Genomic DNA, 144,179 nt, shown 5'->3' with positions numbered 1-144,179 from the left:
CCCCAAAATCTAGGGTTGGTGGTGTGACCATTAATAACCCAGTCTCCTGAAACTCTTGAATTCACTTTTTTTCATGGGGGTACAAAAGACCCCAAGCCCTGGTTAAGCCAAGGGGAGAGGAATCCCCGTTAGCTTTGCTGCAACGAGGGATCTGAAGACCCTTTCCCCCTAAGGGACGCTATAGTTCCATGAAAAGAGGGCCTTCTCCTTTTTTGTGGTGGGCCTGATATTTTACACCCCATTTCAGCACTTCTTACAAGTTTTTCATTTTATTGAGTGTATGTTTGGGTTTCAAGAGCACTGTCCTGGGGCTTCAAAAATAAATAATAATGATAATAATGATGATGATAATAATAATAATAATAATAATAATAATAATAAACAATGCTAGTAGGCTTTAGGATCAGTATAATATAGTGGTAGGATCAGGGATATTTAGAAATACAGAGGATGAAAATGAGACGGCTCTTAAATGTAGAGGAGACCAATGATCAGCAACTAAAGGTGATAATTACAAGTAACTAAAGTTGGATCTAACCCCTCTCTGTTACACTGGAGGAGGAAGAGGGTGAGGCAAGACATAAATATCTAGGAATTTTTTTTAAACAAAAGTAGAAAAAAAAATATATATAAAAAAATCCAACCCACCAAAAAAACAGTTTGTTTTACCCACTTTGGGATAACCCATCTATTTATTTATTTACCACCACACCCGTATAGCGATTCAGTACATATCCTTCCCCTTTGAGCCTTGCCCATCTGTAAACTGAGAAAAACCTTGACATTGTAAAATTATACAGACCTGTGGCAATTGTCATGTAACCCTTAGCAACCAAAGACATTTTACCACTTGTAATGCCCACATTCCAGTGGCCAATTATACTAAGCCACTTGATTTTATTTACTGCACAAATATGAAATCAGTATAAAAGTTATTACTTTGAGACATCATACTGTAAGTTTAAACCAATTTTTAAATGAATTTCAACTGAAATAACTTTAAAAGCTGAACTTGTAATTATAAAGAAACCAATTAATACATATTGGGGGTAATTCCAAGTTGATCGCAGCAGGAAATTTTTTAGCAGTTGGGCAAAGCCATGTGCACTGCGGGGGTGGGCAGATATAACATTTGCAGAGAGAGTTAGATTTGGGTGGGTTATTTTGTTTCTGTGCAGGGTAAATACTGGCTGCTTTATTTTTACACTGCAATTCAGATTGCAGATTGAACTCACCACACCCAAATCTCTCTCTCTCTGCAAATGTTATATCTGCTTCCCCTGCAGTGCACATGGTTTTGCCCAACTGCTAAAAAATTTCCTGCTGCGATCAACTTGGAATTACCCCCATTATGAGTACAAGGGCATGTTCAAAGAGCATAAGAACCAAAGTGATGTATATAAAAATCTTATATGGATATCACATAAGTAACAGCAACATAACATTAATAATGTTAACAGTATGTATGCCCTATTTATATACCACTGTCTACAGTGTTCTGTTTGTAAAGACTGTGCAGGGACATAACAGCATGGGTTGTGAATATGCCCATATCATTAGGAAATAGGAAGTGATGATTCTAATCTTAATTCTAATTCTAATCTTAAATATACATCAAAGGTTTCTTTTTAGTTCAAACATATATTTAAAAGTAACTTTCAAGGTTGTTGATCTAGAAATTTAGCATGTGTTTTTAAAGCCTTAAAACAAAGACCCAATCTTAGCCTAGGATGATACATTTCTGTTGGTTTTGCTGATACACTATATTCCACGGTTTCTTAAAACACAACTTTAAATTTTTTAAATAAATATATAAATGACAGCTGGGTATCAGCCAATCAGAAACCAATCCTACTGCTTATGATTGGTGGCGTGACTATTGACCTTCCCAGTCAATTTAGGTTACCCATACAGCGTTGAGGGTTCCAAGCAAGCAGTTATCATTGCATATTTCATGTATTCCTCCAGGGTTACCAAGAGTGTATATTACTATTGTACTACATTGTAGCAGAAGATTATTTTAATAGTCATGAAAGAGAGGTTTTGGAAGAACTGTATGTCATTTTAGTTAATAATGGTCGAGAAGTCTTAGAGACCCAACTTCATCAAAAATGGATTGAGTACCGAGTGCCTAGGGGTCTTGAAAAAGTCTATGGGAGAGGAAATATAATTTTCCCTTTCCACACATCAAGGTAAGGTGTGGGATTATCTTCCAAGAATGAAGAGTAGGGTGCACCTTGATGTACACTTAATAGACGCTCAAATGTGAAACATAATGTGTGCAAGGTTTTCTACTGTTTACTCATCCAGGCAGAGGAATATTTGGGGGTGGTAATGGGGAGCAGAGTTAGTGTGTCTCTCATTCTACTCATTACTGCTGCTACTCATCATAGGCTCAGGAGGAGAGCATGATGGTAGCCATAGATATGGATTACAGTGTAAGGCTCCAGGTTGAATGTTACATTCTCCTTGTATTTTCCCCTGTACTTGCAGAGTCATTAACCAATTGTTTTAACCCCTTACTGCTGACAGGTATAATTTCAGGTGATTGGGGAAATTGACAAGAAAAGCAATAGGGAAGAATATGATAAGAGACCACCGAGGGCTCTTTTTATAAATGAGCCATAACTCCCCTCTCTCTCTCTCTCTCTCTCTCTCTCTCTCTCTCTCTATATATATATATATATATATATAGATAGATAGATAGATAGATAGATAGATAGATAGATATTCCAATACTCCGAAACTCAGAATGTCCGTGAACAGGACCATCCCACTCCGGTGCCTTCCCCAGGGGAATCAACCCTTGATGATACACAGCAAGAAAGATGAGGCGGCACTCAGAGACTTCCAATCAAAAAGTACGTGTATTTGTGCAAATCAACGTTCCGGGGTCTCCCCCTTCATCCTGATGAAGAAGGAGACCCCGAAACGTTGATTTGGACGAATACTCGTCCAAATCACGTGGAGGTGAACGCCCGTGGACCTCATCTGACAAGAGAGTCATGTTAAATACCAGCGGGATAGTCATTACTATCTCTGTGATACTATATGAAATATGCTGCCATAAATAAGTAATGTTGTTAAATGAAGCATTTTGTCTCCCACCAATTGAATGGAAATTATTTGAATCACTATAGTTGTTAACTATTTACAGTCCATTTATGGGATCCAGGACAGCTGGGAGATCACATCAAACATAACTACTTGATTATTATTATTATTATTATTATTATTATTATTATTATTATTTTTAACTTGGTAACTAAAGTGATGAATGATGGATTAGTTGGTATAGATCATTTAGATATTAGCAAGGTATCGATCAATAAATTAATTCTGAAGGGGAAAATAACTTTATTCATCTTACAGATAGTGGAATTGATAAAGGTTTAGCTTGAAGGCAGGCCTTTATAGTAAATTGTCCAAACTGAAATAAAGGACTGATAGAGTAGAGTACCCAGATTCATCCTGAGGCCTGTTTTACTTAACGCATGCGTTAGTGATATTATATGTACACTACAAAGCAAAGTATGCCTTTTTGCAGATGATAGAAATATTTGATAATTAGATGCTTTGGCAGATTTTACCTATGGTAGGGATGACCATCGATGATCACCATCAATGGTGGTTAACCTTCATGGTATAACACCGTTAATAGGGGAGTCACAGATGGTTTCACCCACCTATGGTCAGCCCTGCTTTATTACTTCCCAGGCTGTGGGCCAACAAGTTGTGGGGTCAGAGCTTTATGAGTCACATGGGAGCGGAGTTAAGCTCTATTTCCCAGCACCAAGTAGAAAGAAAAAAACCCATTGGGGTCTATGAACCATTGATGAGGGAGAAATTTTGGATCTGTGTCATCCAATGGCAGAACAATTTATCATCGGTGGTTAACCATTGATGGATTGTAACTAGAGATGTGAGGCTGGCACTTTTCGTGTTTTGTGTTTTGGTTTTGGTTCTAATTCCACTTTCGTGTTTTAATTTTGGATCTGGATGATTTTTGAAAAAACAGAAAAACAGCAAAAATCACAGACTTTGGGGGTAATTTTACTCCTACGTTATTATTAACCTCAATAACAATAATTTCCACTCATTTCCAGTCTATTCTGTTTTTAGGACAAAAGGTTGCACCGAGGTAGCTGGATGGCTAAGCTAAGCGACACAAGTGGACAACACAAACACCTGGCCCATCTAGGAGTGGCACTGCAGTGTCAGACAGGAGGGCAGATATAAAAAAAGGCCTCAAACAGCACATCATGCAAAAAAAAAGAATTGCAATGAGGTAGTTGTATGACTAAGCCAAGCGACACAAACAATTGGCCCATCTAGGCGTGGCACTGCAGTGGCAGACAGGAGGGCAGATATAAAAAAAGGGCCCAAACAGCACATCCATACCCCCCAACATGACCCGCCCCACTAGGTACAAAATGCTCTGTTTCTGGACTTCCCTCTTAGTTTATTATTGCCATCACCTGTGAAGAAACAGCTTTCTTATCATTTAACTAGTTCAACACAGGTGAGGGAAATCATAAATTAAGAGGGAAGTCCAGAAACAGAGCATTTTGTACCTAGTGGGGCGGGTCATGTTGGAAGGTCTGCACATCATGCAAAGAAGAAAAAGAATTGCAATGAGGTAGTTGTATGACTAAGCCAAGCGACACAAACTATTGGCCCATCTAGGCGTGGCACTGCAGTGGCAGATAGGAGGGCAGATATAAAAAAAAGGCCCCAAACAGCACATCATGCAAAGAAGAAAAAGAATTGCAATGAGGTAGTTGTATGACTAAGCCAAGCGACACAAACAATTGGCCCATCGAGGCGTGGCACTGCAGTGGCACACAGGAGGGCAGATTTAAAAAAAAAAGGCCCCTAACAGCACATGATGCAAAGAAGAAAAAGAATTGTAATGAGGTAGTTGTATGACTAATCCAAGCGACATGAACAATTGGCCCATCTAGGCGTGGCACTGCAGTGGCAGACAGGAGGGCAGATAAAAAAAGGCCCCTAACAGCACATGATGCAAAGAAGAAAAAAAGGTGCACCGAGGTTGCTGTATGACTAAGCTAAGCGACACAACCACCTGGCCCATCTAATAGTGTCACGCAGTGTCTGAATGTCGAGAGTGGGCTGCAATTGTTCGGTCCACTGACAGCATCTCCAACATGCTCCAGTAACTTTTAAAAAATTCTGCAATTGGTGGACTTATATGATAGTACCCCAGGACTAATACTACAGTACCCCTGGACTCATACGGCAGTGTCAGACAGGATGGCACTTTTCAAAAACTAGGGCCCAAACAGCACCTCATGCAAAGATGTCGAAGTGGTGCAATGAGGTAGCTGTATGACTAAGCCAAGTGACACAAACAATTCCAACTGGAATTACACGTCCAAATCACTGGAATTATACATCCAAATCACTGGAATTAATTGGCAAGATCACTGTAATTAATCACTATAAATCACTGGAATTAATTGGCAAAATCACTGTAATTATACATCCAAATCACTGGAATTAATTGGCAAGATCACTGTAATTAATAATTATACGTCCAAATCACTGGAATTATTTGGCAAAATCACTGTACTTATACGTCCAAATCACTGGAATTAAATGGCAAAATATCGCTATTGCCTGCCTAGTGAAGTGGAATCTAGATGGGATTTGGTAACGGGGACACAATACCTCCATCAATTGTCTAAATCCCAATGCACTAATGGCGGATACCGGGCGCACGTCTAACACCAACATAAGTGTCAAGGCCTCAGTTATGAGGGCTTCCATCGTCATGTGAAGCTGAACCACTAGTCATGAACATAGGCCAGGGCCTCAACTGTTCCTTGCCACTCCGTGTCGTAAATGGCATATTGGCAAGTTTACGTTTCTCCTCATACCATTTCAATTTCTTTTTTTGGGTCTTTTCTCTGAACTTTGGCTTTTTGGATTTTACATGACCTCTACTATCACATTGGGCATCGGCCTTGACAGACAACGTTGATGGCATTTCCTCATCTATGTCATGGCTAGTGGCAGCAGCTTCAGCACTAGGAGGAAGTGGTTCTTGATCTTTCCCTATTTTATCCTCCAAATTTTTGTTCTCCATTATTTTTTTGGAGTTATATAACACAATATGCGGCACAGGAATGACTGATGGCTGATGGCCAAGACACTACCACTGGTCTGATGCAGCACAACACAACAACTCTGTAAGGGACTTGTGGTTGTTGTTATTATTATTATTATTATTATTATTATTATTATAATACTGTAGCAGTGGACATATAGCAGCAGTGTATACCACTGTGACTGCCTCGTCACTGGAATGACTGATGGACAGGACACTACCACTGGTCTAATGCAGCACAACACAACAACACTGTAAGAGACTTGTGGTTGTTTTTATTATTATTATAATACTGTAGCAGTGGACATATAGCAGCAGTGTATACCACTGTGACTGCCTCGTTACTGGAATGACTGATGGACAGGACACTACCACTGGTCTGATGCAGCCCAACACAACAACACTGTAAGGGACTGGTGGTTGTTGTTATTATTATACGGCAGCAGTGGACATATAGCAGCAGCATATACCACTGTGACTGCCTCGTTACTGGAATGACTGATGGACAGGACACTACCACTGGTCTGATGCAGGACAACACAGCACCACTGAAAGGGACTTATATAGCTACACTGGATATATGGCAGCAGAGAACACCACCACTGTGACTGGTCGCTGGACTGATCCACAAGAGACATAGGTCTAATACAGGACAACACAGCAAAAATGCAAGCCAGCAGCACTGGGGACATATAGCAGCAGAGGACACCAACACTGTGACTGGCTGGACTGATGCAGCACAATACACTGACTACACTGGACTGGACTGAGCAGCACAACACAGCACAAGACTCACCACCCCACTTTCCAGCCTCCACACAGACACTGAACACTGATTACACGTCCTCTCACTACACTCTCCAAGACTGGAGTGAAAATGGGCGCGACGTGCGGCTCCTTATATGGAATCCAAATCCCGCGAGAATCCGACAGCGGGATGAAGACGTTTTGCCTCATTCGGGTTTCCGAGTCAGGCAGGAAAACCCGAGCCGGGCTCGGAACCGGGCTCAGAGTGTGAGGTTCGGTATGGTTCGGTACTCTGAAAACCGAACACGCTCATCTCTATTTGTAACCATTAATGGTCAACCCTACCCTAGGGGCTGCAACCTCTCATTAGGAATCTGCCACCACCAGTAGATACAGGGGCTTGCCATTGGAAGTGCTATTTGCTAATGTCGTCTCCACCTGGGACTGCTAGACCAGATTGGGTTCAGCAGAAAGTTCTACAAATGGGAAACCAATCCCTTAACTTTTTGGCAGTCATAATGTGCTTCTAAGGGCTGCATCCGATGCAGTCCCTAGAAGTCGTGGGGGCGGGGGATTGTGCACATTAGCAATATTTTTGTGCATGCATAACCTTCATTTTGGTTTTTCCTCTGCAGTGTTGTAGTCGAAAAGTATGGGAGGCCCCCTCAAGTTTAGTGGTAGGAGCCACCACTGATTAGATGAATCAATAAATCAAATGTATGAAATACGTTGCTTACATGCAAAACACAGATGTGAGTACTGAATGAACTTGTGCACAAATTTCCAGAACATATGGTACATATAAGCTGCAATCTATTATTCATTATTCACTCACTGATTATTTCCAGACTGGACTACTGTAATCTCCTCCTAACTGGCCTCCCTGACAATTACTTCTCTCCACTCCAATCTATCCTCAATGCTGCAGCCCGGCTCATCTTCCTCACCAAACGCACTACGTCTACCTCCCCTCTCCTACAGGCCCTTCACTGGCTTCCCTTCCCTTTCAGAATCCAATTCAAACTTCTCACACTCACTTACAAAGCACTCACCCACTCCTCTCCCATCTACATCTCTGACCTTATCTCCCTTTACTCTCCCACCCGTCCTCTTCGCTCTGCTAATGCACGCCAACTCTCCTGTCTTCTGATTACTTCCTCCCACTCCTATCTCCAAGATTTTTCACGTGCTGCTCCCTTTCTCTGGAATTCTTTACCTCTCCCCCTCAGACTCTCCACCTCTCTACAAAACTTCAAACGGGCTCTTAAGACCCATTTCTTTACCAAACCCAGCCAAATCTCATCCTAACCCTCTGTTCCACGCTCTCTATGTACCCCATCTGTGTCACCCCTGTCTGTCTACCCCTCCCCTTAGAATGTAAGCTCTCACGAGTAGGGCCCTCTTCCCTCATGTGCTTATACTTTTCTTACTTTAATAATCCTCAACTGCCCAGATCCTGCAGTTTTTTTGCCCACCTTGAACTTATCTCTATGTTGTTTACTGGTGTAGTTATGCTCAGTTACCCTGTACTTGTCCTATATTGTCTTCAACTGTAAGTCTCTGTTTTCCTGTTTTGACTATGTGCATATGTACTCTGTAATTGGGTGCTGCGGAACCCTTGTGCCGCCATATAAATAAAGGATAATAATAATAATACTCTAAAATGAGCAGTATTTATTGTCATGGAGGTGGCTACAACAGGTCTTTGCACTTAAACATAAATAAATAAATAAATAAATAAATAAATAAATAGAAAAATAGAAAAAACTCATAGAGGAGTGCACTAAGCTTTACAACAAAGCTTTTCAGAAAAGGCTTCAAGAGCTGAACAAGTACATTATTGAAGTGATATGATAATAATTTCAGATGTTTTAAAGTGTAATAGTGTTAAAAAATGAAAGTTTTTCAAGGTTTTCCACTCTGAATGGGGTGTGGGGGGTGGAACAAAACTGCAAGGTTACATAAGGAAAAACATTTCCACAGACAGAGTGATCGTTCCATAGTATAGTCTACCAGCTGTTGCGATTGGAAACTGATACAGTACATGAGACAAACATATTGCTATTGTTAAGATTCAGAGAATATCAAATAAAAAATAAAAAAGGCAAAATAACACCAAAACTTAAAAAAAAAGAAAAAACACAACGTCAGTCTAGCTGAACCTGTAGGGCAGTTTTTGACATCTAATTCTATGTTTCTATATTTAAGAGGTGCAGATGGGCCATGCAAGCAGGTGTTCCCTGTTAAGTATGGAATTATTTCTCCCTGCAAAAGTACTTACATTTTCCACATCCAGGATATAGTGGAAACCAGACCAACCTTAGGCTTCAACAGGACACATTCTGCACCTTCAGAAGCACTTTATACTGACCTCAAATTGTATTTCATGTATTATTAGTAATATGATAAAACATTAAAACACATATATTAGACAAATGTAACGTAGAAAGTCCCATTGTTTCATGTAATTCTCATTATTAATGTAACATGTTAATAAAGCTAAGAAGTAAGTTGTATTAAAGTGGTAGTAGGCAGGGCCGCTGAGACGTAAGACAGGTCCTGGAGCAGGGGGGCATGGCCCCTGAAGGGGGCACATCTGTGACTCTTTATCATGTAGGAATCTATGGGAGAGTGTTTAAGGCAGAGGTTCTCAAACTCGGTCCTCGGGGGCACACACAGTGCATGTTTTGCAGGTAAGCCAGCAGGTGCACAGGTGTATTAATTACTCACTGACACATTTTAAAAGGTCCACAGGTGGAGCTAATTATTTCACTTGCGATTCTGTGAGGAGACCTGCAAAACATGCACTGTGTGTGCCCCCGAGGACCGAGTTTGAGAACCTCTGGTTTAAGGCATTGAGGTTAAGTTTCTCCTGCACTCGAAGGACACTAACGATGCCCAGGTAATCCGTACCTGCCTCTCCCCTCAGCATCTCTGATAGCAGGGCAGACATAAAGTGACAATTTAACGCTTTCACTATGCTCATATTCAGTCTCCTACACAATCTTGTATATTAAGCAACTCTGATGTCATGCATGCATGATTATCAAAATGTGTTTGACATTAATTGATTTGGATAAAAAGAGAGCAAACGCCCATTATTAATAATAATAATAATAGTTGGATTTAGTTCAATTTTGATAAAATGATATTTGATAGCTACAAATATATTAATTCATAATCAACATTTATTAACGTAAGATAATTTGATATCATAAATTTCATGACATCTGCAGGATAAGTAGTTTAAAGTGCATCTCAGCATTCTCACATGGGCAAAGAAGAAGTTCATATGTAATTCCACTCAGCATGTGATGGTCTGTCTGGCTCTCTGAATCCCCACACCAAGTAGATTTGCATGATTTTATTTTTCCTTGCAATATTCTAATCTGGTACCACAGACATCTAGGACACAGGAAGTGAGGAAGAAGACAGCTGCAATGAGCCTCAATGGACAAAACATTTTTCTTTTCTTTTTTCTAACGTTCTCCAGATGCTCCCACATAATGTTTGCATCTGAAGTGAACAGCAGAATAATGAGATTTGAGTTGTTTCAGGAGAGGCTTTTTTAATTTTCTTTTTAAAGGAGGAAAACCCAATACTTGAGCCTCCTGGAAGACAAAGAGAAGGGAGGGGGGTGTAAGGGTGTAATCTAAAACTCTGCGGTGGGAGAGCTGCTTCCGCCAAAATAACCTGAAGGAAGAACAGGCCGGAGTACAGACAAATTCTAAGGGGCACAAGTCTCTTTAAACCACAGAGTGTTTTAGCAGAGCTTCTCCTAGGTCTATGCAGACCCAAATTTGCTTTGAATTGAGACAACAGGAAGCTCTTATTTATGATCTGGGGCTGATGGATTTTTACTTTTGGGTCTTTGTACTGTACATGTATGATTTTGCTTATAGGGAAGGGATTGAATGTTTCTTGTTCCTGGAACTTGAGCTATTGACAAGTAAGTCGCTTGGAAAGAAAATGATACAGAATTACTGATTATTCCATATCCAGTTACAATGTTTATTTTTATTGTTTTTAACCATCCCAAATTAATAAGGTGTATCGCCACATTCTGAGGAGGTATCATAGGTAAAAAAAATAATTATATATATTGTTTGAGACATGCAATAAATCATTAGCAAACATTTTTTTTCCTTTCTGCTTTCTATTTTTACATTGTGTCAGTGTTCTCAATTATAGTTCATTCCCATTTACTGCTACTTGTATATAGGACCACAAATGTTGAACGTTAAAAAATGCATGCACTGTGAAAAATACAACCTTATCATTATTACATCTATATATAAATGCGAAAGCCCTCACTCACTCACTCACTCACTCACTCACTGACTTATCACTAATACCGCTTTTACACTAATATCGTGGGTCGCAGCCGGGAGCCTGACATGGGTGCTACACGGCTACGACCCACGTCAGCCCATTTCCCACTGAAGTATCCAACCCGGCATATTGCCGGGTTGGTGAGGTCAGTGATGATGCGGCGGTGGCAGTGCTTGGAGATCACATGATCTCCATGTGCTGCCTGTACATCACTGTGAACGGGAAGCCGGGTCGAACTCGTGTTCAACCCTGCAAACTACCCGAGTTGGAATACTGGGTCACTCAACCCAGATTATTTCAACTTGACCCTTTTACACCAACCAGCAACACGTGTTATGCACGTTCATGTGCAATAACCCGTGTTATATGCTGGCGATGTAAAACGGGTATAATTCTCCTACTTCCCTATATGTTAGGAAGATGAAATTTAACATAGGTATTCCATTTAGTACATCCCGCCCTATTTGTTAAATGCTTTACCTGGCAACCTATTAAAATGCAAGTTCTCATTGGATTTTACATTGCACTTATCAGGGATAATTAATCATATGATGGTGACGAGTGTTATCAGCAAAGATTATTCAATTGCTGACAATAAATGAAACACAGTATAAAATGTAAATTTAGGCCTCATACACGTAGGCATTTTCAGAGGTTTAAACCCATTGTCAAATTAGTTTAGGTGAACTATGATATTAAGGGTGGTATTTAAATGATTTATCACGCAAAATCTCCTTTCTAAAGTGATCCCCATTAAAGCACATATTACACCCATACCAATCAGGTTTTGCTGCGTAACGGGTTTGGTGCCCTTGCGAGCTGAAATTATTATACCACGCCTATCAGCAGAAACAGAATGGGTGTGTAAGGGGGTGAAAAGAATTGAATACCACCCTAAAAGTCCAAACAATAATGAAAGTTGAATGGATTAGACCCACATGTTCTGTAGTACACAACAGCATAATAAAAAATACAGTGTTTAGTAATATGAGCGCTAATGTGTATGCAGTGTGGAAAAATAAAGAAACAATAACAACAACAAAAAGAAACGATAAACTAAAAAGAAACAATGAAAAAAATTTGGAGAAACTACTTAGCCGGCGCTTTATATAATTTCCTTGGTCAAAGATGTTCCATGTATGTTCACCAATTACAGGTTTAGTGCCATGTAAAACAATCAATGAAAGCTATATATATAGTGAAATACCATTTTAATACATAAATAGATACACAAAACATTAAAACAGGATCAAATTTGACAAAATCCTATAGCAGCATGCACAGCAGGTAATTACCAGATAAATAGGAACTGTGGCAAAACAGTTCCTATAAGCGTTTAAGTCCAATATGGGAGATCTGGATAACCCCATACAGGCTTAATTCGAATTTGCTAGTTACCGGTCCAACACTCCGCTCGTTAACGCTGCCACAGGGATACCAACGTGTTTCTACCCGGTGCTGGGGTCTTTTTCAAGGTCCAAGTCAGAATACTGATCCCTTCCTCGAATTCGAGCTAAGCCTGTGTGGGGTTATCCAGATCTCCCATATTGGACTTAAACGCTTATAGGAACTGTTTGGCCACAGTTCCTATTTATCTGGTAACTACCCGCTTTGCATGTTGCTATAGGATTTTGTCAAATCTGATCCTGTTTAAATGTTGTGTGTATTCATTTATGTATTAAAACTGTATTTTACTATTTATACCTTTCATTGATTGTTTTACATGGCACTATACCTGTAATTGGTGAACATCCATGGAACATCTTTGACCAAGAAAATAATATAAAGTGCCAGCTAATTAGTTTCTCCAAATTTTTTTCATTGTGCACTTGTGGTGAGGGTGAAGGAGACCTCAAAGGAGATTCATAATTTATTGGCAGCTTATATTGCGCACTGTCTCTAAAAAAATTTATTTACTAAAAAGAAACAATAACAAGTTAAAATATAGCAGATACTAATGTTTTCAGCTCTTTTTTTAATTGTTTTGGGGAACAGGAGACCTCTGTTAACTATCACAGCTTCAGGCTACAAGTTTTTATCGATATTTGCCTCTCTGAAGAAACCTTATTATTTATTTATTTATTACCAGTCATTTATATAGTGCACACATATTCTGCAGCGCTTTACAGAGAATATTTGGCCAATCACATCAGTCCCTGCCCCAGTGGAGTTTACAATCTATATTCCCTAGCACATTTATATGCACACACAGTCATACTAGGGTTAATTTTGTCAGAAGCCAAATCAACCTACTAGTGTATTTTTGGATTGTGGGAGGAAACCGGAGTACCCGGAGGAAACCCACGCAAGTACGTGGAGAATATACAAACTCCACACAGTTAGGGCCATGGTGGGAATTGAACCCATGACCTTAGTGCTGTGAGGCAGTAATGCTAACCATTACACCATCCGTACTGCCCTACCTTACACTATATTGTCGGCTTCCGTGCTGCTGCTTGCTGGGGTTTGGGATGGGAGGCAGCGATGACAGTTCCTAGTCCCAGCGGCAGCTGCTTATGAAAACGCTTTTCATTTTTACTGTTATTTTTATCTTTACTTTTATTTTATTTTATTATTTTTTTATTCTTATTTAATTTTATTTTTATTAAATGTTTTATATTTTTTATATTTATCTTTTATTTATTTTTCCTCTTTATCCAATTTTTTTACATTTGGATCTTATATTTTTATTTATTAATAGATGTATAATGGAAATAAGTTCGATTTTGATATCAACCATATAAGAAAGAATAACCGGAAAACATGGTTACCCACAAATCAAAGATAAACTTCCGCTTTTTAACAGTTTTTATTAAAGTTTTTTTGCTATAAAAAGAGCACCCTGAGAGTGGGACATTACTCCTTGAGAAAGAATCTTGCATGATTCGAAACGCGTTGGATCGCTTAAGGGAACCCGGGACATCACAGCATTACACCATGAGCTTGAAACAACAGGTGTCTAACGTCATAAGCAGCCGCCGCCGGGACTAGGAACCATTCCTGCTGCCTCCCATCCCAAATCCCAGCAAGCAGCAGCTCAAAAGCCGCCAACATAGGATAAGGTAGGGAAAGGTTTCTTCAGAGTGCAGAGAGGCAAATATGGATAAAAACTTGTAGCCTGAAGCCTTGATATTTATAGAAGGTCTCCCGTTCCCCAAACCAGTTCAAAAAAGAGCTTAAAACATTATAATCTGCTATATTTGAACTTGTTACTGTTTCTTTTTAGTTTGTTATCGTTTCTTTTTTTGTTAGTGTTTCTTTATTTTGCCACACTGCATATACATTAGCGCTCACATTCCCAAACACTATCAACATAAAAAACCTATATTGAGCTGCTAATACCACATACACTAATGCAGCATACTGCTTATTTCTAATAATTAAAATACAATTGTAAATACTTGACATTATACCAGTGTTTCTTAACAGGTGGCACCACTACATACATCAGAAACACACACATCATCAACTTCTGGCATACTGGAAAGATGCAACACGTTGTAAAGCATTTTTTGGCTGATATAGCAATCAAAGAGGAAGACTGGCTACAGAGGTCATCTCAGCAATTATTATAGGCAACACTGCAACAGCATTCAGAGCTAATGCGCAACACATGAATGTAGCCAGTGGCGGCTGCAGAGGTGCTGCTGCAGCGCAATCCAAATATCAAATAGGGGAGCCACAACTACTGCCAGTGAGTCAGTTTGGGGATGACAGTTGGTGGCAGTTGGTGTGGCTGCCCTAACTTGAAATTTGGACTGCGCTGCAGCCCCACCTCTGAAGCCACCACTGCTTGTAGCACATATATATCCTTGGCTTTCAGCTTAGCTTTGTAGGTGCTATGTTTGTATTACAGTCTTACTATCTTTAGGAATTTGCTTTGTATTAACTGGTTTTTGACTTCTGCTTTTCTCACAATTCTCCAGTCATATACTGTAATCATGGCTTAGGTTCCCCACTATATTATTACCTCCTCATCTATCACCAGTGGCAGCTGCTGCTCACAGTACATTGTGCAGGGGGTAGCAGGTTAGCACATATGAACATACATGCAGGGATGTATGTAACATGTGCTGGCTGCAGGTCCCCGGGGATCGGCAGGGCTGCATCTCTAACATCCGCCGCTGAACCCGGGATGCTGCATTTGGTTCCACTCTCCTTCAAAGCCCGCCCCCAGTCTCTTGTGAAAACTAGCCAATGGGAACCTGAGGATAGGCTAAGCAGGCTTAGCAGGAGATTGGAGGTGTTATGCTGAATGCTGAGTCCCGGGTGCAGCGGCGGCTGTAAGATGACCTGCAGACAGCACATATGTTACATACATCCTTTTATGTATGTTCATATTGTCACGGCTGAGGTTGTTTGTGAAACCGGACTAGTACTGGTCACTGGGTTTGGTCTTGAGCGTGGAGGACGTGGAGAAGAAACTGAGGGCATCAGCAAAGCAGGTAGTTCACTGAAGACTGGGTAGAGCCTGTACAATAATTGAAGAAGAAGCTGGGGGCATCAGCAATACAGGTAGTTCACTGAAGACTGGGTAGAACCAGTACAATAATTGAAGAAGAAGCTGAGGGCATCAGCAATGCAGGTATCCAGATGCTGGGCAAACTGTGGCAGCACGGTGAGATCCTAAACACTATGGAGTGTAGTGTCAGCACCACTGGTTCCCCAGGTGCTGGGATGTAACGATTCTACACAGTGTTCTGGTTAATGCTGCAAGATGGTAAGAGAGCAGTGGCAGTTTTTCTGGACATTGAAGTGCGCTATCTTGCGCAGTAGTTTTCTGGGAACTTGTAGGAGCCAGCCGGTTCTATAATGCTGCTAAGAGATTTAGGAGAGTCCCTCTGGATCACTGGAGGACTTCCAGTGAATCTGGAGATGCCGAGATGTGGAGACAGTGATGGTCCTTTAAATCATCCAAGGAATCAGGGAGTACATGAGATGACAACTGCACTGAGTCTATTACCAGCAGGAGATTCTGGAGCTCACTCCAGGCTGAGAGACACCAAAGCACTGACAACTTGCTAGTGCTGAAACCTGGAACTTATACCTAGTGCTTACAGCTGAGTGGATAAACTGTTCACATGATGCGAAAGTGAATCCAGATTGGCACCAGGAATGTCAGCTGACTGAAGATTGTCATGGCTCTATCCATGGAGGTAAGCGGCGGGAACCTTGGCGTGCTATGGCCGGTAACGTCCGCCACAGCCGCGGGACAGAGGGATACAGGCACAGCGTCACAGACACTGCAGTGAGACACATCAGTAGAGCGTCCGGATGACTGATCGCGCCCAGGCTTGCGGCGGAAGTAAGATAAGGTGCGACTGGCGAGCACAGACAACCTCCATTTTGTGGCACATATGTGCTAACCCGCGCTCCCCTGTCTATCACTATTCATTCTCCCCAGGATGTGTGTTTCTGCCTTCTACTCCGCCAAGGACTTCCACCTAGGACCAGCATATCTGCATTCCAGGACTTTCCAGTTGTGCCTACAGGGAGACAGATTTAAGGAAACAAATGTTCTATGGAAGAGGTTATTTAGCCCATACCAGTGCATTTAGCAACCACTGTATTAAATACTGATGGTACGTGTTTGCGTTTTTTACTGTAACTGTGCCTCAAATGCCATGTGAACATGGAGACAAATTTAAAGATTCTGCCTACTGTATTTTGTCAAATATTTTTTTCTAGGAGGTAGGGCAGCCTGCAATACATGGAACAGGTAAATACCACATTATGTAATTGGTCACTAACTGCTGTTTGTTCAGTTACTGCCAGGGCCAACAACAGAAATCTTGGGGCCCGGTACAGTGATATCTCTGGGGGCCCTCAGATTTAAAAATTAAAAATAAATATATATAACTATATATATAACTATATATATATATATATATATATATATATATATATACACTGCTCAAAAAAATAAAGGGAACACTAAAATAACACATCCTAGATCTGAATTAATGATATATTCTTATTAAATGCTTTGTTCTTTACATAGTTGAATGTGCTGACAACAAAATCACACAAAAATTATCAATGGAAATCAAATTTATTAACCCATGGAGTCTGATTTGGAGTCACACTCAAAATTATAGCGGAAAAACACACTACAGGCTGATCCAACTTTGATGTAATGTCCTTAAAACAAGTCAAAATGAGGCTCAGTAGTGTGTGTGGCCTCCACGTGCCTGTATGACCTCCCTACAACGCCTGGGCATGCTCCTGATGAGGTGGCGGATGGTCTCCTGAGGGATCTCCCCCCGAACCTGGACTAAAGCATCCGCCAACTCCTGGACAGTCTGTGGATGGAGCGAGACATGATGTCCCAGATGTGCTCAATTGGATTCAGGTCTGGGGAACGGGCGGGCCAGTCCATAGCATCAATGCCTTCGTCTTGCAGGAACTGCTGATACACTCCAGCCACATGAGGTCTAGCATTGTCTTGCATTAGGAGGAACCCAGGGACAACCGCACCAGCATATGGTCTCACAAGGGGTCTGAGGATCTCATCTCGGTACCTAATGGCAGTCAGGCTACCTCTGGCGAGCACATGGAGGGCTGTGCGGCCCCCCAAAGAAATGCCACCCCACACCATTACTGACCCACTGCCAAACCGGTTATGCTGGAGGATGTTGCAGGCAGCAGAATGTTCTCCTTGGCGTCTCCAGACTCTGTCACGTCTGTCACATGTGTTCAGTGAGAACCTGCTTTCATCTGTGAAGAGCACAGGGTGCCAGTGGCGAATTTGCCAATCCTGGTGTTCTCTGGCAAATGCCAAATGTCCTGCACGGTGTTGGGCTGTAAGCACAACCCCCACCTGTGGACGTCGGGCCCTCATACCACCCTCATGGAGTCTGTTTCTGATCGTTTGAGTAGACACATGCACATTTGTGGCTTGCTGGAGGTCATTTTGCAGGGCTCTGGCAGTGCTCCTCCTGTTCCTCCTTGCACAAAGGCGGAGGTAGCGGTCCTGCTGCTGGGTTGTTGCCCTCCTACGGCCTCCTCCACGTCTCCTGATGTACTGGCTTGTCTCCTGGTAGCGCCTCCATGCTCTGGACATTACGCTGACAGACACAGCAAACCTTCTTGCCACAGCTCGCACTGCCTGAGCCACTTGTGTGGGTTGTAGACTCTGTCTCATGCTACCACTAGAGTGAAAGCACCGCCAGCTTTCAAAAGTGACCAAAACATCAGCCAAAAAGCATAGGAGCTGAGAAGTGGTCTGCGGTCACCACCTGCAGAACAACTACTTTATTGGGGGTTTCTTGCTAATTGCCTATAATTCCCACCTGTTGTCTATTCCATTTGCACAACAGCATGTGAAATTGATTGTCAATCAGTGTTGCTTCCTAAGTGGACAGTTTGATTTCACAGAAGTGTGATTGACTTGGAGTTACATTGTGTTGTTTAAGTGTTCCCTTTATTTTTTTGAGCAGAGTATATATATATATATATATATATATATATACATATATATATATATATATATATATATATACCATACTTGTTCTATTGCGCCCGGTGCCTGTCCTTAACCACCTATACATACACGTCCCAGTCGGCGACACTCAAGGGCTTAATGATCACGTCACATGCAGCAACTTATGCCAATGTTTCAAGTCGTTTACTTTTTGTCAGGGATAATACAAACATTACATAACTCACCTTAAATACAGGTGCACCCAGTGAACCACTCCTACCGGTCTTAGGGACTGCCCGCCCCTCCGGTTACCTTCCATCAGTAATGTCATTCATTCAGGTGTAACCAGACTTCCGGACACCTTCACATGATGCTTAAGTGAACCAACCCTAATTATTAATAACAAAATATAAAATAACACATTGTATCCAAAAAAGAGTAATCACATAGACTTATTGTAACATATACAGCTTATACCGCTTTACGTGCTACCCGGCTGTGACCCGCTTCAGGCCCCTTTTACTCTGCCGTCTCCAACCTGGCATATTGCCGGGTTGGTGGCATTGCCGATGACGCAGCAGGGGCAGCGCTTGTAGATCATATGATCTCCAAGCGCCACCTGTCCATTCACTGAGAATGGGAAGCCGGATCCGCTACCGTTTACACTGCACAGTTTGCCAGGTTGAACCCCCGTTCAACCCTGCAAACTAACCCAGTTGGAATACCGGGTCACTTAACCCGGATTATTCCAACTCTACCCTTTTACACGAACCACGTTCATGTGCAATAACCTGTGTTATTATATGCTGGAGGTGTAAAAGGGGTATTACTTATGCTACAGCAAATTCCATTCAATTGAAACAGTTGAAGCTCAACTTATCATTTAACCCTTTGGGTGTTAAAGTGTCCAATCGCATGATCCATCTATTTTCATATTGTAATAAGTTAGACCCTCTATCACCCCTATCTATTTATGGAATATGGTCTATAATACAATATCTTAATGTAACTAAACTGCGAGATGCCTCCAAAAAATGACGGGCCACTGGTTGATCACTACAGCCTGTGTTAAGTGCTTATCTTATGGCCGAGCCATGAGCTGTCATTCGCTCTTTAAAGGTACATTCCATTTTCCCTATGCAAGAGAGACCACACAGACATAACATCTCATACACAATGTAAAACCTACATGTTATATATATATATATATATATATACATACACACAGTATATATATATATATATATAATATATAACACAATTAACACAATGGAATTTGCTGCACTATATAAGAAACTGTTAGTGAATATATATATATATATATTTTTTTTTTTATTATTTATCTATACACATATACCAATATGTATATCGCTCCTTCCTCCCCCACACCACAACTTGTCTCTCCCCAATGACTCTATGCTACATTCCCAGCTCCCCCACCCCATACCAAAGCTTTGTATCCTCTCACCAATCCACTCTTACCGAGACTCACCGGCGCTGCACTCCCCAGTATCCAGACCTGGACACTGCACAGCAGGAACGTGCGGTGAGCTAAATGGCTCAGGAGGCACTGGCTAGCACCAGAGCCAGATTTACATGCAATATATGAGCCAAAGGGTACACTGGGCATTATACACAGATGCAGCAGTATAAACTCCTGGAAATCTGGTGAGTTTTGATCAGAAATGTGCAGAAAAGATAGGCGCCATAGACTTTTTACTCCAGAGTTTTGGCTATAAAAATGATTAAAATAATGCAAATACATATTCTTTGTATTTTTCATATACTTTATACAGTCAAACCTCTGGCACAAATGTTAGTGTGACAGGAAAGGCTCTGCCTCACCTGCCTCACCCCACCGCACGTCACTGCCACACAACAGGTACCATGTGGCCCTCGCAGCCCACCAGAAGAGGTCGGCGCAGGGCACAGGAATCCTGTTGCCATGTCCTGTAACTGCCGGCAACAGAGCTGGACCCGGTGTTATATATGGAATTGTGGGGCATTGGGAGTTGTGCTCTAAGCTGAGGTACGCAAGCTCTACTGGATACTGACTGTATAATGGGGTAAAGATGTCATATTAAATATTTAACAGTGTATTATATATTATACTGGAATATATAACTTGTTGCACATGGGGCACAGTATACATGGCATTTGGGATAATATACTGTAATATAACATAAGCGCATAGCACTGCTAGGGTTGGCTGGGAAGTACAGTAGGGGAGGCCACCCTGAACATTGAAGAAGCTGCACATATTAAAGGACATTTAGGGGCATATTCATAACTCTCTGCATTTTAGATGCGTAAGTGATGTGATAAATTCACCACAATTCAATGAGGTATTTGAATACATTGCATGAATGTATGAAATCTCACATGCAGGGACAGAACTTGTGAGAACGTTCTGTCCCTACAAATGCCCTTCAAGCACTTTTCAGGGTATAATAGAGTGTACTTGTGCATGCGTCGCCAACTGACACTTACCTATGATCGGTGTGCCAGCGAGCGCCTCTGTGACCTGGCCATCTGATCGCAGTGCTCCCTCTCTTACCCCTTTTACATCTCCAATGCCGGATCCCACCCGGGAATTGGAAACGGGTCATTCCCGAGTGGGATCTGGCATTGGAGAGTCTCCAATCTCTTTGTGATGGCTTCCAGACGGGTCGGTTGCCATAGCGGCGGGGGGCGGAGTCGGCAGTGGGGGCGGAGGTGGAGGCGGCGCTGAGAGATGAGCTCATCTCAGCGCCGCCTCTCTCTTGTAAATGGGTCCCGGATCGGCTGGACCCGGGAATCCATTTACAGAGCCACTGACCCGATATTCAACCCGGGAATAACACTGCTTATAACCCGGCAATATGCCGGGTCGATACCGGGTTATTTGTGCAGTGTGAAAGGGGTATCTGTGACCCCAGTCTGTGCTGTAAACTAAGATGCTGGCTGGGAGTTTCACTGCATCTCAGCTGACAGCACAGGATCAGATGACTGGAGTCACAGAAGGAGTACCGAGATCAGCTGACTGGGCCACAGAGGAGCTCACCAGATCACCTAGCCTTGAATGGAGGTACTATTTTTTTCCCCTTACACTGTGATCAGTGTGATCTTTTAGTACATCTGAAACAGATTGCAGTTCCATTACTAGTATGAACAATGCAATCTGCTCACTAAAAGATGGCAAATTTAAAGGTTTGGAGATTATTATTTTTTTTACAAAAACTCCTCCAAAAGCCCTTTGATGCATGTAACGGATACTAAAATAATGAGAAAATGGTGTGAAAACACCTGTTTTCACATTATTTTAGTAAAACACAAGAGTGATAAATATGCCCATTAAAAACAGCAACAAGAAAAAGTAGCATTCTGCACCTGCAAGGCAATCCCTATCACTAACGTCACACACAGACGAGCGGACTCCAAGACAACACACAAACCTGCCGCACACTACTTACATCTTGCATCATCACTGCACCCGCTGTCAGAGCCTTGAGGTTTCCATGCCAGGGCCAGTCATGTATTTTTGTTCATTTCCTGACACTCAGCATTGCAGTGCTCATTAACTGGATCCAATAGTTGCTGTAATATTAGATCCCATAATTAGATCCCATAATGGGACTTTGTGCTGAAAACAAGAGAGATCTACTGAATGTCTTGAGACTCTTAACCCTCCGCTTGCAAGAAATGAATTACTATTCATTTGTGAAAAAGGAAGTGGGACATTCTGTGTGCCTTTCTCCTAAATAAAAACAATTTTTGTACCACCTTCTGATTCTGTGGCCCTACCATAATGTTTTTGACCTTTTGCAGTTATGATTATTGTGCTCCTGCAGTTGTATCTTACATTTTTTATTTGCATTGGATACTTGTTGTCATGGTATGTTTTCATTTTATTTATCTGTGAACTTTTGAAAACCAATAAAAAGCAAAAATTATTTTTGATAACCAGTTAAACGTATTTAAAGGGCTCAGAATAGATACTGCCACATTATACCTATTTCCTATAATAATAAACTTTAGTCTAACAAGCAGACTACAAAGGGCAGACCCCCAGTTAGTCGCAGCTTAGGTTTTTTTATCCTTAGAGTAGGATTTCTCCTCAATGATGTAATACAGCTTGCCAGACTTGGAACCATATATTTCAAAGGCTGCACCTGTAACTCTTATTGTATTTCGGTCTTCTCTGCAATGTAACATTCCTCTTTTGTCCAACTCATCACCACACGTAACAGGATTCAGCTGCCCTCACTATGGAAGTATGACATCAGAGGCTAAAAATCTACTTTGCTCCCATCATAATTATGTTGTTCTACAGCAGGAAACATGGAAGGAAGAGAGCAGACAAACGGATGTGAGTGATGGAGGATTCATATCCTGGAGGTGGGAGGTGGAAGAGTGAGCCACATGGGTTGATAGCTATATTTGTACACTCAGCTTGAATAATATGTCTATTATGGGATTTCTCTAACGTCCTAGTGGATGCTGGGAACTCCGTAAGGACCATGGGGAATAGCGGGCTCCGAAGGAGGCTGGGCACTCTAGAAAGATCTTAGACTACCTGGTGTGCACTGGCTCCTCCCACTATGACCCTCCTCCAAGCCTCAGTTAGATTTCGTGCCCGGCCGAGGTTGGATGCACACTAGGGGCTCTCCTGAGCTCTTAGAAAGTTATAGTCTTAGAATTTGTTATTTTCAGTGAGACCTGCTGGCAACAGGCTCACTGCAGCGAGGGACTAAGGGGAGAAGAAGCGAACTCGCCTGCTTGCAGCCGGATTGGGCTTCTTAGGCTACTGGACACCATTAGCTCCAGAGGGATCGACCGCAGGCCCAGCCTTGATGTTCGGTCCCGGAGCCGCGCCGCCGTCCCCCTTACAGAGCCAGAAGCAAGAAGATGGTCCGGAAAATCGGCGGCATGAAGACTCTGTCTTCACCAAGGTAGCGCACAGCACTGCAGCTGTGCGCCATTGCTCCTCTCACACACTTCACACTCCGGTCACTGAGGGTGCAGGGCGCTGGGGGGGGCGCCCTGAGGCAGCAATAAAAACACCTTGGCTGGCTAAAATACCTCAATATATGGCCCCAGGGGCTATATATGAGGTAAATACCCCTGCCAGAATTCCATAAAAAACGGGAGAATAGGCCGCGAAAAAGGGGCGGAGCCTATCTCCTCAGCACACTGGCGCCATTTTTCCCTCACAGCTCGGCTGGAGGGAAGCTCCCTGGCTCTTCCCTGCAATTCTACAGTACAGTAAGAGGGAAAAGAGAGGGGGGGCATTAAAATTGGCACTGTATACAGTAAAAAGCTATTAGGGACATAACTCAGTTAGTCCCTGTATATATATAGCGCTCTGGTGTGTGCTGGCATACTCTTACTCTGTCCCCCCAAAGGGCTTTTGTGGGTCCTGTCCTCGTTTAGAGCATTCCCTGTGTGTCTGCGGTGTGTCGGTACGGCTGTGTCGACATGTTGAATGAGGAGGCTTATATGGTGACAGAACAGAGGCCGGTATATGTGATGTCGCCCCCGGTGGGGCCGACACCAGAGTGGATGGATAGGTGAAAGGTATTAACCGACAGTGTCAACTCCTTACATAAAAGGGTGGATGACGTAACAGCTGTGGGACAGCCAGCTTCGCAGCCCGCGCCTGCCCAGGCGTCTCAAAGGCCATCAGGGGCTCAAAAACGCCCGCTCTCTCAGATGGCAGACACAGATGTCGACACGGAGTCTGACTCCAGTGTCGACAAGGTGGAGACACATACAACCTCGTATCCACAGCAACTGCTGGGAAGAAATAATTTTACCTCAGGTTTCCTCACAGACAAAGGTACAGTCCTTTCGGCTTCAGAAAAGCAAGCGGGTCAAATGGCGCTTCCTTTCTGTACAGAGACAAGGGTAGAGGGAAAAAAGCTGCACCAGTCAGCCTGTTCCCAGAATCAAGATTCTTCCCCCGCCTCCTGTGAGGCCACACCATGACGCGGGTGCTCCACAGGTGTAGCCAGGTACGGTGGGGGGCCGTCTCAAAAATTTCAGCAATTAGTGGGCTCGCTCACAGGTGGATCCCTGTTTCTTTCAAGTAGTATTTCAGGGGTACAAGCTGGAATTCGAGATGTCTCCCCCCAGCCGTTTCCTAAAATATGCCTTGCTGACAACTCCCTCAGGCAGGGAGGCTGTGCTAGAGGCAATTAATAAGCGGTATTCCCAGCAGGTAATACTCAAGGTGCCCCTACTTCAACAAGGACGGGGTTACTATTCCACACGGGTTGGGGTACCGAAACCGCATGGTTCGGTGTGACCCATTTTATATTTAAAATCCTTGAACACAAAAATTCAAGTTCAAGATGGAATCGCTCAGGGCGGTTATTCCAAGCCTGGACGAGGGGGATTACATGGTATCCTGGGACATCAAGGATGCTTACCTGCATGTCCCCATTTACCATCCTCGCCAGGAGTACCTCAGATTTGTGGTACAGGATTACCATTACCAAGTCCAGACACTGCCGTTTGGACTGTACATGGCACCGAGGGTGTTTTATCAAGGTAATGGCCGAAATGTTGATACTCCTTAAAAAAAAAAAAAAAAAAAAAAAAAAGGGAGTTGTAATTATCCCGTACTTGGACAATCTCGTTATAAGGGCGAGGTCCAAGGAGCAGTTGGTAGTCGGGGTAGCACTATTTTGGAAAGTGCTACAACAGCATGGTTGGATTCTAAACAGTCCAAAGTCACAGCTGGTTCCTATGACACGTCTACTGTTCCTGGGGATGGTTCTGGACATAAACCAGAAATAGTGTTTCTCCCGGAGGAGAAAGCCAAGGAGTTGTCATCTCTAGTCAGAGACCTCCTGAAGCCAAAATAGGTAGCGGTGCATCATTGCACGCGAGTCCTGGGAAAAATGGTAGCTTCCTACGAAGCAATCCCATTAGGCAGGTTCCATACAAGAACTTTTCAGAGGGACCTGTTGGACAAGTGGTCCGGATCGCATCTTCCGATGCATAGGCTGATAACCCTGTCTCCAAGGACCAGGGTATCTCTACTGTGGTGGCTGCAGAGTGCCCATCTTCAAGAGGGCCGCAGGTTCGGCATACAGGACTAGGTCCTAGTGACCATGGATTCCAGCCTTTGAGGCTGGGAGGCAGTCACACAGGGAAGAAATTTCCAGGGACTTTGGTCAAGTCAGGTTATTTCCCTACACATAAATATTCTGGACCTGAGGGCCATTTACAATGCCCTGAGGCCGGCAAGGCCTCTGCTTCAAAACCAGCCGGTACTGATCCAATCAGACAACATCACGGCAGTCGCCCATGTAAACCAACAGGGCGGCACAAGAAGCAGGATGGCGATGGCAGAAGCCACAAGGATTCTCCGATAGGCGGAAAATCATGTGTTAGCACTGTCAGCAGTGTTCATTCCCGGAGTGGACAACTGAGAAGCAGATCTTCTCAACAGACACGACCTCCACCCGGGAGAATGGGGACTTCCTCCAGAAGTCTTCCAATAGGATTGTACACCATTGGGAAAGGCCACAGGTGGACATGATGGCGTCCCGCCTCAACAAAAAGCTATAAAAGATATTGCACCGGGTCAAGGGACCCTCAGGCGATAGCTATGGACGCTCTGGTAACACCGTGGGTGTACCAGTCGGTTTATGTGTTCTCCCCTCTGCCTCTCGTACCAAAGGTACTGAGAATAATAAGAAGGCGAGGAGTAAGAACGATACTCGTGGATGGCCAAGAAGAGCTTGGTACCCAGAACTTCAAGAATTTATATCAGAGGACCCATGGCCTCTGCCACTCAGACAGGACCTGCGGCAGCAGGGGCCCTGTCTGTTCCAAGACTTACCGCGGCTGCGTTTGTCGGCATGGCGGTTGAACGCCGGATCCTGAAGGAAAAGGGCATTCCGGAGGAAGTCATTCCTACGCTTACTAAAGCCAGTAAAGAGGTTACAGCAACTCATTATCACCGCATATGGCGAAAATATGTTGCATGGTATGAGGCCGAAAGGGCCCCAACAGAGGAATTTCAACTAGGTCGATTTCTGCATTTCCTGCAAGCAGGAGTGACTATGGGCCTTAAATTGGGTTCCATTAAGGTACAGATCTCGGCTCTGTCGATTTTCTTTCAAAAAGAACTAGCTTCAGTACCTGAAGTTCAGACATTTATAAAAGGAGTGCTGCAGAGTCAGCCCCCGTTTGTGCCTCCTGTGGCACCTTGGGATCTCAACGTGGTGTTGAGTTTCTTAAAATCACATTGGTTTGAACCACTAAAAACCGTGGATCTGAAATATCTCACGTGGAAGGTGGTTATGTTATTGGCCTTGGCTTCTGCCAGGCGAGTATCAAAGTTGGCGGCTTTGTCTTGTAAAAGCCCTTATTTGATTTTCCATATGGATAGGGCAGAATTGAGGACTCGTCCCCAGTTTCTCCCAAAGGTGGTGTCAGCGTTTCACCTGAACCAGCCTATTGTGGTGCCTAGGCTACTAGGGACTTGGAGGACTCCAAGTTGCTAGACGTTGTCAGGGCACTGAAAATATATGTTTCCAGAACGGCTAGAGTCAGAAAATCTGACTCGCTGTTTATCCTATATGCACCTAACAAGCTGGGTGCTCCTGCTTCTAAGCAGACTATTGCTCGTTGGATTTGTAGTACAATTCAGCTTGCACATACTGTGGCAGGCCTGCCACAGCCAAAATCTGTCAATGCCCATTCCACAAGGAAGGTGGGCTCATCTTGGGCGGCTGCCCGAGAGGTCTCGGCTTTACAACTTTGCCGAGCAGCTACTTGGTCAGGGGCAAACACGTTTGCAAAATTCTACAAATTTGATACCCTGGCTGAGGAGGACCTGGAGTTCTCTCATTCAGTGCTGCAGAGTCATCCGCACTCTCCCGCCCGTTTGGGAGCTTTGGTATAATCCCCATGGTCCTTACGGAGTTCCCAGCATCCACTAGGACGTTAGAGAAAATAAGAATTTACTCACCGGTAATTCTATTTCTCGTAGTCCGTAGTGGATGCTGGGCGCCCATCCCAAGTGCGGTTTATCTGCAATACTTGTACATAGTTATTGTTAACTAAATCGGGTTATTGTTGAGCCATCTGTTGAGAGGCTCTATTGTTTCATACTGTTAACTGTGTTTCATATCACGAGTTGTACGGTGTGATTGGTGTGGCTGGTATGAGTCTTACCCGGGATTCAAAATCCTTCCTTATTGTGTACGCTCGTCCGGGCACAGTATCCTAACTGAGGCTTGGAGGAGGGTCATAGTGGGAGGAGCCAGTGCACACCAGGTAGTCTAAGATCTTTCTAGAGTGCCCAGCCTCCTTCGGAGCCCGCTATTCCCCATGGTCCTTACGGAGTTCCCAGCATCCACTACGGACTACGAGAAATAGAATTACCGGTGAGTAAATTCTTATTTTTGCATTTCCTCAAAGAAACAGGATTGGTCAGAAAAAGACCAGAGTAAGACAAAAATGGCCATAGAGTTTTACCCACTTATCCAACAGATGTCTTCCTTTTTGCGAAAATGTGAAACCAATTATCCTAGATTCTAAAAGAATTCTATTTAAAATGTAATAAAAAAAAACCTCCATCCTCAATAAAACCAAGGTAGTATTATAAGTCTTGTAAACAGAACCATTTTAGGTGCCATCAATTACCCACCTAGCCACTAGGTGTCCGCATGAGAGGTCAGCCATAGCAGACACCATCATTCTCTTAGAACCATGCCCTTGGAGGTACAGTACCTTTCCCATACTACTGAGCTCCCATACACATGAAGGGGTAACACACAAAAGCTAAAACCTTCTGAGACCCCTGCACACCAAGGGACAAATGTAATAGCCCGTGATTTGTTGGAGCCGGCAAGGCAGTTACTAAAATTTAAAGCGGCAATTACTTTAAAGTCAAAGCCAGGTTAGTTTTGCTTTTAAACTACAGTAATTGGTGCTTTAAAACTAGTGATAATCTCACCAGGATTATACTGGGTCCTTCAGATCATGGGCTGTCAAATTTGGCACCAAGCATATTTGAGTCCACAAATATGTGCAGCCCACAACATCTAAGGGGCCCATTTAACAACAAGGTTTAGCTATTTAAATTTTATTGTGTATGATAAATGGTGCTCAAGTCAATCAGCTCCTAACTGCCATGTGTTTAAAAAATGACAGTTGTGATCTGATTGGCTGGAGCACCATTTATCAAACGCAATGAGCTTTAAATAGCTAATATGCATTGATAAATTGACCCCTAATTGCTTTAGCCACATAATTATAAGTACCTGCACACAGCAAAGCAATAGAATGATGGACTCCATATCAATTTTTGCCAATGATGCCCTTTGTATATGACACTGATTATACATTCTTGCTAATCTCATAATTTAATGAGCCACCATTTGGAAATGACAGATGTTGGATACACCTTAACTTCCCGAGCTCTCTTTTAAGGACCATGCCTATCTGGCAGATAATCACTGGTTGGCATGAAAACCTGGTAATGGATAAGAGCAACTGACAATCGATCATTTGCTACCAAACACTGGACAATGGACAAAACCTTTCCATGATTTAACCAATTTGTATAAATGACAGGTTTTGTCCTTTTTCGAGTGTTTGGTAGCAAATTATCAATTGTCTGTTGCTCTCATCCATTACCAGGTTTTCATTCCAACCACAGATTATCTGCCAGATAATTGTATAGTACAATGGTTCTCAAACTGTTTTGAGTCATGGCACCCTAGAGCAGTGGTCCTCAACCTCGGTCCTCAAGTACCCCCAACAGTTCATGTTTTCCAGGTCTCCTCACAGGATTGCAAGTGAAATAATTTGCTCCACCTGTGGGTCTTTTATAGTGTGTCAGTGAGTAATGAATACACCTGTTCAACTGCTAGGTGACCTGGAAAACATGAACTGTTGGGGGTACTTGAGGACCGAGGTTGAGAACCACTGCCCTAGAGCAGGGCTGGCCAAACCAGTCCTCGAGATCTACCAACAGTTCACATTTTCCAGACTACCTAGCTAGTGCACAGGTGTAGTCATTACTAATTAAAATGTGCTGCATTCATTCCTAATTGAAAATTCTACAGATCTCCAGGAGGCCTGGAAAACATGAACTGTTGGTAGATCTCGAGGACCGGTTTGGCCAGCCCTGCCCTAGAGAATCAGAATTTTTTTCACGACACCCCCTAGGCCAAAAGTTTCTTGAGTAATGAAAAAATAAATATTATATTAAGTACATTGATTTTATACGTGGCCCCATTCTATTAATCTAAAACCCTAAAAGTATCTTATACCATGGTCTTTAAAATGTTCCTGCACAGTGTTCTTGTTCACCATGGGACTAATTCTGACCTGAACATAGCTGCAAATTTGTTAGCGGATGGGCAAAACCATGTGCACTGCAGGGGGGGCAGATATAACATATGCAGAGAGAGTTAGATTTGGTGGGATCCAGTCAATGATTTTACATCTAATAGATGCCAGGCTATGTCGACAATCTTTAAAATGTCTGGCAACAGGCTGTTCTGAGCCCTTACCCTCCAAAGCTGCTCGAATGCTGGAATGGTGGAGCGCAATGCATTCCTTGAATTGTCTGATACTTTTCCCTACATACAGGAGCCCACACGGACATTTGATATAATATAGTATGTGTGTGGTCGAACAAGTCACTGAGTACCAGATAGTATAGGTTTGCCAGACCTTGGGTGTTGAAATGGGGTGTGGTATGGAAGGTAGATAGTAACTAGGTCGACCACTATTGGTCGACAGTAACTAGGTCGACAGAGTCTCTAGGTCGACAGGGTCTTTAGGTCGACATGGTCGAGGTCGACAGGTCAAAAAGTCAACACAAGTTTTTTATGTTTTTTTGGTGTCGTTTTCTTCGTACAGTGACCGGGAACCCTAATTGGTGCACCGTGTCCCCTCACATGGCTCGCTTCGCTCGCCATGATTCGGTCAAGGTGCCTCGCTTCGCTCGGCACAGATTACCGTTCCAGTCGTAGTCTATGTGGATTGTTAAGTATGAAAAGGTTCAAAAAAGAAAACAAATCGTGAAAAACTCACGTCGACCTTTTGACCTGTCGACCTAGAACATGTCGACCTAGAGACCCTGTTGACCTAGAAATCCTGTCGACCCAGTTACTGTCGACCAATAGTGATCGACCTAGACAGTGGCAGACTGGGGCATGAAGAGCCCACCGGGGGAATGGAGTGATAGGGGCCCATACTTAAGTGTGTGGCAAGCCTCTGCAGAGGCTTGAAATACACAATAGTCTAGTGAAGTGTAATGCAACATATCTACCATGTATAATACAAGTGCACAGTCTGGTACCTGATCCCTGGAGGAAGGAGTGGGCACTCAGGCAGTGGGGCCTACCGGTGGTTTCCCTGGTACCCCTGTGGGCCAGTCCGACCCTGGACCTAGATAGTGTCGACCTAGTTACTGTCGACCTAGAGACTGGATCCCGTTGAAATGTACTACCTTGCTTAAGACAGCTACAGGTAGTGCAACCCATACAACGAAAATTTCCTGGTTTACGTGTTAAAAAGTTAACAGGTTTAGTGATAGCAAAGTATATCATTATGGACAACTATGTAATTTATGTTCCTGCCACTTTTGTATGAAATTAGGCTCGAACTGTTTTTAAGTGTAGTCAATTCCTTATCCCTGGTGATCACCAGCCAAATCTGCTTTGCCTTTTGATTAATAACTTTACCGGCAGTATGGAATTCTTGGGTCCACACTATGTGATCCTATTTGGATTCTTTGGGGACCAAGGACAATGCTTCTGATTGAGACAGAGTCAACGCTCTTTTTCTTGCATCTTACCTTGGAATTATATCCCCTTTGGAGGAACTTGTAGAACATTTGGTCTAACTGATGTTCTGTAGTATCTACAAGGTATTGAGAGATGCAAGGAAAAGAGCATTGTCTGAACTACCATTTTTGTGTATTCTCCAGTGTTTGGGAACAAATGACTGATTGTCGTTTGTTCCCATACATTACAAAATTTACATTCCAACCAGCGAATTGGTTGGTGGGTTGGATAGAACATCTTAATGTGTATGGCCAGCTTAAGAAATGTCAAGTGAGTGATAAGATGTTAATCATTCAGGAGGAAATGTATCATCAACAGGTAAGTATCAATGCACTAGATCCAGCACAATTTGGCACTTAGATCGCTATACAGTTGCAGAAGCTCTTACTAAAAATTCAGAAACTAACCTTTGTAGCTTATCTTTTTTACATACTTGCCGGTATGTGTAGCCAGCCCAGTGTTGGCCATATGGGAACAGCGGCGGGGAACCTCGCTCATACGATATTGTGGGTCTTGCAAGATCTCACGCATGCACATTGGTGATGGACAGGAGGCATGACGTAGTACATCACTAAGCTGATGCGATTCAGGACTTGCCGAGATTGCCAGAGGTGGGCGTTTCTCTCCTTGATTCCAGCAGCCGAGATGTTAATACGTCTATGCGTTATTGTTTCCTGCTTTGCCTCTATAAGGAGCAGCTTTATAGCCATGCTATGTGCCCTGATAAAACATGTCCTCCTCCGTGTTTTAGGTGCCCCTGAAAAGTAGAGATGAGCGGGTTCGGTTTCTTTGAATCCGAACCCGCACGAACTTCACTTTTTTTTTCACGGGTCCGAGCGACTCGGATCTTCCCGCCTTGCTCGGTTAACCCGAGCGCGCCCGAACGTCATCATGACGCTGTCGGATTCTCGCGAGGCTCGGATTCTATCGCGAGACTCGGATTCTATATAAGGAGCCGCGCGTCGCCGCCATTTTCACACGTGCATTGAGATTGATAGGGAGAGGACGTGGCTGGCGTCCTCTCCATTTAGATTAGATTTAGAAGAGAGAGAGAGAGAGAGATTGCTGTGATACTGTAGATTAGAAGAGAGTGCAGAGTGCAGACAGAGTTTAGTGACTGACGACCACAGTGACCAGTGACCACCAGAGACAGTGCAGTTGTTTGTTTTATTTAATATATCCGTTCTCTGCCTGAAAAAAACGATACACAGTCACACAGTGACTCAGTCTGTGTGCACTGCTCAGCCCAGTGTGCTGCACATCAATGTATTGTATATAAAGCTTATAATTGTGGGGGAGACTGGGGAGCACTGCAGGTTGTTATAGCAGGAGCCAGGAGTACATGATAAATAATATTATATTAAAATTAAACAGTGCACACTTTTGCTGCAGGAGTGCCACTGCCAGTGTGACTAGTGGTGACCAGTGCCTGACCACCAGTATATTAGTAGTATTGTATACTATCTCTTTATCAACCAGTCTATATTAGCAGCAGACACAGTACAGTGCGGTAGTTCACGGCTGTGGCTACCTCTGTGTCGGCACTCGGCAGGCAGTCCGTCCATCCATAATTGTATTATATACCACCTAACCGTGGTTTTTTTTTTCTTTCTTTATACCGTCGTCATAGTCATACTAGTTGTTACGAGTATACTACTATCTCTTTATCAACCAGTGTACAGTGCGGTAGTTCACGGCTGTGGCTACCTCTGTGTCGGAACTCGGCAGGCAGTCCGTCCATCCATAATTGTATTATAATATATACCACCTAACCGTGGTTTTTTTTTTCGTTCTTTATACCGTCGTCATACTAGTTGTTACGAGTATACTACTATCTCTTTATCAACCAGTGTACAGTGCGGTAGTTCACGGCTGTGGCTACCTCTGTGTCGGAACTCGGCAGGCAGTCCGTCCATCCATAATTGTATTATAATATATACCACCTAACCGTGGTTTTTTTTTCGTTCTTTATACCGTCGTCATACTAGTTGTTACGAGTATACTACTATCTCTTTATCAACCAGTGTACAGTGCGGTAGTTCACGGCTGTGGCTACCTCTGTGTCGGCACTCGGCAGGCAGTCCGTCCAACCATAATTGTATTATATACCACCTAACCGTGGTTTTTTTTTCATTCTTTATACCGTCGTCATACTAGTTGTTACGAGTATACTACTATCTCTTTATCAACCAGTGTACAGTGCGGTAGTTCACGGCTGTGGCTACCTCTGTGTCGGCACTCGGCAGGCAGTCCGTCCAACCATAATTGTATTATATACCACCTAACCGTGTTTTTTTTTTCATTCTTTATACCGTCGTCATACTAGTTGTTACGAGTATACTACTATCTCTTTATCAACCAGTGTACAGTGCGGTAGTTCACGGCTGTGGCTACCTCTGTGTCGGCACTCGGCAGCCCGTCCATAATTGTATATACCAGTGACCTAACCGTGGTTTTTTTTTTCTTTCTTTATACATACATACTAGTTACGAGTATACTATCTCTTTATCAACCAGTCTATATATTAGCAGCAGACACAGTACAGTGCGGTAGTTCACGGCTGTGGCTACCTCTGTGTCGGCACTCGGCAGCCCGTCCATAATTGTATATACCAGTGACCTAACCGTGGTTTTTTTTTCTTTCTTTATACATACATACTAGTTACGAGTATACTATCTCTTTATCAACCAGTCTATATATTAGCAGCAGACACAGTACAGTGCGGTAGTTCACGGCTGTGGCTACCTCTGTGTCGGCACTCCGCAGCCCGTCCATAATTGTATATACCAGTGACCTAACCGTGGTTTTTTTTTCTTTCTTTATACATACATACTAGTTACGAGTATACTATCTCTTTATCAACCAGTCTATATATTAGCAGCAGACACAGTACAGTGCGGTAGTTCACGGCTGTGGCTACCTCTGTGTCGGCACTCGGCAGCCCGTCCATAATTGTATATACCAGTGACCTAACCGTGGTTTTTTTTTCTTTCTTTATACATACATACTAGTTACGAGTATACTATCTCTTTATCAACCAGTCTATATATTAGCAGCAGACACAGTACAGTGCGGTAGTTCACGGCTGTGGCTACCTCTGTGTCGGCACTCGGCAGCCCGTCCATAATTGTATACTAGTATCCAATCCATCCATCTGCATTGTTTACCTGAGGTGCCTTTTAGTTGTGCCTATTAAAATATGGAGAACAAAAATGTTGAGGTTCCAAAATTAGGGAAAGATCAAGATCCACTTCCACCTCGTGCTGAAGCTGCTGCCACTAGTCATGGCCGAGACGATGAAATGCCAGCAACGTCGTCTGCCAAGGCCGATGCCCAATGGCATAGTACAGAGCATGTCAAAACCAAAACACCAAATATCAGTAAAAAAAGGACTCCAAAACCTAAAATAAAATTGTCGGAGGAGAAGCGTAAACTTGCCAATATGCCATTTACCACACGGAGTGGCAAGGAACGGCTGAGGCCCTGGCCTATGTTCATGGCTAGTGGTTCAGCTTCACATGAGGATGGAAGCACTCAGCCTCTCGCTAGAAAACTGAAAAGACTCAAGCTGGCAAAAGCACCGCAAAGAACTGTGCGTTCTTTGAAATCCCAAATCCACAAGGAGAGTCCAATTGTGTCGGTTGCGATGCCTGACCTTCCCAACACTGGACGTGAAGAGCATGCGCCTTCCACCATTTGCACGCCCCCTGCAAGTGCTGGAAGGAGCACCCGCAGTCCAGTTCCTGATAGTCAGATTGAAGATGTCAGTGTTGAAGTACACCAGGATGAGGAGGATATGGGTGTTGCTGGCGCTGGGGAGGAAATTGACCAGGAGGATTCTGATGGTGAGGTGGTTTGTTTAAGTCAGGCACCCGGGGAGACACCTGTTGTCCGTGGGAGGAATATGGCCGTTGACATGCCAGGTGAAAATACCAAAAAAATCAGCTCTTCGGTGTGGAGGTATTTCACCAGAAATGCGGACAACAGGTGTCAAGCCGTGTGTTCCCTTTGTCAAGCTGTAATAAGTAGGGGTAAGGACGTTAACCACCTCGGAACATCCTCCCTTATACGTCACCTGCAGCGCATTCATAATAAGTCAGTGACAAGTTCAAAAACTTTGGGTGACAGCGGAAGCAGTCCACTGACCAGTAAATCCCTTCCTCTTGTAACCAAGCTCACGCAAACCACCCCACCAACTCCCTCAGTGTCAATTTCCTCCTTCCCCAGGAATGCCAATAGTCCTGCAGGCCATGTCACTGGCAAGTCTGACGAGTCCTCTCCTGCCTGGGATTCCTCCGATGCATCCTTGCGTGTAACGCCTACTGCTGCTGGCGCTGCTGTTGTTGCCGCTGGGAGTCGATGGTCATCCCAGAGGGGAAGTCGTAAGCCCACTTGTACTACTTCCAGTAAGCAATTGACTGTTCAACAGTCCTTTGCGAGGAAGATGAAATATCACAGCAGTCATCCTACTGCAAAGCGGATAACTGAGTCCTTGACAACTATGTTGGTGTTAGACGTGCGTCCGGTATCCGCCGTTAGTTCACAGGGAACTAGACAATTTATTGAGGCAGTGTGCCCCCGTTACCAAATACCATCTAGGTTCCACTTCTCTAGGCAGGCGATACCGAGAATGTACACGGACGTCAGAAAAAGACTCACCAGTCTCCTAAAAAATGCAGTTGTACCCAATGTCCACTTAACCACGGACATGTGGACAAGTGGAGCAGGGCAGGGTCAGGACTATATGACTGTGACAGCCCACTGGGTAGATGTATGGACTCCCGCCGCAAGAACAGCAGCGGCGGCACCAGTAGCAGCATCTCGCAAACGCCAACTCTTTCCTAGGCAGGCTACGCTTTGTATCACCGCTTTCCAGAATACGCACACAGCTGAAAACCTCTTACGGCAACTGAGGAAGATCATCGCGGAATGGCTTACCCCAATTGGACTCTCCTGTGGATTTGTGGCATCGGACAACGCCAGCAATATTGTGTGTGCATTAAATATGGGCAAATTCCAGCACGTCCCATGTTTTGCACATACCTTGAATTTGGTGGTGCAGAATTTTTTAAAAAACGACAGGGGCGTGCAAGAGATGCTGTCGGTGGCCAGAAAAATTGCGGGACACTTTCGGCGTACAGGCACCACGTACAGAAGACTGGAGCACCACCAAAAACTACTGAACCTGCCCTGCCATCATCTGAAGCAAGAAGTGGTAACGAGGTGGAATTCAACCCTCTATATGCTTCAGAGGTTGGAGGAGCAGCAAAAGGCCATTCAAGCCTATACAATTGAGCACGATATAGGAGATGGAATGCACCTGTCTCAAGTGCAGTGGAGAATGATTTCAACGTTGTGCAAGGTTCTGATGCCCTTTGAACTTGCCACACGTGAAGTCAGTTCAGACACTGCCAGCCTGAGTCAGGTCATTCCCCTCATCAGGCTTTTGCAGAAGAAGCTGGAGGCATTGAAGAAGGAGCTAAAAGGGAGCGATTCCGCTAGGCATGTGGGACTTGTGGATGCAGCCCTTAATTCGCTTAACAAGGATTCACGGGTGGTCAATCTGTTGAAATCAGAGCACTACATTTTGGCCACCGTGCTCGATCCTAGATTTAAAGCCTACCTTGGATCTCTCTTTCCGGCAGACACAGGTCTGCTGGGGTTGAAAGACCTGCTGGTGACAAAATTGTCAAGTCAAGCGGAACGCGACCTGTCAACATCTCCTCCTTCACATTCTCCCGCAACTGGGGGTGCGAGGAAAAGGCTCAGAATTCCGAGCCCACCCGCTGGCGGTGATGCAGGGCAGTCTGGAGCGACTGCTGATGCTGACATCTGGTCCGGACTGAAGGACCTGACAACGATTACGGACATGTCGTCTACTGTCACTGCATATGATTCTCTCAACATTGATAGAATGGTGGAGGATTATATGAGTGACCGCATCCAAGTAGGCACGTCACACAGTCCGTACTTATACTGGCAGGAAAAAGAGGCAATTTGGAGGCCCTTGCACAAACTGGCTTTATTCTACCTAAGTTGCCCTCCCACAAGTGTGTACTCCGAAAGAGTGTTTAGTGCCGCCGCTCACCTTGTCAGCAATCGGCGTACGAGGTTACATCCAGAAAATGTGGAGAAGATGATGTTCATTAAAATGAATTATAATCAATTCCTCCGCGGAGACATTGACCAGCAGCAATTGCCTCCACAAAGTACACAGGGAGCTGAGATGGTGGATTCCAGTGGGGACGAATTGATAATCTATGAGGAGGGGGATGTACACGGTGATATATCGGAGGGTGAAGATGAGGTGGACATCTTGCCTCTGTAGAGCCAGTTTGTGCAAGGAGAGATTAATTGCTTCTTTTTTGGGGGGGGTCCAAACCAACCCGTCATATCAGTCACAGTCGTGTGGCAGACCCTGTCACTGAAATGATGGGTTGGTTAAAGTGTGCATGTCCTGTTTTGTTTATACAACATAAGGGTGGGTGGGAGGGCCCAAGGATAATTCCATCTTGCACCTCTTTTTTCTTTTCTTTTTCTTTGCATCATGTGCTGATTGGGGAGGGTTTTTTGGAAGGGACATCCTGCGTGACACTGCAGTGCCACTCCTAAATGGGCCCGGTGTTTGTGTCGGCCACTAGGGTCGCTAATCTTACTCACACAGTCAGCTACCTCATTGCGCCTCTTTTTTTCTTTGCGTCATGTGCTGTTTGGGGAGGGTTTTTTGGAAGGGACATCCTGCGTGACACTGCAGTGCCACTCCTAGATGGGCCCGGTGTTTGTGTCGGCCACTAGGGTCGCTAATCTTACTCACACAGCTACCTCATTGCGCCTCTTTTTTTCTTTGCGTCATGTGCTGTTTGGGGAGGGTTTTTTGGAAGGGACATCCTGCGTGACACTGCAGTGCCACTCCTAGATGGGCCCGGTGTTTGTGTCGGCCACTAGGGTCGCTAATCTTACTCACACAGTCAGCTACCTCATTGCGCCTCTTTTTTTCTTTGCGTCATGTGCTGTTTGGGGAGGGTTTTTTGGAAGGGCCATCCTGCGTGACACTGCAGTGCCACTCCTAGATGGGCCCGGTGTTTGTGTCGGCCACTAGGGTCGCTAATCTTACTCACACAGTCAGCTACCTCATTGCGCCTCTTTTTTTCTTTGCGTCATGTGCTGTTTGGGGAGGGTTTTTTGGAAGGGCCATCCTGCGTGACACTGCAGTGCCACTCCTAGATGGGCCCGGTGTTTGTGTCGGCCACTAGGGTCGCTAATCTTACTCACACAGCTACCTCATTGCGCCTCTTTTTTTCTTTGCGTCATGTGCTGTTTGGGGAGGGTTTTTTGGAAGGGACATCCTGCGTGACACTGCAGTGCCACTCCTAGATGGGCCCGGTGTTTGTGTCGGCCACTAGGGTCGCTTATCTTACTCACACAGCGACCTCGGTGCAAATTTTAGGACTAAAAATAATATTGTGAGGTGTGAGGTATTCAGAATAGACTGAAAATGAGTGTAAATTATGGTTTTTGAGGTTAATAATACTTTGGGATCAAAATGACCCCCAAATTCTATGATTTAAGCTGTTTTTTAGTGTTTTGGGAAAAAAACACCCGAATCCAAAACACACCCGAATCCGACAAAAATAATTCGGTGAGGTTTTGCCAAAACGCGTTCGAACCCAAAACACGGCCGCGGAACCGAACCCAAAACCAAAACACAAAACCCGAAAAATTTCAGGCGCTCATCTCTACTGAAAAGCCGGCTTTAAGTGAGACCCCTTTAGTTTACTTAGTGATGCATTGCTCTATCAGTGATACCTAAATCTTAGACGATACAGTATACTGACAAAATCTGATTAATAGTCTCTTATGAGCAGATCTGTAGATATACTGTAAAACCTGTCAAATGTGGGAGTTGTTAATGAATTTTGAGAATTTCTTTATTGTACATTAAAAAAAAAGATATACTGTATATAATATAAAATAGTTCCAAATATCTAGGAACAATGGTTAGAATCATTTTAATATGACTTTCCCCTTTGTCAGTTATAAAGTTATGTACTGAAAATGCTGTTTCTGATGTAGGGAAAAATCGATAACCTATAAAATTTACAAGCAAGAAGCAATGATATTTTTAAAATGTAGCAACACGTAGATCTAATAAATTCTCATTTGCAGGTAATTAGTTATACCCTAGAAAGGTATCACCGAACACCTGACACAGGGCCTAATTCAGAGTTGATCGAAGCAGCAAATTTGTTAGCAGTTAGGCAAGACCATGTGCACTGCAGGGGGGGGGGGGGCAGATATAACATGTGCAGAGAGAGTTAGATTTTGGTGGGGTCAGGGCCGGCTCTACCATTAGGCAGCTTTAGGCGGCTGCCTAGGGGCACTGGCCCCTGGAGGGCGGCACTGAATTCATCTAGTAAAAAACTGAAGGATATCTCTGTATACGGCCTCCTCCTTTTACACTGTGCTGTACCACATAGTGCCTCAGCGCTTCCTCCGTGCCGTCACGTGTAACATCAAGTCATGTTAAGGAACATAGGAGGCGAATGTAATTATGACTCACGAGGGACGCCACCACGGCCATTCCTCATAGCCCCTGATGCACCTCCTCCATGCCCATGGATTCTGGCTTTCCAGCAGGAAGCAGTACCTGACTACATGTTTACACCCACAGTATAACTGTAATGCTGCTGTCGCCTGTAAAAAGAACCATGCATATTATGAGGGAAAACAAGGAAACAACTTTTAGGTATGTAACCTATGGGGTTTCTGCACTACCACATACAGTACAGATCTTACAGCCCGATGGGTGGTTTACACTTGTAAACAGCATAATATGGAAAACACACAGGCACTGGGGTACAACACAGTACATATGGAGGAAGGGGGGTCAGTAAGGAACTTACAGCTGAGAGGGTGGAACACAGTTAGGAGCATACAAATATATGCAAACCAGGGACGTGCAGTCAGGGGAGGCAGGGGAGGCAGTGCCTCCCCTGTCATTATGATTAAAATAATAAAAAGAAGATATTTATAACAGAGTCTGTTATAAATATCTTTTTTCATTATTTTAATAATCCCCCCCCTGTGGCTGCTTGTGAGGGTGGGAGGCAGCGGGAGAGGTGCCTCCCGCTGCTAACATTAAAACTCCGGGCAGCGGGGGGCTGGCAGGGGGCGGGGCGCAGCAATGGGCTGTGAAAGCCCATTGAAAATTAATGGGGAAGCGGCACCTATACTGGTGCCGCAATGACAGGGGCGTGCAATGAATGCACGCCCCTGTCAGTGCCCCAGATGTGATTGGCCCAGCGGATCCAGTGCTGGATCCGCTGTCCATTCACCCCCTTCCCGGCTGCAGCAGGCGCCGTGGCCTGTGTGGGCGCCCGCTGCAGCCAGCGCCGCTGCTATGGGAGAGACGTCATGAGTCATGACGTCTCTCCCATAGTACAGCAGAGACGAGCCGGCGGACGGTGACGGAGGACGGCGCTGCAGGAGCGGTAAGTATGTATGTGTGTGTGTTTTTTTTTTTTTTTTAATGTGTTTGTGTTTGGGGGCAGCAACAGGGGCACCGCAATTGGGGGGGGCAGCAACAGGGGCACCGCAATTGGGGGGAACAGCAACAGGGGCACCGCAACTGGGGGGCACAGCAACAGGGCCACCGCAACTGGGGGGCACAGCAACAGGGGCACCACAACTGGGGGGCACAGCAAAAGCGCAACTGGGGGGCACAGCAACAGGGGCACCACAACTGGGGGGCACAGCAACAGGGGCACCGCAACTGAGGGGCACAGCAAAACCGCAACTGGGGGGCACAGCAACAGGGGCACCGCAACTGGGGGGCACAGCAACAGGGGCACAGCAACTGGGGGGCACAACAACAAGGGGCACAGCAACAGGGGCACAGCAACGGGCACAGCAACAGGGGCACCACAACTGGGGGGCACAGCAAAACCGCAACTGGGGGGCACAGCAACAGGGGCACCACAACTGGGGGGCACAGCAACAGGGGCACCGCAACTGGGGGGCACAGCAAAACCGCAACTGGGGGGCACAGCAACAGGGGCACCGCAACTGAGGGGCACAGCAAAAAGGGCACAGCAACTGGGGGGCTCAACTACAAGGGGCACAGCAACTGGGGGGCACAACTACAAGGGGCACAGCAACTGGGGGCACAATTACAGGGGTCACAACTACTAGGGGCACAGCGACTGGGGGCACAGCTATTGGGGGCAAAGCTACAAGGGGCACAGCGACTGGGGTCACAACTACTGGGGGCACAGCTACAGGGGCCACAGCGACTGGGGGCAAAGCTACAGGGGGCACTGCTACAAGGGGCACAGCTACAACGGGCACTGCTACAGGGGTCACAACTACTGGGGGCACAGCCACAAGGGGCAAAGCTACAGGGGGCACAGCTACAAGGGGCACAGCAACTGGGGGCACTGCTACAGGGGGCAAAGCTACTAGGGGTACAGCTACTAGGCTCACAACTATTGGGGGAGCCTGCTCCATCCTACCAGTTAGCAGCAGCACTCTCCCCTGTCTGTGCTAATGTCCTCCCGCGTCAGCGAGTGTATAATATTCATTAATTTCTCTCTCTCCTCCTGTGGATTACTTTGTAAGTATAATTTTCATTTTTACAGGTACCGGCCCTATTGGATTCTACTGGACGTGACCGGCGTGGGATGTAGGTAAGTAATCTCTCTCTCATTTTTACAGGAACCACCTATTGGATTCTACATGGACAAGTGGACGTGACCGGCGTGGGATGTAGGTAAGTATGTGTGAGTGTGTAAGTGTGTTTTAATAAATTTTTACTTTCACGGTGTGTGTGTTGTGTTTTTATTTGGGTATTTTTTTTGTTGTAGAACTACAGGTACCAGCGGGCCCGTTATTTCCCCGAATGCTGGCACTTGAGGTTCTCCAAGTACCAGCAAGCGGGGGAGGCTTGCTGGGCCTTGTAGTTCCACAACAAAAAACAATATTCTTTTTCATACACACTTATGGCTATCAGCCCGGCACCCACCGCCCAGGGGTGCTGGGGACAGCCTTGGGCTTCACCCCTGGCCCTTGGGTGCCTGGAGGGGGGGGACCTCTTGATTTAAGGGGTCCCCACTCCTCCAGGGAACCCCGGCCAGAGGTGACTAGTTGGGGGGGTAATGCCACGGCCGCAGGGACCTACATAAATGTGTCCCCCGGCTGTGGCATTATGTCCCTGGCTAGTGGAGCCCGGTGCTGGTTTTAAAAATAATGGGGACCCCTACATCTTTTGTCCCCCGTATTTTTGGAACCAGGCCCGGTCTAAGAGCCCGGTGCTGGTTGTCTAAATACGGGGAACCCCTGTCCAATTTTTTCCCAGTTTCTAAACAACCAGGACCGGCTCAAAGAGCCCGAGGCTGGTTACACTTAGGAGGGGGGACCTCACGCATTTTTTTTTAATTTTTTTTAACCCATTCAGACCCTTCTCCATTAAGTAAATGGAAGCCCTGGACAACAAAATTGCATTCATGTCCTCCTCCCACTCCCTTCCCAGTCCCAAACACTAATCTTTTATTTATTTTCTATAAAAATGTACAATATATCACAAGTATGATGAGCAGGCAGGCAGCGGGCATTGGCGGCATCGGACTGAGGTGCAAATTAGTGGCGGAGGGCTGGGTCAGTTGATGGTGGGCGAGTTTGTAAGCCATTGGCCGGTGGCAGCAGGCACCGGCTCAGTGGCAGTAGCGGGCATTGGCTTGGCGGCGGTAGTGGTCATCGGCAGGATTCGGCGGACATTATGGCTGTAGTGCCTCACCAGCCTCTGACCTCACCGCACGCCACTGATGCAAACCTTCCAACTGTCCTGATTTTTGCAGGACAGTTCAGTTTTTTTGGGACTGTCCCGCGGTCCCCCCTACAGGCCTCAGTTCTCTGGTCTGCATATATGCAGATGCAGTATGGGGGGGGGGGGGGGAGCTAGGCTGAAGCTTTGCCTAGGATGCAAAGAGACCCTGCACCAGCTTTGGGTGGGGTGTGTTCAAACTGAAATATAAATTGCAGTGTACAAAATAAAGCAGCCGGTATTTACCCTGCACAGAAACAAAATAACCCACCCAAATGTAACTCTCTCTGCGCATGTTATATCTGCCCCCCCCCCCCCCCCCTGCAGTGCTCATGGTTTTGCCTAACTGTTGACAAATTTGCTGTTGCGATCAACTCTGAATTACCCCCACAGGTATATAGATGATACAGGTGATATAGAGTAACTCTGTATAACATGATCTCACAACTGTGGACAGGTCAGTGGACATTATGGGCAAGATTCAATTGATTATAGCTCCCGCTTTCAGGTCTAAAATGATGGGAGATGGGAGGGGACGATATACAATTTTTTTGTGTGCTTATTGCGCCCAGAGAGGGGTCACTTTTTGCTAATTTCAGCTCACTGGTTGTGCAAGCTGAAATGCGGGCACCAGCAGCTGATCGCAGATGACTGGAGAAACAATTGAACATCTGGCTGCAAGTGGTACAAATAATTGAATCTCACCCTATATTTTAATTACCACTTATTAAGTTTAAAATGTTTATACTAAAAAAAAAAAAACAACAACCAGGATCTTCAGATGCACAAAATGAAAACTGGTTTCTGGCCAGAAATTTGTTGGATATTCCAGGGGATATCCAACTAATTTAATTTTTTTTAACTACCTCTCCCTTGATGAAGATGTATGAACTTAAATGCACCATTGAGCTCAACATACTGTACTTATTTGTTATTTATTGTGTACCCTGAGGTGAATTTAGTCTTCTAATTGTCCAAAAAAATGATTGGTAGGAGAAGTCTCCAGATTTCAGAATTGTAAAGAACCACAGTAATACTACTGTGCATGCCTGAAAAGTTTCTGGTACGAATCTTACCTGCTACTTACTTAAAAATGCTTTGTTGTTAATAGTATTATATTATGTAACCTTTTATGCTTTTCTGCGGAACCTGTGATACATCTCTTGAAGCATACCACATGGTTCTTCAACCTGCGGCACTCCAGCCACTTGCATAGTTATAATGGGTGCACTAATTTTTTTTAATACTTACCCTGCCGACGACAGCAGCGCTGTTAAATCACCGTGAAAATGGCCATTTTCACGGAGTTCTGTGCATGTGCAGTGGAGAAATCACTGGGAAAATGTTTGCGGCCATTTTCCTGGAGATCTGAGCATGTGCAGTAGAGTCTGAGCTCAGACTCTCAGCGCTGTCTGCAGAAAGGTGGGGGCCCGAATGGAGGAGGCTTCACACGTGCCTCCTCCTCTCTCAAAGCGCCCCTGCCTCCAGCTACCGTGTAACTACACATCCCAGCACATGCCCTGCCACAGTGTTGCTATTAATGCATGCTAAAACTGAGACAGGGAATGCTGGGATGTTTAGTTCCACAGCAGCTGGAGGGCCGCAGGTTGAAGACCCATGCATTAGAGCAGGGGTGTCAAAGACAAGGCCCGCGGGCCAAATCCGGCCCGCCAGACTTCGTCTGATGGCCCGCGGTGCCGCCGCCATGAAACCCCCTTCTCCCGAGTGCCCAGCTCGGGGGGGGGGCGGGGTTTCGCGGAATGACGCGATTGCGTCGTGACGTCACGGCGCAAACGCGTCATTCAACGAAACCCCGTCGGAGGAGGGAGAAGGGAGCCGCGCAGACGAGGAGGGAGAGGCGGCTGAAGAGCGGCGAGAACCGCTTCAAATGTAAGTCAGCCCCTCTCCCTTCCTCTCTTTCTTTCTCTCTCCCTCCTTCCACCACCTGCCGCAATGTGTAAAATGGGGACCTGTGCCTGCCACAATGTGTAAAATGGGGACCTGTGCCTGCCACAATGTGTAAAATGGGGACCTGTGCCTGCCACAATGTGTAAAATGGGGACCTGTGCCTGCCACAATGTGTAAAATGGGGACCTGTACCTGCCGCTATGTGTAAAATGGGGACCTGTGCCTGCCACAATGTGTAAAATGGGGACCTGTGCCTGCCACAATGTGTAAAATGGGGACCTGTACCTGCCGCTATGTGTAAAATGGGGACCTGTGCCTGCCACAATGTGTAAAATGGGGACCTGTGCCTGCCACAATGTGTAAAATGGGGACCTGTACCTGCCGCTATGTGTAAAATGGGGACCTGTGCCTGCCACAATGTGTAAAATGGGGACCTTTGCCTGCCACAATGTGTAAAATGGGGACCTGTGCCTGCCACAATGTGTAAAATGGGGACCTGTGCCTGCCACAATGTGTAAAATGGGGACCTGTGCCTGCCACAATGTGTAAAATGGGGACCTGTGCCTGCCGCAATGTGTAAAATGGGGACCTGTGCACTATAAAAGGGGGCACATGGCTGGGCACTATAAAAGGGGGCACATGGCTGGGCACTTTAAAAGGGGGCAGATGGCTGGGCACATATAAGGCAGGTGGAGCGGTAAATTTTGGATAGACCTACAGATACAACCGGCCCTTTGATGGGGACCAAACTGCTGATGCGGCCCCCGATGAATTTGAGTTTGACACCCCTGCATTAGAGAATACATATAATCCCAAAAGTGAATGTCAACGCCAAGTTTCATGTATTAGTATGCAAAACTGTTGCACTATTGACTGTTTGCTTATTTACGCTGTGTATGGTATTTGAACATATATATATATATATATATATATGACTTGCGATTCTGTGAGGAGACCTGCAAAACATAAGTAGTCCATAGAGGATGCTGGGGTCCACATTAGTACCATGAGAAGTCCTCTGCTAAAGGACGAAACGCGTTGGGATTGGGATTTGCTGCTCACCCGATACTTCTAACATTGGACAGATAAGCCGTTTTTATGTTTTTATCTCGTACGTATGATACCTGCATTTGCTACAGGATTTTAAATTGAATCTCTGGTTACGAAATAGCTGTTTATACGACATTTTCAATCATGGATAGATAAGCTACCTAATTGTTTTTATCTTGTACGTTTGCTACCTGCCTTTGCGTCAGGATTGTTAGAATAAATTGTGTTTTTATTTGTATTCTGACAAACTTCTGTATGGCTATTGGGACCAGCAAGGTTCCTACTTTCAGAGTTTTATGTGCATTTTTAACTCTGTAAAAACAGTACACACTATGTTCTTCTTTTGTTTTTTAACTTACATGTTCTAAAGCGTCATCTGATCGAAGCTGCCTCCAAGGAGCTAAGTTGTTCTTTTTAAAAAAAAAATGCACTTTACACACCTCACAGGGTGAACTGGCTATACAATAATATTTTAACATATAAACACTATCAGGCGCTCTATTGCACTCTATTTTTTATATATATATATATATATATATATATATATATATAATATTTCTAAGGTGCAGCCACAAGTGGTTCTCATCGCTGTGCATAAATGCACACATTATAACAATACAGGGTACACAGAACTTAACTAGAAAGATAAATAGATAGATAGATAGATAGATAGATAGATAGATAGATAGATAGATAGATAGATAGATAGATAGATAGATAGATAGTATTTGATTGATCTGTTTCTCTGAACTCAGAGGAAAGCACTGTTCAAATAAAAATACATTTTCTAGATGTTAAAGGTTCAAAACAGAATATAGAGTCTTACTATGATAGACAATTATATCAAACTTTTTCACAAATGTAATTTGTTGTGTTTATACTTTTAAAAAGCAGTGAAATGGATACACCCGCTTTGTGTGTATGGTACAACAGGCGATGTCTGGATAAGTCCTAGTGGATGTCTCTCACTCTTACACCATGAATTATGTGCAGTCATCCCACAGTTTATGTTCAGCTGCAATCTGTCATGTAAATAATTTATGGAGAGCTCCCATACTTCACCATATCTGTTATCATGTGTTCAGTAGTCTGGGAAGAATTAAAAACAGCCATTTCCTATTTTTGCTCCCTACAGCCTTAAGACATTAGTCAAGGGGATCTAAACACATTCCACATAATTCCCATCCCCTCCAAAGGAATGACACACTCTTGTCAAATTGTTTTATGACGGAAGCATCCTGTTCATTTTTTATCTACAAACACTCTCTTCGAACCATAAGGGGTGTCATGACAATCCTGTATCTGCATATCTGTCATGGTATATGTGTGTATTTATGAACGCAAATATAGAAATCATACTTGTAAATTTTATATCAATCACAAAGTTATTGTCAGCTTAAGGTACAAATACAGGTTGAGTATCCCTTATCCAAAATGCTTGGGACCAGAGGTATTTTGGATATGGGATTTTTCCGTATTTTGGAATAATTGCATACCATAATAAGATATCATGTCGATAGGACCCAAGTCTATGCACAGAATGCATTTATGTTTCATATACACCGTATACACACAGCCTGAAGGTCATTTTAGCCAATGTTTTTAATAACTTTGTACATTAAACAAACTGTGTGAACATTCACACAATTCATGTATGTTTCATATACACCTTATACACACAGCCTGAAGGTCATTTTAGCCAATATTTATTATAACTTTGTGTATTAAACAAAGTGTGTCTACAGTCACACAATTCATTTGTTTCATATACACCTTATATACACAGCCTGAAGGTCATTTAATACAATATTTTTAATAACGTGTGTATTAAACAAAGTTTGTGTACATTGAGCCATCAGAAAACAAAGGTTTCACTATCTCACTCTCACTCCAAAAATTCTGTATTTCAGAATATTCCGTATTTCGGAATATTTGGATATGGGATACTCAACCTGTATAGCGTGTGTGTAAGTGTGTGTTTTTCATGTGAAGTATGATGGTGTTACAGGGCTTAGATTACTTTCTAAAGTATTGTATTTATCTGTTCATTTTTAGTTTTATAAAATTTTCCTTGTTTACAAAATACATTCTATTATATAATCAGTCAGTTCATCAATTGCAGTCTTCTCTGCATACAAATATATGGCATAGCATACACAGAGCCGGTCCTAGGCATAGGCAAACTAGGCAAATGCCTAGAGCATTTGGCATGCGTAGGGGCACAAGCAGCTTCTGCTGATTAAACTGATATGCGGCATGCCTATATTATGTGTGTGACTGCAGCTCTGAATACGAAATGCTACGTCACAGTGTATTCCTGGAAACCACTGTGACGTAGCATTCCGTATGCAGATACAGTCACAGAATATAGGCATGTCACATATCATTTAATCAGCAGAAGCTGATTGTGCATCCTAGCCACATAGCAATGCAAAAAAGGCACTCAGGCACCCAACATTAGCAGAGCTGTCAGCTGACTCACGCCAACCATCTCCTGCTGCATGGCGTATTGAGGCAAGATGTATGAGGACACATCTGTATCCAAGCAGAGGCAGAGGTCACAGTGCTAATGGTTATGTCAGTGCTGTGTGTAGGTGGGTTGGTTGTGCAATAGTGTTCAGTATATGTGTAAGGGACATTATGTGTGTCATGTCTAAATACATGAATAATGTGCGGCATATGTGTAAGGGGGACTATGTGTGTCATTATGTGAAAAAAGGCACTAATAATGTGCGGCATATGTGTAAGGGATATTATGAGTGTCATTATGTGCATTAATTATATGCGGGATATGTGTAAGGGGCATTATGTGTGTAAGGGCATTAATAACGGGTGGCATGATGTGTAAGGCGCATTATGTTTATAAGGACATTTATAATGTGTTTCATATGTGTTAGGGACATTACTGTGTGGTATTATGTGTATAAATGCATTACTAATGTGTGACATAATGTGTATAAGGTGCTCTACTGTGTGGTGTAACATATAGAAAGGGCACTACTGTGTGGTCTAATGTGAATAAAGAGCAATATGGTGTGGTGTAATGTGAATAAGGAGCAATTCAGTGTGATGTAATATGAATAAGGGGCACTGTTGTGATTAGTAATGTACAGATGTGTCCTCAAACATCGTTGCTCATAGCGTACGATTTAGGCTCCTGAGTCGCGAGTTGTAAATAACATTATGGGGTTGGTTATGTCCCACGCCATGTAATACACAGTTTAACTGCTGGGTGGCGAATGCTCCACGTTAAGACTACAGTGCTGAATATAATTCTGTGGCAGTAGACAGTGATCTGTGAGAGGTTGGCCAATCACGTTCATCCCTTTATAAAAAAAAATCCCCTTCTAAAAAATACAATGCCACGATGCCGCCCTGTTCACACTATTCATTTTGTCGTTACACTGTGTACTAAGTTCTGGATTTTATTAGCATATACAGCTTTATTATCTCAGAAAGCATTCCAGGTTTCCTTGCTATCAAATTGACAGAAACATGTAATCCACTGTACCACTAGGGTCCTTTCTCATTAATATGACTTCCAGATGGTCTCCATTATTGTGCTGCAGTTCACATTATGCTGTATACTGTAGTACACAGGCCCTGTATACTGTAGTACACAGGCCCTGACCTGTGTGCACTCCACACACAGGTCACATATACACCAGGGGTGCTTACTCTTACCACAGATGGCTGTGGCCTCCTAGCGACTACTAGTTTGTTTGCTGCTCAGGACTATGGTGCATATTATTATCATGCATGGACTATATTTATCAAGGGGCTTGGACCATGCACTCTCCAATGGTTAGCCAAGTCTCTGCTGGCTGGCCACACCTTCTCTGGAGACTGGCCACACTACTTATCATGGGCCCCTGCATTCCCGCAGTGGGCCCTTCATGCCTCAATCCAACAATTTGTAGATGGGAGACATTTTGAGATAAGTGTTTGAGATAAGAGATGTATGTTGGTAGTTTAGTTAATAGCTTTATGTGTAAGTAAAAGTATTTTATATTGAACTTGATAAAATACAGGTAACTAATGGAGGGACGAACAGAGCGTAGCAGCAGAGTGTGAACGTTTTGCATTGAAGATCAGTCTTGCAGCTGTATGCATAATGGATTGGGGATCAGTATGAGATCCCAGCTTATGGGATACCAGCAATCGACATACCAATGCCAGGATCCCTGAGTTTACAATACCGACACAGGTGAGTGAAGGGTGTTCTTCCCTCTCCCCACCCCCCTAACCCTAACCCTCCCTACTCGCAGCCTAACACTAACCTGCCCCCTTTGTGCCCCCTTTGTGCCTAACCCTAACCACCCCCCTTTGTGCCTAACCATAACCACCCCCCCCAGAGGTGCATAAACCTAACCCCCTATCCTCGCTGCCTAAACCTAACCCTCCCACCCCATGGCCTAACCCTAGCACTCCGAGGGGGTCCCTAACCCCACCTCCCCAAAGCCTAACCCTAACCCACTGGGACGCAGCCTAACCCTAACCCTCCGGGATGCAGCCTAAACCTAACCCCCAAGATGCAGCCTAACTCTAACTCCCCAGGATGCAGCCTAAACCTAACCTCCCCCCGTGGCTTACCTCTGCATTGCTGCGGTGTGTCCTCATTTGGGATCCCGGTTGTCAGGATTCCGGCGCCGGGATGTTGCTTCCTTTCTGAATGCCGGTGTCGGCATTCAGACAAGTGTTGTGATCCTGGTGTCGGTATTCTGACTGCCAGGTTCCCGAGAGCCGGGATCCTGACTGCTTCCCATGGATTGTAGTGGTAAAGGCTGTTTTGAGAAAGACTAGTAAGGAAACTATTGCAATAATCTTCACTGGGGTAGCTGGGTCCTTCTAGCATATGATTAAATAATGGATTTAAAATGTGGTAGTAACATATCCTGAAATTCTTTATTGTATAGCACAGTGAGTCCATTTCTCTTACCAAATTGTAACTTGCTGATAGCGTCTGATACTTCTTACTTTGTAATATTCCTTTAATATTGGTTAATGTACCTAAATTGGACAGTTGACATCTACTGTGTAAGTAAGCTCAGCAATGTGGTAATGATGAATGCTTCCTGCTGAAGTACTGTATATGTCTTGTTTAAAGAGGTAAAAAGACAGCACAAAATATAAAATAAGCTTAACAAAAAAAGTGAACTAAGCATTTCGGCTATAATGTTTTTTTTTAGGAACTTAAGAGATATTAGTGAAATGTGTGAGAAAACAATGCGTTAGTTTGTTTTTGAAGGACTCTAGAGTGGAGGCCTCTCGAACTTTGCTGGGCAGCTCAATGCCGTCAGTAGAGATTATGGTGCCCTGTGCCAGAAAGCACATTTTTATTTTTTTACATATTTTAAATAGGGAGAGCGTGGCCACAAAATAGTAACCCCAGTTCAAACTATGTCACACAGTAGTGTCCCTTTCACATTACACCATGCAGCAATGGCTTTTAAACATTACGCCCACACAGCAATGCCCCTTACACATTACTCCCACACAGCATTGCCCCTTACACATTACTCCCACACAGCAATGCCCCTTACACATTACTCCCACACAGCATTGCCCCTTACACATTACTCCCACACAGCAATGCCCCTTACACATTACTCCCACACAGCAAAGCCCCTTACACATTAATCCCACACAGCAATGCCCCTTACACATTACGCCCACACAGCAATGCCCCGTACACATTACGCCCACACAGCAATGCCCCGTACACATTACGCCCACACAGCAATGCACCTTACACATTGCTCCTACACAGCAATGCCCCTTACACATTACTCCCTCACAGCAATGCCCCTTACACATTATACCCACACAGCAATGCCCCTTACACATTACTCCCACACAACAATGCTCCTTACACATTACGCCCACACAGCACATATAGTACTATAGCATCAGTGTTCCTATATTTAGCTTCTTGCCTGCCTCTCCAGTCATGCTGCCCACCCAAACGCCGTGGCTCCTTGGTGCAGGGCACTGGGGAAATGGGCTGGGAGAGACATTATAACATCCCATCCAGTCCCAAGAGACACTGCGGGAGCCAGGACGGGGTGGAGGAAATGCGCGGGCAGAGAAGGAGCCAGGACCAACGCTACATACAGTACAGTAGGCAGCACTGCAGTTGATGGCACATAGTATATAGGTGATCGCAGGTGGATGTGTCCGGTTCTCCGCCCACAGGGCATCTGTGCTGTGTGCCGAGCAGCACCCATACCACCCTAGTTACAGCCCTGGGGTAGCAAGTTCCATAGAGTTAGCGCTGTAAAGCTAAAAGCTTGACCCCCAGATGAATTCAGGAACATCCTAGATACTAATAGTTTTTCATTTTCAGATTGCAGTAATTGAGTGGGGCAGTATGTACCTTGAGCCCCGGTCATGTAAAGCTTTGAAAGTCAGTAAACCCCTGGCAAGTGCCATCTTAACCAACTTCTAGTTACGGACCTGCTACGGAGGTATGTTGCACATTCATGTTCCACTGTGCCGCTCTAACACAGTGACAAGATTGCGATGCAATCTTGGTAAAGGCAGCTACTTCCTTAAAGGAGCATCATGGAGGTATCGCAGTAGTGCACCCCATATTTCAGCAGTGTTTATCTGTAGTGTCTCTGTATATGTATTTTATGTCCCATATGAATTTATAATATTAATTATAAGTGCAACCAGGAGAGACACCAGTGTGTGACACATAACTATTTGCAAATTTCAGTAATCTAAGACGATGAGACCCTTTTGTGTTGCATAGACTATGGGCCTAATTCAAGGTTGATTGCAGGTGGGGTAGATATAACTTGTACAGAGAGATTTACATTTTGGGTGGGATATATTGTTGGTGTTTCTGTGCAGAGTAAATACTGGCTGCTTTATTTTTACACTGCAATTTAGATTTCAGTTTGAACACCTCCTCCCCACAATGTAACTTTCTCTGCACATTATATCTGCCCCACCTGCACTGCACATGGTTTTGCCTATTAGAGGAAATCAATATTGAATTGGGCCCTATATCTCCTATACTATTCCTCTCATCTCAGTGAATTATTTTGTCATACTTCCCAACTGTCCCAATTTCAGCAGGACAATCCCACTTTTCGGGCATTGGGGGTAATTCAGAGTTGATCGCAGCAGCAAATTTGTTAGCAGTTGGGAAAACCATGAGCACTGCAGGAGCTGCAGATATAACATGTGCAGAGAGAGTTAGATTTGGGTGTGGTGTGTTCAAACTGAAATCTAAATTGCAGTGTAAAAATAAAGCAGCCAGTATTTACCCTGCACAGAAATAAAATAACCCACCCAAATCTAACTCTCTCTGCACATGTTATATCTGCCTCTCCTGCAGTGCACATGGTTTTGCCCAACTGCTAACAAATTTGCTGCTGCGATCAACTCTGAAATACCCCCATTGCCCCACACCCAGGCCACAGTGTCCCGTGGGCTGGGGAGAAGTTGGGGGGACACTCTGTCACCACTGCTCATAGCAGAGCTGTGATGAGTGCATGCCGGACACATATGCATGTCATCCATTCAGTGCCGAGAGGCTGTGAGGGCTGTCCAGTAGCTGCCGGCTCGGCCACAGCATGATAAGAAATGGGGGCGTGGTGCATGACCATGACCCAAAACATCACACAATTGGTGTCTCGGCCTTGTGGGCATAAGGTCACACCCCCTCTTGTGCGCTACATACCAAAGGCGTACGTGAGAAGTCCCAAGATTGCACATCGCAATGTTGGCAAGTATGGTTTGGTAAATGTTTTATGCGGGTGTGGATCATTGGGTCGACCACACTTAGGTCGACAGTGTCTAGGTCGACCAATATTGGTCGAAAGTAATTAGGTCGACAGGGTTTCTAGGTCGACCGGGTCTCTAGGTCGACATGAACCAGGTCGACATGACAAAAGGACAACCAATAGTGATCGACCTAGACACTGTCGACCTAAGTGTGGTCGACCTAGAGACCGGATACCGTTTTATACATAACCTCTGACAGGGAAGTCGTCTGCACAGGCAGCACCAAGAAAGTCATTTCTGGTAGGACTCTGATGCTGTGCTTTTCCACTCACACCCCACTTTCCCTGGAATTGGAACACATTCCCTTTCAATCAGCTCTATCTATCTAATCTGAAAGGTTTACTAAACAGGGCTAGATGCATCATCGCTTGGAGAGTGATAAAATGGAAAGTGATAACCAGCTCCTGTCATTTTTCAAACAGGGCCTGTGGTATGGAAGTTAGGAGCTGATTGGCTGGTGCCTTTTTCTCTTTCCATTTTATCACTCTCCAAGTGATGATGCATCTAGCCAAATATCTTTGGACAACACATATAAATAGGGGTGGTCTTCAGTATGCCGACTGACGGGATCCCGGCGCACAGTATACCGGCGCCAGGATCCCGACAGCCGGCATACTGACACTTATTCTACCTCGTGGGGGTCCACGACCCCCCTGGAGGGAGAATAAAATAGCATGGCGCGCGCAGCGAGCCCGCAAGGGGCTCATGTACGCTCGCCACACTGTCGGTAAGCCGGCGGTCGGGCTCCCGGCGCCGGTATGCTGGTCGCCGGGAGCCCGACCGCCGGCATACCGTAGTGAACCCATAAATAGGGGAACTTCCTTGCAACCTCAAGAGTGAGCCTTAAATTGCACTGGACTACAGGGACATGACCTGCGCATCTATAGCATGGCCTACTAAACACAGATGCAGAATGGAAGGAGGGGAGGTTATTCAAATAAGGATCTGTAAAGAAATTTCCATGGTTGAGAAGATGATCTTATGGGATGTTTGATGCAACATTATGTATATTATTAATTTTAAAATGGTGGCATTATTTCATATCCAAATCACCAAGTTGCCCTTTATTTGGTTCAGATATTCACATCTGCCTGTAAAAATCTAAAAATATTTGCTTCCAATATCAATCATCTATTTTCTGTATTTTAGTATTATGAAGTCTTTATAGCCAACCTGTATACTGTAGTAAGAAGAAGCAAATATATAATTGCAATATAATTGCAGATTATTTAAAGGTAGCTGCAAATTTACTGTATATGGTAACAATTATTGTATCCAAGGTTTTTTAAGGCTTTTTAGCGTCTTTATAATTTTTTATACACTTACTTAAGTACCTTTAGTAGCTGCACCCGATTTCGGTATTTAATTCGAGGTACGAGTTTGATACTGTAGTAAGAAGTCAGTGGTTCATCTATAATATAATAAATACACAGGCCCATGGGTTCTGCACCCAGCACAAGTTACGATTGTCTGAAGAAATCAACAGAAGTATGGCGAAGGTGCAAAATACAGCAATAACCCTTACACTGTGTGAGAGTCATTGGCTGTGTTCTGCTCATGTGCCATTGCCATTTTTTAGGGAGGGTAGGACGTCCACACAGAAACTTGCACACGGCCCCCTCATTTACGTATTAATTAGAGATGAGCGCCTGAAATTTTTCGGGTTTTGTGTTTTGGTTTTGGGTTCGGTTCCGCGGCCGTGTTTTGGGTTCGAACGCGTTTTGGCAAAACCTCACCGAATTATTTTTGTCGGATTCGGGTGTGTTTTGGATTCGGGTGTTTTTTTCCAAAAACACTAAAAAACAGCTTAAATCATAGAATTTGGGGGTCATTTTGATCCCAAAGTATTATTAACCTCAAAAACCATAATTTACACTCATTTTCAGTCTATTCTGAATACCTCACACCTCACAATATTATTTTTAGTCCTAAAATTTGCACCGAGGTCGCTGTGTGAGTAAGATAAGCGACCCTAGTGGCCGACACAAACACCGGGCCCATCTAGGAGTGGCACTGCAGTGTCACGCAGGATGTCCCTTCCAAAAAACCCTCCCCAAACAGCACATGACGCAAAGAAAAAAAGAGGCGCAATGAGGTAGCTGTGTGAGTAAGATTAGCGACCCTAGTGGCCGACACAAACACCGGGCCCATCTAGGAGTGGCACTGCAGTGTCACGCAGGATGGCCCTTCCAAAAAACCCTCCCCAAACAGCACATGACGCAAAGAAAAAAAGAGGCGCAATGAGGTAGCTGACTGTGTGAGTAAGATTAGCGACCCTAGTGGCCGACACAAACACCGGGCCCATCTAGGAGTGGCACTGCAGTGTCACGCAGGATGGCCCTTCCAAAAAACCCTCCCCAAACAGCACATGACGCAAAGAAAAAAAGAGGCGCAATGAGGTAGCTGACTGTGTGAGTAAGATTAGCGACCCTAGTGGCCGACACAAACACCGGGCCCATCTAGGAGTGGCACTGCAGTGTCACGCAGGATGTCCCTTCCAAAAAACCCTCCCCAAACAGCACATGACGCAAAGAAAAAAAGAGGCGCAATGAGGTAGCTGTGTGAGTAAGATTAGCGACCCTAGTGGCCGACACAAACACCGGGCCCATCTAGGAGTGGCACTGCAGTGTCACGCAGGATGTCCCTTCCAAAAAACCCTCCCCAAACAGCACATGACGCAAAGAAAAAAAGAGGCGCAATGAGGTAGCTGACTGTGTGAGTAAGATTAGCGACCCTAGTGGCCGACACAAACACCGGGCCCATTTAGGAGTGGCACTGCAGTGTCACGCAGGATGTCCCTTCCAAAAAACCCTCCCCAATCAGCACATGATGCAAAGAAAAAGAAAAGAAAAAAGAGGTGCAAGATGGAATTATCCTTGGGCCCTCCCACCCACCCTTATGTTGTATAAACAAAACAGGACATGCACACTTTAACCAACCCATCATTTCAGTGACAGGGTCTGCCACACGACTGTGACTGATATGACGGGTTGGTTTGGACCCCCCCCAAAAAAGAAGCAATTAATCTCTCCTTGCACAAACTGGCTCTACAGAGGCAAGATGTCCACCTCATCTTCACCCTCCGATATATCACCGTGTACATCCCCCTCCTCACAGATTATCAATTCGTCCCCACTGGAATCCACCATCTCAGCTCCCTGTGTACTTTGTGGAGGCAATTGCTGCTGGTCAATGTCTCCGCGGAGGAATTGATTATAATTCATTTTAATGAACATCATCTTCTCCACATTTTCTGGATGTAACCTCGTACGCCGATTGCTGACAAGGTGAGCGGCGGCACTAAACACTCTTTCGGAGTACACACTTGTGGGAGGGCAACTTAGGTAGAATAAAGCCAGTTTGTGCAAGGGCCTCCAAATTGCCTCTTTTTCCTGCCAGTATAAGTACGGACTGTGTGACGTGCCTACTTGGATGCGGTCACTCATATAATCCTCCACCATTCTATCAATGTTGAGAGAATCATATGCAGTGACAGTAGACGACATGTCCGTAATCGTTGTCAGGTCCTTCAGTCCGGACCAGATGTCAGCATCAGCAGTCGCTCCAGACTGCCCTGCATCACCGCCAGCGGGTGGGCTCGGAATTCTGAGCCTTTTCCTCGCACCCCCAGTTGCGGGAGAATGTGAAGGAGGAGATGTTGACAGGTCGCGTTCCGCTTGACTTGACAATTTTGTCACCAGCAGGTCTTTCAACCCCAGCAGACCTGTGTCTGCCGGAAAGAGAGATCCAAGGTAGGCTTTAAATCTAGGATCGAGCACGGTGGCCAAAATGTAGTGCTCTGATTTCAACAGATTGACCACCCGTGAATCCTTGTTAAGCGAATTAAGGGCTGCATCCACAAGTCCCACATGCCTAGCGGAATCGCTCCCTTTTAGCTCCTTCTTCAATGCCTCCAGCTTCTTCTGCAAAAGCCTGATGAGGGGAATGACCTGACTCAGGCTGGCAGTGTCTGAACTGACTTCACGTGTGGCAAGTTCAAAGGGCATCAGAACCTTGCACAACGTTGAAATCATTCTCCACTGCACTTGAGACAGGTGCATTCCATCTCCTATATCGTGCTCAATTGTATAGGCTTGAATGGCCTTTTGCTGCTCCTCCAACCTCTGAAGCATATAGAGGGTTGAATTCCACCTCGTTACCACTTCTTGCTTCAGATGATGGCAGGGCAGGTTCAGTAGTTTTTGGTGGTGCTCCAGTCTTCTGTACGTGGTGCCTGTACGCCGAAAGTGTCCCGCAATTTTTCTGGCCACCGACAGCATCTCTTGCACGCCCCTGTCGTTTTTTAAAAAATTCTGCACCACCAAATTCAAGGTATGTGCAAAACATGGGACGTGCTGGAATTTGCCCATATTTAATGCACACACAATATTGCTGGCGTTGTCCGATGCCACAAATCCACAGGAGAGTCCAATTGGGGTAAGCCATTCCGCGATGATCTTCCTCAGTTGCCGTAAGAGGTTTTCAGCTGTGTGCGTATTCTGGAAAGCGGTGATACAAAGCGTAGCCTGCCTAGGAAAGAGTTGGCGTTTGCGAGATGCTGCTACTGGTGCCGCCGCTGCTGTTCTTGCGGCGGGAGTCCATACATCTACCCAGTGGGCTGTCACAGTCATATAGTCCTGACCCTGCCCTGCTCCACTTGTCCACATGTCCGTGGTTAAGTGGACATTGGGTACAACTGCATTTTTTAGGAGACTGGTGAGTCTTTTTCTGACGTCCGTGTACATTCTCGGTATCGCCTGCCTAGAGAAGTGGAACCTAGATGGTATTTGGTAACGGGGGCACACTGCCTCAATAAATTGTCTAGTTCCCTGTGAACTAACGGCGGATACCGGACGCACGTCTAACACCAACATAGTTGTCAAGGACTCAGTTATCCGCTTTGCAGTAGGATGACTGCTGTGATATTTCATCTTCCTCGCAAAGGACTGTTGAACAGTCAATTGCTTACTGGAAGTAGTACAAGTGGGCTTACGACTTCCCCTCTGGGATGACCATCGACTCCCAGCGGCAACAACAGCAGCACCAGCAGCAGTAGGCGTTACACGCAAGGATGCATCGGAGGAGGACTCGTCAGACTTGCCAGTGACATGGCCTGCAGGACTATTGGCATTCCTGGGGAAGGAGGAAATTGACACTGAGGGAGTTGGTGGGGTGGTTTGCGTGAGCTTGGTTACAAGAGGAAGGGATTTACTGGTCAGTGGACTGCTTCCGCTGTCACCCAAAGTTTTTGAACTTGTCACTGACTTATTATGAATGCGCTGCAGGTGACGTATAAGGGAGGATGTTCCGAGGTGGTTAACGTCCTTACCCCTACTTATTACAGCTTGACAAAGGGAACACACGGCTTGACACCTGTTGTCCGCATTTCTGGTGAAATACCTCCACACCGAAGAGCTGATTTTTTTGGTATTTTCACCTGGCATGTCAACGGCCATATTCCTCCCACGGACAACAGGTGTCTCCCCGGGTGCCTGACTTAAACAAACCACCTCACCATCAGAATCCTCCTGGTCAATTTCCTCCCCAGCGCCAGCAACACCCATATCCTCCTCATCCTGGTGTACTTCAACACTGACATCTTCAATCTGACTATCAGGAACTGGACTGCGGGTGCTCCTTCCAGCACTTGCAGGGGGCGTGCAAATGGTGGAAGGCGCATGCTCTTCACGTCCAGTGTTGGGAAGGTCAGGCATCGCAACCGACACAATTGGACTCTCCTTGTGGATTTGGGATTTCAAAGAACGCACAGTTCTTTGCGGTGCTTTTGCCAGCTTGAGTCTTTTCAGTTTTCTAGCGAGAGGCTGAGTGCTTCCATCCTCATGTGAAGCTGAACCACTAGCCATGAACATAGGCCAGGGCCTCAGCCGTTCCTTGCCACTCCGTGTGGTAAATGGCATATTGGCAAGTTTACGCTTCTCCTCCGACAATTTTATTTTAGGTTTTGGAGTCCTTTTTTTACTGATATTTGGTGTTTTGGTTTTGACATGCTCTGTACTATGCCATTGGGCATCGGCCTTGGCAGACGACGTTGCTGGCATTTCATCGTCTCGGCCATGACTAGTGGCAGCAGCTTCAGCACGAGGTGGAAGTGGATCTTGATCTTTCCCTAATTTTGGAACCTCAACATTTTTGTTCTCCATATTTTAATAGGCACAACTAAAAGGCACCTCAGGTAAACAATGCAGATGGATGGATTGGATACTAGTATACAATTATGGACGGGCTGCCGAGTGCCGACACAGAGGTAGCCACAGCCGTGAACTACCGCACTGTACTGTGTCTGCTGCTAATATATAGACTGGTTGATAAAGAGATAGTATACTCGTAACTAGTATGTATGTATAAAGAAAGAAAAAAAAACCACGGTTAGGTCACTGGTATATACAATTATGGACGGGCTGCCGAGTGCCGACACAGAGGTAGCCACAGCCGTGAACTACCGCACTGTACTGTGTCTGCTGCTAATATATAGACTGGTTGATAAAGAGATAGTATACTCGTAACTAGTATGTATGTATAAAGAAAGAAAAAAAAAACCACGGTTAGGTCACTGGTATATACAATTATGGACGGGCTGCCGAGTGCCGACACAGAGGTAGCCACAGCCGTGAACTACCGCACTGTACTGTGTCTGCTGCTAATATATAGACTGGTTGATAAAGAGATAGTATACTCGTAACTAGTATGTATGTATAAAGAAAGAAAAAAAAACCACGGTTAGGTGGTATATACAATTATGGACGGGCTGCGGAGTGCCGACACAGAGGTAGCCACAGCCGTGAACTACCGCACTGTACTGTGTCTGCTGCTAATATATAGACTGGTTGATAAAGAGATAGTATACTCGTAACTAGTATGTATGTATAAAGAAAGAAAAAAAAACCACGGTTAGGTGGTATATACAATTATGGACGGGCTGCCGAGTGCCGACACAGAGGTAGCCACAGCCGTGAACTACCGCACTGTACTGTGTCTGCTGCTAATATATAGACTGGTTGATAAAGAGATAGTATACTCGTAACTAGTATGTATGTATAAAGAAAGAAAAAAAAACCACGGTTAGGTCACTGGTATATACAATTATGGACGGGCTGCCGAGTGCCGACACAGAGGTAGCCACAGCCGTGAACTACCGCACTGTACACTGGTTGATAAAGAGATAGTAGTATACTCGTAACAACTAGTATGACGACGGTATAAAGAATGAAAAAAAAACCACGGTTAGGTGGTATATAATACAATTATGGTTGGACGGACTGCCTGCCGAGTGCCGACACAGAGGTAGCCACAGCCGTGAACTACCGCACTGTACACTGGTTGATAAAGAGATAGTAGTATACTCGTAACAACTAGTATGACGACGGTATAAAGAATGAAAAAAAAACCACGGTTAGGTGGTATATAATACAATTATGGTTGGACGGACTGCCTGCCGAGTGCCGACACAGAGGTAGCCACAGCCGTGAACTACCGCACTGTACACTGGTTGATAAAGAGATAGTAGTATACTCGTAACAACTAGTATGACGACGGTATAAAGAACGAAAAAAAAACCACGGTTAGGTGGTATATATTATAATACAATTATGGATGGACGGACTGCCTGCCGAGTTCCGACACAGAGGTAGCCACAGCCGTGAACTACCGCACTGTACACTGGTTGATAAAGAGATAGTAGTATACTCGTAACAACTAGTATGACGACGGTATAAAGAACGAAAAAAAAACCACGGTTAGGTGGTATATATTATAATACAATTATGGATGGACGGACTGCCTGCCGAGTTCCGACACAGAGGTAGCCACAGCCGTGAACTACCGCACTGTACACTGGTTGATAAAGAGATAGTAGTATACTCGTAACAACTAGTATGACTATGACGACGGTATAAAGAAAGAAAAAAAAAACCACGGTTAGGTGGTATATAATACAATTATGGATGGACGGACTGCCTGCCGAGTGCCGACACAGAGGTAGCCACAGCCGTGAACTACCGCACTGTACTGTGTCTGCTGCTAATATAGACTGGTTGATAAAGAGATAGTATACAATACTACTAATATACTGGTGGTCAGGCACTGGTCACCACTAGTCACACTGGCAGTGGCACTCCTGCAGCAAAAGTGTGCACTGTTTAATTTTAATATAATATTATTTATCATGTACTCCTGGCTCCTGCTATAACAACCTGCAGTGCTCCCCAGTCTCCCCCACAATTATAAGCTTTATATACAATACATTGATGTGCAGCACACTGGGCTGAGCAGTGCACACAGACTGAGTCACTGTGTGACTGTGTATCGTTTTTTTCAGGCAGAGAACGGATATATTAAATAAAACAAACAACTGCACTGTCTCTGGTGGTCACTGGTCACTGTGGTCGTCAGTCACTAAACTCTGTCTGCACTCTGCACTCTCTTCTAATCTACAGTATCACAGCAATCTCTCTCTCTCTCTCTCTTCTAAATCTAATCTAAATGGAGAGGACGCCAGCCACGTCCTCTCCCTATCAATCTCAATGCACGTGTGAAAATGGCGGCGACGCGCGGCTCCTTATATAGAATCCGAGTCTCGCGAGAATCCGACAGCGTCATGATGACGTTCGGGCGCGCTCGGGTTAACCGAGCAAGGCGGGAAGATCCGAGTCGCTCGGACCCGTGAAAAAAAAAGTGAAGTTCGTGCGGGTTCGGATTCAAAGAAACCGAACCCGCTCATCTCTAATTAAAATGCCACTGCATACAGCAGAAGAGATGTGTCTTATGTTGTCAGATCAGTTAATAGGCCCCTCTCTTCCTGTCCCCTAGGGCAAAGGACACTTCCTTAATCCCTTTGAATTGGTTACAAGTGCTAGCACTGAGGGTGGCCTGCCGGCTCTCCAGCACAGCGCAGTGATAAACCTACAATCAAACTGTGTTATTTTGCTTGAAGAGGCTTGTTAAAAGCAAAAGGTCAAATAAGCAAATTCCCTATCTCCTCTCCTCCTTTTCCTGTAGCTGCCCTTCTCACCCTTGTATCTAGTTCAAAGGCACAGATGTTTATTTATTGATTATCATAACATATCCAGATTCCATAATAAATAGCAATCGTCACAGAAACCTGTGGCAACTGGCAATCGCATGTTGTGACACTGGTCGCATGTTGTGACACTGCTGGGTTAACAAGTCATTTTTTATATATCCCACCTTTTTCTATTGTGAATGTGCAGCCTACTGTATAATATATTGGGGTCTATTTACCATTAGCGGCAATGGGACCACAGTAACTATCGTTGTGTATTGCTACATATTATGGCAGAACATAATAATTTACTGCTGCTACTGTATTTGCCATCCTGGGACAAGCATGCGCATACGTGACTGACATCAGTGTATGCACTTACTGTAGTAATTTAACCCCTAGGGGAAACCTCTGCAGTTTAGCTGGATCCTGCTGAGAGGTAAAGCTGTTGTCATCTTGAGATGATGTTAGTTTTTGGTGACACATGGGTTGCCATCAGTGGCGGCTGCTTCCCTGGGCTGCAGCTCCAACCACACATTGCAAGGGAAGTCTGTCAGCACATACTATATAAACACACGTTATATGTAATATATATGCTGGCTGCCTTACCCAGGGATAAGCAGCCGCCGCTGTGTGAATAACTGACCTGCCAGCTGCCGAAGCAAGGGAGATATCACTCTGCTTGTCTATATTCTACTATAACTCCAGCCCCCTACCCCTATTGGCTCACAGTAGTCTGGGGGCGGGCTTATGGAAGATGACAGAGCCTTCCTTTCAGGTTAAGCCTGAGAATAAGAACCCTTAACATTCAACAGTCTAATAAATAAGTACAAAGCAATAAAGAAAATCAAAATGTTGTTAATTTTTCATAAAATTATGTAAAAAAACAAACAAACATATTTAAGATAAATATTAGCAAGAATTCATAGTCAATATTCAACCACTAGAGGCCCCACACACAAAAGGTGGCACAACCAGAATGTGGGGTGGCCAGCACCGGTAGAACCAAAATGCAGTACTTTTCTGAAGTCAGTACAGTACAGCTACTGAGTAAATAAAGAGTGGAGGAAAGTATAAATAATACAAAAATATGTTTTATATATATATATATACTAGGTGCTTCATCGCGCCCTACGGGCGCTCTTCACACCGTCGGAAGGGGCTACGCCCCTTTAACCCCTGCACGCCTTTCTGGGGTTCAATATATGGAGTATTCCCTGCATTCCTAGTTTTGTTAGTGTTTGAATATTGCACAATGAAAGGCCTTCCGATGGTGAAGGGGGCGTAGTCCCTTGCAACAGGAAGGGGTTTGGGGAGTGGGGACCGCGGATGGGGGAGGGGGTATGAAGGCGCTGTGGGTGGGGTAGGAGCAGGGGTGTCGCAGGTGGGGGATGGCAGCTGCAGGGCTGTTGCGGATGGAGGAGGGGTTCCGAAGGCGCTGCAGATGGGGAAGGGGTGGGTGCGGGTGTGCAGTGGATGGGGGAGGTGTCCAGGGGGCGCGGTGGGTGGGGGAGGGGTGGATGCGGGGGTAACGTGGGTGGGGAAGTGGCGGGTGCGGTGCTGTTGCGAATGGTGTAGGCGATGCGGATTGGGAAGGGCCTGCTGCGTGGGTGGGGTAGGGGATCCAAAGGTGCAGCGGGCGGGGGAGAGCCAGATGCGGGGTGTGGCGGATGGGGGAGGGGGTCCGGAGGTGATGTAGGTGGTGGAGGGGCGGGTGGCATAGGGGGTCTGGAGACGCCGCGGGTGGGTACCGGGGGAGGAGGCCGGGGGGGCTTTGTGTGTGGGGGAGGGGCAGGTGGGGGAGGGGCAGATGCTGGGCTGGATGGGGGAGGGGTTCCAGAGGTACTGCGGGTGGGAAAGGGTGTGGCGGGTGGGTAGGAGGTGTGGAGGCGTTGCGGGTGGGAGAGGGGGGGGTGCAGTGAATGGGGTTAGGGGTCCGGAGGAGGGAGGGTCCGTGTGTGTTGAGGTGTGGGGTCCGTAGGCGCTGTGGGTGGGGGTGCCATGGGTGGTGGAGGGACAGGTGTGTGGATTTGCGGTGGATGGGGGAGGGGGTCTGGAGGTGCTGCAGGTGGTGGAGGGGTGTGTGCGCGGGTGGGATAGGGGGTGGGTGCGGGGGTGCAGCGGATGGTGGAGGTGGTCCGGGAGTGTGGGAGAGGTGAGGTGCTGTGGGTGGGGGAGAGGCGGGTGAGGGGCTGTTGCGGATGAGGGAGGGGTTCCGGAGGCGCTGCAGGGTGGAAGGGTGCAGGTGTTGCGGGTGAGGTAGGGGGCCTGGAGGCGCTGCGGGTGGGGGTGCGGTGGATGGGGAGGGGCTGCAGGTGGTGGAGGAGCGGGTGGTGTTGGAGGTCCGGAGGTGCAGTGGGTGGTGGAGGGGTGGGTGCTGAGGGTGGGGTAGTGGGTCCGAAGGTGTTGCGGTTGCTGGAGAGGTGGGGGTGTAGGGGATGGGTCAGTGGGTGCAGCGGATGGGGGAGGGGTGAGTGCGGGGGTTCAGCGGATGGGGAGGGGGTCAGGGGATGCGGGAGGGGTGGGGGTGCTGTGGGTGGGGGAGGCGGGGGAGGGGCTGTTGCGGATGGGGGAGGGGTTCCGGAGGCGCTGCTGGTGGAGAAGGGTGCAGGTGTTGCGGGTGAGATAGGGGGCCTGGAGGCGCTGCGGGTGGGGGAGGGAGGGAGGGGGGTGAGGGTGCGGTGGATCGGGAGGGGCTGTAGGTGGTGGAGGAGCAGGTGGTGTAGGGGGTCCGCAGGTGGAGTGGTTGGTGGTGGGGTGAGTGCTGCGGGTGGGGTAGTGGGACCGAAAGTGTTGCGGTTGCTGGAGGGGTGGGGGTGCAGGGGATGGGTCCGGGGGTGCAGCGGATGGGGGAGGGGCTGCTGCAGATGGGGGAGGGGTTTGGAAGACACTGCGGGTGGGGTAGGGGGTCCGAAGGCGCAGTGGGTGGGGGTGCCACGGGTGGTGGAGGGGCAGGTGCAGGGGTTTGCGGGGGATGGGGAGGGGTCCAGGGGCGCTGCAGGTGGTGGAGGGGCAGATATCAGTGCACATAGTCTCTGTGGTAGTTAGTGAGGGTTGGTGATGGTGTAAAAGGGGTGAAGGCCAGTACACAGACAGGCAGTTAGAGAGCAGGATGAGGGTGACAGGGCATAGTGACGGGGAGTACTTAGCAGATATAGGGGTGGGCTACAGGTGTGATGTCACAGTGTGTGTACCTTTGCTGTCATGTGTGAGGTATGTGAGGTATATGTGAGGTATGTGTGAGGTAAGGATGTGCGGGTCGTGGTGGCCACTAACGTCCAGGCTGCTGCTGTGAGATGGTGACTGCAGAGGGAGGGAGCTCAGACCCAGCAGCAATGGGTCGTGGTCAGCATTCCTTCCTGGCCCCGTTCCGCCGCACACTGTCCGCCCCGTCTGACGGGCGTCATTCCTCCATCCTGCATGGCAGCGTCAGCTGCTGTGATCGCGGAGCATAGGTAAGCGTCCGGAGCCCTGTGGGCGGGCAGGCATGGTGTTTCCCTGGAGAGGTGCGGCGCGCGTCCTTAGGCTGCAGACGGAGGGAGCTCCGGCCCAGCAGCAATGTTGATTAGTGCGTGTCCCGTCCTGGCGCTGTCCCGCTGCACATGCTCCGCACCGCTTGCCGCTGAGCATGGCAGCCCTTGTGTGTATGCTGCAGATGCTGATCTAGCGGTGCCTGAGCTAGCGCCCTCTCCCTGGGGTGTGGGTGTCAGGCGGCAGGTATGGTGTGTAGGTGGGAGAGGAGCTGCGGGCGGCGACTCGCTGCCTGCAAGTACCCTCCATATCAGCGCTGTTCCCCTCCCTGCAGATAGTGTCAGTGGCCGTGGTGTACTTTTGCTACTGGTGGCCTGTGCCGGTGCTAGGGTGTTCGGCGCCCCCCTGCAAACTATGAATTTTGCGCCCTCCCATATTCCTTTGTTGTGCATCGGGAAAAGTGGTGTGGTCTCACAACTAAGGGGCATGGCCACACAATAGTACCCCCATTTAAAATTACGCAACAATGTAGCACAATCTTATTCATCTTATACGTAATGCCCCACCCGTAGTAGTAGCGTCCTTATACGTAATGCCCCACCCGTAGTAGTAGCGTCCATATACGTAATGCCCCCCCCAATAGTAGTAGTGTCCTTATACATAATGCCCACCCAGTAGTAGTAGCAGTTATATGTAATGCTCCCCAACAGTAATAGTAGCATCCTTATACGTAATGCCCCACCCGTAGTAGTAGCGTCCTTATACGTAATGCCCCCCAGTAGTAGTAGCGTCCTTATACATAATGCCCCCCCAATAGTAGTAGTGTCCTTATACATAATGCCCCCCCAGTAGTAGCAGCAGTTATATGTAATGCCCCACAACAGTAATAGTAGCATCCTTAGACGTAATGCCCCACTTGTAGTAGTAGCGTCCTTATACGTAATGCCCCCAGTAGTAGTAGCAGTTATATGTAATGCCTCCCAACAGTAATAGTAGCGTCCTTATACGTAATGCCACCCCTGTAGTAGTAGCATCCTTATACATAATGTGCCCCCAGTAGTAGTACCGTCCTTATACATAATGCCCCCCCAGTAGTAGTAGCATCCTTACATGTAATGCCCTCCCAGTAGTAGCGTCCTTATATGTAATGCCCCCCAGTATTAGTAGCCTCCTTATACGTAATGCCTCCCTATAGTAGTAGCGTCCTTATACGTAATGCCCCCCCATAGTAGTAGCGTCCTTATACGTAATGCCCCCCCTATAGTAGTAGCTTCCTTATACGTAATGCCCCCCCTATAGTAGTAGCGTCCTTATACGTAATGCCCCCCCTATAGTAGTAGCGTCCTTATACGTAATGCCCCCCCCTATAGTAGTAGCGTCCTTATACGTAATGCCCCCCCTATAGTAGTAGCGTCCTTATACGTAATGCCCCCCCTATATTAGTAGCGTCCTTGCATGTAATGGCCCCCCCAGCAGTGGCGTCCATAAAGTGCGCACACACAGACATACCTCACACACACACAATTCACACATACATACAAACACACACACACACCCCACCATATATACACACACACACCCCACTATATACACACACACACACACACACACACCCACCCACTACACACACACACACACACACACACACACACACACCCACCCACTATATACACACACACACACACACACACATTTCTCTCTCACCCTCCACTTACCAAGTCTGGCTGGCCGTCACTGCAATGCTGATTCCACCACTGTTCAGCTGTCTGGTCCCGTGTAGCTCCGCCCCTCTAGCCCGTGTAGCTCGTCCCCTTCGTGACGCCGTAGCTCCGCCCCCTTTTCGGGGCCGCACTGCACAGCACACAGCCCGCTGTCACAGGTGATTGGGGGGGGGGGGGGGAGGACAGGCACAGCAGCCGGCAGCTAGTGGCCATCCTCACCTCCTATACTGTAAGGTAGGGTCTTGCACCTGACTGCTGCTGGCGCTGGGTATGGGGTAGCTCCCTGCAGCAGATGCAGTTGACTCCGCCCAGCTCTGTGACTCCGCCCAGCGTTACGGGCACAGAGTCACAGATTAAGGCAAATATATAGGAGATATATATATATAGATATATATATAAAAAACAAGCTGACAACAAGTCAAAACCAGAACTCCTGTTTACGTTAATAGGCTATTGTGGGATGGCGGCAGTAACTAATGATGAACTGTTTTCCGTCTTCTCTTATTGGTTAATCACAGTTATGGATCTATTGTTTCCTATTTGCATTCCGATAAACTATGCCTATGCAATGTACAGTGCACCAAGTGTAGCACAAGAGGAATAAATCGCCTTCTTATGCTGGCCAAAATTATAACACCATGGCCAAGGGCAGTGGTCTCCAACCTTAATTGGGGTGTGAGCTACTTTCAGAAAATAAAACCTCTGAAGGAGCTACCCCCTCCTCCCAATGCGCGTGCATTCCTGCGAAAGTAGGTGTGGCCTCACAAAAGTGGCTGTGGCCTCACAACTACAAGTAATGCCACCCCGCGTAGTGCCAGATACACAAATAATGCCCCTCAGCAGTGCCAGATACACAAATAATGCCCCTCAGCAGTGCCAGATATTCAAATAATGCCTCCCAGCAGTGCCAGATACACAAATAATGCCCCCCAGCAGTGTCAGATACAAGGTCCCCAAAGGTGCCAGATACAATTCCCCCCGCAGTGCCATTTAAAATGCCCCCCGCAGCGTCAGATTAAATGCCCCCCCCCCCCCCACAGTGTCCGATACAGTGCCCCACACAGTGCTAACCCTTGCTGGCTTCTTCTACTGCCGCCGGTGCTGCTCCTCCTGTATGAGGGACGGAGGGGGAGGAGAGCGCAGCGCGCGCCTCTCCTGTCAACTCCGGAGAACGGCTGCGGTGAGGGTGACAGAGTCTCCGCTGGCGGTGGGCATTTAAAATATGGTGCCAGTAAGTGAGCCAATCAAAACTCACGGTCTGGCAGCCAATCAGGTGCTGCCACTGCTGGTCCACGAGCTCTGATTGGCTGACAGCCGGCACCATATTAAAAATGAAGGGAGGAGGAGTGCAAGTGACTGCCCAAGCCCGTGCGCTCTGTGAGCTACCGAAAATACTACAGTGAGCTACCGGTAGCTCGCGAGCTACAGGTTGGAGATCACTGGCCTAGGGGATCTGCCCTCCAGCCCCCATTGCAGTCCTCTCCAGATACAGACAGCAAAAGATAGGCAAAGCAAGGGATCATGCAAATTGATTATAGGGGCAATATCAACAAATTGACCCAGTTATGTTTTGTGTGATGCGGAATTGTCATCATGTCCAGTTGAAATTGATCAGACCACTTACATGATTGGAAATCCACATTACATGTGTCTGTGCGTGTTGCACTAAAAGTCCCATATTGTGACCTTTCGCAGTTATGAATGGCCAGCTCTATCCATAACAGCATTAAATATGTGTCCAAAATGGAAAAAGGATTTTCATGCTCATCATTTGGGCTAAGTGGCAGCATGTGTAAGGATATGGTCAGTGTTAGGACTAGGGATGAGAACCGAGCCCCCCCCCCCCCCCCCCTCCCCCCACTTTATGTTCCGAGCCCGGATCCGAGCCAAGGGTCGGGTTTTCCTGCCAGGCTCGGAAACCAGAACGAGGCAAAATGTCATCACCCTGCTGTCGGATTCTCGCGGGTTTTGGATTCCATTTAAGGAGCTGCGAGTTGCCGCCATTTTCACTTCAGTCCTGGAGAGTGTAGCGAGAGGATGTGTCTCCTCAGTGTCTGTGCGGGAAAGTGGCATGGCGCGTGGGGTGACGACCTGCTCTATTGTGTCATTACAGTGTTGTCTTGTGCTGCATCAGTCCAGTGGTGGTGTCTTGTGCTGCATCAGTCCAGTGGTGGTGTCTTGTGCTGCATCAGTACAGTGGTAGTGTCTTGTGCTGCATCAGTCCAGTCACAGTGGTGGTGTCCTGTGCTGCTATAAGTCCAGTGCTACTGTATAAGTCCTGTCAAAGTCAGAAAAATATCTCTATGCACACTACCATATTTGCACCTCACACAGGTCCGTGCTGCGCATGCGTGCGCTCTCCCGTACGTGCGCATACTCACAGTCGCGGGCACCCGCAGGCGCACGGTATGCGTATTTACGGTAGAGTTTATGTGATCGTAGCGTGCGACTCAATCGTTACATATTTTCACTATATAATGTATTTTGTAGATCATGGTCCCTTTGATAGATTCTGAAAGTTTAGTTAACATAGCATGTTCCTGAACAGAGAGATCCCTCTTTGTATTGTACGAAGGGTCTAACAGGGGTCATACAGTGGTGTTTGGTACCCATCGGAAGAGTATTTAAATAGCAATATTCCGGTGTTGGTTTGGAGCGGATTAATCGCTTGTGCGAATAGTTATGGACATAAGAAGTTTATGTCCATTTACTATTATTTGTTCTTATTTAGTCATGCGGCGGGAAACTCAGTGTCCCACCCACCTGAACAGTTGGAAGCAGTCACAGCCCACCTGTATGAATCAACCTATGACCTTTTGTTATAATGCGAAGCCGAATTCCTGTGTCCAATGAACAATGAGATTGTAGGGACCCTTGAATTGTATTGTGTGTGGGGCATAAATAGGCAAGCCGACCATATCCAGTTCACTCTCTTCAACGGTTCTCATTGCTGATAATCGGGAGCTGGATATCGAGGCGCATGCGATCGTTTCCCCTTGTGCGTAAGTGTTTCTCCGCAACTATATTGATCTTCTTGTTATTGTGGGCCAATTTCTCTCTCTCTCTCCCTTCTCCTCTTTCTCTCTTATTTTCCTTTAAATAGTAATTGTATTATATTTCCTGTGTAGTTAGCTGGTTAGGTAGTCTATGTTATATTGTAGTGTATGATTTGTATTTGTATTAATTCTTTTGCAAGTTTATCATTCAAAATATATACATATTAGGCGTTGGACCCTAAGCCCAGGTATCTGTGTATTTCTTATAGTGTCTAGTATTCTCAGAGCGTCGGTGACGCTCAAACAGCTTTTAAGTTAATAAGGTTACACTAGGTTGCATCTACACCCTATCTCTACACTAAGGTTTTACAGCATATTTCATTGTTTATGGTTTAGATATAAAGGTTTAACATTGTGAGCGTCAGCGCCGCTGGTGATCTCCTCGTGGTCCCGAGCGTCCGCTACGCTATAGCGAATCATTACGTTAGTCAACAGCCAATAGCGTGCCTGCCAGTGATCTCTTGGCCGTGAGCGAACGTGACGCTTGAGCGTCTCGACTACGGCTAAGCGATTGTTACGCAACGTGCGTACCATTACGGTACTTCATACGTAGATAGCGTACAGTGTTCTTAGACCTCATAAAGGGTATTATATAAGATAAATATTTAGCTTTCTCAATTGGCGGCTCGCCCGTTCTTCACATATCTGCACTAGGTAATTTCAGCAGACATTATCCAGCAGCAAAGGGCGGGAGATCATATTCCTCGTAGTGCTGTTTGGATAAGCGTCTGCTTCTCTTAGTAAAGGGTGCTGAAGGAATCCGGGACCGGAGGTAAGAACAAAACGATAGTCTCATTTAAAACTGTTTATTTTTCTGTCTTGCGTACACACGCACGCACATATATATCTGCATTTCTTTTTCATTTGTGTATTTTCGTATATCACTCTTCTGTTTGCCTTTTTATAATTGATAAACGTGCTGAGAGAGATTTGCCGCTATTTTAATAGTTTAAGAGTAAAAAGGTAATATAGTTAAAGTATAGACAAACACACAGCTGTGCCTGAGAGACAAGGCGAAGTCAGTGTGGTGCGTGGTAGATGATAAAGGATCATCTACATTGATAAACGTATAAATTGTGTTACGGTGGATCTTTGCTTTGCGTACACGTGTCTCTAACAAAGGACTGAGATTTGTGTACGCAATCCAAGGGCCGACGCACGCAGCGTATATTACGCAACGGAGCGTACGGGTACGCCCACGTAACTCAAATCACAAGCGTTAAAAAAAATTTCAACGCGATAAATAGCGCAACGCGGTAAATAACGCAAGGCGATAAATCGCGCAAATCTATTTTAACATTCAAATTTTAAATTAATAGATCCTTCTCCTAATTTGTAACACATCTGGTCTGAAGAAAATTTCTGCGCAGAAATAGAAATAGAAACAAAAGTGTATATGTGGTGAGTGAGTGTTTGTTTTTACAATTTTTGAGGTTGAACCACAAGAAAAGTCGAGTTCTCGTGAGGTACATGCGTGTAAGTGACGTACATGGTGGCTAGGGAGGCATCCCTGGTTAAAACATACAATTTGAGCATTAGAGTGTAGCAGACCAGGAGGTCATACTGTAACAGACCAGGGGGTCATAGCAGACCAGCAGGTTCAGGTACAGCAGACAAGGAAGTCCGCTATACAGTCCACAGGCACAACACCAAGAAAGGGTTGGTGCAACACCCATATAGGCCATACAAGCTCTGGCTGAAGGAATTCGCAGCCGCAATTTTCGATTCCACTGGTCGCTCCGTACATAAGATTAGTTGCTTATGTGCTGAACGATTGTACCGCACGTAATTGTGTACATTAGTAAACCTGACCGGTACTATTTGTGTACGAAGGTCATAAACGCTATTTGTACATTCTGACGTGATTTGTGTAATTTTTTTTATTTTAAGGGAGGTTCGCTGCTCACTCAGGAACTATCCAACAACCAATAGTTACTGGAAAGAGTAAGTGTTCTTCGGATCACCCTCACAGGTTCCAGTAAATAGAGGTTCAGGTCGCAGGGGCCCTAGGTCGAGTACGCCAGCACCATATCGGTGTGATCAGGTCGTATTGGTCGGCGTGGGCGAGTGAGTGGGGTACTCGGTAAACCGCCACCGTCAGCCTATTTTGAACATTTTGGTTTGCGTAAGGGTTGGTTGAATAAAGCAACACCTTCGAACTATGGGGGCCACTTGTTCAGGTAGGGGGCGATCAACCTCGGTTCGGGTTGATTCAGTGAACCGACCAGTCGGGTCGGCAAGATACGTAATGTGTGAGAAATACGGAAGTCACACAGAAGCTTTATGTGATGAATGGGAGAGAATGACGGTACATGACGGGGAGAAATTCCCAAGAGTAGGTAGCTTCAGCACAGAAGTGTTAACGAATTTAAGGAGAAGGATATGTCTCATTAAATCAGCCAAGAGACGAATCAAACATTATGATTATTTACAGTTGTGGCAACAGGAGGGTGACATACAGAGAGGATTGGCTCAGGCGGCGGGATCTGGCTCGATCAGAAAACTGATAGCCACGGCCCCACCGCCACCATATATATCGGGAGAAAAATTGGTTGCGGAGAATGACGCATTAAGGTGTAACAAACAAACACTTAGCAACTGTGTAAATGTTAAAGATAATGTTAACCAATTAACCAATGCAAGTATTAACCCGTGCAAGTTGTACCCTGTTTTGAACTTTCCTCAGGAGTGTGATCAAGAGGACGAATCGGCAACAATTTCAGCGCTCTCTCTAGCAGCCACCATAGCAGAGACCACTGTAGGCACAGCTCAACCCCCGAGATTAGTAACGAAAGCCCCTAGCGGAGGGATAGGTGAGGTCGTATCAATGGGTAAGTACGGCACCATACACTATGCTGAAACCATTTCACCACAGCCTGTAGAATCTACACAGGATGAGGTTGTTAGAGTTAATCCTGTTAAGGTAATAGTAGTTCCAAATGGGAAAACAGACACTTCAGGAGTCACTCCTGTTAGGAACATTGCCATGTACAGCCCATTTTCCCGAATGGAATTAAGGACCATAGTGTCGGAATTCCCTGACCCTAGAAAAGACTTAGTTGCCAGCCAAAAATACATCAGAGACCTAGGTAACACGTTAGAGCCCAACAATAAAGACTGGCAGATATTGCTGAGAGCATGTTTACCCTCCAATGTCGACGCAGCTCAATTTTTAGCTGACTGTGGATTAGATCAGGATGTACCTCTTACAGATGTGTACAACAAAGACAATGTAAAAAGAATAAGCTTACAGTTAAAAGAGTATTTCCCAGCCGTAGTTAAATGGAACAAAATATTCTCCATTAAACAGAAGGAGTCAGAAACAGCTGCAGAGTATTTTCACAGAGCATTATCAGAAATGGCAAAATACACAGGCATAGAGGACATTAAAACAAACATAAACCATCGAGAAGTAGCAGTATCGGTACTGATGGATGGTTTAAAAGAGTCATTGAAGACTAGGGTACAGACCACACAACCATGTTGGCGAGGTCTGTCTGTGGCTACTTTGAGAGAGGCTGCTATTGATCACGATAGGAACATCACCAGACACAGGGAACAACAAGGTGATAAGTTAATGGCAGTAAGTATACAGGCCCTGACCACAAGGCAGCCTTTGTTTATATCACCAAACCCTGTGGGTAAGTCAAATGTGGTTACTTGTTATTCTTGTCATAAACAGGGACACATGGCACGAGATTGTAGAATGAAGAATTCACGAAACTCATACCAACCCCCTAGACAACGACACGACACACGACATTGGGAGCAAGGTCCGCAGAAACGGAGTTATGAGCCACATACAGGGGAAACAAAAAGATACCCCCCGAACAGAGACTGGCAAGCCTCTGGTAGCTCCCAATTAACTCCATCACAAGTAGTTGCTGCCAGCGGGATTCAGGGAGGTCACCATACCCAATAGGGGTGTGGCCATACCTGTAATCTGCAGCCAGTAAAATTGATTGCAAGCCTTGAAAGCGAACCAGAAATTGCAATCAATGTAGCTGGTAAATCATTAAACTTTCTTGTAGACACAGGGGCGGCCAAATCAGTGATAAATTCGACAGTGGGCATGAGAACCACTGGTAAGACAATTCCAGCCATAGGGGTAACGGGAGTAGTCCAGCACTACCCTGTTAGCAAACCAGCCGAGATTACAGTAGGGCCTTTACATACCAAGCATTCCTTTTTGCTGGCTGCATCGGCACCGACTAATCTCCTGGGAAGAGACTTACTGTGTAAAATGGGGTGCGTCATTTATTGTACTCCTGAAGGTGTATTCTTGGACATACCTGAGAATCACGCTCAGGAAGTGCGAGACATGTTAGACTCCCCGTCAAAATTAATGTCACATACCATTATGACAAATAGGACTCCCTCCCAAGTAGAAGAAATGACATCTCAGATACCAGAGTCACTTTGGACTAAAGATGGACAGGACACTGGATTAATGGCAAACGTAGCTCCGGTAGTTGTACAAGTAAAAGATGGTAGGATAGCTCCAAAAATCCCACAGTACCCTCTGAAACCAGAGGTGGAGCTAGGAGTGTATCCCGTAATAGAGCGCTTGCTACAACAGGGCATTCTGGTAAGAACGTCCAGCACTGCCAATAGTCCCATCTTCCCTGTTAAAAAGAGTGGGGGGAGGGGTTACCGGCTAGTGCAGGATCTAAGGGGGATTAACAAAATAGTTGAGAGTCAGTTCCCCGTAGTGCCAAATCCAGCTGTCATCTTAATGCAAATCCCTCCCACTGCGAAATTTTTCACTGTTATTGACCTCTGCTCCGCTTTCTTTTCGGTACCTCTGCACCCTGACAGTCAATATTTGTTTGCATTTACATACAGAGGAGTCCAATACACATGGACTCGATTACCACAAGGATTCATAGATAGTCCAAGTATATTTTCTCAGGCTTTGCATGATTGTTTACAGTCTTTCCAACCAGTGAGTGGATCAGTATTAATACAGTACGTGGATGATCTACTACTGTGTTCTGATTCATTGGAAGCATCCCTGAAGGATACGAAACAGCTCCTGTTTCATCTTTCAGACACAGGACACAAGGTTTCCAAAGACAAGTTGCAATTATGCCAAACTAAGGTAAAATATTTGGGACACTGTTTAACACAAGGACTGAGACACCTGACCGCTGATAGAATTCAAGCAATTAGAGACATGACTCTGCCACAAACCCAGCAACAGATCAGAACATTTTTAGGAATGTGTGGGTATTGCCGTAACTGGATCCCAGGGTTTTCCATCCTAGCGTTACCCTTGCAGGAGATGGTCTCCTCAAACAAACCTGATCGGATTTCGCATACAGACGAGTCTGAGACAGCATTTGAGAGACTTAAACAGTGCCTAACGCAGGCACCAGCATTATGTATGCCTGACTATGGGAAACCCTTTGAACTATACGGAACAGAAAGTGCTGGTTGCGCGGCAGGCGTACTAACCCAAAAGCACGGCGATGCCAGCAGGCCGGTAGCATATTACAGCGCTCAGCTAGATACGGTAGCGCGATCCCTCCCCACATGCTTGCGAAGCGTTGCTGCGATAGCATTGCTAGTAACAAAAAGCGAAGACGTCGTGCTAGGTCACAACCTCACAATTCATACACCACATGCAGTGTCAGCCTTGTTGAATTCTGCCCAAACCAGACACGTCTCATCAGCGCGGTTTACAAGATGGGAATTGGCACTAATGGCCCCCGTAAACATCACCATAAGGAGATGCAGTGCATTAAATCCTGCAACATATCTCCCAGGTGTGCCTGGACAGGCACAAAGGGTGGAGGATGAGAGTGGTGGGGAAGGAGAATTTAACACAAAGGAAGACACTCATGATTGTATGGAATATTTGACCCAAAATTTTACCGCAAGGCCTGACATCAGTGACAACCCACTGGAAGACGTAGAACTTACGTTCTACATGGACGGTAGTTGTCATAGACAGTCAGACTCGGGAGACTTGTGTACTGGATACGCAGTCGTAGATGACCAAGGCACCATAGAAGCGGAACCGCTAGGCCCACCTCACTCAGCCCAGGTTGCTGAACTGGTCGCCCTAACCAGAGCATGTGAATTGGCTAAGGGCAAATCAGACAATATCTACACCGACTCTAGATACGCATTCGGGGTAGTCCATGATTTCGGAGCCCTATGGCGCCTCAGAAATTTCATGACGGCAGCTGGTACACCGGTAGCGCATGCAGCTCACATAAAAAGGCTTCTAACAGCGATACAGGAACCCGATAGAGTGGCTGTTATCAAATGTAAAGCACACACATATAGCCAAGACCCAGTATCACTTGGTAACAGCCGAGCAGACGAAGCTGCTAAATTAGCAGCTGCTACCCCCAGACAGACAGACACCACACAACTGATGGTATTTAATACCATCAACACACAGAAGTTGTGTGAGATGCAAAATTTGTGTTCCACACAGGAAAAGGCAGTCTGGAAGGCAAAGGGATATGGTCAGGAGTCCTCAGGACTCTGGACGGATGGACACGGTAAACCAGTGGCCCCCAAAGCATACCTTCCATGCTTAGCTGAGGCAGCTCACGGGCTGACTCATCTGGGCAAGGAAGGGATGTGCAAGTTGGTAAGAGCATATTGGTGTGCCCCAGGATTTTCTTCTCATGCGAGTAAAAGGGCAATGTCATGCCTTACCTGTCTGAGAAAGAACATCGGAAAGGCAATACCTACAGAACCATCTCATATCCCACCTGCCGGCGGCCCTTTCCAGGTAATACAGATTGACTTTATTCAATTACCCCCTTGTCGAAATTTGAAATACGTACTTGTTTGTATAGATGTTTTCTCAAATTGGGTCGAAGCATTTCCGGCGGCCACAAATACCGCTATGTTTACTGCTAAGAAAATTGTGCAGGAATTTGTATGTAGATATGGTATCCCTAGAATTATCGAAAGTGATAGGGGTACCCATTTTACAGGTGATGTCTTTCAAGGAATGTGTAAATTGATGGGAATTGATAGCAAGCTGCACACTCCATACCGTCCACAGGCGAGTGCGAAAGTGGAAAGAGTGAACAGCACTATTAAAAATAAACTGAGTAAAGTGATGGCAGAGACAGGATTGACATGGCCAGAAGCTTTACCCATTGTACTGTACAGCATCAGAACCACTCCCAGGTCCCCTCTTAATCTGTCTCCCTTTGAAATCTTGTTTGGTCGACAACCGCATGTTATGATTAACCCTCAGGATGATTTGAAGTGTAACAATGAAGTGACTGTAAAATACTTGATTAACATGAGTAAACAGTTGAGGAATCAAAATGATAATCTGAAGTTAGTGATTCCTGATTTACCAGATAGTAATTGTCATGACATTGAACCTGGGGATTATGTAATGATACGGAATTTTCTACGCTCAGGTTGCCTTATTGACAGATGGGAAGGACCATACCAGGTCTTATTGACTAGCACTACAGCATTGAAGGTTGCAGAGAGAGAGACTTGGGTTCATTCGTCCCACTGTAAAAAGGTTGCTGATCCAGAGAGGTCCCGTGATAAGGAACAGACGGTAGAGGTTGTATCACTGGAGTGTCTGTTCCAGGAAGATTGAGGCGGCACCTGAGCATTGAAAATCACAAGACCAAAAGCAGTTGTCGATCCCCTGTTCCCTTTTATTGTTTTCTCCAACTTCCCATCCCCTCTCCCTCAAATTATTTTTTTCCCCCTTCTCATTCTTCTCCGTTTCCTCCCACAAGATGGACTTGCCCCAAGAGACTGTGATCCGGATTTTCCTGTTGACCATGATGTTGACCAGAGCAGTCTGTTCCGGCGAGAGTACCATGGAGGTCGAGAGAGGTTCTGGAATGGGTTCTGATGACAGAGATGGAGGCGTAGTTTTCCAAGAACAACATAATCAACAAGCAAAGGCGAGTATCAGAAAACGATCCGATAGCATTGACCATAGAAGGAATTGTGAAGGATTGTTAGCTGAAGAAAACTGTATCTGTCGGCTCTGTAACAATGTCATTGAGGTTGGGTGCATAAAGAAATGCCAATCCAGTTTTAATATCCATATGGACCGGCATCCATTGAGTGACTATCACTCCTTAGTGGGTAGTGTGTTAAATAAAACAGATTGTTGGGTATGCTCTCAAGTACCTCAAGGTCATAGCAAATCAGGGCTAGTACCATTTCCTTTAACGTTAGGGGAGGTACTTGAGTTAAGTGGTGGGAGACCGGTGGACAGGAGGTTTAATATCTCCAGCCCTCCTAGTTTGAAGCTCCACCAATACCATGTGGATAGGTCCCTATTATGTTTTAACATCTCCAATCCCCGAAAGCCGGGAAATTGGGAAGTGTCATGGAGTAATCAAACCATGACCTTTTCACATAGAGCAGATAGAATGCCTACAGATACAGAGCTTATACGCCACATAGCCAGTAGAGGAAAATCTTTCCGGTATAGGTATACCTTAGGAAATAGGATTACGAGAGTTGGAGAGGTATCACCAGGATACTGTGCACATATCGTACAACCTGATACGTGTACTAAGCAGATGGAAGAATTAGGGTTAGGAGATTTCACATGGAAGGTGTGTAATATGGTTATGTCCTACTCCGTCCCATATGTTCTCCCCGATGATGCATATTTCATATGCGGGAGAAAGGCGTATAAGTGGCTTGCCCCAAACTCTGAAGGATTGTGTTATATTGGAAAAGTACTGCCTGAAGTAACGACTGTATCACATGACAAAATGAAAGACATACACCGTGTTGCCCAAACTCCTTATACTCACACCCATTACGAGCACGTAGTTAAACGACACCTGATAGAAAGAACAGAGCATCCGGCCTCTGACATGATCCATGAATCCACCGGGATTCAGTTTCTAATCGCATTAGACATCACTCGCACCGCCAGAGGAGTGTTGAATTATAACTACATATCTGCGCTCGCCAATTTGTTAGATAATATCACTGAAATGTATGATGACACGTTTAGGTATACTGGAAGAGAACTTCAGGCTTATAAAACAGAACTGGTACAGCATAGAATGTGTCGAAGTCAGAAAAATGTCTCAATGCACACTGCCATATTTGCACCGCACACTGGTCCGTGCTGCGCATGCGTATGCTCTCCCGTGGAAGCGCATACCCGCAATAGCGTGCACTCGCACGCGCAGTATGCGCATTTACGGTAGAGTTTATGTGATCGTAGCGTGCGACTCATTCGTTACAAAGGTTCACAATTAATGTCGTTTATAGATCATGTTCCCCTCAATAGTTTCTGTAAGTTTGGTTTAGATAGAATGTCCCTGAGCGGAGGAATCCCTCTTTGTATTGCACGAAGGGTCTAACAGGAGTCATACAGCAGTGTTTGATACCCATCGGAAGAGTATTTAATTAGCAATATTCCGGTGTTGGTTTGGAGCGTATTAATCGCTCGTGCGAATAGTTATGAACATAAGAAATTTATGTCCATTTCTATTATTTACCCATACTCAGGTATGCGGCGGGAAACCCAGTTTCCCACCCACCTGAGCCGTTTAAACTCAGCACAGCCCACCTGTATGAATCAACCTATGACCTTTGGTTACAGTACAGGGCCGAATTCCTGTGTCCAATAAACTGAAGGATTGTAGGACCAGGAGATTGCATTGTGTGTGGGGCATAAATAGGCAGGCCGACCACATCCAGCTCTCACTCTCTCATCAACGGTTATCTGCTGATAATCGGGAGCTGGATATCGAGGCGCAGGCGATCATACCCTTTGTGCGTAAGTTCTCTCCGTAATCATTGTCTTTCTGTGAGCCAATTCCTCTCTCTCCCTCTGTGTCTATTTCTCTCTCTCTATTTTCTCTTTTCTCTCGTAACTCCCCTAGACTATACTTTATAGTATTGTATTGTATTGTGTTAGGCCAGGATAGTATTGTAGTTTATCCCTTAGTTAGGTGTTTGGTTAGGAAGGCTTTGTTATATTGTAGTGTATCATTTGTACTGTGTTACTCTTTTACAAGTATACTAGATATAATACAGATAATAGGCTTTGGAACCCTAAAACAGTATCTGTGTATTTACTATAGTGTTAAGTGTTCACTTGAGCGTCGGTGACGCTCAAACAGCTTTGTAGGTAGTCAGGCTACACAAAGTTGCATTTACACCCTGTATTCACATTAAGGTATATAGCGCATTACATTGTTAAAAGGTTTAAATATAAAGGTATTGTGCTGTGAGCGTCTGCACCGCTGGTGACCTCCTCGTGGTCTCGAGCGTACGCTACGTTACAGCGAATCTTTCCCCTAGACATAACCAATAACGTGTCCTGTGATCGCTGGGCCGTGAGCGAACGTGACGCTTGAGCGTCTCGCCTACGGCTGAGCGATCGTTGCGCAAATAGCGTATCATTACGGTATTTCTTAAGTAAACAGCGTACAGTGTTCTTAGCTTCATAAGGGTTGTTTATACGACAAAGGAATTTTTCATTGTCAATTGCGGGCTCGCCCGGTCCTTTTCACATCTGCACTAGGTAGATCAGCAGACTTTATCCCCCAGCAAAAGGGTGGGAGGTTGTCTCACAGTTGCTGACGGGATAAGCGTCTGCTTCGCTTAGGTAAAGAGTGCTGAAGGAACCCGGTAACCGGAAGTAAGAACAAAACGCTTGTGTCTTTTAAAACTGTTTATTTTTCTTTTGTCTTGCGTACGCACGCATATACCTGCATTTCTTTCCACTTGTATATTTCATTTTTCGTATATCACTATTCCTGTTTGCCAATTTTTATAGTTGATAGAAAGTGCAAAAAGAGATTTGCTGTTATTTAATAGTAAAAGTAATAATTAAAGTATAGAACACGGTTTTGTCTTAGAGACGAGGCAGCCAGTGTGCAGTGTGGATTGCGGTGGATGATCAGGGATCATCTACATTGATAAATAAATATTGTGTTACGGTGGATCCTCTGCATTTCGTACACGTGTCGCTAACAAAGACTAGCGTACGCAATCCGAAAGGCAGACGCACGCAGCGTACATTGCGCAACGTAGCGTCTGGTTACGTCCACGTAGCTCAAGTTGTGATAAAGTGGATTTTAGCGCAAAGCGATAATTAGCGCAAAGGCGATAAGTAACGCACAGCGGTAGATAACGTGACGCGGTAAATAACGCAAATCAATTTTTGGAAAACCCGAAATTTAGTTTAACAGATCCTGCTCCTAATTAGTAACACACTTGGGCTGAAGACAAATTTCTGCGCAGAAATAGAGGTAGAAACAAAAGTGTACATGTGTTGAGTGAGTGTGTTTATACAATTTTAAAGGGGGAACCAAAAGGAAAGCCGAGTACTCGTCAAGGAACATACGTGTAAGTGACATATACGGTGGCTAGGGAGGCATCTCTGGTTAAATAAATATTTGAGCATTAGAGTATAGCGGACCATAAGGTGTAACAAGACCAGGAGGTCATAAGGTAACAAGACCAGGAGGTCATAAGGTAAAAAGGTCCGCTATAAAAGTCCAGTGGCACAACGCCTGGGGTGTTGGTGCAGAACCCATATAGGCCATTAAGCTCTGGCTGAAGGAATTCGCAGCCGAAATTTTCGATTCCACTGGTCGCTCCGCACATAAGATTAGTTGCTTATGTGCTGAACGATTGTACCGCACGTAATTGTGTGCATTAGTAAACCTGACCGGTACTATTTGTGTACGAAGGTCATAAACGCTATTTGTACATTCTGACGTGATTTGTGTAATTTTTTATTTTTGGAAGGGAAGTTCGCTGGTCACTCAGGAACTATCCAACAACCTAAACTTTACTGGAAAGAGTAAGTGTCCTGCGGGTATCCCTCATATGTTCCAGTAAACTGAAGGTTCCATAGGGGCCCTGTATCGAGTACGCCAGCACCATATCGGTGTGATCAGGTCGTATTGGTCGAGGTGGGCGAGTGAGTGGGGTACTCGGTAAACCGCCACCGCCGGCCTACTGTGGAGTAATTTGGTTGTCTGTAAAGGCTTGCTGAAAACCTTGATACAGAAAATCCAAGGAGGACTAAGCAACACCTACAGACGATGGGGGCCAGTTGCTCAGGTAGGGGGCGATCAACCCAGGTTCAGGTTGATTCTGTGAACCGACCAGTTGGGTCGGCACGATATGTAATGTGTGAAAAATACGGTAGTCACACAGAGGTTTTATGTGATGAATGGGAGAGAATGACTGTACAAGACAGGGACAAGTTCCCAAGAATAGGTAGTTTCAGCCCGGAAGTGTTACAAAATTTAAGGAGGAGGATATGTCTCGTAAAACCAACAAAGAGACGAATTCAGCATTATGATTATTTACAGTTGTGGCACCAGGAAGGTGAGATACAGAGAGGTTTGGCTCTGGCGGCAGGATCTGGGGCAGTAAGGAAACTGATAGCCACAGCTCCTCCTCCACCATATATATCAGGAGAGAAGTTGATTACGGAGAAAGACGCACTGGGTTGTAAAACTAAAACTCTTAGTAACCATGTTAATGTTAATGATGTTAACCAAATAACCCATGCAAGTATTAACCCGTGCAAGTTGTACCCTGTTTTGAACCTTCCCCAGGAGTGTGATCAAGAAGACGATCCATCAACAATTTCAGCTCTCTCTCTTGCAGCCACCATTTCAGAGACTACAGTAGGCACATCAACAGCCACGAGATTAGTGAAGGCCCCTAGCGGAGGGATAGGTGAGGTCGTGTCATCAGGTAAGTACGGCACCATGCATTACACTGAAACACTTACACCCCAAGCTGTAGAATCTACACAGAGTGAAGTTATAAGAGTTAATCCAGTTAAGGTGATAGTAGTTCCCAATGGGAAAACAGATGCATCAGGAGTCACACCCATCAGGAACATCGCCATGTATTGCCCGTTCACTAGAATGGAATTAAGGACCATAGTGTCTGAATTCCCAGACCCCAGAAAGGATTTAGTGGCAAGCCAAAAATATATCAGGGATCTAGGAAACACTTTAGAGCCCAATAATAAGGATTGGCAGGTAGTGCTAAGAGCTTGCTTACCCCCCAGTGTCGACCCAGTTAAATTCTTGGCTGATTGTGGACTAGACAAAGAGGTACCACTTACAGATGTGTACGACCAGGATAATGTAAAAAGGATAAATTTGCAGCTAAAAGAATATTTCCCAGCCGTTGCTAAATGGAATAAACTATTCTCCATTAAACAAAAGGAGTCTGAAACGGCAGCAGAATATTTCCACCGGGCATTATCAGAAATGGCAAAATACACTGGTATAGAAGACATAAGGACCAACCCAAACCATCGAGAAGTAGCAGTATCTGTACTGATGGATGGTTTGAAAGAAACATTAAAGGCTAGGGTACAGACCACACAACCATGTTGGCGAGGTCTGTCAGTGTCCACTTTGAGAGAGGCTGCTGTTGATCACGACAAAAACATCACTAGGCACAGGGAGTCGCAAAGTGATAAGTTGATGTCCGTAAGTATACAGGCGCTGACCACAAGGCAGCCTGCGTATGTACCACCGAATCCTGTGGGTAAGGCAAGTGGAATAACATGTTTTTCTTGTAACAGACCAGGACATTTTGCACGAGAATGTAGATCAAAGAATGTACAAAGATCTTTTCAACCCCCCAGACAACAACACCACACACGACATTGGGAGCAGGGTCCACAGAGGCGGAGTTTTGAGCCACATACAGGGGAAACAAAAAGATACCCCCCGAACAGAGATTGGCACGCCTCTGGTAGTTCCCAGCTAACTCCCCCACAAGTAGTTGCTGCCACTGGGATTCAGGGAGGTCACCATACCCAATAGGGGTGTGGCCATACCTGTAACCTGCAGCCAGTTAAATTGATTGCCAGTCTTGGAAGCGAACCAGAGATTGCAATCAATGTGGCTGGTAAAACTTTAAATTTTCTTGTAGACACAGGGGCGGCCAAGTCAGTGATAAATTCGACAGTGGGCATGAGAACCACTGGTAGGACAGTTCCAGCCATGGGAGTAACAGGAGTAGTCCAGCATTACCCTGTTAGCAAACCAGCAGAGATTACAATAGGACCTTTGCATACCAAGCATTCCTTTTTGCTGGCTGCATCGGCACCTACCAATCTCCTGGGAAGAGACTTACTATGCAAAATGGGTTGCGTCATCTATTGTACTCCTGAAGGTGTATTCTTGGACATACCTGAGAATCACGCTCAGGAAGTACGAGACATGTTAGACTCCCCATCAAAATTAATGTCACACACCATTATGACAAATAGGAACCCATCCCAGGTAGAAGAGATGACATCTCAGATACCAGAGTCACTTTGGACAAAAGATGGACAGGACACTGGATTAATGGCAAACGTAGCTCCAGTAGTAGTACAAGTAAAAGATGGTAGGATAGCTCCAAAAATCCCACAGTATCCTCTGAAGCCAGAGGTGGAGTTAGGAGTTTTTCCCGTAATAGAGCGCTTGCTACAGCAGGGCATTCTAGTAAGAACGTCCAGCACAGCAAATAGTCCCATCTTCCCTGTTAAAAAGAGTGGGGGGAGGGGTTACAGGCTAGTGCAGGATCTAAGGGGGATTAACAAAATAGTTGAGAGTCAATTCCCTGTAGTGCCTAATCCAGCTGTCATCCTAATGCAAATTCCTCCCACTGCCAAATTTTTCACTGTCATTGACCTCTGCTCCGCTTTCTTTTCGGTACCTCTGCACCCTGACAGCCAATATTTGTTTGCATTTACATACAGAGGAGTCCAATACACGTGGACTCGATTACCCCAAGGTTTCATAGATAGTCCAAGTATATTTTCTCAGGCTTTGCATGATTGTTTACAGTCTTTTCAACCAGAAAGTGGATCAGTATTGATACAGTATGTGGACGATTTACTACTGTGTTCAGATTCACTGGAAGCCTCTCTGAAAGATACGAAACAACTCCTGTTTCACCTTTCAGACACAGGTCACAAGGTTTCCAAAGACAAGTTACAATTATGCCAAGCTAAGGTAAAATATTTGGGACACTGTCTAACACAAGGACTGAGACACCTGACCGCTGATAGAATCCAAGCCATTAGAGACATGACACTACCACAAACCCAGCAACAGATCAGAACGTTTTTAGGAATGTGTGGGTATTGCCGTAATTGGATCCCAGGGTTTTCCATATTGGCACTACCTCTGCAGGAAATGGTCTCCTCAAACAAACCTGATCGGATTTCGCATACAGACGAATCTGAAACGGCATTTGAGAGACTCAAACAGTGTCTAACGCAGGCACCTGCACTAGGTATGCCAGACTATGGGAAACCCTTTGAACTATACGGAACAGAAAGTGCTGGGTGCGCAGCAGGTGTACTAACACAAAAACACGGTGACGCCAGCAGGCCAGTTGCATACTACAGCGCTCAGCTAGATACGGTAGCGCGGTCCCTCCCCACATGCTTGCGTAGCGTTGCGGCGATAGCATTGCTAGTGACGAAAAGCGAAGATGTCGTGCTAGGCCACAACCTCACAATCCATACACCACATGCAGTATCTGCCTTATTAAATTCTGCCCAAACCAGACATGTCTCATCAGCAAGGTTTACGAGATGGGAATTGGCATTAATGGCCCCAGTAAACATCACCATAAGGAGATGCAGCGCATTAAACCCTGCAACATTTCTCCCAGGTGTGCCTGGACAGGCACAAAGGGTGGGAGGTGAGAGTGATGGGGAAGGAGGATTTTATACAAAGGAGGATGCACATGATTGTATGGAATATTTGACCCAAAATTTTACCGCAAGGCCTGACATCAGTGACAATCCACTAGAAGATGCAGAACTCACGTTCTACACGGACGGTAGTTGTCACAGACAGTCAGACTCGGGAGACTTGTGTACTGGATACGCAGTCGTAGATGACCAAGACACCATAGAAGCGGAACCGCTAGGCCCACCTCACTCAGCCCAGGTTGCTGAACTGGTCGCCCTAACCAGAGCATGTGAATTGGCTAAGGGTAAGTCTGCCAATATCTACACCGATTCTAGATACGCGTTCGGGGTAGTCCATGATTTCGGAGCCCTATGGCGGCTCAGAAATTTCATGACGGCAGCTGGCACACCGATAGCGCATGCAGCGTATATAAAAAGGCTTCTAACAGCGATACAGGAACCCGACAGAGTGGCTGTTATCAAATGTAAAGCACATACGTATAGCCAAGACCCAGTATCCCTTGGTAACAGCCGAGCAGACGAAGCTGCAAAGCTTGCAGCTGCTACCCCCATACGGACAGACACCACACAGTTGATGGTATTTAATACCATCAACACACAGAAGTTGTGTGAGATGCAGAATTTGTGTTCCACTCAAGAGAGAGCAGTCTGGAAGGCAAAGGGATATGGCCAGGAGCCCTCAGGGCTCTGGACGGATGGACATGGTAAACCAGTGGCCCCCAGGGCATACCTTCCATGTCTGGCTGAAGCAGCTCACGGGCTGACTCATCTAGGCAAGGAGGGGATGTGCAAATTGGTAAGAGCATACTGGTGCGCCCCAGGATTCTCCTCTCATGCTGGTAAAAGAGCAATGTCATGCCTTACCTGTCTGAGAAAGAATATTGGAAAGGCAATACCTACAGAACCCTCCCATATCCCACCTGCCGGCGGCCCTTTCCAAGTAATACAAATTGACTTCATCCAATTGCCCCCATGTAGAAACTTAAAGTATGTACTTGTCTGTATAGATGTTTTCTCGAATTGGGTCGAAGCTTTTCCAGCAGCTACAAACACTGCTATGTTTACAGCTAAGAAAATCGTGCAGGAATTTGTATGTAGATATGGTATCCCTAGAATCATTGAAAGTGATAGGGGTACCCATTTTACAGGTGATGTCTTTCAAGGAATGTGTAAGTTGATGGGAATTGATAGCAAGCTGCACACTCCGTACCGTCCACAGGCGAGTGCGAAGGTCGAAAGAGTGAACAGCACTATTAAAAATAAATTGAGTAAAGTAATGGCAGAGACAGGATTGACATGGCCAGAAGCTTTACCCATTGTTTTATATAGCATCAGAACCACTCCCAGGTCCCCTCTTAATCTGTCTCCTTTTGAAATTCTGTTTGGTCGACAACCGCATGTCATGATTAACCCTCAGGATGATTTGAAATGTAACAATGAAGTAACTGTAAAGTACTTGATTAACATGAGTAAGCAGTTGAGGAGTCAAAATGATAATCTGAAGTTGGTGATTCCTGATTTACCAGATAGTAATTGTCATGACATTGAACCTGGGGATTATGTAATGATACGAAATTTTCTACGCTCAGGTTGTCTTATTGATAGATGGGAAGGACCATACCAGGTCTTATTGACTAGCACCACAGCATTGAAGGTTGCTGAGAGAGAGACTTGGGTCCATTCATCCCACTGCAAGAAGGTTGCTGACCCAGAGAAGTCCCGTGATAAGGAACAGACGGTAGAGGTTGTATCACTGGAGTGTCTGTTCCAGGAGGACTGAGGCGGCACCTGAGCCTTGAAGATCGAAAGCAGTTGTCGACTCCCTTCTCCCTTTTATTGTTTTTCTCCACTTCCCATCCCTTCTCCCTTGATATTTCTTTTTCCCCTTTCTCATTCTTCTCCATTTCCTCCTCAAAGATGGACTTGCCCAAAGAGACTGTGATCCGGATTTTGATGTTAACCATGATGTTGACCAGAGCAGTCTGTTCCGGCGAGAGTACCATAGAGGTCGAGAGAGGTTCTGGAATGGGTTCCGATTATGATGATGGAGGCGTAGTTTTCCAAGATCAACCAATCCAACAAGCAAAGGCGAGTATCAGAAAACGATCCGATAGAAGAAATTGTGATGGATTGTTAGCTGAGGAAAATTGTATCTGTAGGCTCTGTGGTAATCTGGTTGAAGATGGATGCATAAAGCAATGCCAATCTAGTTTTAATATCCATATGGACCGGCATCCATTGAGTGACTATCACTCTCTAGTGGGTAACGTGTTGAACCAAACAGATTGTTGGGTATGCTCTCAAGTACCTCAGGGTCACAGCAAATCAGGGCTAGTACCATTTCCTTTAACGTTAGGGGAAGTACTTGAGCTAAGTGGTGGGAGACCGGTGGACCGGAGGTTTAACATCTCCAGCCCTCCTAGTTTGAAGCTCCACCAATACCATGTGGATAGGTCCCTCCTATGTTTTAACATCTCCAATCCTAGAAAACCGGGAAATTGGGAAGTGTCATGGAGCAACCTTTCCATGACCTTTTCACACAGAGCAGATAGAATGCCTACAGATACAGAGCTCGTACGCCACATAGCCAGTAGAGGAAAATCTTTTCGGTATCGATATACCTTAGGAAATAGGATTACTAGAGTTGGAGAGGTATCACCAGGATACTGTGCACATATCGTACAGACCGATACGTGCATTAGGCAGATGGAAGAATTAGGGTCAGGAGATTTCACCTGGAAGGTTTGTAACATGGTCATGTCCTTCTCCGTCCCTTATGTTCTCCCCGATGATGCATATTTCATATGCGGGAGAAAGGCGTACAAGTGGCTTGCCCCAAACTCTGAAGGATTGTGTTATATTGGAAAAGTATTGCCTGAAGTGATGACTGTAACACATGACAAAATGAAGGACATACACCGTGGTGCCCAAGCTCCTTATACTCACACTCACTACGAACACCGAGTTAAAAGACAACTGTCAGAAAGGTTAGAGCATCCGGCCTCTGATCTTATCCATGAATCCACCGGGATTCAGGTTCTGGTAGCGTTAGATTTCACTCGTACCGCTCGAGGAGTGATGAATTATAAATACATTTCCGCACTCGCCAATTTGTTAGATAATATCACTGAAATGTATGATGACACGTTTAGATACACTGGAAGAGAACTTCAAGCTTACAAAACAGAACTAGTTCAGCATAGGATGGTTCTTAATTACCTTACAGCAGTAACAGGCGGATATTGTGTTACATTGGCAACACAGTACGGCATAAAGTGTTGCACGTACATCACAAATAGTACCGAGGATCCGGTAGAGGTCATAGACCAAAAGATGGATGATATTCTGCAATTAAAGTGGGAATTTCGTCGGAAACACAATCTCACCCTTGCTGCTGTAGGTAATGAGCTGACTGGTTGGGTGTCATGGTTGAACCCGCGAAATTGGTTCTCCGGTTTGGGAGAATGGGCTCAAGGAATCATAATGGATGTTGGAAAGTTTCTCCTGTGTATCTTAGGTGTCGTTATATCTATTGGATTGATATTTAGATGCGGGCAGGCTTTGATGAGGTGTAAACAAAGTACGAAAGTGATGAGCTTGAGGAGTGAGGAAACTGTAATTAACCTGGATTTGATTTATGACCCAATGCTAGAAACCATGACGTAATGATGTAATGAGTATACGGTCCGTCTTTCACCCATTTCTATGTTTTCCTCCGAGGTACAAAGACCCACGTAGACGAAGGACCTGATGAGCCAAGGGGCCGACAACGGAAAGATGGAAAGAAGAAGAGCAGACGACCTGATATACAAGATTTTATGGACAATGCCATGGGTACCCCAGTTTCCCTAGGAACTTTAAAATCACGCTAGCCCAACATTTTTTTTTTGTAAATCCATGGACGTTGTTTGCTTTACTCACGATTTATGAGCAAAAGCACAAAGAAGAAGACTGCAATCAAACGATACCAATCAAGACCTCAATCGACGAACGTACATAAACCTGACATAGAATATCATTGCATTTTTCGTAAGTGTTCTTTATCTTCATCTCTGCAACCCTCAGGTAATAACACACATAGTCGATAGGGAATACAGGTACAGATAGCAGCAACCACATACCCCCCCAATTCATGTATCATCAACTAAAATGTGCATCCCCATTGTGTTACAACCACAGCCAAAATGAGCTCGGTAGAGTTTGACAGCCCATCCACAGACCTGTACCACAGGATAAGAAGGAATTCAAATGTATACTTCGCAATACCTCGAAGCTTGATTTACCACACGTACGGCACGATGATACATGACCCCCCCCCAAACATGGACTCATACACACATGCTCCTGCTTTCTCACTAGGTCATACTCTCTTCACACCTACTCCATTCTTCCTCCTTTCCCCACCATGGAAATCAATTAACCCCTGACTTACATTTTTCTCCTTAAATATTTTGTGGCAGTTATTATTGACTGCCAAAGGGTGGACTGTCGAAGTCAGAAAAATGTCTCAATGCACACTGCCATATTTGCACCGCACACTGGTCCGTGCTGCGCATGCGTATGCTCTCCCGTGGAAGCGCATACCCGCAATAGCGTGCACTCGCACGCGCAGTATGCGCATTTACGGTAGAGTTTATGTGATCGTAGCGTGCGACTCATTCGTTACAAAGGTTCACAATTAATGTCGTTTATAGATCATGTTCCCCTCAATAGTTTCTGTAAGTTTGGTTTAGATAGAATGTCCCTGAGCGGAGGAATCCCTCTTTGTATTGCACGAAGGGTCTAACAGGAGTCATACAGCAGTGTTTGATACCCATCGGAAGAGTATTTAATTAGCAATATTCCGGTGTTGGTTTGGAGCGTATTAATCGCTCGTGCGAATAGTTATGAACATAAGAAATTTATGTCCATTTCTATTATTTACCCATACTCAGGTATGCGGCGGGAAACCCAGTTTCCCACCCACCTGAGCCGTTTAAACTCAGCACAGCCCACCTGTATGAATCAACCTATGACCTTTGGTTACAGTACAGGGCCGAATTCCTGTGTCCAATAAACTGAAGGATTGTAGGACCAGGAGATTGCATTGTGTGTGGGGCATAAATAGGCAGGCCGACCACATCCAGCTCTCACTCTCTCATCAACGGTTATCTGCTGATAATCGGGAGCTGGATATCGAGGCGCAGGCGATCATACCCTTTGTGCGTAAGTTCTCTCCGTAATCATTGTCTTTCTGTGAGCCAATTCCTCTCTCTCCCTCTGTGTCTATTTCTCTCTCTCTATTTTCTCTTTTCTCTCGTAACTCCCCTAGACTATACTTTATAGTATTGTATTGTATTGTGTTAGGCCAGGATAGTATTGTAGTTTATCCCTTAGTTAGGTGTTTGGTTAGGAAGGCTTTGTTATATTGTAGTGTATCATTTGTACTGTGTTACTCTTTTACAAGTATACTAGATATAATACAGATAATAGGCTTTGGAACCCTAAAACAGTATCTGTGTATTTACTATAGTGTTAAGTGTTCACTTGAGCGTCGGTGACGCTCAAACAGCTTTGTAGGTAGTCAGGCTACACAAAGTTGCATTTACACCCTGTATTCACATTAAGGTATATAGCGCATTACATTGTTAAAAGGTTTAAATATAAAGGTATTGTGCTGTGAGCGTCTGCACCGCTGGTGACCTCCTCGTGGTCTCGAGCGTACGCTACGTTACAGCGAATCTTTCCCCTAGACATAACCAATAACGTGTCCTGTGATCGCTGGGCCGTGAGCGAACGTGACGCTTGAGCGTCTCGCCTACGGCTGAGCGATCGTTGCGCAAATAGCGTATCATTACGGTATTTCTTAAGTAAACAGCGTACAGTGTTCTTAGCTTCATAAGGGTTGTTTATACGACAAAGGAATTTAGCATTGTCAAATGGTTCTTAATTACCTCACAGCAGTGACAGGCGGATATTGTGTCACACTGGCAACACAATACGGCGTGAAATGTTGCACATATATTACGAATAGCACCGAGGACCCGGTCGAGGTCATAGACCAAAAGATGGACGATATTCTCCAACTGAAGTGGGAATTTCGCAGGAGACACAATCTCACTCTTGCTGCTGTAGGTAATGAGCTGACTGGTTGGGTGTCATGGTTGAACCCGCGAAATTGGTTCTCTGGTTTAGGAGACTGGGCTCAAGGAGTCATAATGGATGTTGGGAAGTTTCTCCTATGTATCTTAGGTGTTATCATAACGATTGGTTTGATATTTAGATGCGGTCAGGCTTTAATGAGGTGCAATCGTCGTACTAGGGTAATGAGTTTAAGGAGCGAGGAAACTGTAATTCCAATGGACTTGATTTATGACCCAAATGTAGAAACAATGATGTGATGAAAATGCGATTTCTACGGTCCGTTTCTTTCACCTGTTTTTCCGTTTCCTCCAAGGTAAAAAGACCCACTTGGACGAGGAATTTGATGAGCCGATATACAGACAACAGAGGGATTAAAGAAGAAGTTTTGACAACCTGATACACAGATTTTTGATGAACTATGCCATGGATCCCCAGTTTCCCTAGAAATTTTAAAATTACGCTAGCCCAACACTTTTGTAAATCTATGGACATTGACAGCTTTTGCTCGCACCTTATGGGCAAAAGCACAAAGAAGACTGCATTCAACAGACACCAAACAAGACCTCAATCGACGAATGTACATTTACCTGACATAGAATACCACCGCATTTACCGTAATTATGTATTTTCTTCATTTCTACAACCCTCAGGTAATGACACACATAGTCGATAGGGAATACAGGCACAGATATCAGCAATCACATATCTCCCCCATTCATGTATCATCAACTAAAATGTGCTCCCCCATTTTGTTACAACCAAAGCCGAAAAGAGCTCGGTAAAGTTTGACAGCCCATCCACAGACCCGTACCACGGGATAAGAAGGAATTCAAATGTATACTTCGCAATACCTCGAAGCTTGAGTTAAAACACGTGCGGCACGATGATACATGACCCCCAAGCACAGATTCATACACACATGCTTCTGCTATCTCACTAGGTCATACCCTTTTCCTACCTTCTCCTCTCCTCCCCTACCCAACCATGTAAATGTATTAACCCCTGACATATATTTTTCTCTTTTGAAATGTTTTAGAAGGTGGCAGTTATTATTGACTGCCAAAGGGTGGACTGTCAAAGTCAGAAAAATATCTCTATGCACACTACCATATTTGCACCTCACACAGGTCCGTGCTGCGCATGCGTGCGCTCTCCCGTACGTGCGCATACTCACAGTCGCGGGCACCCGCAGGCGCACGGTATGCGTATTTACGGTAGAGTTTATGTGATCGTAGCGTGCGACTCAATCGTTACATATTTTCACTATATAATGTATTTTGTAGATCATGGTCCCTTTGATAGATTCTGAAAGTTTAGTTAACATAGCATGTTCCTGAACAGAGAGATCCCTCTTTGTATTGTACGAAGGGTCTAACAGGGGTCATACAGTGGTGTTTGGTACCCATCGGAAGAGTATTTAAATAGCAATATTCCGGTGTTGGTTTGGAGCGGATTAATCGCTCGTGCGAATAGTTATGGACATAAGAAGTTTATGTCCATTTACTATTATTTGTTCTTATTTAGTCATGCGGCGGGAAACTCAGTGTCCCACCCACCTGAACAGTTGGAAGCAGTCACAGCCCACCTGTATGAATCAACCTATGACCTTTTGTTATAATGCGAAGCCGAATTCCTGTGTCCAATGAACAATGAGATTGTAGGGACCCTTGAATTGTATTGTGTGTGGGGCATAAATAGGCAAGCCGACCATATCCAGTTCACTCTCTTCAACGGTTCTCATTGCTTGATAATCGGGAGCTGGATATCGAGGCGCATGCGATCGTTTCCCCTTGTGCGTAAGTGTTTCTCCGCAACTATATTGATCTTCTTGTTATTGTGGGCCAATTTCTCTCTCTCTCTCCCTTCTCCTCTTTCTCTCTTATTTTCCTTTAAATAGTAATTGTATTATATTTCCTGTGTAGTTAGCTGGTTAGGTAGTCTATGTTATATTGTAGTGTATGATTTGTATTTGTATTAATTCTTTTGCAAGTTTATCATTCAAAATATATACATATTAGGCGTTGGACCCTAAGCCCAGGTATCTGTGTATTTCTTATAGTGTCTAGTATTCTCAGAGCGTCGGTGACGCTCAAACAGCTTTTAAGTTAATAAGGTTACACTAGGTTGCATCTACACCCTATCTCTACACTAAGGTTTTACAGCATATTTCATTGTTTATGGTTTAGATATAAAGGTTTAACATTGTGAGCGTCAGCGCCGCTGGTGATCTCCTCATGGTCCCGAGCGTCCGCTACGCTATAGCGAATCATTACGTTAGTCAACAGCCAATAGCGTGCCTGCCAGTGATCTCTTGGCCGTGAGCGAACGTGACGCTTGAGCGTCTCGACTACGGCTAAGCGATTGTTACGCAACGTGCGTACCATTACGGTACTTCATACGTAGATAGCGTACAGTGTTCTTAGACCTCATAAAGGGTATTATATAAGATAAATATTTAGCTTTGTCAGTCCAGTCCAGTGGTGGTGTCCTGTGCTGCATCAGTCTAGTGGTGGTGTCCTGTGCTGCCATAAGTCCAGTGGTGGTGCTGTATAAGTCCAGTGCAGTGGTGCTGTGTTTTGCTGCATCAGTCCAGTGGTGGTGTCCTGTGCTACCATAAGTCCAGTGGTAGTGTCCTGTGCTGCCATAAGTTTAGTGGTGCTGCTGTATAAGTCCAGGGGTACTGCCACATAAGTCCATGGGTACTGCTGTATAAGTCCAGTCCAGTGATGCAGCCATATAAGTTCAGGGGTACTGCCATATAAGTCAATGGTACTGCCGTATAAGTCTAGTGGTACTGCCGTATAAGTCCAGTGCTACTGCCGTATAAGTCCAGTACTACTGCCATATAAGTCCAGTCCAGTGGTGCAGCCGTATAAGTTCAGGGGTACTGCCGTATATGTCCAGTGGTACTGCCATATAAGTCCAGTGGTACTGCCGTATAAGTCCAGTGGTACTGCCATATAAGTTCAGTGGAACTGCCGTATAAGTCCATTGGTATTGCAGTATAAGTCCAGTGGTACTGCCGTATAAGTACATGGGTACTGCCATATAAGTCCAGTCCAGTGGTGCAGCCGTATAAGTTCAGGGGTACTGCCGTATATGTCCAGTGGTACTGCCATATAAGTCCAGTGGTACTGCCGTATAAGTCCAGTGGTACTGCTGTATAAGTTCAGTGGAACTGCCGTATAAGTCCATTGGTATTGCCGTATAAGTCCAGTCCAGTGGTGCAGCCGTACAAGTTCAGGGGTACTGCTGTATAACTCCAGTGCTACTGCCGTATAAGTCCAGTGATACTGCCGTATAAGTCCAGTCCAGTGGTGCAGCCGTATAAGTTCAGGGGTACTGCCGTATATGTCCAGTGGTACTGCCATATAAGTCCAGTGGTACTGCCGTATAAGTTCAGTGGAACTGCCATATAAGTCCATTGGTATTGCCGTATAAGTCCAGTCCAGTGGTGCAGCCATACAAGTTCAGGGGTACTGCTGTATAAGTCCAGTGGTACTGCCGTATAAGTCCAGGGGTACTGCCGTATAAGTCCAGTCCAGTGGTGCAGCCGTACAAGTTCAGGGGTACTGCTGTATAAGTCCAGTGTTACTGCCGTATAAGTCCAGTGGTACTGCCGTATTAGTCCAGTCCAGTGGTGCAGCCGTATAAGTCCAGGGGTACTGCCGTATAAGTCCAGGCGTACTGCCGTATAAGTCCAGTCCAGTGGTGCAGCCGTATAAGTCCAGGGGTACTGTGGTATAAGTCCAGTGCTACTGCCGTATAAGTCCAGTGGTATTTCCGTACAAGTCCAGTGGTACTTCCGTATAAGTCCAGTGATACTGCCGTATAAGTCCAGTCCAGTGGTGCAGCCATATAAGTTCAGCGGTACTGCCGTATAAGTTCAGGGGTACTGCCATATAAGTCCAGGGGTACTGCCGTATAAGTCCAGGGGTACTGTTGTATAAGTCCACCAATATTGTGCATGCATTACATCTGGGCAAATTCCAGCACGTCCCATGTTTTGAACATACAATTAATTTGGTGGTGCAGAATTTTTTGAAAAATGACAGGGGCATGCAAGAGATGCTGTCGGTGGCCCGAAAAATTGCGGCCCACTTTCGACATTCAGCCACTGCGTGCCACTCCTAGATGGGCCAGGTGTTTGTGCCGCACACTTGTGTCGCTTAGCTTAGTCATCCAGCTACCTCATTGCACCTCTTTTTCTTCTTTGTATGATGAGCTGTTTGGGGCCTAGTTTTTAAAAGTGCCATCCTGTCTGCCACTGCAGTGCCACTCCTAGATTGGCAAGGTGTTTGTGCCGCACACTTGTGTCGCTTAGCAAAGCTATCCAGCTACCTCATTGCTCCTCTTTTTCTTCTGTGCATGATGTGCGGTTTGGGGCCTATTTTTTTAAAAGTGCCATCCTGTCTGACACTGCAGTGCCACTCCTAGATGGGCCAGGTGTTTGTGCCACACACTTGTGTCACTTAGTAAAGTCATCCAGCTACCTCAGTGCACCTCTTTTTCTTCTTTGCATGATGAGCTGTTTGGGGCTAGTTTTTAAAAGTGGCATCCTGTCTGCCACTGCAGTGCCACTCCTAGATGGGCCAGGTGTTTGTGCCGCACACTTGTGTCGCTTAGCAAAGTCATCCAGCTACATTGGTGCAACCTTTTGTCCTAAAAACAATATTGTGAGGTGTGAGGTGTTCAGAATAGACTGGAAATGAGTGGAAATTAATGTTATTGAGGTTAATAATACATTAGTATCAAAATTACCCCCAAATTCTGTGATTTCAGCTGTTTTTGTGTGTGTGTGTGTGGGGGGGGGGGGACTTAAAATAATGGAGTTCCTTACGTCTACTCAACCAACATGTCACTTTCATGTTAACACATACCTGAAAACTTCCAGCATTAAATGACACCAACTAATTGACTAATTAAGTTATCAGTAGAGAAAACATCTAAACCAGACTAGCTGGGTGACCTTACGGACTAAAGTGGGGGAAATCGTAGAAGAGTGAAAGTAAAACAGACCATGTAAGCTGTAAGAAAAGTGTAGACTGAAGCTGTCATAAATAACGTATTTTGTGCTCGTGATTACAGGAAAAATAATAGCAAAGCTTTATCTTTTTAAAAGATTATGTATGTATAAATAGATAAATAGATACAGCATACTACTGGTAGACTTTTAAATGAATCTTACTTTTTTTATTTCTAACAAACAAAAAACCTAATCTGTAACAAATAGTATTTAACAAAATATATTTTCTTTTTCTAAGAAGATATAAGAAGGTCAATGATACATAGTCAGACTAGCTTTATGCATGTGAAAATGCATGAGGCTAAGGTGGAATGTAATGGTGGTACAGAGAGGTATTCTATGTAATAGGAAACCCCCCTGCAATTCTGAGCCGTCCAGAGGATAGGACCCTGCCTTGCTTCATGCCACTATTCCGCCGGCGGTATAGCACTCCCGTCGGGATCCCGGAGTCGGTATTGAGACAGTTGGGATCCCGACGGGTGGTATGTTAACCGCATACCGTCCCGAGTACTACTACTGTACTTCTTCACTTAGCAGGCAGGAGATGAGGGCAGCATCCAACCTTCAGAGCTGGAGCGTCATTGGGGCATACAAACATGTGTATGGCAAAAAAGTTTTGTGTGCCCCCTAAGCATTGCGCCAAGGCAACAGCTGAGTTTCATCTAATGGCGGCGGCGCTGACCATTATCGAGATTCTTAAAATGAATCCTGCTGCTATGAATTACTTGATAACATAGAAGTAATAATGCTCCAAAGTCGGATATTGGAATAGAGTACAGTTTTCCAATTTTAGGAGCTGTTGTGTTTGCTGCATCATGCTGCATGGTGTCCCTAATCACAAATTATACATAATATGGGAAGGAGCTCCAGAGGGTCCTCTTAGGAGAAGTAGTGTGGTTCTAACCAAACACTGAAACGATTAAACGTCCCCTTCCCTCTATTAAGGATAGAAACTGTCAGTGATAGCAGTTCACAATATTCGCTCTAATGCTGCAAATCAACATAAATACACTGCATCTAGAGGCGTAGCCAGAACTGTGGGCTCCATAACAGCACTCTAAAGGGGCCCTGCCCCAATAAATGTAGAGAGGCATCCCTCTCCATAGCAGCTGCTCATTTTATGCCCCATGGTAGTATCCTAGATCAATTTGCCCCATAGTAGTGCCCTCGCCAGTATAATCAGAATCAGAATCAGCTTTATTGGCCAGGTATACTTGCGTATACTAGGAATTTGTCTTCGGTTTGCTATACAACAAGCCAAGTAAGTAACAGATAAGCAGGTGTGTGGGAGGCAAGTAAAGTCACACACATAGGTGTACCGTAGGGACACAAGTTAGTTACATGTACGTCTAGTTAGTCAATGTTCAGGAGTTCAGCAGGCGGACCGCTTGGGGAAAGAAACTTTTGAGGCTTCTGGTGGAGCTGGCGGGGACGGCCCTGTAACGCCTGCCTGAAGGAAGCAAGTTAAACATGCTGTGGCCGGGGTGTAGCTGGTCTTTTACTATCTTCATTGCCCGCTTTTTTTCAGCTCTGGACAGGTACAGGTCCTGGACTGAGGGAAGGTCGGCCCGATGATCTTCTCTGGGGTTCTGACCACCTTTTGGAGACTGCACCAAATACACACACCTCTCTTACTATTAAACTCACTGAATATGGGATGTCATGCAGATAGGCAGCCTAAGCCTACATAGAAGTCATATCCCCACTGACCTTTTATCTCACATTATTTGCTGACACTTGAAGTGTTTCATCCTTTTTGGCAGCTTCTGAATCTTACATGTCAGCGCCACTGCTGCAGGTCCTTCTGGGCTCAGAAGATTGCAGATTACTAAGTGTAAAGACAGTGGAGGAAGGGGGTAGGGACCAACCAGCTTCATCCTGAGGGAGACACTTCCTAATGCAGGAGTTTCACACTTTTAGTAGAGCTCTTCATTTCAGCACACTCTCCTTTTCTGGAACAATCTTAATCTCTGCGCTCGATCCCCGCCCCCGCACACTTCATTACATTTGTAATCAAGGAGACATCTACTCTCAGACAGTATTGGATTCACTATTAGCTCTGCTGTGTCTGTGATGGTGACACAGTTGTGCAGGAGATGGATCGTATTAGTGTGGAGCTTTACTGAGTGGGAGAGACAGAGACCGCCACCACTATAAACATTAATGAGGCCTTCTTTACAAGGTGACCCATGAGTCAGACCCAATTGCTTAACAGGTAATTATGGGAACTTAGTAGACAACTATATGACCTGCGTCAGGGCCCCAGCAAGCCTCTTTACCTGTAGCAATGGCACCCCCTGCACCCACTTTAGCTACACCCATAGTTGCATCTATGTTGCAGCAACAAGCATGTAGGCTGTAATGTACACATAAACAGGGGTCTATTCATGAAGCAGTGATAAGTGTGGAGAAATGAGCCTGAGGAGAAGTTGCCCAGGACAACCAATCAGCTCCTCTGTACAATTGTATAGTATGCAAATTATAAATGTTACTTAAATGCTGATTGGTTGCCGTGAGCAACTTCTCCACTTGCTCACTTCCCCACACTTTTCACTGCTTCATGAATAGACCCCTAAATGCAGTAGTTCCGTTACAGCTGCAGTCAGAAGAAGTCTCATCTGATTGGTGGCCCTCAGCTGGCTCATCCATCCCCAGTGTCACTCAGCAGGAAGGATTGGGAATGATTGGGAGAGTCATACTGAAGGTCATAGAGCGGTGAAATTCACATTTAAACCTACTTCAATATTAGTGCTTGTACAATGCTAAATGTGAAAAACGCAATGATTCAAATTACAGTTTCCTCAGTCAGCAAACAGGGTTACAATTCATTTATTAAGTGTAGTAGTAACGGCACTGCAGATGATTTATGGCCCATTCCTTACCTGCATAGGGATGTGCTGTGTAATTCATTATCTCTGGTGATGCTTTTTCCCTTTACTCTTGCAGTATGTATCATATTCAATAACAGGCATGCAGCCACCTCTGGGGTAAAACGCCATCTATCATCTGTCACTTCATGATCTCTACAACAGATTCCAAGGGGAGAAAGAGGAAGAAGGTATATCTATTAGCCTGGTACTGCTGGGTAAACTGAGTCATGGAGAGGAAGTAGAGGGATTTAAGACATTTTAAAAGCTAATGAGATATCCAAGGTATAATATTCAGTTGCCATTTTCCTGTTTTAAAATACACAATTTTTAAGTGCATGAAATCGACTCTGACTTCTTTTATTTCACAATTCCTTAATATACAGTACATTTTAGAGAAAGAAGAATGTAGAACAGTTCCAGCATCACACAGGCTTCCCTTTCATGTCTTGGAAAAAGAAGTAAAAAGGAGGTCACAAAACAGGATACACTGGACTTGATTCACAGCACAAAAGCATAGCACAAAGTATGGGACAAACAGTGAAGTTTTATGTAAGGAAAGGAGTGGTAATAATAAAGTGGTAGGATGCTGGGGTTTGATGCTTCTTCCTGCCCTGAAACCCAGGCACACATCTAGTTTGCAGACAAGCACCTTGCAGTTTATGGATACTTTCAACTGGGCCAGTTTAAAACCAAACTACCTCCCTTAAACCTCCTCATATCTGTTGTGGAAGGAACCATGGGGGTCATTCCGAGTTGATCGCTCGCTATCTAAATTTTGCAGCCATGGGGAGTGTATTTTAGCTTTGTAAGTGTGCAAACGCTTGTGCAGCCGAGCAGTACAAAAACAGTTTGAGCAGTTTCTGAGTAGGTCTGAACTTACTCAGCCGCTGCGATCACTTCAGCCTATCTGGTCTCAGAATTGGCGTCAAACACCCGCCCTGCAAACGCTTGGACACACTGCGTTTTTTCAACCACTCCCTGAAAACGGTCAGTTGCCCTCTTCCTGTCAATCTCCTTGCGATCGCCCGTGCAAATGGATTCTTCGTTAAATCCATAGCTCAGCAACGATCCGCTGTGTACCCATACGACACGCCTGTGCATTGCGGTGCATACGCATGCGCAGTAGAGACCTGATCGCTGAGCTGCGAAAAATGACAGCGAGCGATCAACTCGGAATGACCCCAATGTCTCATACTAAACTACTAATGTAACATGGAATTGAATATTACCAGTAATAAACAAGTTATTTATAATATTGTACATAACATAATATAATATAATATAAAGAGTCACATAAAAACATTCACAAATATCATTATGAAACTTCCCATGCCTTGACATTTAGGACTGGGATAGGCAGAATAGCCAGCTGCTTTAATAGTGCCAATCTGGCACTGAAAACAAAGGGTTTTATTTACAAAGTAGACTCAATGTGCCACACATAGGGGATTATTCAAAGATGTACACAGATCTTGCTCCCTGCAGCAAAATCTGCGTCCATCTCCTCACATGCTGGGGGCCGCTCAGCACAGGGCAAAGCCACCCAGCATGTGTGTGGCGCCGCCTCAAGATGCATCCGCAATTTAATTATGGATGCATCGATTATAGGTTGACCCCTGCCTGCGTAGCCAGGCTGTGCTGGCAGGCGGTCAGCCGCCATGTTTTCTATCGGAGTGTCTGCGGCTTACGCCATGCCCTTGTTGTGGCCACTACACCCCTACAATGCCAAACGCCTGCCGCTGTCAATCATCTAGTGGCTGCAAAAAAAAGGGTTGTGCATACACACTGCGGCTAGTGCTCGTGTGCAGGCAAAATGGATACGGCTGTTGCGTACAAACACGCGGCTGCGTCTATCTCTGAATAAGCCCCATAATGCTGCCTGCCTACTCTCTGTGTTCAGGTTACACTACCAAAAATAGGGATCTGATTCTGAGTCAAATTATGTAGAGTTACATATTTTGTACGATTAGGGGCATATTAAGGGAGGGTGTGGCCTGTGTCCGATCTCCGTCTGGGCCCCCTCCTCTCTCCTTTTCCCAGTGATGTGGGAGTGGGACTACAAAGAGGTAAATATCAAAGAACATGGGTGCAGGTTGTGCAGAGGAGACCATGTGCACCCATTATAGATATGCCACCTTGTCCACCCTATTCTGAGTCGGACAGATCTGTCTTTCCATGAAAGTGGGCATTTTGGGAACATTGGGAGCACGGTATCCAACCTGTCTTGTGGGGCAGTCATGTCGGTGTTGTGCGCGTGTATCAAAAGTTCCCCCTGCTTAAGCAGAAGGGAAACCTCTTGCACATTTTATGAGGCTGGTGCAAGGTACTGACACTAATGATGACAATTGCTGGTATAAAATCAAAGCGCGTCACTGGTTTCCCCATATTAGCCCCATAGATTCTCACACTAACATAAGGTAGTAAGTCTGGCTTCGGCAACTGCCACCACTACAGCCTCTCTGCCCGCAACTACAGCCGCCCTACCCATCACTACAGTCACTCTGCCCGCCAATACAGTCACTCTGCCCAACACTACAGTCACTCTGCGTACCACTACAGCCACTCTGCCCTCACTACAGCCACTCTGACCATCATTACAGTCACTCTGCCCGCTACTACAGACTCTCTGCCTGCCACTACAGATGCTCTGCGTGTCACTACAGACGCTCTGTCAGCCACTACAGCCTCTCTGCCCGCCACTACAGCCATTCTGTCTGCCCTTACAGTCACTATGACCTCCACTACAGCCGCTCTGCCCACCCTTACAGTCACCCTGCCCGCCACTCCAGCCGCTCTGCCCGCCACTACAGTCACTGTGCCCACCACTACAGCCTCTCTGCCTGCCACTACAGCCTCTCTGTCCACCACTACAGATACTCTGTGTGTCACTGCAGCCGCTCTGACTCCCACTACAGCCACTCTGCCCCCCACTACAGCTGTTGTGTTTGCCACTATAGACGCTCTGCCCCCACAACAGTTGCTCTGCCTGCAGCTGCACTGCTTGCCACTACAGGTGCTTTGCCCCCCCACTACAGCCACTCTGTGTGCCACTATGGCCGCTCTGCCCCCACTACAGCTGCTCTGCCCCCCCCCCACTACAGTCGCGCTGCCCATCACTACAGTTGCTCTGCCTGCCTGTACATCTGCTCTGCCCCCTACTACAGCCCTTCTGCCCCCCACTATAGCCTCTCTGCCTGCCACTACAGCCACTCTATGTGCCACTAGAGTTGCTCTTCCCCCCACTAAAGCTGTTATCTCCCCCACTACAGTTTATCTGCCCATCACTACAGCCGCTCTGACCCCCCCCCCCCCCCCTACAGCTACTCTGTGTGCCACTATGGCTGCTCTGCCCCTCTACTATAGCTGGTCTGCCCATTACTACAGCCACTCTGCCTGCCAGTACAGCCACTCTGCCTGCCACTATATCCTCTCTGCATTCCACTACAACCACTCTGCCCCCCACTGCAGCTACTCTGTGTGCCGCTATAGCTGCTCTGCCCCCCACTAAAGCCGCTCTGTCCTCCACTACAGATGCTCTGCCCATCACTACAGCCTCTCTGCACACCACTACAGCCATTCTGCTTGCCACTATAGCCGCTCTGCCATCCACTATAGCCGCTTTGCCCACTACTACAGATGCTCTGGCCCCCACTATAGCTGCTCTGCCCATCACTATTGCCGCTCTGCCCCCCCCCCCCCACTACAGCTACTCTGCGTGCCACTACAGCCACCCTGCCTGTGATGCAGAGTTAGACCCTAGATGCGCACCTAAGCAGGCCAGTGGGAAAGTGATACATTTGCATTAATTACAGGTATAAGGGGGGATGCTGCAAAATTCAGGACTGTTTCAGGATTGAAAATAACGTTGAACACACACAGACAGACATGTATATATATATATATATATATACACTGTGTATATGTGTATATATAATATATATATATATATATATTAGAGATGAGCGGGTTCGGTTTCTCTGAATCCGAACCCGCACGAACTTCATGTTTTTTTTCACGGGTCCGAGCGACTCGGATCTTCCCGCCTTGCTCGGTTAACCCGAGCGCGCCCGAACGTCATCATGACGCTGTCGGATTCTCGCGAGGCTCGGATTCTATCGCGAGACTCGGATTCTATATAAGGAGCCGCGCGTCGCCGCCATTTTCACACGTGCATTGAGATTGATAGGGAGAGGACGTGGCTGGCGTCCTCTCCATTTAGATTAGAAGAGAGAGAGAGAGAGATTGACCTGATTTACTGGAGATTAGGAGTACTGTAGAACTGTGTAGAGAGTGCAGAGTTTACTAGTGACTGACCACAGTGACCACCAGACAGTGCAGTTTTATTTAATATATCCGTTCTCTGCCTGAAAAAAACGATACACAGTGACTCAGTCACATACCATATCTGTGTGCACTGCTCAGCCCAGTGTGCTGCATCATCTATGTATATATCTGACTGTGCTCAGCTCACACATCTTATAATTGTGGGGGAGACTGGGGAGCACTGCAGTGCCAGTTATAGGTTATAGCAGGAGCCAGGAGTACATATTATTATTAAAATTAAACAGTGCACACTTTTGCTGCAGGAGTGCCACTGCCAGTGTGACTGACCAGTGACCTGACCACACTGACCACCAGTATAGTTAGTAGTATAGTATACTATATTGTGATTGCCTGAAAAAGTTAAACACTCGTATCTGACTGTGCTCAGCTCACACATCTTATAATTGTGGGGGAGACTGGGGAGCACTGCAGTGCCAGTTATAGGTTATAGCAGGAGCCAGGAGTACATATTATTATTAAAATTAAACAGTGCACACTTTTGCTGCAGGAGTGCCACTGCCAGTGTGACTGACCAGTGACCTGACCACACTGACCACCAGTATAGTTAGTAGTATAGTATACTATATTGTGATTGCCTGAAAAAGTTAAACACTCGTCGTGTGACTTCACTTGTGTGGTGTTTTTTTTTTATTCTATAAAAAACTCATTCTGCTGACAGACAGTGTCCAGCAGGTCCGTCATTATATAATATATACCTGTCCGGCTGCAGTAGTGATATATATATATTTTTTATATCATTATTTATCATCCAGTCGCAGCAGACACAGTACGGTAGTTCACGGCTGTAGCTACCTCTGTGTCGGCACTCGGCAGTCCGTCCATAATTGTATACCACCTACCCGTGGTTTTTTTTTCTTTCTTCTTTATACATACATACTACTACTACATCTCTTTATCAACCAGTCTATATTAGCAGCAGACACAGTACAGTACGGTAGTCCACGGCTGTAGCTACCTCTGTGTCGGCACTCGGCAGTCCGTCCATAATTGTATACCACCTACCCGTGGTTTTTTTTTCTTTCTTCTTTATACATACATACTACTACTACTACATCTCTTTATCAACCAGTCTATATTAGCAGCAGACACAGTACAGTACGGTAGTCCACGGCTGTAGCTACCTCTGTGTCGGCACTGGGCAGTCCGTCCATAATTGTATACCACCTACCCGTGGTTTTTTTTTCTTTCTTCTTTATACATACATACTACTACTACATCTCTTTATCAACCAGTCTATATTAGCAGCAGACACAGTACAGTACGGTAGTCCACGGCTGTAGCTACCTCTGTGTCGGCACTCAGCAGTCCATCCATAATTGTATACTAGTATCCATCCATCTCCATTGTTTACCTGAGGTGCCTTTTAGTTGTGCCTATTAAAATATGGAGAACAAAAATGTTGAGGTTCCAAAATTAGGGAAAGATCAAGATCCACTTCCACCTCGTGCTGAAGCTGCTGCCACTAGTCATGGCCGAGACGATGAAATGCCAGCAACGTCGTCTGCCAAGGCCGATGCCCAATGTCATAGTACAGAGCATGTCAAATCCAAAACACCAAATATCAGTAAAAAAAGGACTCCAAAACATAAAATAAAATTGTCGGAGGAGAAGCGTAAACTTGCCAATATGCCATTTACCACACGGAGTGGCAAGGAATGGCTGAGGCCCTGGCCTATGTTCATGGCTAGTGGTTCAGCTTCACATGAGGATGGAGGCACTCAGCCTCTCGCTAGAAAAATGAAAAGACTCAAGCTGGCAAAAGCAGTAGCACCGCAAAGAACTGTGCGTTCTTCGAAATCCCAAATCCACAAGGAGAGTCCAATTGTGTCGGTTGCGATGCCTGACCTTCCCAACACTGGACGTGAAGAGCATGCGCCTTCCACCATTTGCACGCCCCCTGCAAGTGCTGGAAGGAGCACCCGCAGTCCAGTTCCTGATAGTCAGATTGAAGATGTCAGTGTTGAAGTACACCAGGATGAGGAGGATATGGGTGTTGCTGGCGCTGGGGAGGAAATTGACCAGGAGGATTCTGATGGTGAGGTGGTTTGTTTAAGTCAGGCACCCGGGGAGACACCTGTTGTCCGTGGGAGGAATAGGGCCGTTGACATTCCTGGTGAAAATACCAAAAAAATCAGCTCTTCGGTGTGGAAGTATTTCACCAGAAATGCGGACAACAGGTGTCAAGCCGTGTGTTCCCTTTGTCAAGCTGTAATAAGTAGGGGTAAGGACGTTAACCACCTCGGAACATCCTCCCTTATACGTCACCTGCAGCGCATTCATAATAAGTCAGTGACAAGTTCAAAAACTTGGGCCGACAGCGGAAGCAGTCCACTGACCAGTAAATCCCTTCCTCTTGTAACCAAGCTCACGCAAACCACCCCACCAACTCCCTCAGTGTCAATTTCCTCCTTCCCCAGGAATGCCAATAGTCCTGCAGGCCATGTCACTGGCAATTCTGACGAGTCCTCTCCTGCCTGGGATTCCTCCGATGCATCCTTGCGTGTAACGCCTACTGCTGCTGGCGCTGCTGTTGTTGCTGCTGGGAGTCGATGGTCATCCCAGAGGGGAAGTCGTAAGCCCACTTGTACTACTTCCAGTAAGCAATTGACTGTCCAACAGTCCTTTGCGAGGAAGATGAAATATCACAGCAGTCATCCTGTTGCAAAGCGGATAACTGAGTCCTTGACAACTATGTTGGTGTTAGACGTGCGTCCGGTATCCGCCGTTAGTTCACAGGGAACTAGACAATTTATTGAGGCAGTGTGCCCCCGTTACCAAATACCATCTAGGTTCCACTTCTGTAGGCAGGCGATACCGAGAATGTACACGGACGTCAGAAAAAGACTCACCAGTGTCCTAAAAAATGCAGTTGTACCCAATGTCCACTTAACCACGGACATGTGGACAAGTGGAGCAGGGCAGGGTCAGGACTATATGACTGTGACAGCCCACTGGGTAGATGTATGGACTCCCGCCGCAAGAACAGCAGCGGCGGCACCAGTAGCAGCATCTCGCAAACGCCAACTCTTTCCTAGGCAGGCTACGCTTTGTATCACCGCTTTCCAGAATACGCACACAGCTGAAAACCTCTTACGGCAACTGAGGAAGATCATCGCAGAATGGCTTACCCCAATTGGACTCTCCTGTGGATTTGTGGCATCGGACAACGCCAGCAATATTGTGTGTGCATTAAATATGGGCAAATTCCAGCACGTCCCATGTTTTGCACATACCTTGAATTTGGTGGTGCAGAATTTTATAAAAAACGACAGGGGCGTGCAAGAGATGCTGTCGGTGGCCAGAAGAATTGCGGGACACTTTCGGCGTACAGGCACCATGTACAGAAGACTGGAGCACCACCAAAAACTACTGAACCTGCCCTGCCATCATCTGAAGCAAGAAGAGGTAACGAGGTGGAATTCAACCCTCTATATGCTTCAGAGGTTGGAGGAGCAGCAAAAGGCCATTCAAGCCTATACAATTGAGCACGATATAGGAGGTGGAATGCACCTGTCTCAAGTGCAGTGGAGAATGATTTCAACGTTGTGCAAGGTTCTGATGCCCTTTGAACTTGCCACACGTGAAGTCAGTTCAGACACTGCCAGCCTGAGTCAGGTCATTCCCCTCATCAGGCTTTTGCAGAAGAAGCTGGAGACATTGAAGGAGGAGCTAACACGGAGCGATTCCGCTAGGCATGTGGGACTTGTGGATGGAGCCCTTAATTCGCTTAACAAGGATTCACGGGTGGTCAATCTGTTGAAATCAGAGCACTACATTTTGGCCACCGTGCTCGATCCTAGATTTAAAACCTACCTTGGATCTCTCTTTCCGGCAGACACAAGTCTGCTGGGGTTGAAAGACCTGCTGGTGAGAAAATTGTCAAGTCAAGCGGAACGCGACCTGTCAACATCTCCTCCTTCACAATCTCCCGCAACTGGGGGTGCGAGGAAAAGGCTCAGAATTCCGAGCCCACCCGCTGGCGGTGATGCAGGGCAGTCTGGAGCGACTGCTGATGCTGACATCTGGTCCGGACTGAAGGACCTGACAACGATTACGGACATGTCGTCTACTGTCACTGCATATGATTCTCTCAACATTGAAAGAATGGTGGAGGATTATATGAGTGACCGCATCCAAGTAGGCACGTCACACAGTCCGTACTTATACTGGCAGGAAAAAGAGGCAATTTGGAGGCCCTTGCACAAACTGGCTTTATTCTACCTAAGTTGCCCTCCCACAAGTGTGTACTCCGAAAGAGTGTTTAGTGCCGCCGCTCACCTTGTCAGCAATCGGCGTACGAGGTTACATCCAGAAAATGTGGAGAAGATGATGTTCATTAAAATGAATTATAATCAATTCCTCCGCGGAGACATTGACCAGCAGCAATTGCCTCCACAAAGTACACAGGGAGCTGAGATGGTGGATTCCAGTGGGGACGAATTGATAATCTGTGAGGAGGGGGATGTACACGGTGATATATCGGAGGATGATGATGAGGTGGACATCTTGCCTCTGTAGAGCCAGTTTGTGCAAGGAGAGATTAATTGCTTCTTTTTTGGGGGGGGTCCAAACCAACCCGTCATATCAGTCACAGTCGTGTGGCAGACCCTGTCACTGAAATGATGGGTTGGTTAAAGTGTGCATGTCCTGTTTTGTTTATACAACATAAGGGTGGGTGGGAGGGCCCAAGGACAATTCCATCTTGCACCTCTTTTTTCTTTTATTTTTCTTTGCGTCATGTGCTGTTTGGGGAGGGTTTTTTGGAAGGGACATCCTGCGTGACACTGCAGTACCACTCCTAAATGGGCCCGGTGTTTGTGTCGGCCACTAGGGTCGCTTATCTTACTCACACAGTCAGCTACCTCATTGCGCCTCTTTTTTTCTTTGCGTCATGTGCTGTTTGGGGAGGGTTTTTTGGAAGGGACATCCTGCGTGACACTGCAGTGCCACTCCTAAATGGGCCCGGTGTTTGTGTCGGCCACTACGGTCGCTAATCTTACTCACACAGCTACCTCATTGCGCCTCTTTTTTTCTTTGCGTCATGTGCTGTTTGGGGAGGGTTTTTTGGAAGGGACATCCTGCGTGACACTGCAGTGCCACTCCTAAATGGGCCCGGTGTTTGTGTCGGCCACTAGGGTCGCTTATCTTACTCACACAGTCAGCTACCTCATTGCGCCTCTTTTTTTCTTTGCGTCATGTGCTGTTTGGGGAGTGTTTTTTGGAAGGGCCATCCTGCGTGACACTGCAGTGCCACTCCTAGATGGGCCCGGTGTTTGTGTCGGCCACTAGGGTCGCTAATCTTACTCACACAGCTACCTCATTGCGCCTCTTTTTTTCTTTGCGTCATGTGCTGTTTGGGGAGGGTTTTTTGGAAGGGACATCCTGCGTGACACTGCAGTGCCACTCCTAAATGGGCCCGGTGTTTGTGTCGGCCACTAGGGTCGCTAATCTTACTCACACAGCTACCTCATTGCGCCTCTTTTTTTCTTTGCGTCATGTGCTGTTTGGGGAGGGTTTTTTGGAAGGGACATCCTGCGTGACACTGCAGTGCCACTCCTAGATGGGCCAGGTGTTTGTGTCGGCCACTAGGGTCGCTTAGCTTAGTCATCCAGCGACCTCGGTGCAAATTTTAGGACTAAAAATAATATTGTGAGGTGTGAGGTATTCAGAATAGACTGAAAATGAGTGGAAATTATGGTTTTTGAGGTTAATAATAATATGGGATCAAAATGACCCCCAAATTCTATGATTTAAGCTGTTTTTTAGGGTTTTTTGAAAAAAACACCCGAATCCAAAACACACCCGAATCCGACAAAAAAAATTCGGTGAGGTTTTGCCAAAACGCGGTCGAACCCAAAACACGGCCGCGGAACCGAACCCAAAACCAAAACACAAAACCCGAAAAATTTCAGGCGCTCATCTCTAATATATATATAAAATGTCCAGATAACCCGGCACTCCTAGTAATGTCCAACCACCTGTGTGCCCTTGTCCAAGAATCAATATGTAGGGGAGTCAGAACAAGCAAATGTTCAAGATGGACACGGCACTCCAGGACTTAATTTAAATGATTTTTAATGTATCAACTTAGTCAACGACCTGCATCACTCCCAGTCCGGGCTATGAACGTCCACAGGCACCAGAGGTGCAGAGTAAAACATAACATCACGGCACAAGCATGTTACATACGATGCCGCATTTAGGGTCACGTAGGACCCTTCCTCAGGTCGTGCTGGTGCTTCTAACAGACAAATAAACAAACACACATATAACATAAACCTTACCTATATAGCGTCCCCATGCCGGCATCCTCGATCTCGGGGCAGCGTGGAGCTTCCGGTCAGGACGGGACGCCTGAGTGATGACATCATCGGGAGGCGGCGGCAACCACAGCAACCCGATGCACGGAGCTGCTGACGCTTCCGGTCAGGACGGGACGCCTGGGTGATGACATCATTGGGAGGCGGCGGTAACCACAGCAACCCGATGCACGGAGCTGCTGACGCTGTCCCAAGCCGTGCTGCATGGCAGGGGAGGCTATAAATATATAAACATATAGAGCAATCGGTGAAAGAACAACAACAAAGAGGTGGAAATACAAAACTCAATACATTTAAGAAATGAGTGTGCAGTGCTGGTACACAGGATGAGACACACTGCAATGTGACCTACAACCTGTGCATCAAACACCACATCACAAAGCCTCATATTATAATAAATTAACAGTAATACATGGAGCTAGCTAGCATACACTGGTGGAGGACAGTATATCATGGTATCTATAAAAGTAATGTGAATACACTACAAATAACGTACATGTAGATATTGCCAATGACTACCACATACTGCCGAGTGGTCCCAACAGCCTCACCTAATCAATTCATGGGTAATGCGGCCACCTAACTGGAATTATCTATATTGTAAATAATTCCAATTAATTTTCTCATTTAATCCTGAAGGTTGCAACGTTTTCAACTTAATGATCCACTTAGCCTCTAGTCTATGTAATGCCAGGACCCTATCACCACCTCTTGGTAACTCTGGGATATAATCAATTATTTGATAACGGAGTTCAGGCAATGTATGGGCCTTGGCACAACAATGTCTGGATACCGGTTGTTCATTGGCATTACCTGCTAATGCCTGACTGATGTTGGAGCGGTGCAACGCCATGCGTTCGCGTAAAGTGCGGGTAGTAAGACCCACATATAATAATTTGCATGGACAAATAATATAATAAATGATGAATCTGGTCGTACAATTTAAAACATGTCTAATATTGAATTTATACTTGGTTACTGGATGTATAAAAAATGATCCTGTGATCAAAGATGAACATGTAATGCAAGAAGGGCATTTGTAACAGCCAGCTTTCTTAACCGATCCAAAAATGCCTGGTTTAGGGGAGTAATCAGTGATGTCGGTTTTAACTAACACGTCACGCAAATTGTGACCTCTTTTGTAGCTCGTCATGATTTGAGTGTTTTGGAAACACGGAAAGGTTTTATCGGTCTTAATTATAGGCCATAGTGCTTTACTAGCACGGGGTATAATGGGACTGGCAGTGGAATATCTAGTGGACTAAATGAACTTATTTTGATCTTGCTTCTTATCAGGTGTTTCTTGGAGTGTAATTTCTCGATCTTGGCTCATCACACGATTTTTAGCTAATTGCAAATCCCTAATGTTATAACCACGGTTTCTAAACTTATTGACCACGGTTTCCAATGCATCACCTAACTGTTCAGGATTTCTGGTAATGCGAGCCACCCGTAGCATTTGTGAAAAGGGAAGACCCTTCTTCAACGCTACTGGATGGTGGCTGCTAGCGTCAAGCAATGAATTGCGATCAGTGTTTTTATAAAACACTGTAGAGCTCAATTTGCCATCAGTCAAATGGACTGTGACATCCAAGTAATCAATCTTATCGGGTCTGCAAACAAAAGTGAACTTGATGGGACCCGGTGTCTGGTTAATATTCTGCATCATTTCATGAAAAGAAACATAACTCCCCTGCCATAGCATAAATAAATCATCTATATACCTAGTGAACCATCTGATGTTATCACTGTATATAGCATTGTCAAAAAATAATTTTTGTTCCTGATCAAACATAAATACATTAGCATATGCTGGTGCCACACTACTGCCCATGGCACAACCAGCTCTCTGTAAATAAAATCTACCGTTAAACAAAAAATAATTTTTAGTAAGAACCAATTCTAATAATTTCAGAAATAATGTATTATCCAAACCAAATTCAACATCTAGGTTACTAATAAAGCTGTCCATGGCATCTAATCCCTCTCCATGTGGGATGGACGTGTATAGGGAAGAGACGTCCATGGTGCAAAGTAACGTGTCCGCTGGCAGTTCATCAAACTCCTTCATCTTTCTGAGAAATGTTGTCGTGTCCTTAAGATATGTATGTCGTGTGGTCACGTGAGGTTGGAGAAGAGAGTCCAAGAATTCCGCTGTCGGCTGGTACAAAGATCCTCTAGCCGACACAATCGGTCGACCCGGGGGGTTCACTAAGCTCTTGTGGACCTTTGGCAGTGTATATAGACAAGGAATAATGGGATTCTTAGGAATGAGGGCCTCCTTCAGCCTCAGATCAAGCAATTTGTCCAAAACCGCCTGGTCTAAAATCGTGTTAAGTTCCTTTTGAAAATCTACCGTCGGATCTTTTTCTAATATCATATAGGTATCTGTGCAAGCAAGTTGTCCAATAATTTCTTGGACATACTGTGATCTATCTTGCAACACTATGCCCCCACCCTTATCCGCCGGGCGGATAATAATGGACGCATCTTGACTCAGATCTTTCAAAGCTTTATACTCGTCACATGATAGGTTGTTGTAAATCGGTTTTGGAGTGGCTAAGAATCTGTTGACTGAATCGTCCATCAACCGCCCAAACGTCTTCAACGATGCATTGTTGGAGACGGGATCGAATGTTGAGATATGGTACTTCCGCATGATATGATTTGCTGGATCCGATGGTGGTTGACTACTTGTATGTTGAAAAAATTCTCTTAAACGTAACTTTCTATTCATCTGATGTATATCGGCCTGCCACTCAAAAGGGTTATGATGATTCGTTGGAACGAAAGACAGTCCTCTATTGAGTACAGCTTCTTCCGTAGATGTTAATTGCCTCGAGGATAAATTAAAAACCAAGTTTTCTTGGACTTGTTCCCTTTTGCTGATCCTTTGGTTTTGTCCGCCGCGCCTCGTGGACTTGGACCAGCCTCTGCCCTGGCCCTGGTGGTAGCCCCTAAAAGGGGACGTTTTGCAGAAAGAGCATCATCTGAATCGGCGACCACAAAGTTGCTATCACTATTTGATGAATGATGTCCTTTATCCGGACGACCCCTGCGTTGCCGATACGTAGTACGTGTCAGGGCTCTGTAGTTGGATTTAGCGGAATCTATACCCGTTAACCATCTATAAACCTGGAAGTCTTCGTAATCATTTTGAACAACTTGTAGTTTTGATTTTTTAAATTTAAGTAATTCTTTGCGGTAATTTTCTATTTGTTGTGTCAATTTAGCCCAGGTTGCTGCATGGTTAGGGTCAGACATGATTCCTGCATGGGTGGTATTCAGAACCTCAATTTTAGACTTGGCAACTTGTAATTCTCGTCCTGATTCTTCTATAACAAGAAGCATCAAGTCGAAACTGCACTTCTTCAGTACAGAGATCCACCGTCGGCAGAATTCGGGGTTAGTCCTCCCTATTGTCGGGGTGTTGCGGACACGGAAGCCCCGCGGGATCAGCTTTTGTCTAAAGTAATCTGAGAGTGTTGAGCCGTGTAATAGATAGTCAGTTTCACGTTTCTTCAAACGTAATAGCTGTTTAAATACATCGTCAACTGTATCGTCCAATGCCTCCGGCACACAATCTTCAGCAAATAAGATAAGGTCAGCTTGTGCTTTATTAAAGCTCAATGTGTCACCAGTCTGAGATGACATATCCATAAATGGACTGGCCTCCACTCTGTCGACGTCAGCAGCTTCCATCTTAAAAGTTATTTCCCCCAATACTGGTCATAAATCACCAATGCAATAAATGTGAAAAAATTCCAAATTGTAACGGGTGCCTTGATACACAGGGGTATTGCCCCAATCTCATGCAATGTCCAGATAATCTGGCACTCCTAGTAATGTCCAACCGCCTGTGTGCCCTTGTCCAAGAATCAATATGTAGGGGAGTCAGAACAAGCAAATGCTCAAGACGGACACGGCACTCCAGGACTTAATGTAAATGAGTTTTAATGTATCAACTTAGTCAACGACCTGCATCACTCCCAGTCCGGGCTATGAACGTCCACAGGCACCAGAGGTGCAGAGTAATCATCACCCAGGCGTCCCGTCCTGACCGGAAGCGTCAGCAGCTCCTGCATCGGGTTGCTGTGGTTGCCGCCGCCTCCCGATTATGTCATCACTCTCAGGCTTCCCGTCCTGACCGGAAGCTCCACGCTGCCCCGAGATCGAGGATGCCGGCATGGGGACGCTATATAGGTAAGGTTTATGTTATATGTGTGTTTGTTTATTTGTCTGTTAGAAGCACCAGCACGACCTGAGGAAGGGTCCTGCGTGACCCGAAATGCTGCATCGTATGTAACATGCTTGTGCCGTGATGTTATGTTTTACTCTGCACCTCTGGTGCCTGTGGACGTTCATAGCCCGGACTGGGAGTGATGCAGGTCGTTGACTAAGTTGATACATTAAAACTAATTTACATTAAGTCCTGGAGTGCCGTGTCCGTCTTGAACATTTGCTTGGTCTGACTCCCCTACATATATATATATATATATATATATATATATATATATATATATATATAAAATGTCCTGGAACCTGTATCTGGCTTCAGTCATCGTGCTCCACATAATGACATCTGGATTATGCACTATTCCGCAAAACTATATGATATGTGCGTCTGCTGTGTACTATCAGGGGGCTTCCTCACTTCTCCCTACCCTCAGCCTGTGCAACATGCTGCTCCTCCATCGCAATCTGTGCATCCTTCCCTAGGCTACACCATGTTGCTCTTTGTAGATGACCTCTATTGGGGTTTTCCTGCTTCATTGTAAAATCTACACCTGCCAATCATTAGACCTTTCACAGCTCAATAAATTCCTTTATGGGAATCAGAAAGTTCTGCAGCAATGATATTACTATACCACGTGTATATGTGGAAACTTAAATTGTTTGGCCTATTTGCTATAAATACCAAATGCCAATGTCTGCCAAAGCTTGGCAGGAGTATAAAGAGTAATGTATATAACTGTTTTATTCTATCCTATCTCACTGCCAGCTTTTGTCCAATTTCCTGCAGTTATGCTACAAGATTTATACAAGTTAAGGTCTAGAAAAAAGCCCATCTTAACAATCAAATAATGTTAGTTCTCTAAATTCCCTGTAACTTTGCCTATATATTTGTAATTGTTGTTAGTAGTTAGTAGTTTCTACTTACAGAAGAAAATCACATTTGGATTTTTTTGTGGTTCGTTAAGTTTGTTAAAACCTCCCAAGAATGGAGATGGATGACACAAATACAAATGTTAAATATTTAAAAAAACAAAAACTTTCTGTCGATAACATCATCACAGAAGTCATTTCTAACATAGCAAATTAAAAAAATGATATTATTTACTTCTCTAACATTATTGTGCAAAATGTTGTGTTTTGACAGGGGTTCATTTTTGGCCCTTTAAATGTGTTGTGACAAATAATGTATCTTTACAAATAAAATCTTATATTTTATCCACAGTCTGTAGATAGTATACTGTACATAGTGATACACAGGGCCAATTCTTCTTCTTCTTCTTCTTCTTCTTCTTCTTCTTCTTCTTCTTCTTCTTCTTCTTCTTCTTCTTCTTCTTCTTCTTCTTCTTCTTCTTCTTCTTCTTCTTCTTCTTCTTCTTCTTCTCTCACTGAATAAACCCTGTTGCAATGAAAGGTGGAAATGCATTTATTTTTTGCATGCTGGGAAAATACTAGTTGCTTCTGCATGTGGAGAACAAATACTGGGCAGCAGGTTTACAATTAAGCCAAGACAAACTCCTATAAACCCGAAAGTGTTTTTTTACCGAGCAACCCTATGCTTCTGATCATGTCTATGCCCAGTATTTAAAATGACAATGCTTTTGACAGCCGTGTCTTGCTAGTAAAAACATTGCCCTTTTATATATTGGGCATAAACATACTTAGGAGCGTCGGGCTGTACAAACCGACGCTTTGTAAATAAACCCCTAAATCTCTTTGCACATTTTAAATCTGCCGGACCTGAAGTACAACATGGCTTTACCAAGGTGCAATTGTTCTTTTTTTTTTTTTATAATATCCTCCTAATGCTGAATCAGGGTCTAAGTAAGACTTTAAGGAGTAAACTAATGTTTGGTATTGGAGGTATTGGAGGTCATAGGAAGGTCAGAATAACCTGGTTCACAAAGTTTTAATGCAGGCTACAACAAACCTCTGTATTGCTAACTCCCCAATTCTTTAATAGCTGAGTCATGACCTCAGCAGGCCAGAATGTTTTGGTCTATTCCATGTGTCATCACAGGAAGCACAGGTCATTTGCCTAAATTGTGTTACAGCAGTTAGCCACATGCGTATCTCCTCTTCAAACAATTGTTTGTTGTTGTTTAACTAAATAACCATAGTACCTTATTGTTCAATGTACTTTTACCTTGGCTAAAAATATAATGGTCCTTCAGATTAGTTTGTATATTTGCTCAGAGGCACTTCTGCATTATGAAACATCAGGATATACTGTATCTTGAAACCTGTCTCAAAGTTAATTACTTTTCTGACTGATGCATCATTCAGCTATTATTTTCACATATAACTTTTTTTTATTTTGGATACATCAACGTGATTTATCATTTTAAAACAACGTAGTTGGTAGTGTTGTTATTGCTGTCAATATAAATGTTCAGCTTGTGATAAGAAACTCTATTTAAATGTGCAAGGAGAATATAAATTAGCTTTAAATACTCTTTCTATAACTAAATAAGCTATTTTAGTCAAACCAGCTTCAAGACAGGTTACGCAAATTTACAAAGAGAAATGCTTGCCACGGTGCCCTCTTTTAGTGGCCACATGTGTTCACATCCAAACTGAGCCTTGTTAAACCCATCAACTCATTCAATGTCAATTATAATTGTTGTTTAGATAAGTGGAACTCAACAGCACTAGAGATGAGCGGGTTCGGTTTCTCTGAATCCGAACCCGCACGAACTTCATGTTTTTTTTCACGGGTCCGAGCGACTCGGATCTTCCCGCCTTGCTCGGTTAACCCGAGCGCGCCCGAACGTCATCATGACGCTGTCGGATTCTCGCGAGACTCGGATTCTATATAAGGAGCCGCGCGTCGCCGCCATTTTCACACGTGCATTGAGATTGATAGGGAGAGGACGTGGCTGGCGTCCTCTCCATTTAGATTAGAAGAGAGAGAGAGAGAGAGATTGACCTGATTTACTGGAGCTTAGGAGTACTGTAGAAGTGTAGAGAGTGCAGAGTTTACTAGTGACTGACCACAGTGACCACCAGACAGTGCAGTTTTATTTAATATATCCGTTCTCTGCCTGAAAAAAACGATACACACAGTGACTCAGTCACATACCATATCTGTGTGCACTGCTCAGCCCAGTGTGCTGCATCATCTATGTATATATATCTGACTGTGCTCAGCTCACACAGCTTATAATTGTGGGGGAGACTGGGGAGCACTGCAGTGCCAGTTATAGGTTATAGCAGGAGCCAGGAGTACATATTATATTAAAATTAAACAGTGCACACTTTTGCTGCAGGAGTGCCACTGCCAGTGTGACTGACCAGTGACCTGACCACACTGACCACCAGTATAGTTAGTAGTATACTATATTGTGTGATTGCCTGAAAAAGTTAAACACTCGTCGTGTGACTTCACTTGTGTGGTGTTTTTTTTTTTATTCTATAAAAAACTCATTCTGCTGACAGACAGTGTCCAGCAGGTTCGTCATTATATAATATATATACCTGTCCGGCTGCAGTAGTGATATATATATATTTTTTATATCATTATTTATCATCCAGTCGCAGCAGACACAGTACGGTAGTTCACGGCTGTAGCTACCTCTGTGTCGGCACTCGGCAGTCCGTCCATAATTGTATACCACCTACCCGAGGTTTTTTTTTCTTTCTTCTTTATACATACATACTACTACATCTCTTTATCAACCAGTCTATATTAGCAGCAGACACAGTACGGTAGTTCACGGCTGTAGCTACCTCTGTGTCGGCACTCGGCAGTCCATCCATAATTGTATACCACCTACCCGTGGTTTTTTTTTCTTTCTTCTTTATACATACATACTACTACATCTCTTTATCAACCAGTCTATATTAGCAGCAGACACAGTACAGTACGGTAGTCCACGGCTGTAGCTACCTCTGTGTCGGCACTGGGCAGTCCATCCATAATTGTATACCACCTACCCGTGGTTTTTTTTTCTTTCTTCTTTATACATACTACATCTCATTATCATCCAGTCTATATTAGCAGCAGACACAGTACAGTACGGTAGTCCACGGCTGTAGCTACCTCTGTGTCGGCACTCGGCAGTCCATCCATAATTGTATACCACCTACCCGTGGTTTTTTTTTTCTTTCTTCTTTATACATACTACATCTCATTATCATCCAGTCTATATTAGCAGCAGACACAGTACAGTACGGTAGTCCACGGCTGTAGCTACCTCTGTGTCGGCACTCGGCAGTCCATCCATAATTGTATACTAGTATCCATCCATCTCCATTGTTTACCTGAGGTGCCTTTTAGTTGTGCCTATTAAAATATGGAGAACAAAAATGTTGAGGTTCCAAAATTAGGGAAAGATCAAGATCCACTTCCACCTCGTGCTGAAGCTGCTGCCACTAGTCATGGCCGAGACGATGAAATGCCAGCAACGTCGTCTGCCAAGGCCGATGCCCAATGTCATAGTACAGAGCATGTCAAATCCAAAACACCAAATATCAGTAAAAAAAGGACTCCAAAACCTAAAATAAAATTGTCGGAGGAGAAGCGTAAACTTGCCAATATGCCATTTACCACACGGAGTGGCAAGGAACGGCTGAGGCCCTGGCCTATGTTCTTTGCGTCATGTGCTGTTTGGGGAGGGTTTTTTGGAAGGGACATCCTGCGTGACACTGCAGTGCCACTCCTAGATGGGCCCGGTGTTTGTGTCGGCCACTTGGGTCGCTTATCTTGCTCACACAGTCAGCTACCTCATTGCGCCTCTTTTTTTCTTTGCGTCATGTGCTGTTTGGGGAGGGTTTTTTGGAAGGGACATCCTGCGTGACACTGCAGTGCCACTCCTAGATGGGCCCGGTGTTTGTGTCGGCCACTAGGGTCGCTTATCTTACTCACACAGCGACCTCGGTGCAAATTTTAGGACTAAAAATAATATTGTGAGGTGTGAGGTATTCAGAATAGACTGAAAATGAGTGGAAATTATGGTTTTTGAGGTTAATAATACCTTGGGATCAAAATGACCCCCAAATTCTATGATTTAAGCTGTTTTTTAGGGTTTTTTGAAAAAAACACCCGAATCCAAAACACACCCGAATCCGACAAAAAAAATTCGGTGAGGTTTTGCCAAAACGCGGTCGAACCCAAAACACGGCCGCGGAACCGAACCCAAAACCAAAACACAAAACCCGAAAAATTTCCGGCGCTCATCTCTAAACAGCACATCACTTGTAAAAGTAAATACATCACCAACAGTATATGAATGGCCTAGGGGGCAGGGGCTGTGGATGGCAAACAGTATATATTCCTGGGACAGTGTGGAAAGCCATGTCTTCCAGTCTCAGTGGAAATCATCTATCAACAGAATTCTACACCCCCTCTATTTTCTCACATTTTATTCACTCATGAACTTGCGGCCATAGTGATAGTTTTGGCCTTTACAATCCTGAAGCATCCTTTGCCATGTTTTGTTGATAGTCATCATGACATATGAGTCTCATTGTTTACATTATCTGCTCAAGCAACAGTGTTTGTTTAGCCAGTGCTAAGTGCAGCTTCTTCATTGGGCCCCTACAGGGAAAGTGTTTGTGTTACATTTTATGCCCTACTTCCTGATCACCAGTAAACAGTAGGAGGAAATAGGTCTATGGGTGGCTGTAATACTTTACAATTTGGTGTCTAGGAACCTATGATTAACTGATGAACAAATCCATGAGGTTTTATTATAGGGCAGGTATGTAAGGAATTCATAACTACTATACAAACACAACAATGCATTTTCGTAACCTCTCCCACCCTTATTTACCTATCTTATATACTGTCTAAAATATAAACATATCTTTTTACATTTGTTGTAACTGTGGTTTTTTAATGTGTAAACTACTCATAATAAGACATTTCTGGGATTTACATGTTACATCTCAAGATGATGTCTATAAAGTTTATTGATAAATTATCTATCTATCTATCTGTCTGTCTGTCTGTCTGTCTGTCTGTCTGTCTATCTGTCTGTCTGTCTGTCTGTCTGTCTGTCTGTCTATCTATCTATCTATCTATCTATCTATCTATCTATCTATCTATCTATCTCATCATAAGTAATGCTGCTGTTTAGTAACATATACAGGTGCATATTTAGTGTACCATAGAAATGCTGTCTAGGTATATCACTGTTTATCTTGTTTACCTGACAATTGCATCAGCCTCCATTATTCAATCTTTCAGTTAAACTTTTACCATTTTTTATGTGGGTAAGGGCCAGTACTCACTGGCAGATGTGGGGAGAGAGCTCAGCACACATCTCTCCCCCCGCTCAGCACAGCGTGATCTGTGCTGAGCGTGCAGGGGGAGATGGGGGGGCGCTCATTTCACCCAGCGGGTGAAGTGAGCGACCTGTTAGATTGGCATGCAGGCCAATCTAGCACCAGCGATAGCGATGCGCGGGGTTGCGCATCGCTATCGCTGTGAGGGGTACACACGGAGGGATCACTGCTTAAAATCTAAGCAATCTGGTCAGATTGCTTAGATTTTAAGCAGCGATTGCTCCGTGAGTACCCCCCTTAAGGTGCAGTGGTGTGTCACTAACACTACATAATTTCCTGGAAACACCTGCCTGCACAGAGCAGGGACATGCCACTACTTTCTGTAGAGAACTTACTGTGGGGCATGTGGTTCTTATCTGCCAACAAATTCTGTTTCCATGTTTTACTGTCATTGATCTGTCCACCCCTCTATTTCTCACTCTTCCTTCTCTCTCTATTCCTTTACTGTGATGCTTGAGAATCAGGCTTTCACCCAGCCGATCGTGTAAGCTGTTGTTAATTTAATCTAAAACTCATGGATGCTCCTATTGCTATATTGTATACATCATGCCATATATTTTAAAAAAAAAATTATTTTTTTTGTTATGTTAGAAATTGTTTAAAATGATGAGTGAAGAATTTAGAAAATAAAGAAATTGATTTTAATTCACTGGCGTTCTCTGTTTATTGGCAATGCTATCCATTACTTGCAGAATTATTTTAATACTTACTGTATGCAGATTCAAAAAAAAAAAATTCAGTAGGTGAAATAAGGGCTGTTCTTTATAAGACTAGGACACAGAGAATATAATCAATAGCAGAAACTCCATTTTGGTGATGTGTAAGGTGTGAGTCAGTGCATAAGCAGGGCAGTTTTGTATCCTGTGCCGCCCTGCCCCCATACACATGATATCATGATGTCACACGGGGGCCGCCGGCACCAGGAAGTACAGAGGGCACCTGCAAGCCAAATATATGAGCCGTGTGGCAGCGATGGTGATGATCCCAGTGCCTTGCACCCTTGGCGATGGCCAGTGGTGGATTGGCCATAGGCGACATGTCTGTGGGGACTGTATTGTGTGTTGTCATGTGGCCCCACCACACTCAGTACACTGCGTTGTCCCCATTCGTTCTGTTATCCCATCTCTGCATCTACCTGAAATGTATTCAGTTGGAATAAGCTTCTGAAAGCGAATATACAGATAGGTCCAGTGGTCGAAGTGGGCCGGTAGGCAGTGGTATGGCATACCAGCACTTAGTTTCCACTGACTCGGAAGTTGTTTTTTTTAAATTGAATTAAAGAGTGTACAGAAAGGATGCTGCTCCCGTCCCTGCCCGGCGCCCAAGCCGACTTGGTGGCTGCGTAGAGCGCTGGACCTGTGATGCTCTATGCTCTCTGCCGCTCGTCGCTCACAGCCACTCACAGCTGACCACCCACCGCCTACCACTGCCCGCCGCTGACCGCTCACCGCCGCTGACCACCCACCACCCGCCTCTGACTGCTCACTGCCGCTGACCACCGTGACCCACCGCTCACCTGCCGGTAGGGCAGTTCACACTGCTGAGCTGGGCTGTCAGCTGAAGGGAGCTATAGCAGAGACTTGGCTGCCAGCCAGCCAGCCTCTAGTGACTGCAGCAGAGCCGCAGCATTTGGAAAGGTGTAAGAGACCACAGCCGCTTGACAGGCACTGGTGAGTGGTTTGTTTCCTTGAGCTAGATTCAACACAGGCTCACCTCTCCTGTCCCCCCCACATTCCTATCCCATCGGCAGCACCTCCCCTCACTGCTATCCTGTCTTCTCTCCCCTCAGCTCCATCCCTCCCTCCAAGCGGCTCCTCTGTGGTGTAATGCAGTGCTCAAAGTTGGCCAGTATACACCAGTATGGCACTTCGAGCACTGATTACCCCCCCCCCCCCCGCCACCGCTGCCAATTGGAGCTGTGGAACCGGCATCCAATCAGGAGCAGACGCTCCTGAATGGCTGCCGGTCCACGGCAGATTTCAAATGGCAGCGGTCAGAGGGACCTCACCGCTGCCGCAGCAAAGGCCTCCTTCTCACTGCCCCCACCACTGCTGCCCATGGGCTCCTCCGCCACCCACGGCCTCCTCCTCACCGCCGCCTACACCTCTTCACAGCCACCGACCACAGCCCCTTCCACACCTCCACTGCTCATCTCATTAGGTAATGTTCCCCTGCTTCCCTATGTCCCTGCTGTCACTCTACCTGTCCCTGCTTTCACTCGCCCTGTCACTGCTGTCACTCTCTCTCCTTGTCTTTAAATTGTGGATCATACTGTGTGGCATATTGTGAATTTTGGCTCATACTGTGTGGCATATAGTGAATTTTGGCTTATTCCGTGTGGCGTAATGTGAATTTTGGCTCATTCTGTGGGAATTTTGGCTCATTCAGTGTGGCATAATGTGAATTTTGGCTAATTCCGTGTGGAATAATTTGTAAAGGGGTCCTACTATTGTGGTGCATAATGTGTATTTGGTGTGGTACACTACACTTATGTACACGCCCCCTTTTGAGTGTCCATGCCCCCTTTTGATTGGCCATGCCCCTTTTTCCAGAGCATGCACGCCTTCGGTGCGTGCATAATTACAACCTTCACCTTTCCATACCCCCACTTCAAAATTTGCACTTCGACCACTGGATAGGTCCATATATATTTGCACACTGACACAAGTTTCCTAATTTTGGCTCTGTAAGCTGCCATAATGGAGTGGAAATGAAACAATGGAGATGCACCTAAAGTGCAGACTTTCAGCTTTCATCGAAGAAAATATTGTATGAAACGTTTAGGAATTGCAGACATTTTCATACACAGTCCCCTGTTTTCAGGGGCACAAATGTAAATAGACAATTGAACATAATCAAAAATAAAAAAAATTCATTTTGTGGAGAATCTTTTGCAGGCAATGACTGCCCGATACACAAAAAGAAATGAATAACCTGCGCTATAGGAAAAATAGTGTCCAATACTCCAAATATTTTCCACAATATGTACAATAATAACACTGAACCAATTAATTCTAATTATCACAGCTGATACTCTCAGAGTCTTCTCACTGCTGCTGCAAATCTCCTGTTCGCAGATCTCTCTATCTTCATTAATATCGGGGCATAAGAAATGAATGGCTAACACTTACATTGCATTTCTGAACCGCATGCACATCAAGGTTTCTTTCAATCAATCTGTCACACCACGACTCATTTCATATAAAATGACTCACTTTTAATTTCTATCTCATGTTCCTCAAAAGGTATCTTTTCTTCAGGCGTGATGTATGATATCAAGTAGCTTTAATAACACCATAAAATGTCAGCCACAATGAAAAATATATCGACAGTGCTTCCAAAAGTAAAAAGACAGGACTGTCCGAGGTTTAAGAGGTGCGGCAAACGTCCGTGTGCCCGCCCGCTGCAGTCGGCGGCCATCTGCGGCTGTAAGATGATTCTCAGCAAGCCAGCTTCTCTCTTCATTTCTTTTTGTGTATAGTGTATTATATAAGGACTAAGGTGTGTGCCTTATTTGAATCGACCAGCAGCTGTTAAGGAATAGGGAAGGAGCGATATCTAATGACTGCCTGATGCCCGGGACCCATGAACATAACCAAATGCCAGGTTTCCTCCTTTATTATGCTTTGCCAGGCCTTTACTGTAGCTGTCTTCAGTGGTATGTTTATGGGCATTTCTGTCTTTTTTGGTTTTGTCTTTAGCAAGTGAAATGCATGCTCCATCGGGGTGGAGATCAGGTGACTGACTCGGCCATTGCAGAATATTCCACTTTTTGGCCTTAGAAAACTCCTGGGTGGCTGTCACAGTATGTTTTTTTGTCATTGTCCATCTGTATTGTGAAGCGCCATACAATCTACTTTGATAAAATTGGCTGAAGCTGAGCAGACAGTATATCTCTATACACTTCAGAATTCATCTGGCTGCTTCTGTCTTTTGTCACATCATCAGTAAACACTAGTGACCCAGTGCCATTGAAGCCAGGGCAGCACGGATGGTGTAATGGTTAGCATTACTGCTGCACAGCACTGTGGTCATGGATTTGATTCCCACCATGGACCTGTGTGGAGTTTGCCAGTGTAACAACAGGGTGGCACGAGGAGGATGCCCTGGGGCACCCACACACAGGAGAGAACATCATATACAGTGTGGTGTTGGAAATGATGTGTCTGCAGGTGTTGAGGTTGCAGAGTTATATACAGTATGCACTCAAAATATGAACATCCCAGTTACTTAACCAGTGGTGTTGGTTTATTAATAGATAGCAGGAACAGCTGTACTCACTGTTACATGTACACTGGTGATGATGCAGAGCTTGAGCAGAGTGGGGTTTCATGCGGCTCATCAGCCGGTGAGTGTATACTGCAAATGGGTAATGGTGTAAGAACACTGGAAAATTCCAGGAAAACGCAGGTCACTCAAAGGAGCTAAGCTATGTCCCCCACCACATCACTCTACACAGTCATACAGTAAATCTTGGGATAGGTCATGAAGACTCTCTGGAGGACAGGAAGATTGGAGTCTGCACAGTAGGGCACTTCTCTTTCAACAGGGGGCCCTGTGGCATAATGTGAGCTGGGTGCACTGTGTAGTATAATGTGAACTGGGGTTACTACAGTGTGTTGATTGCATTTGTGGTCCTGGGTATAGTTACACATTACATTTGTTAAGAACAATGTCAGCATATCTTATTTACAATTTTAATGGTTAGGGGCCCCCACAAGTTAGTTGACCTGGGACCTCCACAAACATTAATCCAGCCCTAGATAAGCAGATAATAATGTAATCCAAATAATAAAAAAAGCCCTAGACAATTTTCAGTGGTTGTTCCCTTATCAGACTATCTTGGCAAATACTTAAAGCCACCGGGGAGGGTTAGGGTTAGGCTGCGGGGAGGGAGGGTTAGGGTTAGGACCCTTTTCCCTCCGACTACCTTGCGGGTAATATTGCACCATTTACCGACCTAACCCCGGCAGTGTAATTCTATTCTATTTTTTCACATACTATTTTTTCACTTGTTAATTTAAACACGGCTGTGCAGTTTATTTCATCCAATTTAATTGATATAATTTAATCATTTGATGTAATTCATTGTTTGATAGGAATTACAAGATATGTATATCAGTAGATAAGTGGATCCTTTTGTGACCTGGAATCAGCAACATTGACAAAGTATCTTTTTCCTTCTGGGCTCAATCACGGAGCACTGGCAACATTGCTGTTACATTTTAAAGCCTGATATTATGTTCCTTGCATTCATGTGAAGAACTCATCACTTTCTATCATTTGTTAATGTCTGTGCATATTAAGAATCCTAGTTTTGACATTATTCATAAATTGATCTGACAGGCACTATCATCTGCTTTCATCCTCTATATCTCGTGGACTCTCACCATTGATTCAGGGTTTCTCCCTGTCTAACATTGGCAGCAGATCCATCTTTTTCTTTCCACTATACATTTAGTGAACTCTCATCAGTGATTCCAGAGCCCTTGCCTTCATCCGCAATCCTCTACTATCATACCACACTGTAAACGCCCGAAACCGTCCGATCTTGGAAGCTAATCAGTGTCGGGCTGGGTCAGTACTCTAGTGGGTGACCATTGAGGAATACCCGGTGTGTAGAGCTCACATTGGTCCGTTACGCCCTGAGTCTAACGCTGACAGCAGATTCACACTGCTATCTTTTTCTTATCTGCTCTATCCCCTGCTCAAATAGTGTGAAAATTATCATTTTATTATCATTTGATCTTGCACGGTTATAGGGCCAACCAGTTTAGGCAGCCCCAGTATTAATTGGAGGCGTTATATTTGATTTATTATTTTCATGGCATTCTTACTAGATTTATGCAATCGGGACCGATTATGCTAATTCCAGCATTGACTTGTTACTAATTGAACATTTATTTACTTATATTATTAGTTTATGTTACTGAGGATCAACATAATTTTTGTTATCCTAATTTCAGTATATATTGGATTGTTACCTTACTTGATGACTATACATCCTTTTATTCCATGATGCTAATAAAAGTTATATTTTATACTTAGATTTTTCCGTATTTGATTCATGTAATATCTACATTATCATTTAAAAGTAAAGAGTGCGCCCACAAAAGAGTCTCTTTTTTCTCTTCACTGTTTTTGTTAGCAGCCCCATTGACTCTGGGTGCACCGCCAAATCATAACTGAAAACGTAGCATTTTCTATAACTATTAAATTTGGCTGATTTGATCTATTTTACCATATTCTATACACCGGTGCGGTATTTATCCAAATACAAAGACTTAAAGCCACCGGGGAGGGTTAGGGTTAGGCTGCGGGGAGGGAGGGTTAGGGTTAGGCTGCGGCGAGGGTTAGGGTTAGGCACTAAAGGGGTGGGGTTAGGGTTAGGCACCACCGGGGAGGGTTAGGGTTAGCCTTAGGCACTAAGAAGGGGGAGTTATGGTTAGGCACGGAGGGGGGAAGGTTAGGGTTAGGTTGCGGGGAGGGAGGCTTAGGATCAGGCTGCGGAGAGGGAGGGTCAGGGGGCTAGACAGGGATGGTTACACTACTTACCTACCAGGTGTTGGGATTATGTGCCGGGTTCCCTATACCATCCTGTGCCCAGCAGCTTAACTGTGTGACTGCATATGGGGTCACAGCATAGGCCTTAATGTAACCATTATGACTCTTGCTGCTACACTATGGCCTCGATGGGGGGGGGGGGGGGGGGGGGGGGGTTTTGCTCCCAGAGTGAATCACTTTTATATCCTGCTTTTCTATTTCAGCAATACGGGACTATCCACAATGCACAGATAGCTTAATTCATTTTCACAACACATTTCTATCGCATGTAAATTCAGTCTTTAAAGAAATCCATCTTCAAGAGCAGGCACGGTTTGATAAGTTGATTAACATTTCGGTCAGAGCACCAGAAAAATCACTTCTGAGGAGTGAATGCAGATGGCAGGATGCTCTGCTGGTAAAACCACGGAATAATCAATACCCAAATAGAGCTACACAGAGGTCTCCAGGCTAATGCTCTCTGCATGACATATGTACTACCAGCATGAAGTGATGAGGACATTCTGAAGGTTACTTACAAATGCTATCACAATCCTTGCACATTTTTCAACTGAGAAAATCTTCTAGTCATAAGACAATATTGCTATTTGGAGGTGAATAGCACCATTGCTAGCTTGCATGGTTCACAGAAATATTAGACATTTAAATTTGCTGCCATGCATTTTAGAATTTAGAGACAATGGGGGTGATTCAGACCTGATCGTAGATGAGCTAAATTCATCACATCTACGATCAGCTTCTGTGACATGCGGGGGGACGCCCAGCACAGGGCTAGTCCGCTCCGCATGTCAGGCCCTACCCCGTCGTACAAGTACAAAAGCATCACACAGCGGGAATGCTTTTGTACTGTAGGAGTAGCTCCCAGCCAGAGCAGCTCCTTCGCGCTGGCAGGGAGCTACTCGTCGCTGCTTGGGCCGCAGCCTGCCCCCCTTCCCGACGGTCCAGGCATGCCTGCGTTGCCCGGACCGCATCCCCTAAATGGTGGCCAAACGAGCCGGCCCACCCCCTCCTGCCCAGCGAACCCCTGTGCCTGTTTATAATAATAGTGTATTTACAACCATAGGCAAACACAGGGGGGTTTCCAGTAACCTGGTAACTCCCCCTTCCCCTGGCCAGTGTCTCAAATCACGATAGCAGAGTATATAAATCTAGAGATGTATTCTTCATATGCAAAGTAAAGATTCTCTCTCTTCTCTTCTGGAAAATATACTATAAACTATCTACTGTATAGTGTTAATTATTAATACTGTATTACGTATAGTACACTATCCACTGTACTGTATAAGGAGACCAATGTGTTCATATATGTCAAGGGCCAGTGCTAGGTTCTTCTGATGCTTTCCCAAACTGGCTCCACTGCTCAATAGTGTGAGGGACTTGGATTGTTCAATGGTGCCCATATTCCAGAAAAAAAACCCAAGCCTTACTACAATATCAAATGGCTTACTGCAATAGCTGGCCCTGTATATGTCTGATGTATTACACAGAGCCGTAACTAGACATTTTGGTGCCCTGTGCCAGAAAGAAAATTGGTCCTCCCCCCCCCCCCCCATGAATAAAATAGGGGCAGTGGCTTCATCGGGACGGTGCATGGTCCCAAAATAACACCTATTCATATTACGACGCACAGTATTCTCCATTATTCAAATTACGTCACACAGTTGTGCCAGTTATATACATTATTCCAGACAGAGCCCCTTTTACACATTATTCCGGACAGAGACCCCCTTTTACACATTACGCTAGACAGAGTCCCCTTTTAAACATTAAGCCAGGCAGAGTCCCCTTTTACACATTACTCCATTTACACAATACGCCTGGGGAGGGTGTGTGTGTGTGTGTGTGTGTGTGTGTGTGTGTGTGTGTGTGTGTGTGTGTGTGTGTGTGTATGCTAGGTTATACTTACATTTCTCTGTAGTAGCAGCTTCCACCAGCCTTCTGCCGACTAAACACTGCAGCTCTTCAGATGCTGTGGACACAGAAGGGGAAGCTGGTAGGGGCGGAGTGTACCGAGGGACGGGAACCTGCAGTGCTGCCTGGCTACCTATGTGTGAAGTAGTCGAGCGCTGCAGCTACCTAGCGGTGTTTGGAGAAAGGAGAACACTGCATTTCAGCATTAATACCATCTATGAAACATGGTGGTGGTGGTGGTGGTATCATGGTTTGGGCCTGTTTTGCTGCATCTGGCCCAGGATGACTTGCCATCATTGATGGGACAATGAATTCTAAATTATGCCAGAACATTAAAGGAAAATGTCAGGACACCTGTCCATGAACTGTATGTCAAAAGAACGTGGGTCATGCAGCAAGAAAGTACACAAGTCATTCGACCAAAGAATGGTTAAAGAGGAATAAGTTTAAAGTTTTGGAATGGCCAAGTCAAAATCCTGATCTTAATCTAATCGAAATGTTGTGGAAGGACCTGAAGTGAGCAGTTCATGAGAGGAAACCCACCAACATACAGTAACAGAGCTGAAGCTGCTTTGTAAGGAGGAATTGGGTAAAATTCCACCAAGCCGATGTTCAGGATTAATCAACAATTACCGGAAACGTTTACATGCAGTTATTGCTGCACAAGAGGGTCATACCAGATACTGAAATCAAAGGTTCACATACTTTTGCCACTCACAGATATGTGATATTTTCCTCAATTAAAAAAATGAGCAAATCTAATTTGTTTGTCTCATTTATTTGTTTGATTTGGTTCTCTTTATCTACCTTTAGAGGGTCATTCAGACCAGATCGCACGCTGCCTTTCTTCGCAGCCGTGCGATCGGGTCTGTACTGTGCATGCGTAAGGGCCGCAATGCGCAGTCGCGTCGACCGCCAGCAACGGCCATCCCCTGGCAGCGATGAAAAGAATGAAGAACGCATTTGCAGCGGCGAACGCAAGAAGATTGACAGGAAGAGGCCGTCCAGGGGTGTCAACTCACCGTTTTCTGGGGGTGTCCTGGAAAACGCAGGGAGGGTTCCTGACGTCAGCTACAGCAAGGATCATCGCTGAGTAAGTCTTGAGCTTTTTGCTCGTGCAGCTCTCTGCACAGCCGAACGCACCCCTGCAAAGCTCTAACCCCATCCCCTGTAGGCGGCGATTACCTGGTCGCAGCAGTGCAAAAAATAGCCTGCGTGCGACCAGGTCGGAATCAGGCCCTTAGAACTTTAAAGCACTGCTATATTTTATTTATTTATTTATATATGAATATATTTGTAGGATATATATATATATATATATATATACTTGTAAGATCGGAACTCCACATACTGGGCCTGATGCCCTTACATACTCATAGGGATAAACAGCATACTTCAGATGCGACACTCACAGACTTATAACATGCATCACAATGTAGTGTTTAGCCAACGTTTCAGTGATATTTCTTTTTCGTCAATGTTAACCCTGGAGTATGCTATGCTGTGAGTGTGTATACTATATATATAGAATAGGTATGTGGTCGGCACTCCCAGTATTATAATACAAAGTGCCCGGATGCCCTCAAAAGGGCACTCACAGATCTAACAGTCAAAGGATAATAATAATAATACCACCTCAGGTGTAAAATTGAGAAGTGTACTCAGTGTACTATTGAGAAGATTTTACAGGCTTAGTTGTTCTTTCCTCGGGACCATATATTATAAATAACCATGTTTACCTGCAACATGTGGTCCTGAGGAAAGGACAATTAATAACATCATAGGGGCTGATGTTACGAGGTCTGAAGGCATGGAACTAGCTGCCTTCAGTAGTGAAGTTATCAGACAGATAACCAGTTGTATACAGGTTATAAGCAGTGAGTGTGGTATTCAAAATGCAGAGGATTCCAGCTAGGCATCTATGATATGTAAGTTGTTGTTAATTCAAAGTATGTTCATTTCTGTTGTTCATTAAATGTAATGTAATCATACTTCACTACTGTGCGTCCCCTTTTTTATATTCTTGTGCAGATACTTTTGTTACATTGAGGAATGGAGAGATGCTGCGTGAAAGATCATTCTACTAACATGCATATTGGATTAACTCTGTGCATATATAATATGGAGATCAAACACAAACATACTGTATTTATCCCATAAATGTTATAATGTTGGCAGCTGTCACAACAGAGGCCACAGAGATATCCAATGGAGGAGTAGGAATGGCGGCAGCAATGACAGTTGAACTCACCAGCAGCAGAACTGAGATGGTTTCAGTAGATGCCCCAAACCACCCTGTTCTTGGTGTAATGACTCCTCAGCACTAACATGTCATTTCCCACTGATGTGCCACATGTATCACTGTGTAAGATGATGTTGATGTGCAGCACGGCCAACACCAACTGCCGCCCGCATGCCACATTTGAATTCTCCATGGCATATACCCCCAGGGCACAGCAATATCACTGGCATTTCTTAAGGTTAAGCTGTTGGTGGTGCATGAGAAAGAGCCTCCCAAGAGAGATCACATTTGCACACTAGAATTTGCTGCCAGCGATTCACCAGTGACCCGATCTCAGCGCACAATCACAACTGTGTTTTTTCTCCCATTTTTTTTTTTTACATTCCCCCACGTATAGTGATAGTCACCAGCTACAATGAGCCAAAATGAGTTAGCCCAGCTGTTTGGAAATGGAGGAACAAACCATAACGTCAGTGAGGCATGGCTATGGTCAGGACACTGAAGACCATTCAGTGGTAGACCATCATCAGGAAGAGGAACAGCTTGACCATTATCTGAGCCATCATCTGCACAAGGAAGAGCTGGCCCATCATCAGGAAAAATGTCAGCATCATCGGAAAGAGAAAGAGCTGGCCCATCATCAGGAAGACTGGCACCATCATCGGAAAGAGAAAGAGCTGGACCATCATCAGGAAGAATGGCACCATCATCGGAAAGAGAAAGAGCTGGACCATCATCAGAAAGAGCAAGAAATGAGCCCACTGCCAGTAAAAATCAGGCAGCTGCACTAATGGTGCACTCCTGAGGCTGGAGGACATCCTTATGCCCATTTTGCCCAGTAAACAGCAAAAGTATATAGCGGTAAGCTTGTTCTTTTTTTTCTCTCTCTTTGTTTTAAGTTCACATATTTTTTTAAGATTATATATATAAGATGCAGCTTCAAACATTGTTTGTTTTCAGAACAATAAATAAGAACATAATTGATACATTTGTCTTTACACATTTACACTTACAGAACATACAGTACAATATTACAATCCCTGCTTTTTCCCTTATCTGAGGTGACACACGCAAATCAGAACTGGCAAGATTACAGCTGACTTTTTTTGTGCAGGCCCTTTGTGGGACTGCACAAGGGGACTGATTCATGTTAGCAAGTAAAGCAAAGAAGCAAGCAACTGGGATAAACCATGTTGCACTGCAGGTGGGACAGATGTAACATGTTCAGACAGATGTAGATTTGGGTGGGGTGTGTTCAAACTGAAATCTAAATTGCAGTGTAAAAATAAAGGTGTCTAACATTTGTGGGCTACATGCAAACGCTACTAGTATTTACCCTGCACAGAAAAAAATATAACCTGGTGACACCCCCCAAAACAAACGACATTGGGCAGCCACCTCATGGGTGTGTTGGAAGAGCTGCTAAGCTGCGAATTACTTTTTAAAATGTTGACAGTTACATCCAACTCATTGATAACTTAAGTACCTGGAGATTTAAACCCAGGTGCTGGTTACTACAGCTAATAATATTATAAACCTGACTCTGGCTGTATAACGGCTGAGCCCTCTCTCTCTGTCTCATCGACATTTCCTGTCCGAATGCACTGTCCTCTTTTATTTCATATAGAAATTGCTACTTTAGCAGCTTCCATGGGTTTTTCTGATAGATGGGCGGGATGTAATGCCGCCTGAGTTCGGCGGCTGTGCAGGATGCCGGTCGAACTCAGACTTTTTTAAATGGGCATTCACTTACAAGGCACCATGCCTTGTGAGTGATCGCCCATTTAAAAAAACGTCCAAGTTCAGCTGGCATCCCGCATGGCCGATCTCATGTGTTTGGTAGCTATATTTCTTTGTAGCAAATCAGAGGCTTAATTACCTGCCAACATACTGCGGGGGTGCATGGGAAATGTTTCCCCCCCAATGGTCTAATCGGCATAACAATTAAATATGTAATGCCGATAAAATAATACTACACCTGGGTTATTCTCGAATTTACCTCTGTTTTACCACCTACCTCCCCATCTATGTCTTTGTGCTGAATGCTTGTGTGTATGATTGAGGCTGCTTTAGTTGCTCTTGTTCTATTTATCCCTGTGGTTTTGACTTATGTTATATATAATTTCAGGTGGATTTGATAATAAATTGGAATAGGTTTATGTTTTCTGGGCTTCTGAATCCCCATGGCTAATGACTTTATTTCGTTCCCACAGGCTCAGTTGGTGCGGGCGGTTTCGCTGTTGGGTTGACCAGTTTTGATGGTATTTGGGTGTATTGGAGATTTAGTTTAGTTGTGTGTGTTAGGTATGGTGGTTGTGTGTCAGATTAGGTCTTGCTGTGGTAGTAAGGAATGGTAATATGGTTCTTAAAGTTCAGTTTAGGCTTATTAGGGGAGCAGTGCACACTACAATGTAGGCCAATTGTATTGTCCGGGAAATGGCTACACCACCTGAATGGGTGGGTGTTATGGTAAGTGGGGAGCTAAATACCAATATTTGGCTTTGTATGCATGCTTGTTGTTCTGTCCGTACTTTAATGCCGCCACCAATTTAAATTATTACTTGTCAATAAAACTTGACATAATTGTAACGCCAGCACTGTTGTCCATGTTTTATTTATATGTAAATCATTTAAAATTGTCAGGTTACTCATTGTGACATTTTAGGTGCAACAGCACAAATATACCGCTAGCGAGTTTATTTGTATGAAATCAGTCACTAGCATTGTCCATAAGCGCCCTTCCAAATTCATGCTGACTCTCAGGCTACAATTTTTGATAACCCTCTGCCTAGCATCAATTGCCTACTAGATATTCTAGATATTGCTAGATTCCATTATCTTTTCTCACTGAGATTTCTTCTGAGAGCACATTATTGTCAGGCACAGCCGCACTTGAACTTTTCTAACCCCTCCCCCCCCTCCATAATTTTTTCCATACATGCTTCATGGGGAAGGAGCATGACAAAATTGATCCCAGAGAAAGCCCATGGTATGGTGCCCCTTCCCACATTTGGTTTTAGTTAGATAGATAGATAGATAGATAGATAGATAGATAGATAGATAGATAGATAGATAGATAGATTATACACACACATTTATAGAAAACTATGCCCTTAACTTGAGAGCTCGCTGTTATTCAGTTACAATACACTTTGTTAAATGACACATTTTAATATACTGCCATAGCCAGGATTCAAACCTATAACCTGTTTCATTCCAGTCAAACACCCATTTTTTTTTACAAAGAACAAGTAAAGCTTTAGGTATTAGAGACAGAAGGGGTCGGGGTAGGAGCAGAGCCGGCCTTAGCTACAGGCAGGCTAGGCATTTGCCTAGGGCATTCAAGCATGTCTAGGGGCATCCAAGCATGTCCCTGCAGTATCTCATGCTGGGAGGGACAGTCTGCAAACTAACTGTTACTTTCCAAATGTATTCAATCAGTACTTGTATACACTGCTGTTTACATTTGTCAAATAGAATGCACACTGTCCCTTAAACTCCCTCCGACATGCTTGAATACCCCTGACTTGTGAGACCTTAGACAGCAGAAACTTGGTAACTGCAATTCCTGAACCTGTGACATTTTCACTGATTATATAAGGTTATTACTGGATGGCTCCTTATGATACCACATGTGTATTTTGGAAGACTGCTTCACATAAATCTGACACCTATACTGCTTGTGCACAAGGGGGAGAGGGACCCTGCCATCCTGTGTGTATCCCTTATCCCTGTGCAAACCCCAGGTGTCCGCAGGGACATAATATGTGCAGTGTTCTCCCCACTCTTTATTTCCTAGCCAGTCCATGCCGTAAAATTCCCCTGCTATCCAGTACTGTAACATAGTCAGTAAGTTGCGTTGCACTATTTCTATATGAAACGTCAGTGTAGCGTGACTTTCAGACACGTCAGACTGGAGGGCAGAGCATGTCGCTCCCACAGTATAAAATAAAGGGCATGCAGTTGGCAGGAGTAACAGAAACAAGCAAACACACTGAATAGTGAAGAGAATGGACAGTTGCTACATTGTGGCAGTATCTGGACATTGCTGCTATCTGTTTCCAATGAGCAAGCGAAAATAAAGGGTGAGGCTTGCAAAGGACTGCATACCCTTTGAGGTCACATCCCTTGTAACGGTGCCCCTTTAAAGGGTGCAAGTGCAAGCATGCACGCACCCACCCATCCTGCCACCCCCATCTCACAAAATGCAGTCACAGATCCAGGGATCCAGGGAGCTGTATGGGCGCACACACTGACTGCCAGCACGCCAGCAAGCAAAAGTAAGTTTTAATTGAAAAGAGCTACTAGCATTACTAATGTGGGGCATATGTGTAAGGCGCATTACTCTGTGGAAATATGTGTATTATGGGCATTACTAATGTGGTTCATGTGTGTAAGGTGCATTACTGTGTGGAATTATGTGTGTTATGGGCATTACTAATGTGGGGCATATGTGTAAGGTGCATTACTGTGTGGAATTATGTGTATTATGGGCATTATTAATGTGGGCCATATGTGTAAGGTGCATTACTGTGTGGAATTATGTGTGTTATGGGCATTACTAATGTGGGGCATATGTGTAAGGTGCATTACTATGTGGAAATATGTGTATTATGGGCATTACTAATGTGGTTCATATGTGTAAGGTGCATTACTATGTGGAATTCTGTGTATTATGGGCATTATTAATGTGGGCCATATGTGTAAGGTGCATTACTGTGTGGAATTATGTGTGTTATGGGCATTACTAACGTGGGGCAAATGTGTAAGGTGCATTACTGTGTGGAATTATGTGTATTATGGACATTACTAATGTGGTTCATATGTGTAAGGTGCATTACTGTGTGGAATTATGTGTATTATGGGCATTATTAATGTGGGCCATATGTGTAAGGTGCATTACTGTGTGGAATTATGTGTGTTATGGGCATTACTAATGTGGGGCATATGTGTAAGGCGCATTACTGTGTGGAAATATGTGTATTATGGACATTACTAATGTGGTTCATATGTGTAAGGTGCATTACTGTGTGGAATTATGTGTATTATGGGCATTATTAATGTGGGCCATATGTGTAAGGTGCATTACTGTGTGGAATTATGTGTGTTATGGGCATTACTAATGTGGGGCATATGTGTAAGGTGCATTACTGTGTGGAATTATGTGTATTATGGACATTACTGTGTGCATTATGCAGGGTTGAACTGGCCCACAAGGTAACCCCCCCAGTGGGACTCACGGCCTGAGTGTTGCTGGGTCAGATGCAGAACTAGCGGCGGTGCTAGGGGGCACCAGACACATTTTTGCCTAGGGCATCAAATTGGCTAGGAGACAGCGGTGATCAGGAGTTGACGGGCTTCAAAAGGAGGGGAAAGTGCAATTGAATTCCCCCCTATATTTCTATCAATTTTAACACATAATTACAGATTTTTAGCTGAATATGAGTGAACAAATTAGTGTGTGTGTGTGTGTGTGGGGGGGGGGGGGGGGGCGCGGCCACTTCTGTATTAGCCTATTAATCAGGCCCTGCCTACCCTGCAGTGCAATGTGCGGTGGCACACTATGCACACACCTGGCTCTGGTATTACATACACTGCATTATGTATAAGGCAGACTATAGCTTGTTAAGAGCTAATTATGTCCCTTCATGGGACTGGCCACACTTGCACTATAATCATGCCTTTGAATACCTGCCTCTAGAAATTATGAGTTTGACCATGACACCCACATATACATTTCAAGATGCATCCAGCTGTGCAATAGAGAAATATTTACCACGTTGACATCAGACTTACAGTGCATCCGGAAAGTATTCACAGCGCTTCACTTTTTCCACATTTTGTTACAGCCTTATTCCAAAATGCAATAAATATTTTTTTTCCCTCAAAATTCTACACACAATACCCCATAATGACAACGTGAATTTTTTGTTGTTGAGATTTTTGCAAATTTATTAAAAAATTAAAAACTATATAAGTATTCACAGTCTTTGCTCAATACTTTGTTGATGCACCTTTGGCAGCAATTACAGCCTCAAGTCTTTTTGAATATAATCCCACAAGCTTGGCACAAGTATCTTTGGGCAGTTTCGCCCATTCCCCTTTGCAGCACCTCTCAAGCTCCATCAGGTTGGATGGGAAGTGTCGGTGCACAGCTATTTTCAGATCTCTCCAGAGATGTTTTATCGGATTCAAGTCTGGGCTTTGGCTGGGCCACTCAAGGACATTCACAAATTTGTCCTGAAGCCACTCCTTTGATATCTTGGCTGTGTGCTTAGTGTTGTTGTCCTGCTGAAAGATGAACCGTCACACCAGTCTGAGGTCAAGAACGCTCTCGTCAAGAACTAGTCTCCCAGTTCCTGCTGCTGAAAAACATCCCCACAGCATGATGCTGCCACCACCATGCTTCACTGTAGGGATGGTATTGGCCTGGTGATGAGCGGTGCCTGGTTTCCTCCAAACATGACCCCTGGCATTCACACCAAAGAGTTCAATCTTTGTCTCATCAGACCATAGAATTTTGTTTCTCATGGTTTGAGAGTCCTTCAGGTGCATTTTGGCAAACTCCAGGTGGGCTGCCATGTGCTTTTTACTAAGGAATGGCTTCCGTTTGGCCACTCTACCATACAGGCCTGATCGGTGGATTGCTGCAGAGATTGTTGTCCTTCTGGAAGGTTCTCCTCTCTCCATAGAGGAATGCTGTAGCTCTGACAGAGTGACTATCAGGTTCTTGGTCACCTCCCTGACTAGGGCCTTTCTCCCCCGACCGCTCAGTTTAGACGTCCGGCCAGCTCCAGGAAGAGTCCCGGTGGTTCCGAACTTTTTCCATTTACAGATGATGGAGGCCACTGTGCTCATTGAAACCTTCAAAGCAGCAGATATTTTTCTGTACCCTTCCCCAGATTTGTGCCTCAAGACAATCCTGTCTCGGTGGTCTACAGACAATTCCTTTAACTTCATGCTTGGTTTGTGCTCGGACATGCACTGTCAAGTGTGGGCCCTTATATAGACAGGTGTGTACCTTTCCAAATCATGTCCAATCAACTGAAATTACCACAGGTGGACTCCAATTAACTGTAGGAACATCTCAAGGATGATCAGTGGAAACAGGATGCACCTGATCTCAATTTTGAGCTTCATGGCAAAGGCATGGCAGTAACTAGGTAGGGGGGAAGGGGGGCTAAGGGGGCATGTGACCTTGGCGCAGGATACGAGGGGGTGCCAAGATGATCAGTTTGATCCCCTTAACACCCCCTCCCTATGCGTTGTGGTCCCTTAGAGCCGAAGACGCCCAAGCTCCAGACTCTAAGAGTGCCGTGGCCGCATTGCTGTGATGAAACTGAAAATAAACTACAGCTCCCAGCAGCCCTTGCTGCGGGAGCTGTAGTTTACTCTCAGTTTCTTCTATTTAGTCGCGTGTAGTGCCTGCCCTGGCAGAGCCTGATGAAGAGGGGGCACAGGACACAAGTTGACTCCCCAGCCTCCCCCCTGCTGCCTTTAATCCTCGAAGCACTGCACTACTATAGTGCACTGCAGAGCTGGAAAAGAAGAGGCAGCCTGAGGTCCGAAAAGGGGGTGGAGCTACATGGCACTGTACTGTACACAGTGCCAGGCCAGCCAGCAGCATCATTGGGAGAGATGAGAGCTCACTATCCAGGAGCAGAAGAGTCTAAATAGTGAGTGTAAGGGAAGGGGCACTGTATGTGTGTGTGACTACCATATGTGTGTGTCTCTATGAATGTGTGCATGTGTGTGACTGTATGTGATTAGGTGTGTGACTACATATCTGTATGTATGCTTGTGTGTCACTGTATGTATGTATATATGTGTGACTCTATATATGTATGTATACAGGTGTGTGACTATATGTATATATGTGAGTGAGTGAGTGAATGTATGCATGCATGTATATATTTAGGGGTGTGTGACAGTATGCATGTACAGTATATAGGTGTGTGATTGTACATATGTTTCAAGGTGTGGGTTATTATTTCCTTTATTTCTTCATCCCTAGCCCAAATAAATGTCTAGCTATCCCCTTGATAAAAAGCTTTACAGCAGCTACCAAACACACACACACACACACACACACACACACACACACACACTTACAATGGGGGGGGGGGCGTCACTTACTGTCTTGACCCGCGAGTCACAAATCCTAGTTTTGGCCCTGAAAAAAATAAATAAAACTTTTTCGCATTGTCATTATGAAGTATTGGGGGTCATTCCGAGTTGATCACACGCTGCCAATTTTCGCTGCGCTGCGATCAGGTCTCTACTGCGTATGCACCGCAATGCACACGCGCATCGTACGGGTACAATGCGGATCGTTGCTGAGCTATGGATTTAACGAAGAATCCATTCACACAGCCGATCGCAAGGAGATTGACAGAAAGAGGGCGTTCATGGGTGGCAACAGACCTTTTCTGGAAGTGGTAGGGAAAACGCAGGCGTGTCCGGGCATTTGGAGGGCGGGGGTGTGACGTCAATTCCGGCACCAAAAAGACTGAAGTGATCACTAGGGCTGAGTAAGTTCAGACCTACTCTGAAACTGCACAAAATGTTTTTGCAGAGCTCGGTTGCACAGGCGTTCGCACACTTGCAAAGCGAATATACACTCCCCCGTGGGCAGCGACTATGCGTTTGCACGGCTGCTAAAAACAGCTAGCGTGCGATCAACTCGGAATGACCCCCATTGTGTGTAGAATTTTGAGGGGAAGAATACATTTATTCCATTATGGAATAAGGCTGTAACATAAAAAAATGTTAGCGACACAGATAGCGACGGCTTTGGCAAATTGCTGCAGCACTCCATCATGACATTCCACAGCTACATTTTTGACAATATTTTACTTGTTGCCAGTGCTACTGTTATGTAAAAAGTACAATTGTATCCCTTGCGCATAACGCAATGGAAAATTGAGTTGTTCTGTATGCAATATATATGCGGATTGCACTTTTTACAGGAAACCTGCTTGAGTTGTACTTACACAATTATCATCTGGAAATATTATGCATTATTTATTATGAAATATGCTTATTTTTTGAGCAGTAACTATCAAATGTTTACTTGGCTATTTACATTTAGCCTTTTTCATTTGAGGAGGTATGTTTTACTCATAAGAACCCAAAGCAAATAATAAGTAGAATATCGGCCTGGGCTTAATTTCAGAGAGGTACCACAGGAAGTATCCTTATATATCCTATTACAGTGCATTTAATTTGTAATGGTAAACTGCTTGATGTCAGGGCCAAAAGCTAATAGGAATTTTTCCTCTCCGGCACTGCACACAAAATTACACTTGATAGGAATTCAAGATTTCTACAAACTCTTTTCAAACTTGCAGCCACGTGGATACCAGCATGTCTGGTTTACTAAAGAGATTTAATATATGTCTGGCCAAGGAGAACATTTGGTGTAAAAGGATACAAAGCCCAAACCTTAAATTGTTTCATATTGTCATAACAAAAAGGATATGCCAGTACATACAAACACACACGCAAAGTTTGGTTTAAGTTTGTTTTAGCCCCCAGTGGGAGGTTAGCAATTCTGAATCAGGCGGGAGGCAACAAGTTTGGAATGAAAAAGAAATACAAGGTATAAATATAATAGTTCTTTAGTTCTAATATTCTGGTATACTCCATAGAAAAAAAATCTATGTAAAAAAAATTATTACTAATAATAACTAGAGATGAGTGGGTTCGGTTCGGCGAGATCCGAACCCTCCCGAACTTCACGTGGTTTACACGGGTCCGAGGCATCCTCGGTTCTTCCCGCCTAACACGCAAAACCCGAACGGGGGAAAACGTCATCATCCCGCAGTCGGATTCTCACGAGATTCGCATTCCATATAAAGAGCCGCGCGTCGCCGCCATTTTCACTCGTGCATTGTCGATTGAGCGGAGAGGACGTGGCTACGTTCTCTGCCTGAAAAGCTCAATATCTGTGCTCAGTGTTCTGCATTGTGGGGACCAGTATATAGTAGTACAGTGCTGCATTGTGGTGACCACCAGTATATAGTAGTACAGTACAGTTGTCCATTGCTGTATCTTGCAGCTCCGTGTCAGACTCAGTTCTATTCTCCAGATCAGTGCTCAATATCTGTGCTGCATTGTGGGGACCAGTATATAGTAGTACAGTGCTGCATTGTGGTGACCACCAGTATATAGTAGTACAGTACAGTTGTCCATTGCTGTATCTTGCAGCTCCGTGTCAGACTCAGTTCTATTCTCCAGATCAGTGCTCAATATCTGTGCTGCATTGTTGGGACCAGTATATAGTAGCACAGTGCTGCATTGTGGTGACCACCAGTATATAGTAGTACAGTACAGTAGGCCATAGCGTTATCTTGCTGCACCGTGTCACTTCTAGTATCCTGATCAGTGCTTAATATCTGTGCTCAGTGTCAGTGCTTCATTGTGGTGACCAGTATACTACAGTACAATAGTCCAGTGCTGTTCTCGCTGCTCAGTGTCAGTTCTCCGTAGTATCATCAGTGATCAGTATAATCAGTTCTCAGTATAATCAGTGCGCTGTTAGACGTGCGCCCGTTTTCCGCCATTTGTGCATTGGGATTTAGACAATTGATGAAGTTATTGTGTCCCCTGTACAAAATCCCATCTAGATTCCACTTCACTAGGCAGGCGATAGCGAGATTTTACCAATTAATATCAGTGATTTATAATTATTAATTACAGTGATCTTGCCAAATAATTCCAGTGATTTTGTCATTTTCTTCCAGTGATTTGGACCAATAATACCATTGATTAAAACGAATAATTCCTGTGATTGTGTCATTTTCTTCCAGTGATTTGGATCAATAATACCATTGATTAGAATGAATAATTCCCGTGATTTTGTGATTTTCTTCTAGTGATTTGGATCAATAATACCATTGATTAGAATGAATAATTCCCGTGATATTGAGGTGTTTGTGTCGCTTAGCTTAACCATCCAGCGACCACAGTGCACCTCTTTTTCTCTTTTCTTTGCATCATGTGCTGTTTGGGGACTATTTTTTAAGTGCCATCCTGTCTGACACTTCCGTATATTTCAAGTGGTACTGCCATTTGATATAATTCCCGACATTACTGCCATTTAATTCCAGTGATTTTGTCATTTTCTTCCAGTGATTTGGACCAATAATACCATTGATTAGAACAAATAATTCCTGTGATTTTGTCATTTTCTTCCAGTGATTTGGACCAATAATACCATTGATTAGAATGAATAATTCCTGTGATTTTATCATTTTCTTCCAGTGATTTGGATCAATAATACCATTGATTAGAATTAATAAT

The 144,179-nt window shown here is 45.0% G+C and overlaps 1 long non-coding RNA gene and 1 pseudogene across 1 annotated transcript; both read left to right on the top strand.

Annotated features, from left to right (window-relative positions):
* Positions 1-50,245: 50,245 nt before the first annotated feature.
* Positions 50,246-101,554, top strand: LOC134935535 (uncharacterized). Its single transcript, XR_010180230.1, has 3 exons — positions 50,246-50,415; positions 101,050-101,255; positions 101,357-101,554. It is a non-coding gene; the product is annotated as an uncharacterized LOC134935535 (long non-coding RNA).
* Positions 101,555-127,665: 26,111 nt separating this feature from the next.
* Positions 127,666-127,783, top strand: LOC134937664 (5S ribosomal RNA; annotated as a pseudogene).
* Positions 127,784-144,179: the final 16,396 nt, after the last annotated feature.

The sequence above is a fragment of the Pseudophryne corroboree genome, chromosome 6 (genome assembly GCF_028390025.1).
Source record: "Pseudophryne corroboree isolate aPseCor3 chromosome 6, aPseCor3.hap2, whole genome shotgun sequence".
In the NCBI taxonomy this organism is placed as follows: Eukaryota; Metazoa; Chordata; class Amphibia; order Anura; family Myobatrachidae; genus Pseudophryne; species Pseudophryne corroboree.
This window is presented reverse-complemented; position numbering and strand designations above follow the sequence as displayed.